The sequence below is a fragment of the Monodelphis domestica genome, chromosome 3, assembly GCF_027887165.1.
Source record: "Monodelphis domestica isolate mMonDom1 chromosome 3, mMonDom1.pri, whole genome shotgun sequence".
NCBI lineage: Eukaryota > Metazoa > Chordata > Mammalia > Didelphimorphia > Didelphidae > Monodelphis > Monodelphis domestica.
Window position 1 is genome coordinate 466,392,499 of NC_077229.1, and position 144,179 is coordinate 466,536,677.

Consider the following 144,179-nt stretch of genomic DNA (forward strand, 5'->3'; position numbering starts at 1 on the left):
AAAGAGAATTTAAGAATCTAAGCGAACTAAGGAATTCCTCAGGAGCCAACGCATAAATATCCCAAGGTAAATCACACACTAATTTCCCTTATTTAATATTTCAGGTATCACACAACTGATTAAAAATCAATTTGCTAAACATATCACACACACACACACACACACACACACACACACACACACACACACGCCTTCTGTCTTTCTCTCTTCCAATGCATGAGAAAAAGGTCCACCCAACTTAGAAGCCATTTGTGGTTAAGTGAACAACAGATGAATGGAACCAAATATACAAAAACTACTCTCTTCCCACTTTTTTTTTTTTTTAAAGAGGATAGAAGCAGGCAAGAATAAAGGGAAAGCAGCGATTTCTTTAAAGAAAAGGAAGAAAAGAAAGGCGCTGGCTTTTGGACTATGTTCACTATCCACATCACCATTCTCAGAATATCTGACTAGCTCAGTTATAAAGCCATAGTACAGATCTAAGGAGAAGAATTTGGAGAAAGAAGCTGCAATTATGTGAGAGCCTTGAGTTGAAGTACTGGGATCTTAAATGTGGCTAAATCTGATTCTTTAAGTCAGTTAAAGCTCCATGAAGACACTAAGTCACTTGCTGAACAGAGCAACAACAACAAAAAAATACCAGAAAAATTTCAATTATTAGATGCTCTCAGAAAGTCTATAGATAGAATGGGCAATTTCAGAAAATGTTAAAATTCTAAACTTAGAGGTAGAGAATTTAATCTTTCATTTACAAGAACAAAATAGGTTCTCTTGTATTACAATTACAACTTCATACAAAAAAAAATTACCTTCCTTCTTATCAATTTCATCAAATGCTAATTTTTTTCTGAATCATAACCCAAGAAGAAATGCAGCTATTTTATTGTCAATTTACATCAGAGATGAAAAATGAATCATTCACTTTATATGCACTTTTGTTTTATGTATTTGTTGAAATTTCTTGAGATGACAGGAAAAATTTCTTTAAGTCATACAATGTAAGATTTTAAGTGTTTCTACTCAATATGGGACACACAATTGAGTAACAAAAAAAATAACTAATCCATTTGGCATGTAAAAGGCAATAAAAAAGTCTGGTAGAGGTTTTAAAAAAAGGCAAAGGAAATCAAGAAATTTAAAAGAATCTAATAACTTGCATTATCTGTTTAAATTATGCTCCAGAAATAAAAATGTAGTTAACTCTGAAGCTTCTTTAAGAAAAACACTCCACCTCTTCAGCCCCCCACTATATACTTCATGCTACAATCCCTTGAAAACTTTCTAGTTAGCAATCGGTATCCTTTGTCTAGTCTCAAAACGATTCCACAAAAAAAACTATTCTAGAACTGAAGAGATACTATTGCTTAAAGAAATTTGCAAACTGTGCAAAATTTGTGGCTTAGAAATTTGGTACAAAATTCCTTTAAAATTTTTTTTAGAATTATACATATCCATCTGAAATAATGAGGATGTTATATGAAATGTACTTTCAATTTATGAATAGATCTTATCTTCTTTGTGTACTTTTATAACACTGAAGAGTAATGCCTTTGGTAAGAACTTAAAATTGTGAAAAGCAACAACAAAATCTACTTATGCTCATATAATTCAGAACCACTCAATTACATTTCCTTATTTATACACACTCACATGCTAATACACATGTATGTACACATAGCATAAATATGGCAGTTTAGTTCAACAAACACAAGGAATTATCCCTAAACCCACAATGACATTTAGAAAGAGAGACATGAGACATGACTATAAAGTAATAGGGCTGGTATTTTATAAAACATATGTAGCACATCTAAATCAATGTGCCTTCCACAAAGCCTAGGGAAGCTACATGCTTATGTCATTAATACTGTTACTCCTCAATGAATAATTTTGGAACTCTCTCATAGGAACTGGTTTCAGGAGCCCTTTATAAAATACACAAGTAAATCAATTTTACTACTTCATAGTTATATCGTATTGTGGACCCAAACAGTAATGCTCATGGTTGGTTACCTACTTTATTCATCAGGCTTAGTTCCAAATGACCTTTGGCTGTTTACCAATTCAAAGCTACTAGTAAAGGTGGAACTTTGACATCTCTAAGAGTATCAAAAGAACAGACCACCAGCTCTGAAGATGATTCCAAAAAAAGAACTGTAGAAATAATCTGAGCAATAGCAGCACTGTTGGAACACAGACCTGCCTCAATGGCTGCTAGGAGTGAAAACACTTATTTAGATGTCTAAGTTCTTTTAAAGTTGTTTTAAAAAAATAACCATATTACTTTGTAGTTACACCCTTTGTAAATCTTCCTAACTGAATTTTACATTTTTAATGTGGAAATTCATCACGTTCATGTGTATTTGTATGTGTACATTAGAAAACAAAACAACCTAACTAAATCAAAATGTATCAAATAGTATTCCTTGCTTCTGAAAATACAGAATAAGCCATTTTAAAAAACCCTATTTCTTTTGAGAAGATGTAATTATAAATATTCAAATGAAACTCTTATTTACTGGTCATACACAAAGGATACTGAAGCCTTTACTCTGGGAAACACAAGAAATGACAATACAAATTACAATCTATGGAATTTCCAACTAAGAAGTCCAAAACATTTAAGAATCTAAGTATTGTAAAGGCAGTACAAATCAAAAGCTTTCTGCTGAACTTTCAAAAATGACTTTTAATTTTATCCAAAAAACTTGAAACTTCTAGACACATATGCACCTCCATTCAATCACATTTTGATATACAATCAGCAATTTAAATAAGATTTCTCTAGGTTCATCTTTTATAGCTCCAATATATTATATAGTTATTATATAATATGTACAATACATGCATTCAGCAGGTCTTAAAAGTATTTTTAAAAGTTTGATCAGTGTTGATAAATATTTTATAGTGATTTCAGACAAATCTTTTCAGTATTATAGAATAAGACAGATTTTGAAGTCCACCCAAATTTGTGAGATCTAATCCTAGCAGCAAGCTGCTAAAAGCAATTACTCATACAGCCATTTGTTTTTTTTTTTAAAGAATTGCAGAGACTGAGACAATGTACATTTTAAAATAACAATTCCTGCTATGCTCAGGCAGCAATACTTGCTGATATTATGCACTTACATATCCATTAAATTAAAATACTCTACAGCTTCCTTTGCTGTAATATACAGCAGCTGTTTCTTCCTTCCTGTTGGATTTGTTGTAGTTGCTGTTACTCATCTGGAAGAACAACTAATACAGTTCCAACAGAAGTTTATTTTTTTCCCTTGTCTCCCCCCAATTATGGCTCAGTTTCAAGATTGTTCTCTAGGCAGCCACCAGGAATATTACCAGTACCTTAATACCACTAAAAGGCATCAGACAATGACTGAAGTCATAAATGAAATTTTCAAGGACAGCTGGGTATTTCTGTAAACCAAGGTGATCACAAGCATTTAAATAGCCCTCTCACATCAGTGAATGTGTAAAACACACACACACACACACACACACACACACAGCTATGTGAGTACATACACATATATAACCAGATATACACATTTATCTATAGATAAAGAAAAAAAGTCACAGTTCCACTGCCACAATTCAATGGTTACTTACCTATTATTTAGATAATAAAATTAACAAAACAATTTGTGATTTTAAATATTAAAACATTAATTCACCCTGAGAAGACAGAGGAAGCATTAAAAAAAAAAGAAGCTACTTGTATGATATGTATTTTTCTTCAGCCTTTCTTCCTTTCTTCTGATTTCCTTCAGTCCTTTCTTCAAAGGCACACAGATTCCAAAGTAGGTTGCCTTCAACATCTTTGTGCTGTCATTGTCTTTGTTAGCTGATTAGTTCAGGCCACAGTTAGGTACTGGTGATAGAAAAGTCCAAAAAGGCTTGTGGCAAAGAGACAAGCAGCAATCCACCAAGTCAAAAATGACAAGAGCCCTCGGAAAAGCAGAGGAGTAAAGATGGTCTTTAAGCTGCCCAAGGCTGTTGTTATCTGGGTAACAGTTACTTTCATTTTGTCATCAGGAGATGGTGATTCAGAGTAAACAGAACCAGAGAATGAATGGTTCTCCACTGAAGAGTCAGAACTAGACTCGGGATAGATCCCCCAGGAATGATTACCTGTTAAATCCAAGTCAATAAATGAAACATGAATGGGAACAGGTTCAAAAGCCTTGAATTTTAAAGTGAGACATGAATGTCAAGATTATCTAGCCAAACTCTGCTTAATTGCAAAACAGTGAACAATAAAACGATAAAAATTACCTAGCCAATAAGTTATTATTTGATGTAGAACATAAAATTAAAACATTCCTTTGATAAAAACTGTTACTAAATTTAAGTAAATGACAAGATAACAAGTTGACCTCAGAAATAAAAACATGAAAAAGAAACATTTCTAAATTAATTTCTAATAAGCTTTGGGCAAGTCACTAAACCTCTTTAAAATCTTGAAGCCTTTTCAGTTTCTTCATTTATAAAATAAGGGTATTAGACTAGATGATCTGAGGTCCTTTTCAGGTTCAAGTCTATGATCCTTTCATTCCAATGATATTAAGGAATGATAATATAATGAAAAAAAAATTTAAAGAAGGGCATTGCTATAATAATAATGCTTACTATCATTTACAGCATTTTATGGTTTATAAAACAACTTGCATTTATTATTTTATTTGGCCTTTATGTCAACACTGAAATAGGTACCACAGACATCATCTTTTCCATTTCACAACAAAAAGGAGGCTCAGAGATTAAGTGACTTGACCAGAATAAACCAGCCAGTATGTGTCAGAAGCAGGACTTGAACCTGGGTCTTGCTAACTAATGACAAAACTCTTTCTTTATTAATAACTCCTATGAGTTATTAACCAACCATAGTTTTAATTAGAATATAAAAGGTTGAGGATCAATTAAATTTCTTCTTTAAAATCTTCAGTATTTCTATGATAAACTCTCACTAGCACAATAACATTTTAAAAAGAAATGATTAGCAATTTCAGTGTTAGAGAAGAATAATGGCTTTAAGAAAATTTTCATCATACACTTTGGGTAAAAACATACATGAATTATAGGGATTAAATGTAGTTTTATATTTACAACTATCCTCTATATTGTAACTATATATTTCTAGGTTATCTCTTAAAACTATTAAAATAGCATTTGTGGCTTCTTTTGGTCTCTCCAAACCCAATTTTTTATGGACCCATCATATGAAAGTTATCAATTTGATCAGTAAAATCTTGAATCAAGACAAGTGGGACTTGACACTTGAGTATGATCTAGGGAAACTCACACTTTTTAGTACCAAATTCTAATTATCCTATCAAAAATTTCCTAGAATGAAGGGTACAAACAGAAACAATCAAGATACCATAAAATGAAAATCAGTACTGGTGGAATGTTGTTGAATTTTTTCCAACAATAATAGTAACTTAATTCTGGTAATAACCTTCATCCTTTAACCTACAGCCTTAGATAAATAATTCATAATACAATTTGACAAATGAACTCATTTAAATTAAAGAACTGATAGGCAGTTGACAATCCTTTTAAAGATAAAACATAAAACATAGAGAATTTGACATGAAATTTTTATGATCTTTGAGTTTTCAAAGACAAGCCAATGAAACAACTTTTTATGATAATGGTCATCCCTGCTTTATAGCTCTCATTAAGGCTTTTTTAAGATGCAGATGTTTTTGAGACAGGTATAACCACACTTTATACCACTCATACTCCCAATATTTTACATATTTCAATGTATCATTAATCCAATCTAGCTAGTGAATACAAAAAAGCCTTCTCATCATTGTTGAGGCATTCATACCTAGCGTTTTCAAAAGCAGGGTTGTGTGGAGCAGCATGACCAGAGGTGCCACATACTGCAGGGCAATTACACAAAGGTAATAAAACACTCTCGCCACCTGAAAAACAACAAAAGTCTTGAGTGACTAAAAATTGTAGAGAACCTTAATACAACTATTATGAAATATACTAAATTTATAAATATGATCTCCAGTTTAACTGAGCTCCTTAAGATACATGATCCTTGCACAAAAAAGAAGCTATATTCTAATAAATATTTGCTATATTACAAGTGTTTCAAATACTATATTTAAAAAAGATTTGACTGTTCAAAAGGATCTCAAAATTCTTGCATAGGCATTTAGAATGCCTAAAAAGTTAAGTAATTTTAAATCTTTAATAATATTAAACAATATTTTTCATTTTCAATCATTGTTTTTTTGTGTGTGGGGAAGGAATGGAAAATGGGGAGAAGAGGTCCCTTACTTTGGCATCTATGAAATGCCATATTAATGGAGTATATGTGCAATTGGTTTTCAGAAATTAAACCAAGAGGTACTATTTGAGCAAAGAGGATTTCTTTGAAATTAGATTTTATGGTATTTTGAAGTTAGTGAAAATACCATGCAAAATTATCTATGAATGTAAACACTTCATTCTGTAAAGACCACATTCAATTCTCATAGAGCAAATAAGCATCTTTACAGCACCATCTGTGTGCCAGGCACTGTGCTAAGGACTCTACAAATATGGTCTGATTTGAGTTTTATAACAATCCTATTAGGTGGGTTGTATTATTACCCTCATTTTACAGATGAAAAAATTGAGACAGAATTTAAGTGATTTACCCATGGTCACATGGTGTCTGAAGATGACTTTGAACATGGGTGTTCCTGACTCCAGACTCAGTGCTCCCACAGAGCTACCCAACCCAGCTGCCCACTATTCTAGGTGAGTAGCACTCTTGTTCATCAAGTTTATGATTAATATGTGACTAGAGGAAAGAAAAAAAGTCCTTGAAGAAGAAAAGGAAAAGGCATTTACTTCCTCCAAAGAGTATAAGATTCACATAACTGTTGATGTAGGAAAAAAGAGGAAGAACTATGAAACTAAAAAATAGAGAGCAACTGACTTTTCTTGTTTCTACCATAAGATGAAAGAATGGACTACTCACATTTTTTTCTCTTTGATTTCACCACCATAAACCAGATACTTCTTTTGTGATGCTCAAGTAAGGGAACAATAGGGGAAAAGAAAAAAACAAAAATTCTAATCCTAAAAACAAATGTTCCACAGTTTCTAAGTCATAGATCCTCGGTAAAAAGCATACTTATTCTGTTGGCTTCCTATCTTGAGACACTTAACATCAGAAAAGGCAAAACCAAGAATAACAACAGAAATCTTTCCTCTTTCCATTACCTAGCTTAACAGATCAAGTAATAATTTGTGGTTTCTGACTTTGGTTTTAAGTATTACCAAACAATAATGTGTTTCTATTTATTGAAATAGTCCACAGTGGAGGTGACTATTAGAAAACTGGCTCTAGACTGAAGGATGCAACATCTCATTCCATCAACCTGTTGTCACAACATGAAAATGAAGAGATTCTGAGATTCCTTTTGTTTCTGGGGCTCATGTGATCACAGAGGTTTTAAATGGGTAAAGCATCCCTACTTAAGATGAAATCATGCCCTTAAATTGTAATTTCCTGTTTTGTGACCAAGGCAGCAAGATGAATTAAGCAATGCTGCTGTCTCCTATGCATGGTTTTCTTATGACTTAATTGTGTATTATTCTGTTCCCCTTATACAAATGACATCTCAATTAATTGACAATCAATAAGCATTTACTAAGTACTTACTATGTGCCAGGAATTGATAAATGTTGAGGAATCACAGAAAATGCAAATGGCCCTTTCATTCAAAAAGCTTAGCTTCTCAAAAAGGCATGAGTACATAAAGAGGTATATGCAAGATGTATGGTACAGAGCAGATGGAAAGTAACCTAAGAGGGGACGGCTTTAGGAACTATTAGACTTGGGAATGGTATCTTGTTAAAAAAGTTAGTGCTTTCTTTGCTTTTTCCTTTCCTTAACCAGGATGTTTGATGAAAGTAGGAAAAGGGTGATTGATTTCCCCTGGTGGCATCCCTTTCTGTGTCTCCCCAGGCACTGATGCTCTCTCATCCCCAAAGGGAAGGGTTTGGGGGGGGGAGGGGAGGAGGACCAGGAAAAGGGGGGGGGGGTGTAGAGGGAGAGGGAGAGAGAGAGAGAGAGAGAGAGAGAGAGAGAGAGAGAGAGAGAGAGAGAGAGAGAGAGAGAGAGAGAGAGAGAGAGAGACACTCTGTATGTAATTTAGTGATTGGTGCACATTATTATTTTTTGCCTAATAGGAGGAAGACTCCTTAAACTCAGGGACTATTGGTCTTTGTCTCTACACTGCCAGTGCTTCACTCAGGGATTGGCACACAGAAGTATTTAATAAATGCCTGTTGAAGTGAATTCTGCTGTACACTGAAAAGAAAAATATCCTATGGAATAGGATTAGTGTTATAATAAGTGAAATAATGCTGTTTTCTTACTAATAAGGAGATTGCCTTGTTCCAATTAAATATTTACCATTTTCTGTAAATCAATGGTACTTATTCTGCCAGCTTCCTTCTTCATCTGATCCACACACTTCTGGGCTAAATTCAGGTAAGCCTGCAGATGATTGCGCATCAGAGCCAACCTCAGAGCACACAGCAGGATTATCAACCAGAGTCGCATAGTATCAAATGTAGTCTCTGTCATTCTGCAGATCAAACAAGGTGATAAAGTATTGTCAAAGGTCAGTGAAGTTACTTTTCATTGTAGACAGCTGAGCAAGCATGGACCATGGAGACCAGGGGAAGAACTGCAAAATCTTAATCTTTCACACAATCTCCTGTAGTAGGGATCTCCTTATTGGCAAGAGTTGAAAGTCAGACTTTAGAAGGAAAACAATTCTCAAGAATGATTTGCTCCTGAAAAAATTAAGATTTTATAATCTCAAATGAATAAGATTCTTTTGTAAAGTTGAGGGGCAATGTTATAGATCTTCAATGTGCAGTTTACTCTTTTTCTCTCTCCTAAAAATATACCATGAGTCCATTTTTAAGTGTTTCCATTTTAATAAACTCATGGATTATGTGGGCATTTTCATGTCTATCTGCAATTCTTAATCCAATATAATTTTAAAATCATGTTAAGAAGGGTTGGGAGAGAAGAACACACGGTATCTATCCATTAAAGTCTGTATGCATATATTATTTGAGCTGGTATTTTTGTGCATACAGCAGAGAACCAATTTGTGAGTTTTCTGGGAGGAGGAGGAAGTGTATTTGTGCCATGCACATACATGTGCTTGTGTGTTTGTGTAGGTATTGGCATAAGAGGCTGCTATGTTAGAAGTTAAGTCTCTGATCCTGATTACTGCTAGAAACATAGATGACTGGCCTAATCCAGCTTATCCCTGGAAGAGGAAATCACTTGATGTCACATCATAGGAACTTAATAAGTGCACATGAACTTTAATAATAATTGACATTTATTTACCACTTTAAGGTCTGCAAACTGTTTTATATATATTATCTTTATCTTCACAATTAAGAAAACAATAGGTCATCATTTCTACTTATAGTTTGGTGGATCTGTGCTTTCAGAAAGTGTTCATATCACTCCAAAGATGCAACCCATCTATGCTTTCTCATACCATGCACTTTATCCATGTCCTTCTATAAATGCTTGGTGGGGGAAAATGAAGTGTTTACCCAACATTTAAAGGTCTTTCTTTTAATTATTTTGTTGATCATTAATATTTTATCAATACTAATAAAGGTCTTTTGGATGCTTATGTTGGAGGATGAGATAGAATGATGGTCTGACACTGCAGAGCTTCTTGGCATAGATTCATGACCAATCCATAGATTTTGACCCAGCCAAACTCACAGGAAAAAATCAAATGAATTAAGACAAACTATTGTTTTGATTATAGTATTCAATTAGTTGGACGACCTATATAACTCAACAATTTGTATTTGAAGAACAATTTAGAAATGTGCAAATGGACAATGATTTGGGCCTAGAATAAAACAGGAAAAAGAGGCGAGTGAATTATCCTTGGGAAACTACAACTGAAGACAATTTTAAATAACAAATTCATTAAGGTGTTGTTTGGCTGAGAGTCACAGAATAAAACAGTCTCTTAAGAATTAAAAATTAAGGAGGCAGAGTCAAGATGGTGGTGTAGAAGCAGCAAACATTTAGACTTCTGAAAACCCTTCCTTACAGATTTCAAACTGAATGCTCCTACGGGACTGAAAATCAAACCTAACAAGACAGAGCCAAGGAACCCTCCTGCTGGACTCAACTTAAAAGGTACCCCCCAGAAAGCTAGAATTCAAGAACACTTTGGTTTAAGGGGAAGGAAGAAGGAAGGTCCTGGGACTCCTCCCACAACCTAGAGTGCTAAATCTCTGGCAGCAACTGGGACCTCTGGGCAGGCAAAGGCACTGGTCTGGAAGGAGTACCTTGCAGGCAAAGCTGTGCCAGGCTCAGAGCATCCAACAAAGGCAGTAGGAAAGCAGACAGAGGAGAAACGCAGAGAGCAAAGCAGGAGGCATAGTTGCAGCAGCAGACACTCCATATTGCTCCTGTCCCTTCCCAAGGTTTTGGCCTCAGGGCACATCCAGCAACCCAGCCCAACCTAATCCCATCAAAGCCTCCTGAGGACAGGGAAGCTGAAGCTCCTAAACTCCTCCTCCACAGACTGCTGGACTTAATCCCATCAAAGCTTCTAGAAGGCAGTGAAGTGCAAGCTCCAACACCCCTCCCCTACAGACTGCACTGAGAAATTTACTGACAAAACTCCAAGGGAGATGGCAGAAAGAAAAGCCCAAAACCACCAAAAAAAAGAGAGAGAGAGGAAGGAGCAAGAGCTCAGGTAACAGCAGGGAGTAAAGAAGGGGTAAATATGAGCAAACAACAGGAAAAAAAATGAAATTACAATCCATAGCTTCTATACAGGCAATGAACAAAGAGCAAAGGGAATAGAGATGGATGAGCTACTACAAGCAAAAAAAAAGAAAACTCAGTGATTTGGATACAGGCTTTGGAAGAACTCAAAATAAAATTCAAAACACAATTAAGAGAGGCGGAAGAAAACTGGGAAAAGAACTTAAAACTAAGACAAGTCATCTGGAAAAAGAGGCACTTGAACTAAAACAAGAAAATAGTGTCTTGAAAGCCACAATCAACCAGCTTGAAAATGAGGAAAAGGAGATGAAAGATGAGGCAAAGAAGAGGAAAGATGACCTTCAAAGAAAATCAGACCAGAAGGAAAAGAATGACCAAAAAGCCAGGGATGAAATCCAATCTTTAAAAACCAGAATACCAACAACTAGAATCAAGTGACTTCACAAGGCAGCAGGACACGATAAAACAAAATCAAAAGAATGAAAAAATTGAGGAAACTATGAAGCATCTCATTCACAAAACAGAAGATTTAGAAAATCGTTCCAGGAGAGACAACTTAAGAATCATTGATCAACCAGAAGACAATGACAAAAGGAAAAGCCTAAACATCATACTACAGGAAAGAAAACTGCCCTGATATTCTAGAAGAGTGAAAAATGGAGATTGAAAGAATCCACAGATCACCTCCTGTATCTAATCCCCAACTGACAACACCAAGGAATGTTATAGCCAAATTCAAGAATTATCAGACCAAGGAAAAAAAATTACAAGCTGCTAAGAAGTCATTCAGATACCATGGAACCTGAGGTAGAGACTTGAAGAAAGAGAGGTTTTGCAGGACAAGCCAAGATGCAAGAACCAAGGCTAGGGATCTGGCTGTCAATCAAGAAGAAGGTTCCAAATGGAATGTTCCCAGAAGTTGGCAGTTGAGGCTGGCTGAGGACCCTTGTGGGACTGGTTTGCCTTTGGGCTTTCTGATCAAGGGGAAACCTCTGCTCTCTCTGAGATATGACTGACCAACAGTTGGAGGAGAAAAGCCAGGTTGAAGGAGAGACTTTTCTTGGTGGCTGGCTGAAGGAGAGAAGCCATGAACTAATTTGTTAGTTCTGTACCAGGCTGAAGGACCCTTAGGGAGGAGAGAGGGGGGCCTTCTGAAAATAGGCTGAGAGACCTTGATGACTTTGGGAAGAAGATTGTAACTGTTGTCCTCCATCTCTGACGGTCCCTCTGTCACAGTTGTGACTTCCCAAGCCCTCATAATCTTCATTTTAGATTAGGGACACCCTCATCCCTCTTACCTAAGTATCCCATCCTTTTTCCCAATAAAACCCCTGACTTGAAAAGGAAAAGAAAAAAATCTTTATAGTTAACTCAGGCGGGAGAGAAGAAGCCAAAGGCTGCAAGAAAAACTGGGAGGTGACAGAGACAGGGAGGAGAGGTGAAGGAGGAAGGGAGGGTAGGAGGAGATTAGGAGAACTATTGATCCACTAATCATCACTAGGCAAATCCCAGAGCATTCTGCTGTAGCAGTATCACCTGTGGCTCCATCTCTCCCTATCTCTGTAGTACCTCTACCTCCATTGTAAGAAAATACCATCAGTTGTGTCCCCAAACTTAGTAGCAGCACTTTCTAGTCATAAGCCAGAGCACATCAATCACTACACCAACAAGAAATAAAGTCACACAGATTAATATTTCTATTTCAAGTGGCACTCCAGATGGGACAGTGAGGATAACACAGAATCTGTCTGCATTTACACTGATCAACTGAAAGGCATAGAATATGATATTCCAGAAAGAAAGGGAACTAGATCAACAACCAAGAATCAACTACCCAGCAAAACTGACTATATTCTTACAGGGGAAAGTATAGTCATTTAAAAAAATAGAAGAATTCCAAGTATTTGTAAAGAAGAAACCAGAATTGAACAGAATATTTGATGCCCAAGCACAGAACTCAAGAGAATCATCAAAAGATAATTTAAAAAGAGGGGAAAAAAGAAAAACAAAAAAAAACAAAAAAATTTTTTGGAGCAAACCAAATAAGTTAAAATGATATGTATCCCTATAAGAAAAGAGGTCATTGGTAATTCCTGAAAATTGTTATTATCACCTGGTCAACTAGAACTGTATAGGATGAAATGTCAAGGCATAAATATATATGTATTTATACACAGAGCTTTAAAAAAGAGGTTAACACTAAAAGAAATAGGAAAAGAAACAAAAGGGAGTAAATTTATATGTCACAAAGAAGCTCATTGCAGGAGAAGGGAGAACATCAATACACTGGAAGGGAAAAGAGGTTGGAGATAGGAAATATTCAACTATTACATATACTGAAATTAACTCAAAGAGGGAAGAACAACTCAATCCATTGGGGCAGAGAATTGATTTGCGCCCTATAGGGAAGTAGAAGAGTAACAAACAGACTGGTGAGGAGGGAAGCAGTACAAGGGAGAGAGAGGCGGGGGGGGGGGGGGTACATTAAAGATACTGTAAAGAAAATGAGGTGGGAATAAGAAGGGAGGAGGGTAGAAAGGGAAGTAAAATAAGGGCGGGAATTAGGGGGACTGATTAAAAACAAAACATTGGTGTAGAAGGAAATAGTGAAAGAAGAAAAGGCAAGACTAGGAGTAGAAATCAAAATGCTGGGAAATACACAGCTGGTAATCATAACTCGGAATGTGAATAGAATGAACTCACCCATAAAACACAAGCAAATAATAGAGTGGATTAGAATCCAAAACCCTACTATATGCTGTCTACAAGAAACACACGAGGAAGGTAGATATGCATAGGGTGAAAGTAAGAAGATGGAGGCAAATCTATTGGGCATCAACAGATAAAAGAAGGCAGGAGGAGCAATCATTATATCTGACAAAGCCAAAGTAAAACTAAATCTAGTTAAAAGAGATAGGGAAGGTAATTACATCCTGATAAAAGGCAGTATAGACAAGGAGGAAATATCAGTACTCAACATGTATGCGCCAAATGGCATAGCATCCAAATTTCTAAAAGAGAAACTAGTGGAGCTCAGGGATGACATAGATAGAAAAACTATACTAGTGGGAGACCTGAACCTTCCTCTATCAGAACTAGATAAATCAAACCAAAAAATAAATAAGAAAGAGGTAAGAGAAGTGAATGACATCTTGGAAAATTTAGAGTTAGTAGATATGTGGAAAAAAATAAACAGAGACAAAAAGGAATAAATCTTCTTTTCAGTAGCACAAAGTAAATTCATAAAAATTGACCATCTATTAGGGCATAAAAACAGGTGCAAAAGAGAAGAAATAATAAATACAACTTTCTCAGATAACAATGCAATGAAAATAATGATTAGTGGGGGTACATGGAGAGGCAAATAAAAAACTATTTGGAAATTAAACAACACAATTCTCCAAAAACAGTTAAAGAATAAATCATAGAAAAAATAATTTTATTTCAGAAATTTACAATCATGAGACATCCTTTCAAAACCTATGGGATGCAGCCAAAGCAGTCAATGAATTGGGCATGCAAATTAAAAAACTAGAAAGTGAACAAATTAAAAATGCTCAGATAAAGACTAAATTGGAGAGCCCAAAAATCAATGGAGAAATTAATAAAATTGAAAGTAAAAAAACTGTTGATTTAATAAATAACTACCCCTTGATCCAGCCATGACACTGCTGGGTTTGTGCCCCAAAGAGATAATAAGGAAAAAGACTTATACAAGAATATTCATAGCTGTGCTCTTTGTGGTGACAAAAAATTGGAAAATGAGGGGATGCCCTTCAATTGGAGAATGGCTGAGCAAATTGTGGTACATGTTGGTGATGGAATACTATTGTGCTCAAAGGAATAATAAAGTAGAGGAATTCTATGGGAACTGGAATGACCTCTAGGAATTGATACAGAGAGAAAGGAGCAAAACCAGGAGAACACTATTCACAGAGATTGATACACTGTGGTACAGTCCAATGTAATGCACTTCTCCATTAGTGGCAATGCAGTAATCAGAACAACTTAGAGCGATCTATGAGAAAAAACACTATCCACATTCAGACAAAAAATTATGGGAGTAGAAACACAGAAGAAAAACAATTGCTTCAATGCATGGGTCGAGGCAATATGATTGGGGATGTAGATGCTAAATGAACATCCTAATGCAAACACCAACAACATGGAAATAGGTTTTGATCAAGGACACATGTAATACCCAATAAAATTGCGTGTCCACCGTTAGAAGAGTGGGGGCAGGGGCGAAAGGGGAATAATGTGATTCTTGTAACCAAGGAATAATGTTTTAAATTGACTAAATAAATTAACTTAAATAAAGAAGAAAGAAAAGAGATAAGGAAGGTAAATAAAAGGCAGCATAGACCATGAGGAAATACCAGCACTCAACATGTATGCACCAAATGGCATACTATCTAAATTTCGAAAAGAGAAACTAGGGGAGCTCAAGGATGAAATAGATAGAAACACTATACTAGTGGGAGACCTGCACTTTCCTCTATCAGAACTAGATAAATCAAACCAAAAAGTAAATAAGATGTAAGATAAGTGAATGAAATCTTAGAAAAATTAGTAGGTAGATATGTGGAGAAAAACATATAGGGGCAAAAAGGAATACACCTTCTTTTCAGCAGCACATGGTACATTCACAAAAATTGACCATGTACTAGGGCATAAAAACATTGGGAAACAAATGCAGAAAAGTTGAAATAATAAATGCAACCTTCTCATATCACAATAAAATGACAATAATAATTAGTAAGGGTACATGGAGAGGCAAATAAAAAATTAATTGGAAATTTAACAACACGATTCTCCAAAATTGGTTAGTTAAAGAACAAATCATAGAAACAATAACTTCATTGAAGAAAATGACAATGATGCGACATCCTTTCAAAATCTATGGGATGCAGCCAAAGCATTACTCAGGGGAAAATTTTTATCCTTGAGCTCATATATTAACAAATTAGAAAGGGCAGAGGTCAATGAATTGGGCATGCAAATTAAAAAACTAGAAAGTGAATCAATTAAAAATCCTCAGATGAAGACTAAATTAGAGATCCTAAAAATCAAAGGAAAAATTAATAAAACTGAAAGTCAAAGAATTATTGATTTAATAAATAAGAGTAGAAGCTGGTACTTTGTAAAAACAAAATAGACAAAGTACTGGTCAATCTAATAGAAAAAGGAAAGAAGAAAACCAAAATGACAGTATCCAAGATGAAAAGGGAGAGCTCACCTCTTATGAAGAGGAAATTAAGGCAACCATATATGGCAATCTAGGTGATATGGATAAATATCTAATAAAATATAAATTGCCTAGACTAACAGAGGAAGAAATAGACTACCTAAACAACCCAAAATCAGAAAGAGAAATCAAACAAGCCATCAAAGAACTCCCTAAGAAAAAATCAGCAGGTCCAGATGAATTAACAAAGAAATTCTATCAAACATTCAAAGAACAAGTAATCCCAATATTTTACAAATAATTTGACAGAATAAGAAAAGGAGTTCTATCAAATTCCTTTTACGATACAAATATGGTTCTGATTCCAAAGCCAGGCAGGTCAAAAACAGAGAAAGAAAACTATAGACCAATCTCCCTAATGAACATAGATGAAAAAAAAAATAGAATACTAGCAAATAGATTCCAGCAAGTTATCACAAGGATTATTCACTATAACCAGGTAGGATTCATACCAGGAATGCAAGGATGGTTCAATATTAGGAAAACCATCCACATAATTGACCATATTAATAAGCAAACTGACAAAAATCACATGATTATCTCAATAGATGCAAAAAAAGCCTTTGACAAAATGCAACACTCATTCCTATTGAAAACACTAGAAAGCATAGAAATAGAAGGGCCTTTCCTAAAAATAATAAACAGTATACATCTAAAACCATCAGCAAACATTATTTGCAATGGGGACAAACTAGAAGCTTTCCCAATAAGATCAGGAGTGAAACAAGGATGCCCATTATCACCTCTATTATTTAACACTGTACTAGAAACACTAGCAGTAATAATTAGAGAGGAAAAGAAATTGAAGGTATTAAAATAGGCAATGACGAGACCAAGGTATCACTCTTTGCAGATGATATAATGGTCTGCTTAAAGAGTCATAGAGAATCAACCAAAAAGCTAGTGGAAATAATCAACAACTTTAGCAAAGTTGCAAGATACAAAATAAACCCACATAAGTCATCAGCATTTTTATATATCTCCAAAACATCTCTGCAGCAAGAATTAGAAAGAGAAATTGCATTTCAAATCATTGTAGCCAATATAAAATACTTAGGACTCTATCTGCCAAGACAAACACAGGAACTATATGAACACAACTACAAAACACTCTCCACACAATTAAAACTAGATCTAAACAATTGGAAAAACATCGACTGCTCATGGGTAGGATGAGCTCACATAATAAAAATGACAATCCTATCCAAATTAATTTAATTATTTAGTGCCATACCCAATGACCTACCAAAAAACTTTTTTCCTGAATTAGATAAAACTATAACAAAGTTCATTTGGAAGAAAAAAGATCAAGGATATCCAGGGAAATTATGAAAAAAAAAAGGTAAAGTAAGGAGGCCTTGCAGTCCCAGATCCCAAACTATATTATAAAGCAGTGGTCATCAAAACAATTTGGTACTGGCTAAGAAACAGAAAGGAATATCAGCGGAACAGACTTTAGGTAAGTGACCTCAGTAAGAGTCTATGACAAGCCAAAAGATCCCAGCTCTTGGGAACAAAATCCACTATTTGATAAAAATTGTTGAGAAAATTGGCAGACAGTATGGGAAAGATTAGGTTTGGATCAACATGTCACACCCTACACCAAGATAAACTCAGAATGGGTGAATGACTTGAATATAAAGAAGGAAACTATAAGCAAATTAGGTGAATACAGAATAGTGTACATGTCAGACCTTTGGGAAAGGAAAGACTTTAAAACGAAGCAAGAGCTAGAAAAAAAAAATTACAAAATGTAAAATCTATAATTTTGATTACAACAAATTAAAAAGGTTTTGTATAAACAGAACGAATGCAATCAAAATTAAAAGGAAAGCAACAAATCGGGAAATAATCTTCATAATAAACACCTCTGACAAAGGTCTAATTATCCAAATTTATACAAAGTTAATCCAATTGTACAAAAAATTCAAGCCATTCTCCAATTGAAAAACGGGCAAGGGATATGAATAGGCAATTTTCAGTTATAGAAATCAAATCTATTAATAAGCACATGAAAAAGTGTTCTAAATCTCTAATAATTGGAGAGATGCAAATCAAAACAACTCTGAGGTATCACCTCACACCTAGCAAATTGGCTAACATTACAGCAAAGGAAAGTAATGAATGCTGGAGCAGATATGGCAAAGTTTTGACATTAATGCATTGTTGGTGGAGTTGTGAATTGATCCAACCATTCTGGAGGGCAATTTGGAACTATGTCCAAAGGGTGCTAAAAGACTGCCATCCCTTTTATGCAGTCATAGCAATGCTGGGTTTGTACCCCAAAGAGATAATAAGGAAAAAGGCATGTACAAAAATATTCATAGCTGCGCTCTTTGTGATGGAAAAAAACTGGAAAATGAGGGGATGCCTTTCAATTGGGGAGTTGCTGAACAAATTGTGGTATATTTTGGTGGTTTGCTCAAAGGAATAATAAAGTGAAGGAATTCCATGGGAACTGGAATCATCTCCAGGAATTGATGCAGAGTGAGAGGAGCAGAACCAGGAGAACATTGTGCACAGAGACTGACACATTGTGGTACAATTGAATGTAATGGACTTCTCCATTAGTGGCAATGCAGTGATCCAAACAACTTGGAGGGATTTATGAGAAAAAACAGTATCCACATTCAGAGGAAAAACTGTGGGAATAGAAACACAGAAGAAAAACAATTGTTTGACTACATGGGTCGAGGGGGATATGGCTGGGGATGTAGACTCTAAATGAACATCCTAATGCAAACACCAACAACATGGAAATTGGTTCTGATCAGGGACACATGTAATACCCAATGAAATTGTGTGTCGGCTTTGGGAAGGGTGGGTGGAAGGGAAATTACCAAGGAATAATATTTTAAATTGACTAAATAAATTAATTCAAAAAAGAATAAAAAATTAATATCCCTCTAGAGGTATGAAGAAGTACATGATGGGTATGAAAAGACCTCAACACATAAATAAGGAGTCAGTTGAAGAATGTATAAAAGATGTCATCAAAGAAATATGTGATAAAAAATTTAATATGGACTGGTCACATGGCAAGACAGTGGTGGACTATGTGTGTACTCCTCAACAATTCAAAAAGGAAGGAAGGAATGTCCCCAGCATGCTTAGTAGAATCATTGTGTTAAACTTATGAGAAGACATGGACAAGAGTGTTATGGTATGAGCTGGTCGAATGGAGTATGCTAAAGGATCCACACACTGTAAATTTTATCACATTAATCACGACTTAGCCATAAGAAGTATCACAAAAGGCATCATAATCAAGGGTACGTATCCATCTATGTGATGAATAGCTTTAATGTGGCTCTGGTTCTCAAATACATAAATGGATCCATTATCATAGCCCATTCACACGAGCTCATCCTGGGCCACTCCTATCCATCTCTAGTGTAAGGCCATATGGCTTACATGACCTAACACAGTGCTCAGAAAGATGTGCACCCAGAAGAAATCATCCTGAGGTAGTAGCAGTATAAGAGTGGAAAAAAGACCTGGATTTGGAAGCCCACTGTCCTATTCTATAAAAAGAGGAGAAGAACATTTGTATCATTTACCTGATAAGTGTGCTTAAAGTAGAGATATCAAACTTATTGCCTGCAGGGCAGACCAACAAGACCTGAGTTTTTCCAGATTAAAATCTAATTGTGATGTTAAACAAAATAAATAACAGTTTAAAAATGTAATTCAACACAGATATTAACAATCTGGGGTTTTCCAAGTCAATATGCTCATGCTGGCCAGTAGAGATCCATTTCCATTTAACTTGAGACCATGGGTTTAGAAGATCAAATGAGATGAGTGCATAAATGAGGCAACTGAGGCCAAAGTGAAGGCCTACATTTATAGAAGTGGTAAAGCTAGGCCATGAAGTCTGGTACTCTAATGCCAAATCCAATTCTCTTTTCTACTGAATCATGCTGTGTACCTATTATCATTATTATTTATTAATTGCATTAAAATACTAAGTCGGGGGCAGCTAGGTGGCTCGGTGGATTGAGAACCAGGCCTGGAGACAAGAGGTCTTGGATTCAAATTTGACCTCAGATCACTGCATGATCCTGGACAAATCACTTAACCCCTACTGCCAAGTTCTTACTGCTCTTCTGCCTTGGAACTAATTCACAGTATTGATTCTAAGGTAGAAGGTATTGGTTTAAAAATTAAAACCACACAAACAAAAAAGTTAACTTCCTCACCCCCCTCCATTAGAGAAATCATTATTTGATAAAAAGATATGTGTATATAAAAATACATCTTTTTTATTCCTATTTAACAACAAATATTCAGTAAGTAGCTTAAATTGATTCTGCACTAGATTTGAAGGGCCCCCTGCTCTGTGTAGGATGAAGAGGTATGGTGAATAAGGCAAAGAAATTCTCAATCTCTAAATTCTCAAAAGAAATTCCTGAGAATTTGACACACAAAATACTCACCTACACATATATGTGTATGTTTGTATAGTAACCTGTTTTTTCATAACAGTACCCTTCTGCTGGAATTTCTCACATGGGTATTTGGGAATATGGACTTTGTTCACTTAAATAACTAATACTCTTACCAAATGAAAATATACATATTTGAATTATTTTAAGGGCTGAATCTACATTACAACCAATTTTGCTCAACTCCAAACAAAGGACTTTCTAGAAATTATTGTGTCTATATGACAGAAGAAAAATCTGTCACTAACTTCCTTTACCACCCTGCAGGCTTGATTGATAGGCTGCCTGCCTGGGTCCTTTCACAATCTACCATGTGGGTTGTGAATTTTAAATAAACCTTACTATCTCTGTCTAATTACTCCATAAAGTTGTCTGACAGTTGGAAAAAGTCAATCTGGGGTGGAGGGGAGGTGAGAGTTTAGTTTCCTTGCAATGTTTGGGAAGGTGGGGTCAAGAAACAATGAGGTGGAAGTAAAGGCTGAGAAAGAGAAAGAGATGACAAAGGGTAAGATCCCATGCCTTCTGCGGTGATATTGTCCTTCCTTATAACTTAAAAACATAGCTGAAAAGGAAATGGGATATTGTAATACCCTTCTCCCATCACCTTCTTTCCCTAGAACTTGGGAGAAACTGATTATAGAAGGCTACAGAACTCCAACTCCAATAATAAAGGTCTAAGCAAGAGTGGAGAATACAGTATTAGGAGCAAGATTGTTCATTAAAGAAAAACTTATCAAGAGCCCACTATATACAGAGAATCTAACTGGATATGAAGTCTAGATGAGCCAGTGTTTTCCCACATAGTGCTTAAGATTTCCTCTAAACTTAAGATGATCTAGAACCAAGCCCTATATGAACTGTCACAAGTCATCTGTTTCCAAACCTTTCATTCTACAGATAAGGGATACAAATAGGCAGCTTGCACCTATTTTTAAATACAGACCATAATGCAAATATTATTTTTTTAAATTGTTTATGTTATTTACTCTGTATATTCCAGGACAAGTAGACTCTAAAACTAAGGGAAGTGCACTGTCATAATATGGTCTTCGTGACTCAATATTCATGTGTTCTTGTCACATTGTAAGCATTGATAAATTGTATGTATTAAACTTCTAAATTCTTTAATCTATGAATTTGCTTTGGCTAAATAATGGGAGTTTTTTTTTCTTTTAACATTGCAAGAACATGGAATTTAGGACCAATGAAATCTAAATCTAATAGTTTATGACTTCAGTTCTATTCTTCTTGCCATATATCTTTGTTAAAATGAATTTTCCTAATTATTTTTTATTAAAAGTAGCATTTCAAAAACATGACATCAACTATGGCATTTTATTATATAAAATATGCAGCGGAACAAAATCAATCAGAAAATTTTATGAATATATGATTATTTCAAAATATAAAAAACAATGATACTTACAAAGGAACACTTTCTTTACCCAAGGGTGGGTTCATAATGTAGTCTTTGGTGATTGGTTTTACCCACAGCAGGACCATAAATAAGGGTGCCAAGAAGTTTATGTGAAGTAATGTTCTGAAAGCACATAAGAAATAGTCATGAATAAAGAAAGAGAACACATGCTGCTAATTAACCTGTGGAAAACTTGAGTCAGACTGAAGTTGAGAATTTATGGCTGATATGTCACCACCACCATCACCTCACATTATATCGCTTTATACATTTCTAGAGAACGTTAACACCTGATCTCATGTGATCTTCAAGACGATTTTGTGAGAGAAATATGGAAGGACTTATCATCACAGTACAGCTTAGGGAACAGAAGCTCAAAAAAGGTTAATCAGCTAGGCCAAGGTCACATGGCTGATCAGTGGCAGAGCTTGGAGGAAAACCCTCAGGTGTCCTGGCTCTCTCTACTACCTCCTTTCTGCTCTGCTCACTCTCTCTGCTTCAATAAAAAGCTCCATGAGATGTTCTCTGAATCATGTGTTCAATGACCCCAGTGAATTTTGTAGAGAAATCAGTTTTTTACATTTCAATGCAGCTAAAAGAACATGCCTTCTTGTTACAGAAAAGAAAGTTATATCCTTTTAAGTGGAAGAGATTAGAGAGGTCCATAATACTATTCAATAAGGCATATGGCAGACAAAACCAAGTGAAACACTGTTTTAAATTAGAATCCCTTCAGTATATAATGATCATGTAAAAAGTTTAAATCACATTATCAAAATCGTAAGTGATTCACAAATTTTCATTTCTTCTTGGATCATTAAGAACATACCTGAAATTAATTTTCATATCCTATACAAATCAAGGAAATTTATTTCACTTCTGACAAGGCAATATTCCCAATATAGCAAAGGGTTTCAGTTCAGAGCTGTAACTTCATTGTTAACTGTACTCAGAATTTTTATCCCATAGGGACAGATGGTTGAAAAAGATTTTTTTTATTATTTTAGAACAAAGGCAAATTCTTTAGAACAGTTATTTTATTTTACAGGTACTGGTTTTATTGTCAACTATCCTGAATGGCTAAAATTGAGGGGGTTCAAGAAACCATTTTAAAAGTAAAAGGGGTGGCTCTAATATCACTATATCTGAAAATGATAATGAACTGTGTGGGGAACTGCATCTGAGATAAAAAACCATGAACACCTGACAAGAAAAAGGTAAAAGTTTGGCCACATCCTTCTGGCAACATAAGAAGAGCTGATGCCTGCCATGAGGGTAACAACTTCTTTGTGCCAGTCAAGCTCTTCTCAAAGCCAGGCTAGCGTGCCCACACCCCTTGTATCTAGGCAGAGTGCTGTAACACAATGGGGGGTGGGAGTGTTCAGGAAAGGGCTGCAGCAAACCAAAAGCCATCCCCCCCATCCCCAAGTACACAAAAGCAGGATCTTTAGAAAGTCACATTTAATTCCAACGGCCACTAAAATGTCCACAAAAATAATAAATGCTTAAATATTTTTATGAAGTGTTTCTTTCATCCAGCAGTCTGAGTAAGGCAGTGGGCTTAGCCAAAGAAAGAGGCAGTATTAGGTATGCAGTGTTGCTAGGGAACACTATAGTATCAAGGAGCAGCCCACAGCGGTTTCAGTAGCTTGTGAAGGGCTCCCCTCCACCCACCCTTTTCAGCTTATTTAAATCATAACGCTGGGGTTAGTGGACTGAAGTGTGTATGTGTAGAGTGGAGGGGGAGAATCAGGTTTTGTCTTAAAAGAAGCCATTAGAGAGACGGGTGGTGGGAGAAAGGCAGGATGTAGCCAAGAGCATGCTGAGTAAAAGGAGGAAATAAAAGGGGATGAAGGGGTGTGTGGTGGGAGGTGGGAATAAGTACACCCACACACAAAGCATATGCAGAAAAATGGAGGTGGGGGAAACAAAACAAAAGGACTGTCAAAATTAAATAAAGGAAAATGACACAGGTAAAAAGAGATATGAATGCTCATCTCCCTAAGAAAAGGTTGTAAAGAAGCACCATCATTAAATACAGGGTTTTACAGACTAGGAATGTTAGGAAATAGGAATTATTCAGAGGATCCTAATGATTGTAAATAAATAGATCAAAATGGAATATTTTAAACTTTGGGTTCACATTGCAGGGAAAAAAATAGAGGGGAACTTGGACCCATATACAAGTGGAGGTGTATACAAATAATTCTTTCCCCACATACGCTGCATTAAAGAAAACTGATTTATAGTGATAATCGATAACCAGAGAGTATGTTGCAATGAACTTCATGAACTATTTTGGAGATTCAATAAAATATCTCAAACTAAAAAAGTATTCAATGACACCTAACACTGCATAGGGCCAGAAACCAAATTGTGATGCTGTATATTAGAGCAACAATTTGAATACTATTTTTTACCAGATTAAGGAAAATGCATAATATCAATAATTTTAATTTTGTTTTCAACATCCTCAATAAAAGTCAACAATATACTAGGGTTTTTGTGTATCTGGTGGCTAAACATAAAAGTTAAATAAAATAATATACTAGGATTAATAAAGTTTAATAAATTAATAAATACATATATCTGAGCTCTAATTTTAGTGATTGTCACAGAGTATTAATAATATTTAAAAAGCACAAATATGTATTTGTGTCTTTTATGTTTATCTCAAAGACCAAAATTTATTGGGGGGGAGGGTGTGAGAGGGAAAAAATAAACATTTTTTAAGTTTCTTTTAAAAATACATTGCACTAACAAATAAAAAAAGTTAAAAAAGTGTTCAATTTGTAGTAGAAATATGAAGTACAGTCTAAGTAGATCAAATGATTACTTCATTATTAATTTTCATTACAATAAATTGCAAATACCTGCATTAAGATGAAAAACATATATTTATCTGCATGTGCTTATGTACATTTTCCGCTTACTGTGTTATTTTTTCTGTTGCCAAATTCAGCGCATCCAGATGCATTTGAGCCAGCCGCAACCCAGGGAAAGTCAAAAAAGCACCAATAAGTGAACATAGAATAGCCAGGAAAAATTTGAAAGTAAGCTTAGACACAGGACCCCTAAAAAAATGAAAAGATTCATCAATATTTCCTTAAGTGGCTTTATGAATTTTCTTTTTCCCTATCAATTTATCTCACAAATTATATGTAATAATCCTAATTGCAATCATTTTGGACAGATTCAGGGAAATTTCTGCCCCAAGACATTGGTAGTGATACATATGACTTAACTAGTTAAAATTTACATTGGTAGGCACTATTTAAAGAGTACGCATCAGAGAAAGCAAATTCTAGTCAGAGTTCAGTTTTGAATCAGGAAAGGCCAAAACAAAAGGAAATAAACAAGACTAATAATAGTAGATAAATGCAAAATCTAAAATCAAAAATAATAATGCAACTTCCCTGTAACAAGGATAAAGTTTATAGGAAATAAGTAAAGCAGCAAAGATGACACTAGAAAGGATACTTCCTTCCCCCAAAATATAAATCTTAATTTTCAACTAAAATATTTTGATTTGAACCTTAAAATTTTCCAAAACTTACTGGGATTCTAAACCTTGTTTTTCAAGAAACTGCATCGCACTTTCTGAAAAATTTGTAAAACCTGTAGAAAAAAGAAAGGATTATTCTTATCACAGTGACAAAATACAGAATCTTTCTTTGGAAATAAAATGCTAGAAAACAGCATCTTAAATTTTCAAGTGTCTAGCTTAGCTCTTTCATGTGCTAATTAGTATGCCACAATGCAATAAAATTTGGTTATTAACAGGAACAGTCTTTGAAAACATCCCTTTGATATTTGTACATTCCACGAACGTGAATAAAATTTGCATTAATTCTTCAGGAATTTGTTTAATTTTTTTGCATCACAGAAACATTTAACTGTTAAGAAAGTTGTAGGTTGTGGATTAAAGATGAAGGTAAGTAAGTAATATCAACAAAGCAAATATTGCACAATGAAGATTTGATTATTTTAAAAACAATGAATAGTAAATTGTGCCTTTTTTAATGGGACATACATTTTAAACACGAAGGAATTAAAAGTACACCTGAAACATTAAGGTTATTTTAAAAGATATGGATGGAGAAGGGAAAAGACAAAATTTGTATATATATACACACACATATAAATAAATAAAATCACCTAAAATTCAAATCATTTATTACCTGTTTCAAGTCCAAATTCTAGGTAGTTTTCCGTAACAATCAAGATTGCCATGGCTTTGACAAAGAAAAAAAATCCAAAGGTGACACAAACTGATCTTTCACCACCTTCTTCTACTTTGAAATAGTGTGTAGTCAATGAAAATAGTACCTTGCTGTAGGAGTAACAAGTTAAGGAAAAAAAGGAACAACTTTGTCTAGTCTAAGAGGAGTACCAATTTATGCTACCTGAACAGTGTCTAAAAAATATCTGCACACACAAAAAAGTAAGCTCACATGACTGAATGTTTGGGGAAAGTCTGTGGAAATCTGGCCATTCTCCCAGAAAGTTAACATCCAAGAACACACTAGGTTTGGTATAGAATAGACCTGATTTAGAGAAAGAGCATAAACAGTAGCATTCCCTCAGACAAAGAGAGTAAATATTAAAACTCAAATGAATACCATATTGTACTATAGGTGACTACAGTAAATTTTATGCAATTGGGTGTTCTTGTTGAAATAAAAGACCAGGAAAGCTTTTAGGAAAAATTTTAGGAAAATTAAGATTTTTATGAACTGTTTTATAATGACTTGCCTTCAGTATACTAAGCAACACACATGTCTGTTAAAGAAATCTTCAATAATTCCTGTGTTGACTAAGTAGAACATAGAACAGGAAGCTCTGAGCCTTTGACATCATTTAGTCCACCACCCTCATTTTAGTAGGAAGAAACTGAGACCCACAAAAGCTAAAGGACTTTCCTGAGGACACAAGTAAGAAAATGGCAGTGTCAACATTTAAACTTGAGTCTTTTGACTCTAAAACCAGTTCACATCACACACCACACTACCTCTAGTTCTGATACTGTTAATGGAGTTGGAAAATTATTTTGGGCTTCACATTAGGAAATATCACAGCTTAAGAAAACCTACGTTCTAAATTAATTGTGCAGTTCTAAACAAATCACTTAACTTTTCTATGCTTTAAGATTTGTGTAGCAAAAAGAGGTGAGGTCAAAAAAATTAGTTCTAAAATGAACCTAAGAAATAATTGTACAATCAAATCATAATGTCAATGACTTAATCAAAACGAGTCTAGAGATCTAGAGCCTATACTAGAACCAGGTCCTTTTATTTCGCTGGTGCTTTTTTCATTACACTGTACTGTCTTCCTTAAAGGAAAAAAAAATCAATTATACAAATACAAAAGTATTTATGGGTTAACCTTTAAATTCTAGCACTAACCTACCACATTTATGCACAAAAGAAATTTTCTCCTAAAGAAAGGGGAGCTCATCTGGAATTGGAAATCAATGAATTTTCCCAGAGATAATTCTATATTTCAGGATTAGATGTAGTTGAAACAGTCTTTATTACCTTTTTTAGTATTATATTCTAACCTTATGGGCTCAGATACCTTGGGAACTTAACTTTAATATTGTTTCTAAAGAAACACTTCTGAGTTCAAAATAACCAAGCTTAGAAATCAGCTCGGAACACAATACCTTCACATAGTGAGAGGAGTTCTAACCCTGGTTCTGCCAAATACCTGGATATGTAATTCTAGACAAGTTACATTTTTCTAAGATCTGTTTCCTCCTCTGCAAAAGTTGCAATACATAATCCCTAAGGCTCCTTCTAGCTATAGCTCTAAAAGCAGGAAATAGACCAACTCTTTACCATTCACATAATTATAAATCCAAGAGACTAACTCATCCTTTATACAGTTATCAAATAAGTCCTTTTTAATATGCTTATACACTAACATAGAGGTTCTCTAAATTAAATAATAAACAACTGACATGTCTGTTTCATACAGGCAAATTGATATTTATATATGGATTCTAGTTGAGGCTCTATCACTACACTCAATTCTATGTGATTTGATTGTAAAATTATTTCAAAGTTTCATTTTAACACTTATTTTTAAATGACTACCTTTCCCATATCCATCCCTACACAGAAACCAAAATGTCTTGGACAGTAACTGACCATAGATCAATACTATCTCACTCAATAAATTTTTATCTGTCAAATGAAATGTGCATGTATTATGCTTTCTCTTTTTCCTACCTTTTACTTTTCATAGTGCAATATATTCCACTAAAAATAACCTTTTTTCAAATACCAGCATTCACAATAAATTGATATTTATTCAATTTGACTATTTAATACTAATTAAAACATTTTCTTAAGTTATATTAATAAGTATGACATCATATGATAGATTAGGATCCCAAATACTATTACTCTAATAACTGTTTCTCTGAGGAAAATATGTTCCTAATAACAAACTGATACATTATTCTCTGCTGGTCTCTCATAATCTAACATCACTGTATCTTTCCAAATTCATCACACACTACATAACCTTCCTCCACTAGAAACTGGCCTAAACTTATTCAGCCTTCTCTACCTCCAAGGCTTTACTCATACTCTTCCCTATGCCTGAAATAATCTCACATGCTCTTCATCTCTGCCTGATTAAATCCTATATATATTTTTAAAGGATGAGTTTCCTCTCCTCAGTGAATCTTCCCTGAATACACCCTTCCCTGCCCCTTCCAGTTTTGATCCTTCCTCACTTTAATCGCCCAGAACCTTGAAATAGCACATCCCATTTCATTTTCCTATCTCCCTAGGGCAAGTATGTAACATATTCCTCAAGGTAAACCTCTTCTAATATGCTAAAATCATCTCTTTAATCTATAAGCAATAATCATTAGATTTCTTGCTCATAGCCTCCTTCTACAGAGCAGGGAATTTATTATAATTTTTTTTATAAAATAGAAACTTTAAGACTTCCCATTTTGTGGGGCAGCTGGATGGTTCAGTGGATTGAGAGCCAGTTTAGAGACAGGAGGTCCTAGATTCAAATCTGATCTCAGACACTAGCTGTGTGACCCTGGGCAAGTCACTTAACCCCCATTGCCTAGCCCTTACTGCTCTTCTGCCTTAGAACCAATACACTTGATACAATACAATACCAATACAATTGATGATAAGACAGAAGGTAAGGGTTATTTAAAAAAAAAAGGCTTCATTTTTGCTGTTTGATCTCTTGTATATACTGAAAATCTTAAGAAAATATCAACCCAGGGGGTAGCTGAATGGCTCAGCTGATTGAGAGTCAAGGGTAGAGATGGGAGGTCCTAGGTTCAAATCTGACTTCAGATACTTCTTAGCTGTGTAATCTTGGGCAAGTCATGTTAACTCCCTATTTACCTCTCTTCTGCCTTGGAACCAATACAAAAAGAGAGAAGGTATGGGTTAAAAAAAAAAACTACCCATCTGCGCTCCCATACTTTTTTGTATATAGACACTGATTACGTTGAATCTCAGGCACATAAGTGAGCTCAGGTCACCTAGTCAAACCCACACATCAAAAGAAATTCATTCTTTAGCATTTCCATAAATGGCCATCCAACTTGCATTTGTACACTGCCAATGAAGAAGCCCACTCCACTTTTGGATAGCTCTTAATTGGCTTTGAATTTTTCTCAAAGTATTTAAGTAAAAAAAAAAATAGCTGAAGTAGGAAAATAGAATGAAAATGTTTTACGCTCTCTATTCATTATGTCTGTCCTAAAATTCACTGTAGCTTATGTGTTTTAATATAGTGAAATTTCAACCAAAGAATCTTTTCATTAAGAACTGAAGTTAAACACAGTAAAATAAAATGTTTTACTTCAATTTCCTCTAAACAATATTCAATATTTAAGCTAAATACCACCCTTCAGTTTTTTAGGGTGATTAAACTTCTTTTTTTTAAACCCTTACCTTCCATCTATAATGTGAATTGCTTCCAAGGCAGAAGAATGTTAAGGCTAGGCATTGGAGGTGGGAGGGTAAGGGAGATTAAGTAATTTGCCCAAGGTCACACAGTGAGAAAATATCAGAGGACAAATTTGAACTCAAGATCTCCATCTCTAGACTAGCTCTCAAAGCACTGAGTCATCTAGTTAGCTGCCCCTGTAATGAAACTTTAAAGAGCTTCTTCTGAATTTTTGCCAATGGCTAGTAATTCCTAAACTCTACTGAAGCCAAGGAGAGGGGAGAAGGGAGAGAGGAAACAGATATCAACAAATCTGATAAATTTCCCAAGCTGGCAAATTCCATAAATTCCTAGCAAGGTTGTATTCTATGATTCTTCTTCTGACTCTGCCGAAAATTCCTTTTCAAGTTCTCAAAACAGTAAACAACAATTAATAAACTTTTACTTAACTTTTCATGAATGTCTTCTTTATTGTTAATTACAAATTTGATATTAACTCAATTGCTTAAGCAATTAGGAAATGTTTAAGAATGATGTAACCTTAGATTGACAAAAGGCTTACTAGAAGTGGCCAGTTTTAATTAAATAATGAAATTATTCTATTTCAATGGATTCAGTATAATCATTATGAATTATATTGATGAAATATGACAAAAATTTTACTTTTACATGTTCATTTTCTATGAAACTTAGTTATTAAGCTTGTTCATTAGCCAATTTTTGCAAGACATTGTTATTCACTTGACAAATTTAGGTTTTGTTCTCTGTGATCTTACCTGACATATAAGTTTAGAAACAGTTTGATGTAATATAAGGTGAATGAACCATTTAACACTTGGGTAAAAACATAGCAAATTTATTATATCAGAATAAGAATCATTCTTACCTTTTAATACTAATTAAATACCTATTATGTACATATAAACTGTTTTAGGCAATGGGGAGATACAAAGATAAATAAGCCATGATCCCTACCATCAAGGAATTCATAATTGAGTATGGTTGATAAATGGCACACAGTATATCTAAATTGTCATGTGAGAATATAGGTGTGTAAGAAAGGCACAAATAATTTTTGATTGGGATAGGGACATTCTATTTCCAGTTATGCAAAACTTCTCTCTCTCCTGTTACTGAGCAGGGTTTACTGAATTACCAGAACAATGTACAGAAATTGAAAGTAAAGTGGGTAAATAAAAAAAAGTGATTAAATGCTGATTCCTTCCCCAATATTTCAAATTACCAAGAAAAGCAAAACCAAGTTTTTCTTTTACTGCTTTTACTACTCATTTCCTTTAACTAATTAGTTAATGATTATTCAAGATGGAATTTAATACACATAAATGTACCTAACTTTTGAGTAAAAAAAATTAATCTTGCAAGTATCAGTTAGGAAGATAAAAGATGTGAGGGTTTTAATAGATTTAAAACTCAATGAGTCAATAGCTTGACATGGAAGACAAAATAAAGAACACAATAAAGAACAGGGTACAGGCCTTGAGATTTAATAGTTCTACGGTATTATTCCCTCTTTGAGCTTTTATCAGAGTATTTTATTTAATTACAATATAATGCCACATTTTAGTAAAGACATAGATAAGTTAAAGTCAATCAAAGAAGAGCAAGGAGGATGGTGAAGAGACTCAGGACTGGGTTGTAGAGGACCTGTACTCCCAATATTGCAAGATCTGGGGAAGATGACAGAGCCAGAAAGAACAGAAGGAACTGCTAGAGAATAATCTATCTGCTAGAGAACAGCCAATTACAGTGCTATAACAAGGAACACTGAAACTGATGAGCGTTTTGAGCACAGACAAACCAAAGGAAGAAGTCAGAATCAGAAAGATACAGGAACCAAATATCTAAAAAAAGTGTACCGGGGGCAGCTGGGTAGCTCAATGGAATTGAGAGCCAGGCCTAGAGATGGGAGGTTCTAGATTCAAATATGACCTCAGACACTTTCCAGCTGTGTGACCCTGAGCAAGTCATTTGACCTCCATTGCCTAGCCCTTACCACTCTTCTGCCTTGGAACCAACACACAGTATTGATACCAAGAGAGAAGGTAAAGGTTTAAAAAAAAAAAGTGTATCATATTGACCAAAACTAAAAACTTCCAAAGAGAAAAACTTCGTTGAGTCTCTTCATGAAGCCAAGGACTGAATAACTAGCAATTCCTCAATTCATAGAAAATGGCTAAATAAGTTGTAGCATATGATTGTAATGGAATGCTACTACACTGTATCAAATGATGAGGTTAATTTTTTTAAAAACATGGAAAGGTGTACATAAAATTATGCAGTGAAAACAGCAGAACCAAGAGAAAACTATACGCAACAGAAATAGTATTTGACTTGTTCATGTCTAGCTCCACTGAAAGAACTGATATACAGAAATGAGCAAGACATGGTTTTATATATACATATATCCTTTTGTCAAATGATGCTTTCTCTAGAGAGGGGAACAAAGAAAAGAAAGGAGGGAGATGCCTGGTAATTTAAAAAAAAAAGAAAAAGAAAAAAAATAACCTGAACTGCAGATATAGAAAGAGGAGCCTTGCCAAAGGAGCCAACAGGTAAACAGGTTACAGGTCTGGAAGCGGCTGGCCCTAATTAGGAAAATTCTAGGGAGACAAAACCATGGAAGAGATAGAATCAAGGAAAACAGATTCCAAAATTTTTATAGGGGCAGAAGACAACCTATTATCTTTCTCATAAATAGCCAATTACAGTGCTATAACAAGCAACACTGAAGCAGATTAGCATTTTGAGCACTGACAAACCAAAGGAAGAGGACGTCAGAATCAAGAACTCAGAAGTGAGGTAAAGAACAAATAGTCTTGACCACTCCATCCAAGTCTGAGATGGCGAAGAACTAAACATAGCACTACATTAATAATATAAAGAAAAATCACATGTCAAGAATGAACCAAAAGGAAAATACTTTAGTGTAGAACAATAAAAAGTCTATAAAAGGATTATAAGAGTTACTGGGAGAAATTAAGAGATTATACAAGAAATATAAACTATGGAGGGAAAACCTGAAAATAGAATAAATACATTAGACCAAGAGACTATAAATACCTTACCAAAGTTGTAAATTGTTCTCTGAAACATAAGAAGTAATAAGAACTTGACTCCATGACACAAGAAGAAATTCTGGAGAAAAAAGTCAAAAGATGAAAAAATTAAGTATACAAAGGTTTATTTAAAAACAAAAACAGAACAGGCATAGAAAAAAAGGACAGGAAGAAAAAATTCAAGAATTATATATCACTATGAAAAACATGACCAAACAAAAAAAAAAGTGGTAAAATAGACAAAGTACTGCTTAATCTAATTAAAAAAAAAAGGAAAGAAGAAAACCATATTAACAGTATCAAAGATGAAAAGGCAGACCTCACCTCTAATGAAGAGGAAATTAAGGCAATCATTAAAAACTAATTTGCCCAATTTATATGGCAATCTAGGTGATATAGATGAATACTTACAAAATTATAAATCACCTAGATTAACAGAAGAAATAGAATACTTAAATAACCACATATCAGAAAAAGAAATTGAAAAAGCCATCAAAGAATTCCCTAAGAAAAAAATCCCCAGGTCCAGATGGATTCATAAATGAATTCTAACAAACATTCAAATAACAACTAATCCCAATATTATACATATTATTTAAAAGAATAAGAAAAGGAGTTCTACCAAATTCCTTTTATGACACAAATATGGTACTGATTCCAAGCCAGGCAGGTCAAAAACAGAGAAAGAAAACTATAGACCAATCTCCCTAATGAACATAGATGAAAAAAACTTAAATAGAATACTAGCAAAAAGACTCCAGCAAGTGATCATGAGGGTTATTCACTATGATTATGCAGGATTTATACTAGGAATGCAAGGATGGTTCAATATTAGGAAAATCATCCTCATAATTGACTATATCAACAAGCAAACCAACAAAAATCACATGATTATTTCAATAGATGCAGAAAAAGCCTTTGGCAAAATACAACACAATTCCTATTGAAAATACTAGAAAGTATAGCAATAGAAGAATCTTTCCTAAAAATAATAAACAGTATATATCCAAAACCATCAGCAAATATCATCTGCTATGGGGATAAATTAGATGCATTCCCAATAAGATCAGGAGTGAAACAAGGATGCCCATTATCACCTCTATTATTTAACACTGTACTAGAAACACTAGCAGTAGCAATTAGAGAAGAAAAAGAAATTGAGGGTATTAAAATTGGCAATGAGGAGACCAACTTATCACTCTTTGCAGATAATATGACGGTCTACTTAAAGAATCCTAGAGAATCAACCAAAAAGCTAGTGGAAATAATCAACAACTTTAGCAAAGTTGCAGGATACAAAATAAACACGTAAGTCATCAGCATTTCTATATATCTCCAACACATCTCAGCAGTAAGAATTAAAAAGAGAAATTCCATTTTAAATCACTCTAGACATAAAATACTTAGGAATCTATCTGCCAAGACACACATAGGAACTATAAGAAGATAACTACAAAACACTTTCCACACAATTAAAACTAGATCTAAACAATTGGAAAAAACATCAACTGCTAATGGGTAGGGCTTATTTACTTGTTTAGTCCCATACCCATAGAACCAACAAAAATTTTTTACTGAACTAGAAAAAAACATAACAACGTCCATTTGAAAGAACAAATGATCCAGGATATACAGGGAAATAATGAAAAAAATGTGAAGGAAGGTGGCCTAGCAGTACCAGATCTCAAATTATACTATAAAGCAGAGGTCATCAAAACAATATGGTACTGGTTAAGAGACAGAAAAGAGGATCAGTGGAATAGACTTGGGGTAAGTGAACTCAGCAAGACAGTCTATGATAAAGCCAAATATCCTAGCTTTTGGGACAAAAATCCACTATTTGACAAAAACTGTTGGTAAAATTGGAAGACAGTAGGGGAGAGATTGGGTTTGGATCAACATCTCACACCCACCAAGATAAACTCAGAATGGGTGAATGACTTGAATATAAAGAAGTAAACTATAAGCAAATTAGGTGAACACAGACTAGTGTACATATCAGACCTTGGGAAAGGAAAGACTTTAAAACCAAGCAAGAGCTAAAAAAAAAAAATCACAAAATATAAAATCAATAATTTTGATTAAATCAAACTAAAAAGGTTTTGTACAAACAAAACTCATACAATCAAAATTAAAAACAAATTGGGAAATAACCTTCAAAACAAAAACCTCTGACAAAGGTCTAATTACCCAAATTTATAGAGCTAATCCAATTGTACAAAAAATCAAGCCATTCTCTATTTGATAAATGGGGAAGGTACATGAATAGGCAATTTTCAGTTAAAGAAATCAAATCTATTAATAAGCACATGAAAAAGTGTTCTAAATCTCTAATAATTGGGAGATGCAAATCAAAACAATTCTGAGGTACCACCCCACACCTTGCAGATTGGCTAACATGACTACAAAGGAAAGCAATGAATTTTGGAAGGGATGTGGCAAAATTGGGACATTAATGCACTGCTGGTAGAGTTGTGAATTGATCCAACCATTTTGGAGGGCAATTTGGAACAATGCCCAAAGGGCATTAAAAGACTATTTGCCCTTTGATCCAGCCATACCACTGCTGGATTTGTACCCCAAAGAGATAATAAGGAAAAAGACATGTACAAGAATATTCATAGCTGCACTCTTTGTGGTGGCAAAAAACTGGAAAATGAGGGGATGCTCTTCAATTGAGGAATGGCTGAACAAATTGTGGTATATGTTGGTGATGGGATACTATTGTGATCAAAGGAATAAGGAACTGGAGGAATTCCATGTGAACTGGAATGGCAGAGTGAAAGAAGCAGAACCAGTAGAACATCATATACATAGACTGATATACTGTGGTATAATCAAATGTAATGGACTTCTCTATTAGTAGCAATGCAGTGATCCAGAACAATTCAGAGGAATCTAATGAGAAAGACCACTACCCACATTCAGAGGAAAAAACTGTGGGAGTTGAAACACAGAAGAAAAACAACTGCTTGATCATATGGGTTGATGGGGATATGACTGGGGATGTAGACTCTATATGATCAACTTAGTGCAAACATCAACAATATGGAAATAGGTTTTGATCAAGGACACATGTAATACCCAGTAGAATTGTGTCGGCTACCGGAAGGGATTGGGGGAGGGAAGGGAAAGAACATGACTTGTAATCAAGGAAAAATATTCTAAATTGACTAAATAAAATTTTCAAAAAAAAAAAATAATAAAATAAAGATAGAATAGTAGCAAAAGAAAAAAATAAGATAGCAGCTATTTAGCATTTATATAATGCTTTAAAATTTGCAAAGCGTTTTATAAAAATCTTAAAAAGAAAAAGGTAAGTCATTTAGGGCAGGAGATTTGTTTTTGGTTTGTTTGTTTTATTTTATCCCTTGTGCCTAACATCTTACCTTGCACCTATAAATGCTGAATAAATGTTCCTCTTGTTTTCCCTAGGTATATGCTTTAGGTATAGAGTAAATACTTCTTTGTTTCAGCTTATAGGATGCAGTAGTGGCAGAATCTTTCAGTGAAGTGGTTAATTGAATAGTCTTTTACATTTAGCTTATGGATTGTCTTCTTCAATCACTTTGTCAGGTTTACCTTATAAATTATGTTTCCTTAGATCATCTATTTACTGACTAGAATTAGGACATCAAATCCAAGGTAACACAAGAAACTGCTTCAGAAATAAAACCATTCCATCAATAAGTTATGTGCAGGCAATCATATGTTTCCCAGAATGTCTCATCGAAACAGGTGGGACCTTTCTTTCCTTACAAAGTATGGACTATATAAAGTTTGAATATACACATTTAAAAAAAAAACCTGGACATTGTATTTCACAAAATCATAAACTGCCTAAATCTATTAGAGGGTAAAGTGAAAAAAGAAAGATTCTGTCACCTCCTGAAAGAAACTCCAAAATGAAAACTCCCAGGAATGTCATGGACAAATTTCAGAGCTTTTAAAGACACAGAAACCAGACAGTGCAAAAACTCCAAAAAAAAAAAAAAAAGTAAGAATCTTTAACTATCAACAAATTACAGTTAGGATCATAAAAGCTTTGTCAGCTACCATCATAAAGGATAGATCTTGCCATATGCTAATCCAAAGGGCAAAAGATAAACTTTTTCAACCCATTAATAACATATCCTGCAAAAGGGAGTATAATATTTCAGGGTGAAAGAGACCTTTAGTAGAACAGAGTCGTTTAAAGCATTCTTGATGAAAAAGGGAGAGGTGAACAGAAACTTTGAAATGTAAACACTAAAGTTAAAAAAACAAACAAACAACTAAAAAGATAAATACATTTGTACATTTAGAGGAAGCTCAAAGACACTGAAGTACTTAAATTCTAATAGAGAGGAAGCAAGTGTCTCTTTAGAGCTCTAACAATCTTTAAGGGTCCTAGAAGGAATTAAAAAAGAGAAACAGCATGGGAATGGCTTGGTTTGATTTCGACAGTCTTAAGGAAGAAAAAGGAAGAGAGTAATAAAGAAAAAGGAGAGAGAGCTTACTGTTTTGTAAAACTGTGGAGATACATACTATATACACACACAGGGGAAGATGTAAGGGAGATAAGGCAACAGGCACCACACAAATCTCACTTTAAACTGGTCAAAGGAAGGTTGAACATGTAGACACAAAGACTTTGGTGTAGAAATCTATTAAACAGGAAAATATATATATTTCCAGCTTCTGTCTCTCACTTGATGGTCCCACATCACTAAATGCCTTTTGGATATCTTAAATGAAAGATTTCGTAGGTACCTAAACTCTAACATGTCTAAAACAAAATTCTTTAATCTTTTCCCCTGAAACTTCCCCTCTATCTAACTTCATTTTTGCTGTCAAGGGTGCCATCATCATACCTGGTTTACAAACTCAGCATCATCCTCAACTCATTTTCACTTGATCCACAAAGCCAACATGTTGCAAAATCTTGTTTATCTCTTCAAATAGCCTCCCATATTTATCCTCTTTTCTCCATTCATAGAATCACCTCTCTGGTTAGCTCTTACCTTGACTGTTGCAATATCCTTTTAATCAGTTTCTGCTTCAGGTTTATTTCTACATCAAATCATCCTGAACTCAGCTGTCAAGGTGATTTTTCCAAACCATGTGAGAGCCACAACGATTTTCTATTACCTCTAGGCTCCAATTATGCCTCCAGTTAGCATTTCAATTTATTCATAAACTATTCTCTTTTCATCTTTCCATTCTTCTTATACTATACTTTCTTTCATACACTCTATGATCCAGTTATACTAACCTACTTGGTGACCCTTCAGCCCAAACCCCATCTCCTCTCTCTCTCTGCCTTTGCATTAGCTATGAACCAACCCTGAACTGTTCTGTCCTATCTCCACTGTTAGTTTCCTTGACTTCAAATTCTACATTCTATGAGAGGCCTTTCTTGCCTCCCTTCCCAATCAGTGTCTCTCCTCCTCAGATTACTTTCTATCTACTCTATCTACTTAAATATAAAGGTTTCCTCTCCCACTAGAATTTAAAGTTTTTGAGGACAGGAGATGACTTTTTTTTGTATTATCAGTGCTAAACAGAGTACTTGACAGGTTAATCATTTAATAAACATTCAGTAACTGACAAATTGCAGATTTAATTAAAAAAAGGATGAGTAGTAACAATGAACTCAAAACAGTGAAAAAAGACATGATTAAAAGAGATAAAAGGGAAAATACATTATATTTAAAGACAACAAAGAATTTTAGAAAAGTTGGCAATGATAGTACTCTGGTAATTAATTATTCAATCAGATTAAAAAAGAGGATACATACATACTCAGATAAACATAGCAGTTTTACAAAAATGGACACTTAAAATACAAAAACCTCACAAACTAATGTAGAAAATAAATATATAAAAGCATCTAAAAGTTATAGGAAAATTTGTATCTTTTAATTCTAAATTTTATCAGCAAAAGAGAAATTAATAGAGCTATGAGTTGAGCATAAACATTTTAAGAAATTTAAAAAAAATTTTTAAATAGGAAAGCAACAAGTCAAAACACTTGATTGTCAGATTCAACAATCTGAAAATCAAAGGCAAAATTAACAAAACTGAAAGTAATAACAAATTGAAAAACTAGCAGGAGATTAATAGCTATCTAGTCTAGTTTTAGAAAAAGGAAAATCAAATTATCAGTATTAAAGTACAAAAGAATTCACAGAAAATGAAGAAGAAAGGAAACTATCCGAAAATATTGTCTAATTATATGCTAATGAACCAATAATTTAGATGTATTTAGAAAAATATATCCAGATTAATAGAAGAGAGTTCAAATAACTCAATTTTAGAAAGGGAAACTGAAAAAGTCTTATTACTCCAGGACTGTCGCTCTATCCACTGTGCCACCTACCTGCCCTAAGGCCTATTCTAGTCATTATACTATGCTGATTCAAAAAAGTTTATACAATAAGCACAAATATGTAATAAATATAAACATAACAGACCTTATTAGTAACAATTAAACACATAAGATATAAATAGAGGCTTCGGATACTTTTGATACAATGCAATACCAATTTCTGCTTTTTAAAGGCATAAATGGACTAAAGAAATGAATTATGTAAATAAATTGACCTTTCCTTAATAAAGAAAATAGGACATGTCTAAATTTCAAAGTTAATATTAAATGAAAAGAAAGGCTAAAAGCTTTCCCAGTAATATCAGGGATAAAGCAAGGATGTCCATTTTTATATCTTATGGAGCTAGAAATGTTAGGTATAACAATAAAACAAGAAAAAAGATATTGCACAGTTAATTGGAAACAAAATTGCTACTTTTTACAGATGACATGGTCTATCGAAACTGCTTCAACAAGTCTAGAACACAGAAAAAAAGCTATATAAACCAACAGCAATTCTATTACCAAGAGAATTTAGGAAGAAAAGATAAATACCATTCAAAATAATGAAATAATTTTTATATTATATCTGGGAGTATACCAACTCACACACAGCAACTACTGAGAATAACTATAAAACACCACACTTTATAAAAATAAGACTAAAATAACTGTAGAAATGTTAAACAGATTGTGGCAATAGGAAATAACAATGCTTTCTAAATTAATTTACAATAAATTTTTATAGATGCTTAACAACAAATAATAAAACTTTATCTAAAGGAATAAAAGTTTAACAATATCAAAAGAAATTATGAAAAGTATGAGAAAAAGGATGACCTAGCAATACCAGATAGAACACAACATAGCAGCAATCATCCAAAGAACTTAGTATTGGTTAAAAAATGGAAAAATTCACTATAACAGATTTGTCATGTAACACACACACACACAGGGGTAAGGTTAGGGGAAGGAGGGGGGCTTGAACACAGTCTTTAAAAAACATAAGACTCTGATTTCCTAGGATAGGGATTCACTACTGGATCAAAATTGTTGGGAGAAACTGCAAATCAGTTTGGCAGAAAATAAGTTTAGATTACCATTCACATTGCATACCAAAATAAACTCCAAAAGGATATGTTACTTAGATATAAAAGCTCATATCATCATAAACAAATAAAAGGGTAAGAAAAAAAATCAACCAGGCAACAGATAGAGATAACTAAAATGTACTATTTGGATTAAATAAAGTTTTAAAAGTTGTACACACACACACACACACAAAAACTGCAGTTTAAAATTAGAAGGGAATTATATAGGAAAAAAATAATTATTATAGGTTTCTCTGTTGAAAGCTGGAAATCCAAGTTATATGAGAAACAGAATTAGATACTTCAAGGCCATGGTACAAGAGGTAACTGACTAAAGGATATGAATATGATTCTCAAAGGAATATAAATCTAAGCTATCAACAGCCATATGGGGGAAAAAATGGGCCAAAATAAAATAACCCAAGTTCAATCTTATGACTATTTAGAAAGGCAAACCCATTAACAATTAAGGAAAGTTACAATTATTAGAAAGGCTTTAAAAGATGTATTCTCTCTCACACCTCTACTCCTACTCTTTCAATCAATTGCCAAGCCCTGTTTTGACCTTTATAAAAATGCTCATGTATTGTACACCATCTCTTCTCTGATACCATAACCACACTGCTGGACTTCATCACCTCATTCCCAGACTCTTTCCCTGCCTCAGAATTTCTCCCTCATAGTCTAGCCTCCATTCAGCTTTCAAAGTGACCTTCCCAAAGCACAAGTCTAATCAGGTCAAACCCCTTGCTCCAATTCAATCAACTCTGTTGACATTCTGTATTGCCTCTAGAATTATATATAAAATCCTCTGTTTGGCTTATAAAGTCTTCCATATCATGGCCCCTTCCTACTTTTCCTGTATTCTTTACCTTACCATCCCTACTTCACCCTGCCTCGGTCATCTTTATGGTCTAGTAACACTGGTCACTTGCAATTACACTATACTTATCCTCCAACTCCAAGTGTTTTCACTGGGTGTCCCCTGTGCCTTAGGTTTCTCTCCCTTCTCACCTCTGCCCTCTAGCTTCCCTGGCTTCCAAGTCTCTGCTAAAGGCCCATCTTCTATAAAAGGACTTTCTGGATTCTCCTCTAAAGCAAGTGAGTATCTGTTGAATATCTTTCCAATTTAACCTAAATGCTTGTACATTATTATTTACATACTGTCTCCCCTTTAGAGAAGGGACTGTGTCCTTTACCTTTCAGACTCCTAGGGCTTAGTACAATGCCTGGCACATAGCAGGTACATAATAAATGCTAGCTGATAGATATACACATTAGGTAGAGCTGTAAATTGGCCCCCAACAATTCTGGAAACCAATTTGAAATTGTGCTCCAAAAGTCATTAACCTGTGCCTAATCCTTTGATCCAAAGATACCCTAATACAAGGTCAATCCCCCAAAGAAACCAAAGAATGAGGAAAAAGATATGCTCATGGTGGCACTTTTTTGTTGGAGGAAAGAAAATCAGAAACAAAGGGGCACCTATCAGATGGGGAAAAAACTAAACAATCACATAAGACTAATGAACTACTGCAATGTAAGCAATGGCAAAAGGATCAATTTCAGAGAAACTCAGGAAGACTTTATGAACTGATGCAAGGTAAAATAAAAACCAAGAAAATAATTTATCCAACAAGAAAACTGTAAAGAAAAACATTAAAAGTAGTCTAATCAATGTGATAAGCAACAATGAAATTAGAGGCTGGATGATGAAACATGTTGTCCACTTTCAGTAAGAAACAAGATGAACTCAAAGTGCAGAAGGAGAAATACATTTGGGCCCAGCCACTATGTAAAATTTTTGTTTCATTATGCATGTTATAATTTGTCTTCTTGTTTAGTGGGGAAAATTGGGGGTAGGAGGCTAGGAATTGGTTTCTCCTTAAATAAAAGAAAAAAAGAAAAAGGTGATATCATGGTTTAAAAAAACACTGAATGCTGAATTTATTAAATACTTTAAAAGGAAGATGTTTTCTAAGAGATTCCCAGTTCACATATACTTTTCTATGTTCATTTTATTTTGTTTGAGTTCAGAATTTAAAAAAAAAAACGATAAAAGGTAAGGTCATGTGAGGATTTGGTGAAGGAAATGGAGAAATATAACCTGGAGAAGAGAAGACTTAGGAGATTTTTACAGCAGCAGCCTTCAAGTATTTAAAGGGCTCTAATATGGAAAATGGCTTAGGATTTATTTTGTTTGAATCCAGAAGTTAGAATTGGGAGCAAATAGGTAGATGTTAATAAGACAGAAAATTATAGTTTAGATTTAAGGGGAGGAAATTTGTAACAATTAAAACCTTTCCAAAAATTGAGTGGTAGGCCCAAATGCCAAACATACATATTATATATGAGATTCTTGTTCAGGTAGAGGCTGAGTTAAATATTGAGATGTGGTGCTTCCAAAACATTTAATTCAAATTATTTTAGTGCCTAGTATAGTAGGGCCTTGTTTTACATGACCAATACATTCCAAGATCCTTTGCCTAAGATGAAAATCACACATAATAGTGAATCCCACTATTCAACATGTCATATGAACATGCCTAGGCATTTTACAGCTTTTCTTAGGCTTATCAGAGATACCAGCATCACTGTTCTTTACTTTGGGGCCATTATTAATAACTAAATAGTGTTAAAAAAAGAAGCATTGTTCTGATACAGACAAGACTTGTTAAAAGTGAGAATTCCAGACTAAGACTGATGTGGGAGCTAATACTTGGCACAAAAACACTGTAATGATCCTCAAGTGAGAAAATTAGCATGATTGGATCAATTGCTTCAAAACTTTGTTGCTTGGGAAAATGGCACTGATTTAATGTGCTATTAGGTATATTGGGTTTGCATGAAATGATTGCTACTGTATATATAAAATTCTGCTAGGTGATCAGGTCACTCAGACAAGGATGAAAAAAATCTACTTCCCTCAAAGCCTTTACATTCTACTGATTGCTTGATTGTATCAATTATTAACAAATGATATAATTACTCTATTTCAATTATATGAAACTTCAGAGATGAGAGGAAAGGCATACAGGTTAGCAGAGAAAAAAATTCTGTACAGAATTGTAAGCTAGAGAGAGTCTTTATTTGGAGTCCTACATGCAAATAGAAAGGAACTTCTGAGGTCACTCAGCTCAACTCATAACTGAACAGAATTTCATAAACAATATCCTTGACAAATAGACTCTGGCTTGAGTTTGCAGACCATCAATAAAAAAGACGACCACTTACCTTCAGTAGTAGTTCCTCTAGAACAGAAGTTCCTTGAAGGCAGAAACTGTTTGGTTTTTTGCCTTTGTGTTCCCAAAGCCTAACCCAGAGCCAGGTACATAGTAGACATTTAATAATAAGTGTAAAATTAAACTGAATTCCTAAAGTAACCCATTCCAAAAGTAGAATTGGCTTCTGTATTTCCCCACAGGGTTTATAATGTTAAGTGAGGTAAGGGGTGAGAAGGGATGATTCCCTTCTTTCTGTAGGATAGAGGATTAGATAGATTCCTTTCTCCCTTGTTACCCTACCCCAGCATTCTCCCCAACAAGTGCTGTCTACAGTGAAGCTTCTTATAAAATTTCAACAGAAGGTGTAATAACAGTGGGATGGATAGCAAAGAGAGAAACCTGGTCAAAAGAAAGTGTGAACAGTAGAAAGATAAGTAGCCCCCAGCCTCTATGCTCAGAATTTTGAGAGCTGAAAAGGAATTTTTACATCAATTTGTACAACTCCATTTTGCACATGAAAAAAGATAAGAGGAAATTAGGAGCTGGTTTTAATAGTAGCAGGTTTCCCTGGTACTAATTTAACCATAAAAAATCCAAGTCCTGCATTCCAGATCATACAATAGTGCCCTTTCTTCCTACTCAACATCCTCCTAAGATCCTTGGTGTGAGCCACAAGGAAACACTGTCCAGAAAAAGTAGCTAGGTAAGGCTTTACTAACTTTTACAACAAACTTTTTGAGTGAGTTTACAATATCCTTCCACTCCTTGTACCAAACCTATCCTCAAGATCTTTCAAACTGACTTCTGTTCTTAGCATTATACTGAATCTGAACCATCCAAGAGTAACCAAAAGTCAATATTAGGAAGTCCCAAGTAAAGAGTGCTGACTCTGAAGCCAGAGAAACTGGGTTCAAATCTATCATAATGATAGGCCCTAAAGAGTCACTGGATGAAAGAGTCTGAGAATCCCTCTTAAAGAAATATACTATTATGCTGAATCTTACAAATTCTTTTATTCTTTAAAGGGAAAGGTTGAACTTCAAAGTATTCTCAGATCTACTGTTTCTGTGCCTTCATAACGTTCTAAAAGTGTTCTGCAGCATTTAGTTAGTAAGAGGGAGGACAATAGATTATACATCGGAACAGCATTAACAAAGGTTGTGTAGAATGTCTGTCAAGGGCTGACTGTAGATAGCAGATCAGGAAGAACTCACAACAGAGATCTAGAATGGATATAAAGATCTGAGCAATCTGCTCAGAGTTGGTAGTAAAAACTGTGGTAATGAATGAGGTTAAGTAAGAGTAGACAAGAGGATCAGAGGGACTTTGGGGAATCTATTTTAAGAGTTTGGGAAGTGTGAGCATTTAGAAAGATAGGAAGAAAGTTTAATGTCCCTGAAACCAAGGGAAAAGAAAATATTCAGAAAGAAGTGTTCACCAATAATATCTCAGAGATGTCAAGGAGAATAAGGACTGAAATCAACTATATCAGATAATATTTGGAATGTGCTTAAACAGTTTCTGAGAATGCATGCTATCTTGGAGGGTCAGAATAGGTATTTAATAAATACATTAAAATATAACAGAAAGGGCAAATATATATGAGAGGTGAAAAAGGAAGACAAAATTGTTACATGCAAAACACCTAGGGTTCATTATAAATCCAAGATATTTTTGGACTTTGTAGGCCACATGAAAAAGTTTCATAAATTACAAAAAAATGCTCATGAAAACCTAAAGAACCAACTTCGAAATCCTTTATTTTCACTGGAGAGTAAAGGATGTTTGTTCAAAGTGTTGTCAAGAATTTAATAATTAAAAGATATTTTTAAGATATTAGAAAAGTAATATAGAGGCCTATGGGTCAGAAAAGGCTGAGTTTAAGTTCCATCTCTTAAAGATACTGGCTGAATCACTGTTGGGACAATCATTTATACTCCCAGTTCCCTAGGCAACTCTCCAAATCTACCAGTTACAAAATCTTTACAGGAAGTTTAATGTACCAATGAAATTATAAGTCCAGTCCTCTCTATTAAAAACAAAAAATTTTAAATAGGATGATTGCTACATTAATTTACTTAATTTTCATTCATAAATAAGCCTGTATTACTAAGTTTTTAATATTAACAATGTGAGCTTTATCCCAATAATAACTTTAAAAATGTTGCCTCACAGGTTAAACTGGCACTTTATATATCTCTCCTTTCTCTTCCATTTCCAATGCCATCATACCAATTATTATAAAACATACCTGGGTTATCTTCCTAACTAATGTCTCTGCCTCTGGCCTTTGCACTCTCCAATTATCTTGCATGTCATCATATTAACCTTTAGAGACATTGGTGGCACTGGCCCTAGACTCAATAAGACCTGAGTTCAAAGCTGCCCTCAAATGCTTAATAGCTGTGTCACTCAGACTCTGTTGGCCTCACATTCCTCAATAGTAAAATGAAGATAACAATAGTACTTAGCTCCCAAGATTACTGTGAAGAGCAAATGAAATAATATTTGTAAAGAACTTAGCACAGAGGTTGGTATATAGTAGGGCAATTAATACTTATTTCTATTCTATACTTCCTGAAACATTAATTTCATTAGTCCTTCTCCTGGTAAACAATCTTTACTAGATTCCAATTATAGACTAAAACCAGAAATTCAAGAATTAAAACATTGTCATCCCAACTGATTTTTCTAATCTTGTCTTACTTTCTTCTGTTTTCCCTTCCTCTTCTCATGAATCTCTCTACTTCTATACCCAGGTAATAAACATGCAATGAATGGCATCATAGGGTTGTAGATCTAGAACAAAGGGGGGGACTACAGAGATCAGCCAGTAAAAACTCCACATTTTATATATGAGAAAAATAAATTGTCTCCTGCCTTTGTTGATGCTATTTTTCCTGCATTAAAACCTTTAAGGCCTAGTTCAAGTTCGAAATCTCCAAAAAGCATTTCTTGACTTCAGCTTACAATTTCTCTTGGTTTCTGCATATTTCTAGCACTTACAAGAATACTGGTGGTTGGCATAGCACTTTTAAGTTTACAAAACATTTTACATATATTTCATGAAGAGCCTCACAAAAAATCTAAAGAGATTTGATTTTACACATGAGAAAATGAAGCTAAGAAAGAATAAGGAACTTGCCCAGAGTTACAAAGCTAGTAAATATCTGAGGAAGAATTTGAACTTCCTGACACCAAGTCTAGCATTCTATTCACCATGCAACCTAGCTGTCCCTTTTACTGCCTATATCACTCTCCAGATACTTAATTTATTATTTGCCTTGTGCTACTTATTATTTAACTTTTCTTATATTTATGTTTCATTTCTCTGGCTACCTTACTTAAAAGAAAAGATGATATATTAGACTGCTTTTTCTCCCTTTGCCCTTCCGGCCTTGATTGGACCAATGATTGTGACTTTCTGAAACCCAGGGAAGTATAAAAATAAACACAATACAAAGGTGAACCATATAAAATCACATATTTAGGGCTGGACTTGAAGGTTATCTAGCCCAAATCCAAATCCCAAAAGGGAACTGAGGGCTAGAAAATCTAAGTGACTTGCCCAAAGACACATTGCTAGTACGTGGTAGAAGTATAGGCATAAAAAATTGGAAAACGAGGGGATGCCCATCAATTGGGGAATGGCTGAACAAATTGTGGTATATGTTGGTGATGGAATATTATTGTGCAAAAAGGAATAATAAAGTGGAGGAATTCCATGGAGACTGGAACAACCTCCAGGAAGTGATGCAGAGCGAGAGGAGCAGAACCAGGAGAACATTGTACACAGAGACAAACACACTGTGGTATAATCGAATGTAATGGACTTCTCCATTAGTGGCAGTGTAATGTCCCTGAACAATCTGCAGGGATCAAGGAGAAAAAACACTATCCATAAGCAGAGGACAAACTGAGGGAGTAGAAACACCGAGGAAAAGCAACTGCCTGACTACAATGGCTGAGGGGACATGACAGAGGAGAGACTCTAAACGAACACTCTAATGCAAATACAAACAACATGGCAATGGGTTCGAATCAAGAACACATGTGATACCCAGTGGAATCACGTGTCGGCTACAGGGGGAGGGAGGGAGGAAAAGAAAATGATCTTTGTCTTTAATGAATAATGCATGGAAATGATCAAATAAAGTACTATAAAATTAAAAAAGAAAAGAAAAGAAAAAAAAGAAGTATAGGCATACTTTTGACTTTAAAACCAGACTCTCATACTGTACTATGTTTTCTCTTCCATGGGACTTAACAATAACTTGCAAGGGCAAATTAATTTTATTTGGACATAATTCCTGGCTGTGGTAATCTTTCAATTCAATCCACTAAAATGTAGAATCTGGAGGATTGTTATTCTACCATTTATGACCAACCATGATGCTAGAAAATTAATGATGAAATATGCCTCACATCTTGCTTATTACTGAAAAGATACACAGAAGAGAGCAAGAAGAAGTATTTGTTTAAAGTTTATATGTTTAAGTTCAAATTTTAAAAAATATTTTATGCGTAAGTTTCATATACAGTGAATTGACTTACTTCCAAATAATCTCAATTGCACAGTACCGAAATATTCAAAAGTGGCAGTTTATGACCAGCAGGTGATTTCACTGGATTAATAATAGGAGGGGGCACTTCTGGTACCATTGAAGCACCACAATGAATCCCAGTGGGAAAACATTAATATTTTAAGTTAGCCTGCCCAAGTGGCCCTATCTTTATTTCTATGGAATTTTCTGCAGTTGAAAACAGAGAATTGTGACAAAATATACAATTCTATCTTGGGATTCCCTATTATAGGAAACACAACTAATAGAAACAATTCTCTATTGTATATATAGTATTTTGCAGTGCTGTTAGCTTAGAAATCGTCATCTTAATGTGGTGTGACATTGTTATTAGACAAAAATATCAACTTTTAATGAAATAGATTGTTACTAATAGTAGAAATTCCATAGGACAAGCATAGGTCTTGACGCTACAAAGAAACTGCTTCTATACCTAGTTAATAACTTCTAATTTATATCATTGTTAACCTCGACATAATTTCCTGGTGAATTTTTGTACTACTAAATAGTGATAATCTCTTATAATAGGAAACCATTTAATATTTCTTCTAACAATGTAACTTTTTTTAAAAAGAAAAACTGGTTGCAATAATGCCATCTTTAACATTCTTCTTCTTCTATGAGATGTTTATAAATGTCAAAATTTCTTACATAGAATAAAGATACAAACTCTAAATATATGTAAAAATGTTTTAAGACCTTCTGACAAACATATAACTTGTAAAATCCTTGTCTTATTTCCTTTATGTTAAGATTACATTATTTTGTAGTAGTCTGGATTTATATGATTTACCATGAAAATAACAGGTGATAGTTTAGAGACTGGATTAGGAATGATAAATTTAATATAAGAGTCAAAATAATACTCAAATGGGTTCTAGGGTCACAAAAAAATCCTGTTAATTAATAACAGATGATCTTCACTCATACATATTCAGGTTCAAACAAAAAAAAAATCATTGGAAATAAATGCCAGTTAACTTCCACCTTCTTTATACCATCAATTTAAGATATCATTCTGCAAATTGGATCTTATGGTATCTTGGCTTAATGCTACATCAAAATTGCACATGGAAATCTGTTGATGCAAACATTCTACTCTCTTGAATATTTTTTTCCTTCTTACCTTTTCAGTATTAGTTACTACAGACCACCAGCTATAAGTGTTAACTCATTCTGTTTTATATTACAACTATGAACTCCTACAACAAAGAAAATGTAACAAGGCATTATTTTAAAAGTTCCATATGAAACACTATTTTAAAGTACTAAATGAATATTAATTATTTTCTCTATTGGAACAACATCCATTTTTATGCAAATATCCCAGATTTAGAAAGGAAAAAAGAATGATGAAAGGGAAGGATGTTGGTAGGAGCAAGGAAGTATTGGAAACTGTCCTACTACCAACACAGAATAGAAGCTCTTAAGAAACATTTCTAAACTAATAAAAACTTAAAAAAAGATCATAGGATAAAAAATTTAAAGCTTGCCAGTATATTCAGAGGTTGTCTAATCCAGCTCTCTCATTTTACAATTGAGAAAACTAAAGCCCAAGGAATTTAAACAGCTTGCCCCAGTCACATGATGCATCCCTGAAGATCTTAATCAAGTTACCATCAGTCAGTTTACAAACTGCTTTTCATATTTTTAAATGTCGAAGTCACATCTTAAGAAAATGCAAAGTACAGTATCTGTACTCAAAATTAAGCAAACATATTTTATCCCTGTTTTCTTGAGATCTGATATTAAGAGGAAAGAAAAACAGAACTACAATCCAAAAAGAAATTTGTGATGAAACACTAGTGAGAAGTTTACATAAATCATTGACTTTGGCAAAGGTTAACTTGTATAAAATTATTTCCCCAATCTTCTAAAAGGTTTTCATAAATATCAAAAGTTTAACTTCATGTAAAATAGAAAACATCTCCTTTATATGACTACTGAGAAAAACAGATACTTCTAATGGTTCTTTTCTTCTTCAAAATGATTAAACCTCAGGGGCACCTGGGTGGCTCAGTGGATTGCAAGTCAAGCCTTGGTTCAAATCTGGCTTCAGACACTTCCTTGTTATGTGACCCTGGACAAGTCACTTAACCCCCATTGCCTAAGCCCTTACCATTCTTCTGCTTTAGAACCAATATGCAGTATTGATTCTTAGATGGAAGGTAAGGGTTTAAAAAAAATGATTAAACCTCTCACATCTATTAGATTATCTAAAAAAGTGTGAAACACTTAAATCATATCACCTATTTTATTCAGCAGTTTACGCATGTAATGTTAACAATAAGTAGAAAAATAATCCTTAAGACTTGTCAAATAGAATCTTTTAAGAAAAAGCGTATTAATCTGATCCTAACTTCCAATGTGACAAGTAAAAATTCCAAAATTTTTACTGTTTAAATATCTTCCTTTACATGACTTAGATATGATTGGCATATATGAAAGTATATATTTTTAATAAATATTTTAATAAAATGGAAGAAAAAACATCTAAAATTCTCCCAGAGAAAACACAATTATGAATGCTATTAAAAAAGAGAAAACTAATTTTGAAGATGGAAAAAATTCTATGATATATCTCATTTTGATGAATGTATTTTGGGGTACAATACACAAAGATATCTCTAAACAAAGATTCCTGAAGCATGAAACAAAGATTTTATAAACCATAAAGTAACTCAACTAATAAAAATGTTCTTAACTTTTATATAACTTGTTAAAAACTAATCTCATCTCAATTTGAAATTTTTAAAAATTATCACCTTACCAAAAAAACGAATCATTATAAAATGAATTAGTTCTCAGAAATAAGATGGTATGGCCCAAATAAATTCTTGTCTAGTTACAAATCTCTGACCTGAAAGCACAATAATTTACGACATTATCATAGAAGACTTAGAAATATTTAGAAAAGAAACAAACTTTGATGTAATATTCTGTATGTAGTTTTTTAAATGCGATACTTTGTCTCAGTTTCAATAGCTTTGATTCACTGGCAATACTCAATATCTTATGCTGTCTACGTTAGGGTTTATATGGGGGAAAAGAACATTTCTGTGAAATAGGAAAATGATTTAGAACCATCCATGGAATTTAAAAAAGGTGACTCTTCAGTGCTTTACTCTGATAGTTACAATTACACAAATGTCTTCAGTGACTTTTGGTCTAAAAATTTGCCCAATGACTACAGGCTAAAGACATAGAGAATTTTAAAACTCTAAAATTATTTTAAACTATTTAATACTTTATTTGATACAAAATTTGCATTTCTAGCAAGTCTAGATTTAGATACTTTCTCTAAATCAAAAAATTTAAACATAGCCATAAAAACATATACAATAGGGTTTTGTACCTTAAAGCATCCACATTGTAAAATACAAGCACTGTGGAAATGTGACTAATGATCCAGTCCTTTAACCAAATATAATAGGACTACTGAGAAGCTTTATCTTTCATTGTAAAACAGCTTTCGACTCACTCAAATTCTTGTAATTGACTCAATATTAGTCCCTGTGCTACAGTTAGCTCAAGTTTTTTTTTTTTTTTTAATCTACACAATGTTGAAACTTTAAAGTTCCTAAGACTTTCACTCCTAACCAAAAATCTTAAGACTTTGGCACTTATTTTTAAGCCATAAAATTCCCCCACTCCCTGCTTCCCCCTTTATTCATAACTGAAAAAACAGTGGGCACAAAGGAACTATAAAGGCTTTATGAAACAACATGGATGACTATGAACCAAAGGTGGAATTCAGAGTATATTTAGTTTAGATATAAATATATTTGGCACATATTTAGGTATTTATGAATTTTCCATACATCTCCATCCTAGATGTTCTCTCTGTCATACATGTTTTAGAATTATTCAGAGTAATTTCATGGGCTGCAAGAAAGCCAATTTTGGGGAAAAAATGAGTTAGGAATAGAAATAGGCCAAAGAATGAAAAATTAGATTGGGTTGTTTTAAGAGTAAGTCTGGAACCCTCAATAGTCTTAGGGCTAGGGCTAGGGTAAATATGGCTCATGTAAAGCTGAAAACATATGAAGTTGAAGAATATATAAGGTTTAGGAATTCTATGTCTTTTTTTAATTTATGTATTCAATTTTATTTGCCTTCTATTTTGCTCTATTGTAAATTCCCTTATAGTCATTGGTTCTATATTTGATTAGTCAAATATTCAAAGTGAAAAGTTCTAGAGGAATAAAATGATGCTGTTTTTCACCTTTAAATGAATTAACTATTTAAGTTATATACCACCGATTTCAGGTCTTCTAAAAAGCCCAATTCTACTAGTAATGATTGCAGAAAATTCTGATTCAACTAATTTATATGCTATTCTAGAATTAAGTAGGGCTATTGTCCTATGTAATCAATGGAGACATGTGTTTGACTAATAAGCTGGCACAGACAATAAGAAAATGAACAGAAGCCAGACAGGGGTCATTTCAACTAGACTCTGCACATAGGGAATGAAAGGCATACCAAATACACTATAGCTAAAATGAAAGATAGGTTGTAAATAGTATCATGGTTGGTGTTAGATCATCTGGCATTTTAAAGGAATTTTAAGATTCCGCATAACTCAAACTCCTGAAGATAGGAAAAGTGTAGATTTTCTCATATTCTAGGGGTTCTTTTAAAAACCACTTTCCCTCATCTTCCCTTCTTCCATTGTGGAAGGTCAGAGTTGAGGGAAAATAGATTGCATTCTAAGCCCTTCAGTACATTCTGTCCCCTCTATGATGGGGAGACAGCAAGCTATTGGGATCCCGCAGGGTTGGCATTGTTTGGTGACTTTCACAAGAGCTCAGTTAAGACTAAACCAAGTCAGTTCAATGCTCGAGAGTGTGCTGACAGTGAAAGCAAAAGGTGAAATGTTTTCATATGATCAATAATTTGGCTTCCCATTAACAAATATTCTTTTCTATACTCAACAGGTATCTAGGGCAGTATCATGATCTAAAAATATATATTCATGAAATATTTTTAACAAAACATTACTTACATGTGTAAGTACATATAAATTACTGTTACACTTTATAAAGTGAAATAAACCTGAATAAAATGAAAAGCAGAACATGAAGTGATAATCTTTTAGTACCACAATATATTTCAAAAGTAAGAAATCAAAATCAGATGCACTGAAATACAACATCTATGACATTTGGAGGACAACAGTTGGAAACGTTAAAATATTTTTATTATGCTTTATCTAGTCTGACTGCTGATTATGAGAGGACACATTCTGCTTTAATGGAGTTTAAGAAATTGAATTACATGATGATTTTTAACTACTGAAGTAGTTCTATCAGCTAAGATCCATAGAGATTTAAATGCTTGAACTAAATTTGCTACTACAATTATCGAAATATGGATATCTTATGCATGCTTTTCAGCTAATTTGGATGATTAGTACTTTGATACAGTATAACACTTTGTTTTGTAAAGATGCTGGCTGATACAGCTTTGTACTACATACCAGATCTAAATTCTACTTTAGTTTCAAGGTGTTTTCCTAGATCAACTAATTTTCAAAATATGGCCAATCCAATGTGCGTTTTACATTTTGAATAATCCAGATTGATGCTTGCTCAACATCTCTAAAAAGTCAGATTCTAAGAGAAAAATAAAAGCTTCGGGCTTTTTGAAAGCTCTCTTCGAAACTGAGACAAATTCTACAGGCAGTTACTGGAAAAGAAAAACAAATTCACCAACCATCATTTGAAATGACCATAAATGGAACAATAAAGGATACATTGCAAAAGTCAAAACAAGAAGGCACCAGACAATGCTGATATTCATTTCCTGTGTAGGTTTCATCAAACTGTAGTAGACTTCGGTTACTAGATACACAATTGTAGCTGCCACAGTGAAATCAACCAGCCACTGATATTCAGGAAAATAATGCAACGCTGAAAAATAAAGATTTTTGAACACAAAAGTTTTATGAAAACTTTCATCAACTGTGGATATGTATGTATACTTCTTTAACTTTAAACATATTAAATTTTAATTGTATGACAAATTGACAAAAAAAGGATAGGAATAAGTGATTTTCAGATGAAGAAATCAAAGCTATCAATAATGCAAATTAAAACACTGAGGTACCACCTCCCACCTCACAGATTAGACAATATGGCAGTAAAGGGAAGAGGTAAAAAATGTTACAGAAGATATATGTATTGCTAGTGGAGATGTGATCTAATCCAACCATTTTGGAGGGCAATTTGGAACTATACCAAAGGGCTATAAAACTGTACATAATCTTTGATCTGATAATGCCACTTCTGGGTCTGAGTCCGAAAAACATAATAAAATATGGAAAATAACCTACTTATACAAAAATAATTTATAGTACCTGTTTTTGTAGTGGCAAAGAACTAGAAATTGAGGAAATGCCCATCAATTTCGGAATGACTGAACAAATTATGGTACATCTTAGTGTGAATTTCAAAACTACTCAACCCTGTTAAAACCATTCTTTAGAGGACCGGATTTGGCTATTTCCTGATCAATAACAATAGAGATACTTGGAATGACAGAATCAGGTCTTGGAAACTACAATCTCCACCCTACTCAAGGTAACAGAATTTAGAAGGGCTGCAACAAAGTTCAAGATTTAATTATTTGAGAATATGACCTTCAACAGACATGTGCAAAGGGGACAGACCTCTGGGCGGTCCTGGGTTAAGCTAGAGCCACCACTGGCACAGGTGAGAAACAGGAAGTGAGGTAGAGGAGAGTGAGGAGGCTGGGACTTCCTGTGTGGAGGGGGAGTGTGGGAGTTGGAGCCTGGTGCTTGGAGTGGAGGCCCTCAGACTGTTTCTCCATTTTGGTCACGTGAGTGATAGGGACTGATCTCTTTTCTTTGCCTTGGCTATCCAAGGCCTTGGGCCTTTGGCCCAGCCTTAGCAGAGTGGGTATTTAAGCCCTATTCCCTTCTCTCCCCTCCCTCCCTCTCTCCCCTTCCCCTTTTCCCTTCCCCCCCCCCTCATACCTTTCTTCCTCCTGTTAGTAATAAAAAAAACAAACTCCATAAAAGGTTGACTGCTGACTTGAGTTTTCATTTAGGAATCACATAGCTGAATTCCTTGGCAACCTTAAATTAATATATATCAGTCTTTTAAAGTGATTTCTATCTCACATTAGTGATGGAATACTATTGTGCTATAAGAAACAAGCAGGATGATTTCAGAAAAAGTTGGAAAGATCTGCATGAATTGATGCAGAGTGAAACAAGCAGAAGTGGGTGAACATTGAAGACAATTAACAACGATATTGTATGATGATCAGCTATGAAAACTTGGCTACTCTCAGCAATGCAATGATCTGTAAGAATCCTGAAAGACAAATGACAGGGAATGCTATCCACCTTCAGAGAAAGAACTATTGGAGTCATCTTTCACAACAGTGTATTTATGGTTTTATTTTCAGGATGGGTTATGTATTAGTTTACTCTTAAACGAGGACCAACATGGAAATGTGTCTTGCATATCACTAAAAATAAAATTAAAAAAAATTCTAACTGGACTTATGAAAAAAAAATTATAAATATGAAGATTCTAAAATCCAGTAATACAGGACCACAAATTCAAAATTAAATGCTACAAATTTTAGGATCTCATGCCTTAATCAATCAAAAGAAACTGATGACCTAATATATTTAAATTTATGTTAAATTATTTATTACTATAAATATACTGTTGTTTAATAACTGACTGGTTTCGTTGAAGAAAATTGCAAAGCACTATGTTTTTAAAGAGATTTTCATTTATGACAACATACATGTAAGCCTGAGTAAAGTATGTTGTCTTTTGAGCTTTGTTTCATGAAAAGAGACAAGTCATTTTTAACATCAATGATAGTGCAAGTTACAAAAAAAAATGAGTATTTTTTTTTGGTGGTGGTTCCTCACTTAAGCATTGAGAAACACTTTGAATTCCACAAAACCAATTTCTTAAGTTTCAAATGATATATCTCCAGATTTCTGCATTACAAGTAAAATACTCTGAATGTGAAGATGCTTTCTGCTTTCTTTTAGTTTTCAAATTCTTTACTTTGCCTCCCTAAGGAGATCCTTTAAAACTGACCTATACTAAGGTCTTATATTATCTATATCCTTCCTAAGTTCTACCACTTGGGAAAGAACAGACCAAAAAATCTAAGCAGGATCAGGAGCTTGAAATTGAATGGGAACTTTTTTTCCTTCCATTGATCCTTATATTGTGTTAAAAATTCCTGAGATTAAGAAGAAAATATTAATCCTGCTATAGAATTTAGTCCAATAGCACCCACATTGGTGTCTAAACAAAAAACATTATGTAAGAACACAATGATACAATCTTATTCACAAAATCAAAATTCTACATGTTAAATTTTGTTTCCATTGACTTCTTTTACAAAATGAAGGCATGTACCTTCATGGGTATGGGTGGGATTTGAGGGGAGAACTCTTGGCTCTAAGCTTTAATAGCATAACACTAAGATTTTATGAATCTTTTCTTAAAATGACCTATTTAAAGGAAAAACAATTTTAAAATAAAATAATGTCATTCAAAATAAGGCAGGTTAAAAGACTAAAACCCTTAGTGATCTCCAGGTGGAGAGGTAACACAGCAAGATGGAAAGTAATGTGTTAATTTTTTCTTTCAATTTGGCAAAAATTTTCACTGGATTCAAGCTGACTCAACCCTTCTAATTTTATGCCCAAGGTAATTATATTAGCTCTCTTTTGTGCACTTATGTTTTCAAATATACTTAATGATTTCTGAATGTAAAGCTAAGAGTTTATCCTAACATGCCTATAGGCATCTTAAATATTGGTTGCTCCCCCTCTTTAAACAAACATATTTTTCACTATATAAAAGGCATGCTTTTTCTCTAGAGTTCTTGGTTATGGTTGGCCTCTTAATCCTGGGCTCCAAAATGCTAAACTAAACATATGATCAAACAGGCTTGGATATTTTTAAAACATCATTGAAAACAATCAAACCAAGACTTTATATTATAATATATTCTGTCTGTTTGTCCTAATTTGGAAAAAGATATCAACAGAACAAATCACTCATGTTATTCTTTCAGTCTTTTCAGTTCTTTATCTTAGATTGTTTTTCCTCCCTGTGTATATAAAGGATATTTTATTAATTATATCTTCATTTTCAATACTAACAAGTAAGTCTAATATGATTCCATTGTAGATCAAGTATATTATATCACATTTATATGTTAAACTTTAAAAAGCCAGAATTCCAAAAGGCAATATATGGGCAGACTCAGTATTCATGGGATATCAAGTTCCATGTAATAAAAACTACATTATAAAAAATCCCAACAATAAATTTGTTGTATTGTATTACTACTAATTCCTTTAAATGTGGCTCTTCAAGCATAATTACAATCTTAAATTCTTTTAAATTATTAAGCATTATTATACAAATTCTAACACCTATATTTAAAACAATCCTGTTAAGTCAAAGAAGAAATAATATTCCCATTTTACAATTAGCTAAACTGAATCATAGAAATAAACTTCTTTTCACTAACAGAGTCAAACTAGAATTATAAATGAGATTTTATAACTGCTATTGATACTGTTCTATAACAGATCTAAATATAATAAAGTAATTTAGTACTAACATGCATCTATCAAATGAATCTAATAATTATAAATATTACAGTAGGATGGTGCTAGAAATTAGAGGCATTAAGAAAATGAAACCTATTGTGGTTTCAACATATATGCCTGAGAAATAGTATATTTTTTTGCAATCCACTTAACTTATTTCTTTTACCATGGTAAAATGGCCCCAATAACATACAATTCATTAGCGTCTAAACAATTTCATGAAGAAAAAAAGATCATTAAAGAAATTCCTATGAGTTTCTCAGTTTAAAAAGTTTACATAGTTCTTATGCATTAACATTAATAATATAACACTGATAATCAACTAAATTCTATTGTTATAAACTCTCTCTAAGGTAATATGCAATTAAGCTTTAAAAAACTTAATCAAAAACCTTCATAAAAATTGTCTTACCCAAAGTATCTACTTCTGTGATTGACTTTGTTTCTAGATGAAGATCAATATCCTTTGGAATGGTTAGAGGCTTATTTTCAATATGACCATTATATTTCCTATAAAAATGAAATAAATACAAAAAGTTATCAAATTGTTATTTAGGTTGCTATGTCAAACTTTAACTTTCCGGCATTTCAAATAGAATGGTGCAAGTGAATAGTTGACAATAAAGAAATAATCATTTATTTGAAAGGACTAAGGGCAGTTGATCGGGGGCCAGGCCCAGAGTAAGGAGGACCTGAGTTCGAATGTGGTCTTCAGTTACTTCCTAACTGTGTGACTTTTGGCAAGTCACTTAATCCCAAATACCTAGTGCTTGCTGCTCTTCTCTTTTAGAACTGATACTAAAACAGAGGGTAAGAGTTTAAAGGGAGGAAAGGAAGGAGGGAAAAAAGAATGAAGGGAGTGAAGGAGGGAAGGATAGTGGGAGTGAGAGGAGGAAGGAAAATTACAGAGGTAAATTATTTCGATGAATATTTATACTTGACAAGATAAGCTTCACTAAGTGAACACACTAGACATCCAATGTAAAAGAATAAACAATTTGTTGATAATGTCAGTTTATCAATAGTTTAACAAAAAGCTCAAACCTTAATCCTATACTCATTGTTGGGAATAAGAATCATGAACCCAGAACTTCCAAAGAGAATGCCAACACTGAAATTGTATTTAGCTAAGGGCAGGCAGGGGGTGGGGGTGCCACGACTCATGTAATAGCAGTATCATATATTGCTATGTCATTCTAGAATTTAGAAAAAAGAAAACTAGAAAAATAAACCAAACATAAACATGTATCCTACAATTCAGATATCAAATAAGAAAATTTAAAACATTAGACTTTAATTTTTTAAAATAAGATATAATAAAAAATTATGTTTATTCATAAGCAAATACCTATTGCGTATCTTCCATTTACAAAGCATGGTCCTATACACAGTTGTACAAGTTAAATAATTTAAAAAATAAGTAATCAGGACTTTTTAATATTAAAAAAGATGATGACATCCTTTGGTGTAAGATGAAGATTTAAATATTTATTAAATTAATAGTTTTTTTAAAATAATAGCTACTGAAATATTTTTTAAATGGATGGCTAAACTATTCCTAAAGCATAAATGTTTTCAATAGATCTAAGCATCCTGCTAATGACAAGAAAAAATCTTATATTTATATTGTATTATTAATTTTTTGAATGTCAGGTATAAGTTTTGAAGAAGACAGAATTCAGCAAATTTTTAAAATCTATGGCTACAACAGGCTTGGCCTATATAAAGCTTTACAACATTGTACAACTTTACATTTACAATTACTAAATGTAGCTATATTTCATAGTAGTGAGAAAATTATTTTTATGTATGACTTATTTAATAAAGAAGCTGTTCTAGAAAGGAAACTTTCAGGAAATAATTTTGTTAAATTAAGATTTCTTTTGCACTGAGGCTTTTTAATATATACAACTATAATTGTATTGGCATATGGAAGTCCAATTATATAAATATTCTCTCACAACACATCAGAAATGAATCTCTGTTCTATCAGAAAGATGGTTGGTGTTATGAAACATAGAAGGATTTGAATACAAGTCCGATTGTGTCCTATTTCTCCACAGAACTCTCTGCTAACACAATACTGCCTCCTGAGCATTACTTGGTTCTACCTAATTTAAGTTTTCTGTATTTGGATTTTTGCAAATCAAATTTTCTTAAAGTACTTCAATTACACAGATATTTTTATCAATTGTTTGTTTCTACTGTAAATTCCTTAGTTTCTTCACTTTGATATTTATCATAACTTCCAAGTTTCTCTGCTTGAATGCCTAATACAAAACTATTCTTGTAACAAATTGCATTCAACGATATGACACTATAATAAACAATGACACATTTACCTATCTTTTTTGCTCTTTCCCCTTTGTTGTTTTCCTGCAAGAAGGCGTAATTCTTCTTCAGTAGGATGCTGATACCATCTCAAACTAACAAAAAAGAAAGCAACAAAATAAATTGTAAAAATAATCGATGGCATTTAAGATTTAAAAAGGTATCGATGCATTTATTCTAAATATTTTAGGAAGCCATTCCTTCTGTTATTCTCTCCATTGAACTGTGAGACCATGGCAATAAATAAATTAGGCTTTCTTTACACATATTACTCATGTGGATAAGATCAAGTCTTCAAATTAGACTTTAAATTAGGCAGTGTTTTGAATTTTCCACTTTCTGGAGGAGGTAAATCCTACCTAAATTTTTCCCCAAAGAGGTTAACAAGTGGCAAAAGTGACCAATTTGTACTACTCATATTAGTCTCTTACTCTCTGGTGTAGCTATCAAGTAGAGAAAAAAGAAAAGGAAGCAATAAAAATTATATGAACTACAAATGTGATAATAAATTGCTGATGATCAAATTTTCTAGTTAACTTTTGTTTAAATTAAACCCTTACCTTCCGTCTTGGAATCAATTCTGTGTATTTGTTCCAAGGCAGAAGAGTGGTAAGGGCTGGGCCAGGGGGGGTTAAGTGACTTGCCCACGGTCACATAGTTGTGAAGTGTCTGAGGCCAGATTTAAATCTAGGACCTCCCATTTCTAGGACTGGCTCTCAATCCAATGAGCTGCCCCCTTCTAATTAACCTTTTAAAAAGTAAAACTTATATTGACCCTAATCGAATAGTTTTCACAATGAGGCTCATGATGAATACTGAATATTTTTTAAAAGACAGTTAGGAAAGGCTGAAAGCAACAAAGGGTGGGTTAGGTGCTTTCAGAAATGTTAACTTGAGGCCAGAAGTTCAACTTGCAACATTTATCAGAACCCTTGAACCAAAAGACAATTTCTGAACCCTAAGATTAGTTGTTTATAGCCTTGCTCTCTATACAAGAAAGGAAAATAACATGAGAAATAATAATTATTTTTTTAACCCTTACCTTCCATCTTAGAATCAATACTATGTATTGGTTCCAGGGCAGAAGAGCAGTAACAGCTAGGCAATGGGGTTAAATAATGTGCCCAGGGTCACACAGCTAGGAAGTGTCTGAGTCTAGATTTGAACCCAGAACCTCCCATCTCTAGGCCAGGCTCTCAATCCACCGAGCCATCCAACTTCTCTGGAGGAAGAATTATCTTAACTCATCAAAACCATACCTATTTCAAATCCTATAGTCATTTTTTGGATAGCTGGTGGTTGAACTCTAATAGTATGAAGTTTTAAAAAAAATTAATGATTCAGTATAGAAATATGAAATGAGTTTTTAAAATGAATAAATGAATATATTGATGACTCAGCACTGCCATTATTATGATAAATTGTGCTATGCTATAATTAAGGTAAGATATCTTCTGATGTATTTTTCTTAACAGTGAATGGTCTCAGACTGCTGTGCTCTTTATATTTTTTAAAAATTCTTGTCCTCTAAAGTTACTGCTTATTGCCATCAATAGACTTGCCTATAACAACACCACTTCCTTCAACTTTTCAATTGTAATCTGCTGTAGCCTTAGAAATCAGATAACAAGGATAGTTTTATTAAGAAGAAGTGGATTTGAATAAGCACTTGAGAAGGCTCTATTAATAAAGTGCATGGCCTTTTTGACCATTATTTTGGCTTCTCAAGGTCTCCCATCTCATTTTTTGTTGCTGGTTTTTTATTTTTTTATATTTTGCTTAGTCCCAAGTTCTTAGCCCTGTTGGTGGGACAGAGTGAAATATCACTATCAAAAACAAGTACAAACATATCAAAATGAATAATATCTGGATTATTCTTGTCTGTTGATGCACTCACACAAGATGATAATCTTAGCCTAATATACCATTTTAGTAACTCAGCTCAATGGTCTAATGTTATTAAAAAACAATGTGCTTCACAAAACTAAAAAGCATCATATCACTTCAATTAACTTATTTTATAATTTAAGAAATATTAGTGCCCCAGTCAAATAAAAAAATAAAAAAGTACACAAGGAACCGAGAACAAACTAAATCTTTAATCTTCAGTATTGCGTGCGCACATACATATGAGTGTGTGAAAAAGAGAGAGAGAAAGAGGTAAGACTGCACACATCATTCACAAAAAGCTTCCAATCCTAAATAAACACAGAAAACTAAAGAAAGACCTAGTCACACTTTTGAATCCTTTTTTTTTCCTCTTTGAATTTCCTTAAAATGACAACATACAAAAATATATGGGATTTTTATTCCTAGAAAATCTGTTTAGTTTTATTTCTTAAGATTCAGTTTCTGGTGCACATGTTCAATATATATTCCTGTTTTTCTCTGCTAACAACATTCATAGAATACCACGGTCATTTCAGAGAGAGAAGAAAAAAAAATGGCCAAGGCAAGGACAGCAAGGGATTCAGGCATTTCGCTTAGGGCAGAGCTGAGGTATTTAAACTTTTTTCCTCATCACTTAGGTCACAGGTCCCACCTACTGTGCATTTGAATAGTAGGTTTAAAGGAGGAAACGTATGGGCTGGGGATCAGGCAACATGCAATAAACAGGCAAAAGGAGTCTTAGCAATTGAATATGGAGGTGTTTTCTTATCTTTCTTTACCCAATAGGTGATGTGTCAAATTTATTGTGCATCTGAACAACCTAGTATGTTTCTAATGAGGGACATGAAAGAAGTGGTGATTAACCAAACTGAGGAGTCTAAGAAGATGGAGGAGGAAGCAGAGATAATGCATCAGGTTGAAAGGCACAATCCAAAAAAGAGAAAAGCAGGTCTAGCAAGGACACTAACTTGGAGAAAAAGCAGTACCTTCTCCCAATTCCCCATGCAAAACCCACTATTCAAATGTACAAAAAGATTATAGCCTATCACTTACCTCTCCAAGAAGAGAGGGGCCAAGTAAGACACTTCAAAACAAAAAGGAACTTTAATTACAACAGAGTATAACACTCCGTAGCTCTGGATTGAAGGTTTTTTAGACAAGGCATTGATCAAAAAGGATTTTATCTTCTTTTTTGTTTAGGCGTGTAATAGTTTTCATTGGATAATGTATTATATAAACACCATTCCTAATCATTCACCCTGAAGTAACAATGCCTTTAATAGGTAAGTGAGTGAACAGGAAATGGTACAAGAAGCATATCTACAGGGTCAAGGCTAGTAACTTATTTCAAAGGGAAATAATAACTAAAGAATGTAAAGAAACATCATTTCCTGGCCAATATCCTGGTGCTGCCCAATTCCCCAGTGATTTTTCTTTTGTTCAAAAGATAGAGGTTGTAAACAAGTTGTTTGAGAGACCCCTTAAAAGTTGCTTTGTTTTAGTAATTTTTCCAAAATTCATTTCCGAACATGAAATATACTTAAAGTAGAAGAATAGTTACAGAACACTGAAAGAACAGAGAAAAAATCATTAATCACTTCAGTAATATAGAATAAGTGTACTCCCACAAAGAATAAGAAAGGTTTCTTAGCACAGATAACATTTCTTAAATTGTACTGCATACTTGGCATATGCTTGGTAATCCCCAATAATGTTTTAGTGATGTTTTCTTTTCTTTCTTTTTTTTTTAAACCCTTACCTTCCATCTTGGAATCAATACTGTGTATTGGTTCCAAGGCAGAAGAGTGGTAAGGGCTAGGCAATGGGGGTTAAGTGACTTGCCCAGGATCACACAGTTGGGAAGTGTCTGAGGTCATATTTGAACCTGGGACCTCCTGTCTCTAGGTCTGGCTCTCAATCCACTGAGCCACCCAGCTGCCCCCTTAGTGATCTTTTCTTCAAATTTTAGGATAAATTAGGATAAAATTGGCTAAGGAGGGCTTTTTTTTTTTTTAAGCACAAGCTACACAAAAGAGTAAGTATATGAGAAAAAATAAAAAAAGGAGAAAAATCCATTTTCAATACAATCTTCTACCAACATATAAAGCCCAAAATACTCCTCCAAAGTTGACCAATCCAGGATCAAAAGTCAAAAGGAGGTAGTTTAGCCTTAATGATATTGTCTATAATGGTGGCTCAAGTTGAAAATCCTTAATAAATTTCTAAGAACAGAAATCTTGTTTTTTTTTGTTATTAGGATAAACCCTATTATTAACTGACAGCTACAAATTAAAACAGCTCAAACATACTTCCAGAATCATATTATTTATACAGAAAAAATTCTGAAAGCATTATTGGTAGTCTAAAAGTTCTTTTAAAAGCTTCAAGGAGTTACTGATCTGAATTGGCCAAGAACCACAAAGTTCCTCCACAGGAGGTGGAGAGAGACAAAATAAAAATTTCTTTATCTTATTTCCTTTTTTGGAAAAACGGCTGGATTAGGAACAACTAAGTAGCTCAGTGGAGAGAGAGCCAGGCCTAGAGATCCTGGGTTCAAATCTGGCCTCAGCCACTTCTAGTTGTGTGACCCTAGGCAAGTCATTTAACCCCATTTATCTAGCTTTTACTACTCTTCAACCCTGGAACTGATCCTTAGCATAGATTCTAAGATAGAAGGTAAGGGTTTTTTTTTTTAATAATTGGATTGCTTTTTTAAAGTCTACCACAATCAGGTCTCGCCTAGTGGCCTTTATCCCACAAGGGAACAGAGGCTGTGAAAGAGAACAGCTTTATCAAAAAGTAACAACTAACACAATCAAAAATGAAACTGTAAGGTCTAAATGCCACCAAGCAAGGTTTTGTGTATATGTCATAAAAAACAAAACAAACAAACCAAAATCTACAGATATTTAAAATTGTAAGGGATATGAGCAATATTCTAGAACAGAGCTATCCAACTCATAGCCCATAAAGCAAGATTCTTAAATTATATTAGAATGTAAGTTGGGAAATGTATAGTAAAATAAATAAAAGTACAACACAACTAATATTAATTTATGCTTTTCTATTTCATTTCTGAGTGTGACAGCATTGCTCTAAGAGCAACCTTTTCATGAAAAAGAATATGTACTTACTATAAAATATGCAACCTTCCAAGGAGCTCATTTGACTTTGAGGTAATTTCTTCTAATATCTCAAACCTAAATTTGCCCCTATAACTTCCAACTATTGTTTTTACTTCTGCAGTTAACTTAAACAAAAATATTTAATGGTTCTTTCATATAAAAGTCTTTATGAACAAAGCTATCATGTCAAGACTTCTCCCAGCTCACAAAATCTAATTTCTTCAAAAATCCTCATATGACACAGAATCAAGAACTTTCACCATTGTTGCTGTCCTCTTCTGGACAACCAGACTCTGGACATTTGTTTTCATTTGTTTATGTTCTTCCTAAATTGTTGACAACTAGAAGATAAGGTTTTAACATTATTTATTTTTTATGTTTCTTATGTTATTAAAAATAGCTTTTACTTGAGTTATTCTCCCTCTTAACTTCTTCTTAAAGCAAGTTTTTCATCATTAAACTTTTCTCATTTTTTTCCCTTTCACCTAGCAGCAACAATGCTTTCCTGAGTAAAGTATCATTGATCACCAAATATGGAGCTAGAAAGTTAAAAATTCCATAAAGATTCTGGGGTCCATGAACTTGTTTTTTAAAATATTTTTAAAATTCTATTTCAATGTTGATATAATTGATTTCTTCTGTAATCATACATTTATCTCATGCATTTAAAAACCATGTAAGAAAGGGTCTATAAGTTTACCAAAAAAAAAAAGTATAAAATGCAAACAAAATTTAAGAACCCTTGCCCTAGACTGAACACTAGTCTAAGCCCTTCGTTTTAGAGGTTAAAAAGATGAAAATCACAAAGATTAAATGACTTGTTACATAAAAGTTACATAAGCAGATAAAATAACAGCCAGAATTTGAGCCAGGGCTCTTCATTCCAAATTCTGTCCTCTTCCTGGTCTAGCACATTGCCTCATTTGAGCTTCTTAAAAAAAATCTCAGGGTTTTGGTCTTCATATCTATATTAAGAACATTAATATTATTACATAATAAAAATAAAATAAATTTCTCTTCCACCAGAAATTTAGATATTGTTCTCCATCAGATTTTCTGCATGCACTACAAATTATACAGTGAAATATAAAAAGAAATGCATTGGGAGTTGCCTGACATTCCTGGCCAGAATTTAAGTGGCACCAATGGAACTGCACTCAATACTAATTTTGGTACTGAATGCAATATTAAATAATGCAATGCAATACTTTAAAACAAGGTCATATTCTCATGGCCAATAAAGTATTATAATATTATAAAGTATTATAAATGTACTTTCCTCACTTCACAGTGAGGTAGGTGGACAAGTTTCATTATTGTTTTTATTCAGACATAGAAACTAAGCCTCAGAAAAGTTATTTATTTAAAGTTCAAGGTTAAAACCCTTATCACCTAATTTTACCACTCCAATTCACTCTACCAATTCTCTAGTAGAAGTTCATGAATTCTAGTACTATACACATATCAAAATCAAAGGTTCAACTCACAAAGAAAATTCTGGAATACTGAGGAGAAAAATGCAGAAATCTGGATTTTTGGAAGCTTTATTTTATAGTAAAATTGGCAAACTTAACATGCAAAAAAAGAAAGGAAAAATAATTTATCACATAGAATACATAACAGATGACGATAAGGAAAAGTTGTCAAGGACAAAATGTCACTGAAAGAAATATAAGTCTTCATAGGCTGTACATTTAATGAATTGGCAAACATGTTTGCTCTAGTTAAAAAAATCTTAACGTTTCAAAACACAAACAGGCTATCAGGACAATACAAGATGAAGGAGTTCAAAACTTCATTAAAGTATTAAGTTCAATTTTATCTTTAGAATAAAAATAAATTCAGAGTCAAATAATTTGGAATTCATAATAATTTATAAATCTGTCTGCCTAAAAGTTTCCCTTTACATGATTTATGGGAAAAGGATAAATTAATTACATAAATAAGATTACAGAAAAAATGTTAAGTACTCTTATAAAATTTTCAATTATTACTCAGTCATACAATTAATATGGTAATTACAAATGACCCATAACTACCTATTAAAATAGGTAATGTAGGTTTAAAAATATATTTTTCAAGATACTGTGGTTTATTATCAATTTGAATTTTAAAATTCTGCAACTTAGATTGTTTTGCTCCTTTACCATGAAACTGAATTACTGGGATTCTGCAATATGATAACATGTATGGGGGGGAGGGGGGAAACACCTAAAGAATGTCAGTCAAGATGACTAACATTTAGAAAATGGACCTAATCTATAAACATTAAAGGAAATAAAGGCTTACCTTTATTTAAGTCTATCAGTTATTCTCTGTCTCCACAAAAGGCCCAAACATAAGAAAATGGATGAAAATACATCAAGAGAATATGGTAATTTCAGAGATAAAAAACTAGGGGTAATATTATAGACAAATAAGTGGCAAATTTGGTTCATGTGATCACAAGTGTAATCAATCAATAATTGTTTATTAAGTACCTATAATGAAGAAAGGCACTATTACTAAGTGCTAAAACAAAAAATAAAAGCCTCTGCCCTCAAAGCGGTTTACATTGTACAGGTAAAACAATATGTACCCATATATACTTAAATATCATGAAGTAATTTCCTCTTTCTCATGCACATTTTTATCCCCCAACCTCTTTAAGTCAAACATTCTGGAACTCTTTTCAGCAAAACAAAGAAATAATTTCTATTTTAAGTAGGAGGCAACTGTCCATACCAGTTACATATGATCATTATCAGTGTGGGATACGTTTTGATTTGTTTTTGCAGGAGCAGAGTTTGATTCAAACAACCACACTATGATAACAATATGAGTTTTCAGGAAATCTGGTAAAAATTAAGGATGACAACTGTCTATGAAATACAACAAAGTTAAATGGTTCACATAGGAATTGAATCTATTAACTTGACCTTATAGCTTTTCACATTAACAATATAATTTCATGGAAAATTAATAAAAATATAATTTTTAACTTTTCCTTTCTCACTATTTTATTGTGACTATGAATTGATATTTATTTTTTAAACGTTATGCTCTTGTTAAACTGTATTTATTTTTAAGTCAATATCAAAATCAGTTTATTCTTAACTTACCTGCCATTACAAAGAAGCCATCTAGCAAGAGAATAGTGAGGTAAGATCTTCTGCATGACACTGGCCATCACCATGGTAACAACCAATTGTATACCTATCACACCCTGTAAAAAAATATTCAGTAATGAGTAATGAATCAATTCTCAATTGAGGAAGTTGTTGTAGAGATCTGTTGGGTCTCTTTGGATGACCCTCACACATCCCCCAAATAATGTTTTAAAAAACATTAAATGTTAAATGTTAGTTTACTATAGAAATCTATCATTACAGTAGGTATTCTACATTTAAAATGTAAATATTTAAAGATTTACAATTCTCCTTATAATCTTTCAAAAATTACCAAAAGATCATATTAAGGTATATATTTCAAAATAGTCAGGGGGAGAATCTAAATATATGAAATGATTTACATATACATTCAGAAACTGTGTGCTCAAAGAATTTTTCTGCATAAGTTAAATTTCCTCATTTTTGGTCTTAATACATAATTTTAAAAATTCTTTTTTCTAATTTATGCATTTTAGCCCACTAAGGAAAGCAATCTTTTCCAAAATGACATGCCAACCCATTGATCCCTGTTCTTTCAGAATATATATGATACAGAAATTCTAAGTACTACACTGTTCCCAAATCCTGATGCTGACACCTTTCTAGGTATTGATTAGCAGGCAATTATGATAGAATAAAATTCTGTTAGCCCTTGTTAAAGAAAGCTGAAAACAAGGTACCAAAATGACCTTATGAAATTAAATTTCACCTAAGTAGTAATCCCAAACCCATAATCAATATTATAATGACTCAAGGGCAGAATTCAAGAAAAGTTTTGGTACAAATATCAAAATGAACATAAAGAACCTCTGACAGGGACAGCTAGGTTGCTCAGTGTCAGGCCTGCAGTCAGGAGGTCAAAAGTTCAAATTTGAACTTAAGACACTTTCTAGATATGATAGAGCAAGTCACTTTAATTCATCCGAATTGCCTAGACCTTACCATTCTTCTGCACAGTATTTACTCTAAGAGAGAAGTCAAAGGTTTAAAAAACAAAAAGAACCTTTAGTTTCTGATAATTTTTTGAAGGTGACTTTTGTAGAAAGTGTTTAAGATATTTTCTGTTATCTCTTGAATTTCTTTACACTCTATCATATCAGTTTCAAATAAAAAAAGTTGAAAGGGTATTCAAGCACACAAAATAGACCTATTTGACTTTTTTGTCTTAGTGACACATTATATATGCATTCAGTCAATTTAGGGTTTGAAAAAGCACAAAAATAATATGGTTGACAATGTGACTTAAAACTTGTATTCTTATTGGTTCTATATCAATTATTTAACATGCCTAATAAGGTTCTAGATGCTATCAGTAGATTGTTGATCTGTCTCCATAGATGATTTGTATATATTTATCATAAGTTGTTTTTTTAATCACCTTTTATGCATTTGTACATACTAGCCACCCACTACAGGCAAATGAAAATGTTTGAAAAGTCAATAAGAAACTGATAGAGTAGAAGCAAGAAAAGCTCAAACCACTATTAGAATCCTCTCCAATCACTCTTAAAATACTGCCTCGAAACAAATACTTAAGTGAAATAACCGACAAAATGACGGAGTGAAGCCACTTTCATATAGGGAACAACTTGAAAGGTAGGTAGGTAGAGAAGGGTGAGAGGAGAGGAAGCACAGTCCACAGGAGGCTATACCAAGGAGTGCTGGCACAAACCAACAGCAACAAAAGCCCGTCCCCCTCTTCAGATTCTGAACCTAGGCCCAAACCAACATCCAGATCCTGAGACCATGTCTAAGTCAACAGCAGTGCAACCTTAGGACCACCCCTTAAAGTTCCATGCCTCAAAATTGAGAGGCAGTAGGCTTGGCACTGCTGATCTGTGTAAGCCCAGCATGGGGACTAGATCCTCAGCTCAAGCTTATAGTGAGGATATGAATACCAGTATAAGGCAGTATACTTTACATCTGGTCTGTGTAGGCCCAGACAAAGGCAGAGAGACAGCCCCTACAAGTCCCAGAGCAAGGCAGTCCACAGCCTTCCTGACCTGATCAAGCCCAGAATAAGACTAAAAGCCCTCACCCAAGCCTGATGCTGGACTCTGAGCTCAGCATCACAGTGTTCTGAGCTCTTGCAAGCCATCAACAGTCAAGAGAGGGTGGGATTCAGAGCTCCTAGCCCACAGGCCATCTCACCATCTTGGAAGAACTGAAACTTAAGAAAGTGGATCCCTACCCTGAGAACAGAGCCCACTTTTAATATAGAAGTAAAAGTCAAGAAAAAGGCTACGAAAATGAGAAAAACAACAACACCTAACCAATGAAAACTTTTATGAAGATAAAGAAGAGTAAAGTACAGACACGGAAGGAGTCAGTGAAAGCAGAGAAAATGCATGCAAACCTTCAAAGAAAAATATGAATTGGTCTCAGGCTCTGGAAAATTTCAAAAAGGATTTAAAAAATCAATCATGAGATGATGAGGAAAAATGGGGAGGAGAAATAAAAGCAATGTGAGAAGAAAATAACAGCAGAATTGGCCAAATTAAAAAGGAGGTTCAAAAAGCTGATGGAAGAAAATTATTCCTTAAAAATTAGAATTGGGCATCTAAGACCAAAAAATGGAAAAATGACGATGTGTCCATCGATTGAGGAATGGCTGAACAAATTGTGGTATCTGATGGTGATGGAATATTAATGTGCTGAAAGGAATAATGAACTGGAGGAATTCCATGTGAACTGGAAAGATCTCCAAGAACTCATGCAGAGCAAAAGGAGCAGAACATTTTGGCACAATCAAATGTAAAAGATTTTTCTACTAGCAGCAATGCAATGATTCAGGACAATCTGGAGGAACTTAGATGAAAGAACGCTATTCACATCCAGAGAAAGAACTGTGGGAACAGAAACGCAGAAGAAAAACATATAATTGATCCCATAGTTTGATTGCTTTTAGAGAACAAGATAGCTTCTGGACTTCAAATCTGGCCTCAGCACCCACTACTTGTGTGAACCTAGGAAAGTCATTTAACCCTGTTTACCTAAATTTCCTCATATGTAAAATGGACTGGAAAAGGAAATAGCAAACCATTCTAGTATCTTTGCCAAGAAAGTCCCAAATAGGGTCACAAAGAGTCAGACAGGACTGAAACAACAATAGCATTCATAGCTCAGCTAAGTTACTATAATTTATAGAACATGTGCAAGACTCACTAAGACACCAGAGAGCTACTTTATATATCTAAGCAAACAATAATGAAGTTTATTTGTAGGAGAGACATAAAATAGCATTATTAGACCAAAAATGTATTATAAAAGTAACATAGCATAATTGGCCATATCAATTAAAAAAAACAACAAAAATCATGATTCTATTAATAGATGCAGAAAAGGTTTTTGACAAATTATAACATCCATTTCTTTTAATAAGAACTAGAAAGCATAAGAATAAATGGAGATTTTCTTTAAATAATAAGTAATATCTTTACTTACCTAGTACTAGAAGTACTAGATTTCAAACTATATTACGAAGTGGTAAATGTAAAACAATATGGTAGTGGTTAAAAAATAGAGTGGTGGATCAGCAGAATAGATTAGACACACTATACTAGTAAATAACCAAAATAATTTAGTTTTTGAAAACCTAAAGATCCAAGCTTCGGAGGCAAAAACTTACTATTCAACAAAAATTGCTGGTAAAACTGGAAAGCAGGTTAACAGAACTAGTCATAGACCAACATCTCATACCATATTACCAATGTAAAGTCAAAATGGGTACATGATTTAGACATAAAGAGTGATATAAGAAAATCAGAAGAATAGAGAAAAATTTACCTATCAAATCGATGAAGAATTTATGACTAAATAAGAGATATATATGGTCAAAAGAAGTAAAATGGATAATTTTGATTATATGAAATTTAAAAGATTTTGCACAAACAAAACCAATGCAGTGAAAATTAAAAGTAAAGCAAGAAATTGAAAGAAAAATGTATAGCAAGTTTCTCTGGAAAAGGCCTCATTTCTTATATATATATATATATATATATATATATATATATATATATATATATATATATATATATATATATGGAATTGTTCAAATCTGGGCTCAGACACATCCTAGCTATGTAACCCTGGGCAAGTCACTTAACCTCAAGTGTCTATTTTTTTTTTTTAATTATATATGGGGGCAGCTAGATAGCTCAATGGATTGAAAGCCAGGCCTAAAGATGGGCAGTCCTAGGTTCAAATTTGGCCTCAGACACTTCCTAGCTGTGTGACCCTGAGCAAGTCACTTAACTCCCATTACCTAGCCCTTGCCGCTCTTCTCCCCTGGAGCCAATACATGTATTGATTCTAAGGTGGAAGGTAAGGATTTTTTAAAAATTGTGTGTATTGTGTGAGCGTGTGTGTGTGTGCGCGCGCATGGATATGGAACTGAACCAAACTTATGAAGTTATTTCCCAATTGATAAATTAAAAAGTTGAAGGATATACAACAGACAATTTTCAGAAGAAATCAAAGCTATCAACATTTATATGAAGAAAATGTTAAGAAAAAATGATAAGTAATTAAAATTAAAACAACTCTGAAGTATTATTTTATACCTATCAGACTGGCTCACATGACGGAAAAGGAAAATAAAAAATAGGGACATTGATGCATTTGGTGGAGTTGTGAAATGATCCAATCATTCTGAAGAACAATTTGGAACTATACCCCCAAGGACTATAAAACTTTAGACTTTTACAAAGAACTCACACAAGGTAACTGTCCTACACACACTAATTCCAAGGAAACAAGGCAATTCCAAAAGCAAATGTGTGACAATGTCCTACAAAATAATTACACAAAAACTCAAAGCAAAATATCATAAAACTTGTAGGGGTTCAGGAAGCAAATGATGAGATGAGACTTTGAAGAAAGATGGGTAGAATCAAAACCTTAAGATTCTTTCTTGCATTCTAGGAAATTTGAGCCAAGGTTACTATGTTGCCATACAAAAAATGCTACTGAAGAGGGATATAGTTTTGAACAATTGCCTTCTGTCTGGGCTATAGAAAAGGAAAAAAAGTAACTTGAATGGTCAATATCTTGACCCACTATAGTTGTAATTTTCAGTTGTGAGTTATGTGAGAAAAATCAACTACACTTAAACATCATTCCAAAGTGTAAAGATTAAAATTTAGGGGAGACTGAGGCAGGTAGAAATTAGTTTCTCTCTGCAAGGAGTATTATATTTTTATGAGGTTTATTAAAGATTAAGGATTTAAGAATATACAAGTAAGAAAAAACACATGCCTAGGCCAAAGGCCTAGACAAGATAATCACATCATGGAAGAGATGCCTCTGCTCCAAAACGGAAGTCCAAAAAGCCCTTCTCGATCTCGCCCACCTCAGAATTCCGTGAGATTACAAAGCATCTTGGGGAAGTGGAGCAAGGGCTTGTGGGGATTGAAGTCCAGAGTTCGAGTTTATTTTTTACAAAAGTAAGACAATTCAAGGAATAAAATCAAACGCAAATTCCTGTTGCTTATTGGCTCAGAGCGACACAGAGGAGCTGCCAGAAAGCCTATGTTAAGGTGCCCCAGTCACAGAATGTTCAATTTGCTGAGAAAGTTGGACTATAGTTATCATAATCTTGGTATTTTGCAAAGGACAGTGCAATAACTTCCCAATAACTCTACGTGTTCTTGTTTTTAATTTAACAGTTCTGAATCTGAATGAAACTGGTAAATCCCTGTGAAAACTGATTTTCTTTTTTATTCTGTTTGAATGTTGACTGTCCTAACAATTTATTAAATAAAGACTTCTTTAAAAGTAAAAAAAAAAGATGGGTATTGTGTTGAAGGTATGGAAAGATAAGGTAAACAAATAATATGAAAGTTGTATTACATAGGCTTCCAACTAACCTTTCACTTAAACTAGAATCCCTTTCAACAGCATTTCTGATTGAGCCTTTGCTCAAACACTTCAAATAATGAAGACTCAATAGTTTGAAAGAAAATCACTTGCACCTTGACAGAGAAAACTGCCTGGGAAATAAATTAGTAGAATTGATGAAAGGCCTTGTGGAGTTTAGTTTTGACAAAATAATAACTAGGAGAAACTAAGTATTGTAGTAGACAAGAGTACTTATACCTGGAGTTGGGAAGTTCTGAGTTCAAATTCAACCTTTATTATTCACTAACTGTGCGACCCTGGACAAGTTACTTACTATGCCTCCATTTTCTCATCTCTAAATTGGGATTAATAATAGCATCTACCTCCTAGAATCGTTGTAAAGACAAAATAAAGTATTTGTCAAGTACTTTGCCAAACCAGAAGTATTATATAAATCCTAGATAATAAGAGACAATAGGGTCTAGTATAATTTTGAACAGTGAATTGGTGTAATATTTGTTGGGGTATTTGTTGGAGGAAGATTAATATTATGGATTAGAGTGAATAGTGACTGGAGTTAGGAAAATCAGATTTTTTCAAAAGTCCAGGTAAGAATGATAAAGAACTAGACTAGACATGTATCCATGATATTAAATATAGCAGCAGGTACATTATGGAAAGCAAAATAGAGGCAAAATAAACAACCCCCTCCCAAAAAACCTTAAAGGTTGTTTGCTTAAGATTTATACAGTTATTTTTATTTAAAATATAGTTTCTATTTAGACTATTGCTATTATTTGACTAGAAAGTTACTTCTTGAAGACCAAACAAAATAGAGTAGAAGGAAACAGTGTAGTCCAACCCTTTCCCCCCAACAACTGACAGCTCCCTAAGCTCAGGTCATACATTGAAACACTGAGGATCAGCCTTCAAGTGAAGAACAGTCCTCATTTAAATTGTCTTGATCCCAGTCTCTAGGAAACTAAGATCTGAGATGGTCTCTGGATGGATTAGGATTGTGATAGTGAACCTATAACATGCATGTCAGCTGACATGCATAGCCATTTTCAATGACACAAAGCCTCATGCAGGCTCAGCATGCCTCAAGGCCTGGGAGCCACCTGGGGAGCCATGTGCCCATCCGTGATGCCCTGGCCCGGCCCGGGGGGAGTGTTGCTCCATGCACTGGCCATGGTGGCAGGGGGCAAGTGGCGGGTGGCATGTGCGCCTGGAGGCTGGGGCAAGTGGGGCTCCCATGGGGGCAGGAAGAGGAGCCTGTGCATGGAAGGAGCACACAAGGGCAGGAAGGCTGGCAGGCGGCAGCTGCTGCTCTCACTGGACCAGCAGGCTGGGGAGGGAAGGGGTGAGGTGGGACCAGGCTGATGGAAGACTTGGGGGGGGGGGGGGGAAGCTCTGGCCCACATGCAACGGACAAGTGCTTGGAACCGATTACCAGACTCTTTTGGCATCCTGAAAAATATAACAATGGCTTTACTTACAATTTTTCCCTCTACATACTTTTGTGAGGCCTTATTCTCAGTGTTAAATAATATCAAAACCAACAAAAGAAACAGATTGACAGATGAAGTTAGTAGCGCTTGTTTGGTCTTGAAGTATTCAAAATACCAACTTTCAATTGAAGATTTAGCCAATGAACAAAAAAAAAGTCACTAATAGGCAGGTTAGTTAAAGAATTCCCCCTCCCCTTCACTTATCACAGTACCCCACACAAGTTAAATAATATCAAGAACAACAAAAGAAACCGAATGTCAGATGAACAAAGAAGTCACTAAGCAGGTAAGTTAAATAATTAGTTTTTGGTTTATTAAATACAGTTATATATTACAATTACACATTTTTGTTATTTAAACTATAAATATCATGAAATTATGAGGTTTTTCCTCAAAGTGACATACCACCCAAGATATGTTAAGTTTTTTGGTGCATTTTGATACTCCAAGCTCAAAAGGTTGCCTATCACTGGATTAGGAGGTTTAAGTATAACCATGAGTTCAAACTATTACAGTGGGTAGAATGTTGGGCCTAGAATAAGACAGACCTGAGTTTAAGTCAAGCTTCAAACACTAGCTGCATCAACTGTGCAGAAGTCATTTAATCTCTCTTTGCCTCATTTCTTCAATTAAAAAATGGGAACAATATCATCTGTTTTCCAGGGTGGTTGTAAGGATCAAATGAGATATTATTTATGAAGAGCTTAACACAATGACTGGCACAAGACTATGCAAATGCTACCTTATTTTAAGATGAATACAAATTCCTCAGCCTAACTTACAAATTTCTCCAAAATCTGGTTCTGACTTAACTTTCCAGACTTACTTCAAAACAATACTCTATATTCCAATGGCTTACCTGATATCCTCATAACTATTCCTGCTGTTGGGTATCATGCAGCCAGGAATCTAGAAAAACCTAAATCTCTCCCTACCCATTCCCCACCATGCAGGAATTGTAATCTTCTTTATGTATGGCTTTCAAAAATCTTATCTTTCTTCAAGGCTCAGCCCAGATATCACTTCCAGGGTGAAGCCTTCCCTGGTCCTGCCACACTGCTAAAGCTTTCTTTCTAAATTAACTTTGATTTACTTCTCCACATACATATTCTATCTTGTAATTATGACTTCCTTAAAATATTTGTCTTTGTAAAGCCTAGCACATAAAGGATATTTAATAAATATTTTCCAAAAAGAAACATTTATGGTACAGGGAATACTTATTGTATTTCCTCCCTCACCAACTCCTCCTCTTATGTAAGTAGGAGTTTATATGCTAGGCTGATTCATTACCAATTATTTTATACATATTAGTTTATACAGTAAAATATGCCAGGTCTGAAATTAGTTAGTCCCAATCATTTGTTACCTCAGGGATACTAAACTTTATTTCTGTCATTTGGTATTTTTTAATTTCCACTTTCCATAGTTTCTAGGTTTAAAGATATGAGGATTGTTTTTAATTATGTTAAAGAGTTGTGATGAAAATAACCAATGAAATGAAAATTTTAATTACCATTTTTCATAAATGTAACCTTAAATTTTTTTATGCTTTTCATGAAAATATTATGCATTTTTGATAGGTAGAGATGCACTGAAGATTCTTAAGTCCATAAGAACTAAAGTCTAAACACACTCACAACCATATGGGTCATTGACTCAAGTAGCCTTAATGATTTTAATAGTACAATACATAACTTGACCAAGGAGATGGTTTCTGTCTGGATTCCTTGCCCTTAGGCCTGGACTCTTTTGATAGCTGGGACTAGGAAAAATTGTGAAATAGATTATAAGTACCCAAGAAGGGTGAAACAATAAGGCAAGTTAGGTTTCAACCTTTTCATATCTATTAACTTGCGGTCATGAATAGCATGGAAAAGTTATTCAACTATGGAGTAGAAGAATGATCACTTCAATTTTTACCAGTAATTTGGTTTCCAGGATAGGTTAAAAAACTCTTCTATAAGAAGAAAATTTTAAAGAAAATTCTCTGAAGATTATAATACATCAAATAACAAGACAAAAATATTTACTAATACCAAAAAAAATTATTAAAGTAAAACAAACACTGAAACTGGGGGAAAAAAAGACCTCAAAACTTTGAAATTGTGTCAACCTCATGTTTCATTAAACTAGCTTTCCTGCTAGTGGCAAACCAAATGAAAAAAAAAATTGGTCTATTATCATGCATATATATCTGGGACTTAAAAGACCACCACAAATGTTGCTGTAATTGTCATTTCCCTGAATAAATAAGGGGGGGGGGGAATGAATATTGCCCAATGGTCATATTTTTTATTTCTGAATTGTCTTAATACTGTAAAAGATATCTGAAAACTTTGAAACAGACTTCTAGAAAATACTCAAATAAGCTTTCTGTATCCCAGCACAGACTTCATTTTCAGTAAATCTGGAGCCTAGAAAAGAAAATGAATGCTGGAAAAAGATTTTCACACCTTAACTTCTAACTTAAAATTACAACCACAGGTAAAACAGTCAAAAACAAACATTTGTTAAGTGCTTATTTAGGGTTTATTAGAACATGTCCTAAGCTCTAGAAATTCAAAGAAAGAAAAAAAATGCATGTAGTCCAGAGCACAGGGACAGTAAGGGAACCAAACATGTTGGCAGAAAAAAGATGTCAGGGGTTCCCTGCACTAGCAATGAATATAGGAGCATTAAGTTCTTTTGGCTGTCAGTGACCTAGTCCCAGTCCCAGGGTAGAAAGGAGAGGTCTTATTCTCAAGAGACCAGGAACCCAGTCAAAGGATATAAAAGACAGAAGTTAATGCCAGTATTCCCCACCAGCGGTGAGCAGAGCCCATCTCTAAGAAAAAGTCCGAAGTCAAGAAGTAGGATGGAAAAATGAGCAAATCACCAAAAAAGGGAACTTGAACATGAAAAGCTCAACTGGAAAGCTCAAGACACAAAACACAGAAGGAAAAGACTTGAAAAGATCTATAAGCAAAGCCTCAAAGAAATATGCATATTGGACACTAGCCCAACAAGAATTTTTTACAAGGGCTAAAGAGATTTTAAGGGGGGGGGGGATGATTTTAAAAATCAAATCAATAGTGCTAGAGGAAAAACTGAGAAATGAAACGAGAGCTATGCAAAAAAAGTATGAATAGAGATTTAATAGTTAAGAGTTACAAAAACCTTACTAAAAGCAGTAACTCCTTTAAAATTAGAACTGAACAAGTGGCAGCTAATTACCTCATGAGACATCAAGGAATAGAGTCAGAAGATAGAAATAATAGAAGAAAAATGGAAATATCTAATAGGAAAAACAAATGACCTGGAAAACAAATCAGGGAGGGATTAATATAAGAATCAATGCTGTACTTGAAAACCATGAACAAGAGACAAAATATCGTATTTTAAGAAATTGTAAAGAAAAACTGCCCAGATATTTTAGAACCAGAGACAAAGTATATACTTAAAGAATGCGCTGATCCCAAAAAATCTTCAAAGGAAAACTCCTAGGAATGTTATAGCCCAAATTTATTGAGTTCCCAGGTCAAATATTGCAATCAGCCAGATACTATGGAACCACAGTAGGATCACACAAACTACTACCACTGTAAAGGAGCCAAGGGTTTAGAACATCATATTTCATAACACAAAGGAGCTAAGATTATAAGCTAGAATAACCTACTCAGCAAAACTGAGAATAATCCTCAGGGGGAAAAAATGGATTCTTTTAAGCATTCCTGATGAAAGTACTAGAGCTGAATACCTGATACCTGATATAAATTTGACATTCAAACAAATGCAAGACTCAAGAGCAGCATAAAAAGTATGAGAAATCATAAGGGTCTAAACAAGGTTAAATTGCTTATATTCCTATATGGGAAGATAATACATGTATCCCCTAAGAAATGGATTATTAATAGGGCAGCTAGGAGTCTACTTAGACAGAGAGCCTGGGTGTCAGATTATTATGTTAAGATGATCTCAAAAGAGGAATAGAAGGAGTAAGAAAGGGTGATGCACTGGAAGTAGAGGGAAGGTAGAGGAAGAATGGGGAAACAGTTCAGTGCTAGAGGCACAAACTTACTGATAGCCAGTAATTCTAATAATCAGTTTAAAATTACGCAATGTTAAAAAATGTAATATATGAAAAATGATCAACAAGTATTTATTAAGAGATTACTAAGTGTCAGACTCTATGCTTAGGTGCTTGGGGGAAAATCAAATCAAATGCTTGCTAGCTTAAAAAAAAAACCCTTCCATTTCATTGAGGAAAGATATCATGTAGTTATACCATGTAGTTATATATACAAAATAAATACAAGGTCATGGGATGGAAGAGGTACTAACAACTGGTGGAATTAGGACAGACTTCACATAGAAAATTGCTTAGTTTTGAAAGAATCTAGAAATTCTAACAGACAGAGATAAAGAAGAAATATATTGCAAGCATGAGGGGCAAGTATGTAAAAGCTAAAGTTACCAAGGAGTATGTAAGGAGTATCAAGAAAGTCAGTTTGGCTAAGACCTGCATAAAGAAGGAGTAGTTAAGCATAATGAGGATGAAGAGGTTTGGAGTAAGTCTGTGAAGGGGTTTAAATGCCAAACAGAGGAGTTTATAATTGATACAAGACAAAATAGGGAGTCACTGATTGGAGAGAAAAGGGACTTGAGGCAGGAATACTAATAATCTGGGTACAAGATTAACAAACTTTGTATTTTGATAGAGCTGTTCTCGATGTCCAAATGAAATGGAATATGCTTCACTGATAAATTTGAAAGTATACAATACAGGGCTATTTGGAGTTATTTTCATTACATTTCATTTTAAAAGCAGTAAAAAAAAAACTATTTGGTCCAACTCCCTCATTTTACAGATGAAGAATATTAGTTCCAGCCAGAAAAAAAAACTTGCCCAAGACCACATGATTAGTCAATAACAGCTTGAATTAGAATCCAATCATATTTCCTCATAACCAGTTCTGTGGATGAAGGTAAAACTAAGAATTCACTCTGGATATTCCAGATTTTCTCAGTGAAAAAAGAAATGAGGTAAGGAAATGAAAGCAGAAGGTAAAATGAAACTTATAGAGCCCTGAGGGTAGAAGAATGGTGGAAATAGCCATTGTGTTAGTTTACCTGGGGATCAATTAGAGATGAAAAAAATTATTACTAGTTAAAATTAAACAGCATAAATGTCTACTGGGCTAAAGTCGTTAGCAAAGAAAAAAGGAGAAAAGTGATCTAGTATCATAGGTTATGGATAGAAAAGGGAAGTACCAAGTTGGGTATGCCAAGTTGAAAAGATCATAGATCATGAAGCTTCAGGCTAGGGCTTTGCTTGTGTGTGACTGACTTGAAATGGAAATAAAGAGGAATGAGAAGGATGATTGGGGGTTGGGGGTGGGGAGGGGAAGAAGCAGAAAAGTAGAGAAAATAAATGTTTAAGTAAAATAAAAATTAAAGGGAAAAAAATCTATAATGCTAATGAATTGATACCATGTTTTGTTAATATTTGTTCCAGGTTTTCCAAAAGAAGGAATAAGAATATATTTGTGCTCTACAGATTTAGAAATTAAAAATACTCAAAAATATTTTTCCACATAATGCAAACCAATTCACAAAAGCAGCATGACCAATCTTTAAGGGTACAGTACCTCCTCTACTTCACAGCAAAGAAAAGGAAGCGTTCTTATAAATTTAAGAAAAATTCTTCCTAGAACATTGTTAACCTAGTTGTGAAAACTATTTGTCCTTAATTATTATTTATCAGTATAGTTTATCGTAGAAAATGTGGTATATGAATAGAGTACTGAACTCAAAGTTACTCAAATCAGGAAGATCTGGGTTCAATTCTGATCTCTGACATATGTTATGTGACCCTAAGCAAATTACTTAAGTGAACAGTTTTCTTATCTATAAAATGGAAATGGGAATATTGCACCTATATCAATATAATTATGTGAGGTTCAAGATTATGCAAACATTTCAAAACCTTTAACACACTATAAGAAAGTTAGTTATCATTATTATAGATGATATGATGATTTCTAATATTATAATATGTGCAATGATGATATGTAGGACTAGGCCTTATATACAACAAAGTCAAACTCCTAACTGCATGATAACTCTAAGAAAATAAAGAACTGGGGGATAGTTAGGTAGGTCAGTGGATTGAGAGCTAGGTCTAGACAAAGGAAGTCTTGGATTCAAATATGACCTAATACTTTCTAATTGTGTGACCCTGGACAAGTCATTTAACCTCCCTTACAGCTCTTCTGCCTTGGAAACAATATACAATATTGATTCCAAGATGAAAGGTAAAAGTGTAAAAAGAAAAATGAATAACCCAATGTAAACTCAACCTTAAAGACAAGAAGGATCTGGATATGGGGAAGAATATTCACCAAGCCAAAAGATTCTGATTTTTTAAAATATAAAATTTAGGGAAGAATAAAGTAATAGTGGTTAGTACTTTGTGATATTTTATGTACTTATTGTTTGTAGATCACACACACACACACACACACACAAAAGATCACAGTGAAATACCTCCAACATGTAAAATATGGGTTTTCAGTCTTATTCATTAAGATATAATATAAATAAGACTTTCAGATCCTGTGATCAACAAGATAAAGAACTAGAAAATTTTTCTATTTTAACTCTCAATAGGAATTATGTTTAAGAGGTAAAACAGCTATTTCCTCAAGTCAAGACACCAAAAAGCTTAAGATAAAAGTCTTATGAATTAATAGAAGAAAACACAAGCCAATAATACACTCAGTAACTCTTTCCTCCTATGCCCCCCAACAATCTAACAGAGTTCACAAACCAAATAGTCTGTTTGTGTTGTGGAATCCACTCAACAATTTCCTTGCTGCTATAGTCTTGGTCAGCACACCCTGTTCCTGCCTTTAAATTACCATTTTACAGCAACAAGCAGCAGGCCTCAACTGGGTTAGCAGAGGAGGAAAAGGGATAGGGAAAGCAGGAGCTCACACTGCCTGAGATAGAAGATCATTGTAAGCAATACTTAGCCAGAAAACTAAAGAACTGAGGAACAGGAACAACAGAAAGAACAATTTCAGCATGCATGAATGTGGAACTTCACCAAATCTGAAGGAAAGAGGGCTAAAATCCAGAAATTCAATTCTGACATTCTCTTTCCTTCTTCCCCAACTACTAATTCCAGACCAGTGTCCCACTAGAACCAGTAAAAAGTGTATTTTGCAATGTGGGAAGATACTGAGACCCCTGAGCACTTGAAATCAAAGGGGAAGAAGTCTGAAAGCAAAGAATAGGGGTATATAAGAAAAAAGATCAAATTATAAAATATCTCAGGGATAAGGAAATCCAGTTAAAAAATCTAGAGCAGAAATTAACCAGGGGAAGGGGATGGAGTGGGGGGAGGGGGTTAAATCAGAAAGGAAAATGGCCACTAAAACATATAAACGATTGCAAATATACATAACTATTATAAGACCAAGGAAATCAAACCAATGCCTGAAGAATTAAAGAATCATGGATTCCCAAGACAGCATGGAACCTAAAGAAGTACAGAACTACTAACATAGTTTTAATTAAGGGTCTTTGATCAAGGCATATAGATCTGGTACACTGCACAGAGCCATAGCACTAGGACTTCCAATGAACTGAAGAAAAAAAAGATTTCTGGAATGGAGGAGACAAATACCAGGTCTTTTAAGTTCACAAAAGTTTGGGAAAGGAGCAGCTAGGTGGCTAGGTGGATAGAGAACCAGGCCTAAAGAAGGGAGGTCCTAGATTCAAACTTCCTAACTGTGAATTTGGGTTAGTCACAACTCCAATTACCTAGTCCAGAAGATAGAGGATCTTTGAATGCAATGGCCAGTCTGTGATGCAAAAGCCAGAAACTAGAATGATGGAAAATGTGCTTTATGTATGATTGTCTTCTTTAAGTCCTGGGAAAGAGGAAAAACTAAATCATAATTAATTTAATCATAACCTGTCTTATAAATTCTTTGTTTTAGCACATTAAGAGTCAATCTGGAGACTATGAAAATAATGTCAAGACTATAAAACTGAAAATTGATTTTGATTCTATTTTTTCGATTGAGTCTGGCTGATATAGTGTTAATACTCTCATTCCCTCTGAGTCTAAACTCCTTATCCTTGTAATTTCACCCATTCACTTACATTCTTGAGAAATTCATTCTAGGTTAAGCTTTTGGGTCACAAGGAAATCCACTCTTCACTCTGGTGGCCTACGGACTCTCAATACTATTATTTAATTTGTATCTCCACTCTGGAATTGTCTCCCTTTATAACCTAACACTTATTTAACTCAAATGCAAGTTCCTTTATCAGTCCTCCACCAGGGTCTTTGATCACTGAGAGAGGATACTGAACCAATCTGTTGACTATTTCCAGCCTAATTAATAAATTGATCATGAACCTTGTCTCTCAGTTTACTTCAATTTTTAATCTTAATAGAATCTCAAAAGTATGCTCTCAAATGGTTCAAGAGAAATGAGAACTTTGAAAGCAGTCAAAAGTAAGTAAATGTTTTAAAAGGGGGGAAAAGGGGGATGGAAAAATAGATGGTAGAATTTATGGACTTTACAACAGAATTAGCTGAAAAGAAAAACTTAAATCCACAGAATTGTCTGTCAAAAGAAACAAATGAAAAAATGAGTAGAAATACAAAAGTGCTGAAATGAATGAAATTTTGGAAAAAGAGAAGAAAAAAGCATTAATGTTACAAGAAAAGATGAGCTCTACACAACCAAAAAGATGGATCTCAATGACAGGTTGAGTAAAGATAACTGAATGATTGTGGATCTCCCAAACGAATATGACATGACAAAAAATCTAAAGTGTAAAACAGAAATAATACAAGAAAACTGTCCAGAACTTCTGAATCCAGAAAACAAACTCCCTAATCAAAAATATGTACATATTCCCTTCAGAAAGAAATTCAGTATGAATAATTCCACATAGTGGTTAAATTGTACAATTCCAAAAACAAACAAAAAATTCTGTTGTGCCCAAGAAAAAAGACCTTCAAACATAAAGGAAATGAAATTATTCAGTACTCATCAGGAACTATAGAAAAGAATGAAATTATATATTCTAAAATTAATGTGGACAATGAAACAAAAGAATCAACTTAAATGAGGATCTTGTAAATAAAATGTAAAAAGCACACCAGGACCAAATTATTTTTAATTTATGCAACTCCAGGAAAGAGAAACCAAAAGGACAAATAAAGCTATTTCTACTATTAAACAATTCACTAAACAAATATGAATATCACCTTAAAAAAAAAAAAGACTACAAGGGGGCAGCTAGGTGGCTCAGTGGATTGAGAGTCAGGCCCAAAGACAGGAGGCCTGAGTTCAAGTCTGACCTCAGACACTTTCTAGCTATGTGACCCTGGGCAAGTGACTTAACCCCCATGGCCTAGCCCTTCCCACTCTTCTGCCTTGGAACAAATACACAGTATTGATTCCAAGATGGAAGATAAGGGTTTAAAAAAAAAAGACTAGTAGCACAAATCATATGTTAAGAGTAGTGACCACTATGATAGTTTTTATACGGAATATATGAGATTTCAGCATTCAAAAAATGTTAAGCTACTAAAATCTAAATAACATAGGACATTTTTTTAAAATTACAAATATAAATCAAGCTTTTTACAATTCTCTTAAATACCTTTCATAGTATGAAATACTTTAGAGGCTCTATTTGGTCCTTTTAAAAAAAGAAACCAGCACTTAGACAAAAGTCATTATAAAGCAGTTAACTTATATTTGAGAACCACCCCTCTGCTGGGGAAAAAATAGTGAGAGTATTCTCTGGACTGTTATCCTTGCCAATTTGAGCCTGGTTTCTCTTAATACTTTCTTAAGCATTTCTTCCAACAGCATTATCTAATAAAATATGCCTATGCATTCTTATGTCTATAGATTACTCTCAACTTATAACTTTTGAGTCCTGAAAAAAAAAAAAAGCTGTTATGTTGCTGTTATTCAATCATTTTTCAATCATGTTCAATTCTTTGTGACTCTATTTGGGATGTACTTGGCAAATATATTGGAATAGTTTTATCATTTCCTTTTTTAGTTCATTTGACAGATGGGGAACCTGAGATAAACAGGGTTAAATGACTTGCCCAAGGTCACCCAGTTAGACTATGTCTGAGGCCAGACTTGAATTCAAGAATAAAAGTCCTCCTGACTCCAGGCGCTGCATTCTATCCACTTTGCCACTATAGCAGCCAAAAAAATAAAAACCTAAAAATATTTTTGTACATAAAGACTGTTTGTTTTTTTTACTTTGATATCTTCAAGGGGGAAGGGGGACATAGCGGTATAGTTGGGACACAGTTCCAAATTGATTCATAGTATGTCTGTTTTCCCAAACCCCTTCAACATCTGTCATTTAACTCTCTTGTCATTTTACCAGTCTGATGAGTATGAGATATGGCCCCAGAACTATTATAAAATATATACTTCAATATAAACATTTGTGATCTTTACCAGAGATTGCTGCAAAGGATTCTCCAACCCTGATAGTTACCCATTTTGCTTATTTTAACTACATTCAATTTGTTTGTGCCAAATATTTAATTTTGTGTAATCAAAACTGTTCAGGTTGTCTTCTGGGATCCTGGGTACAACTATTTTATTAATGAAACCTATCCCTAACCATATATGGCTTTTTACATATAGGTCCTGTGTCTGTTTGAAGATTATCTTGTTATATAGCAGTGATGGTGAACCTTTTGGAGACTGAGTGCCCAATAGTTCACTTATGCATTGTTTAATCTTTCTTTTGCTTAATTCTGGCTTTTTAAGTAGTCCATCTCTTCCTTCAGTAATTTGGGTTTTTTTAATTATTCTAAGTATTCCTCTATTTCCTCTGTCATTAATTCTTAAGCTTTTGAGTCTCAGGATCCCTTTATTCACTTAAAAATTATTGAAAGGGGTTTTGTTTATGAGTTATATTCACTGATATTTACTCTATTATCTATTATATACTCTCTCATAAAACTAGTTTTCAACTTGCAAATCCCTAAAAGGGTCTCAGGGACCCCTGTAGATCAGACTTTAAGAATTATGATCTGAAGTCATACATTTTATTAGCATGTAAATGGGCAAAAAGTTTCTAATGAATTAATTTATCTGATAAAAGTATTCTGATAAATTTAATTTTTGAAATTATCAATTTGGTGATGTTCTTTTCTCTCCTTTTTTTTTTAAAAACCTTACCTTCCATTTTGGAGTCAATACTGTGTATTGGTTCCAAGGCAGAAGAGGGGTAAGGGCTAGGCAATGGGGGTCAAGTGATTTACCCAGGGTCACACAGCTGGGAAGTGTCTGTGGCGAGATTTGAACCTAGGACCTCCCATCTCTAGGCCTGACTCTCAATCCACTGAGCCACCCAGATGACCCCCCTCTCCTTTAAAAAATCAAATTTGCTAACTTCATACTAGTTTTTAAAAGCAGCTTCTGGTTTTATCAATTGTCTTTTGCTTAGAATTTTATTAATCTTTTTGTTAATTCCTGAAAAATTTGTATAGCTTATTTGAGGATTTGATATATAATTATCAAAAGTTATTCTTTCTTTACATACCCAATTTGGCTTATTCTTTCTCTTTTTGGCTGATTAGTTTAGATATAATTTTTTTCCCCTAAGAACTGCTTTAGTGGCATATTGCAAGTTTTGCAATCTCATTTATTTTCATTTTCTTGTGAAATTTTTCTATGTGGTTTTTTTAAATCTCTGATTTAGTCATTAATGATATAGATCTCAAACTTTTCTAAAAATAATCATTTTTAAAAGCATATCACACAGCTGGAATGAATTTTTCTGGCATTTCTCCACAGTAAGCTGTATTATGTGAAACTGTTGTTCAACATAGCTATATATATATATATATATATATATATATATATATATATATGTACTTCAATTCTCCTTTTAGTTGATTTTTGTTGATTGTACCCAATGTTTAAGAGTATTTGATGCTTAAGATTACTTGATTCTTGACTCAATATTTGGGAACAACCAGAAAAAGTGTATTTTAAATACAAAGTTTTGAGGTATATAAGAAGGCCACTCATAAGGTTCGAGGTCTCTTGGTCTTTACCCAAGTCCAGCTTTATTGTTTGCATCCATCTCTCAATAACTTTTGGCTTGGAGACTCTGGCTAACAAATTTTTGTCACACTGCCCCCCTTAAACAGTCCATTTTTGCAAAAATGTCATGTATAAGTAAGTGGTATATAAAATCTTTTATACTCCAAATAATCAATCATAAGAGATTTATCATCTCCAATGAGTTAGTATCCTCTGTCATTATACTTTTTTTAAAAAAATGTGTTTCTTTTAATTTTTCCTTTAAGTATTTAGATGTTATGCTATTAATGGACATATTATAATAAGTATTGCTGGTGATTCATTCTTTATAGTGATTTTATAGCTATATGTGGTACCTCTAAAATATAATTAATCTGTTTATCTTTTTTATCAGGTTCATATTTGTTACATCCTTATCATGACTGCTACTCCTGCTTTTTTAATTTTGCAGAAGCATAAAAATTTTGCTTGAGGCCTTCATGTTCAAGGTGTGAATCTTTGGATTTCAGGTCATTTTCTTACAAAAAACATAGTATAGTATTTTGTTTTTTAGTCCATTCTGCTATCCCCTTCATTTTATGAGTAAGTTTATTGTTCAGTCAGTGTTATGTCTGTTAAATGTGTGTTTCCTTCCATCCACTTCTATTTTTTTCCTCTCTTTGTTTCCATATGCTTCTTTACAAATAAGGTTTAAAAAAAGGGGGAGGGGGTTTGTCTGTCACTTGCAATCTATAGGTGAAACAGTGGATAGAGCACTGGAGTCAGGAAGAATTGAGTTTAAATTCAACTTTTGACACTTACTAGCTTTGTGATCATGGGCAAGTCACTTGAGCTCTGCTCATCTCAATTTCCTCAAATGCAAAATGGGAATAATAATAGTACCTATGTCTCAAGAAGATTATGAAAAATCAAATGAGAATATAATTGAAAAAAGTTTAGCACAGTGCCCAAAACATAGTATATCCTTAATAAATGTTCATTTTGCTCCTATAAATGAATTGCTCTGTTGCATCTCATTGTTTTAGCATCTTGTTCCTGACCTTGGAGGGTTTTAATGTCTTTCTTTCCTTTTAATCCTTTTTTCAAATTCCTTTTTAACATTTAAATTTATTTTACTTTTAACATTCCCCTTACCAGTCCTATCTTTCCTTTTAGATTCTTCTTTCCTTTGTCTCTGCTCCCTCATTTCCCTTTTTAGCAAAATCTCAACAAACAAGTGAATTTGGTGAACTGCCCTCAGTTAAGTTCAGTTGAGGTTCATCTGCCTTATTCTTCCCACCACTTTATTCATGATTACACATTCCTAATCTTATGAATTTCTATTAGATAAGTGCTTCCCCTCTCCTCCCTCTTTTTCTCCCCAGTGTAGTCCTTTATCTCCTCATTCTGGGCCTCTTCCAAGACCACTGAAAACAAGAAAACTCCTCACAGTCCCTCTGCATTTTTTATCCTTTTCTTTGACCATTAAAGATAGTAGGTTTCTGAGAAGTCATGTTTCTTATCCCCCATCCATCTATAAACTATTCATCTTCATAAGTTCCCTTTTAATTAGGCAAATCTGTACCCTTCTATGTTTCTCCAAGGAAGTTTACTTCCATATTAAAAAAATCTACTCAGTTTTGGTCTTAAACAATTCCCTCCTGCTTAGCAAATATAGTTAATTTTGTCATATAGGTTATCCTTGATTATAAGGCCTTTCTCTTTTGTGAATTCTGTATTCCAAATGCACCTTCTCTTTTAAATAGTAGATATTGTGGGAGGCAGAGTCAAGATGGCGGCTAGAAGGAGCAGCAGTTCAGACCACTGAAAACCCTTCCTTACCAATCACAAACTGAATGCTCCCATGGGGACTGGAAAACAAACTTAACAACAAGACAGAGCCAAAGAACCCTCCTGCTGAACTTAATTCAAAAGGTACACCCCCTGAAAAGCTGGAATCCGAGAACACTCGGTTTTAAGGAGAAGACAGAAGGAAGGTCCGAGGACCCATCCCCCCTCCCACCCAGAGGGCTGAGATTCCAGCAGCAGTGGGAACTTCTGTGCGGGCAAAGGTGCTGGTCTGAAGGGCAAAGCTTGAGAGCAGGACTGTGCCAAGTTTAGAGCATCCAACACAGATGGCGGGGAGGAGCTAGAGAGGGAGCATAGACCTGGCAGACCAGCCAGAGCTTTGGTGATCCTCCATATTTGCTCCAGCCTTCCAGGAAGTTTAGAACTCAGAGCACAATCAGCACAACTAAGCTGAACTGAATCCCATCAAAAATCTCCAGAACTCCTGAAAGCCCAGGCTCCACATCCATCCTCATTGACTGCTGGACTTTAAGCCAATCAAAAGCCTCCAGAGGACAGGGAAGCTCAAACCCCCAACAACCCTGTCCCAGAGACTACACCGAGAGATCCTCTGTTAAAACTCCAAGAGAGGAGACTGATAAAAGCCCCCCAAAAAAACAAAAAAATGAGAGGAGCAAGAGCATAGACAAATACAGGGAGTAATAAAGAAGGGGTGAATTTGAGCAAACAACAGAAAAAGAAAAAAGAAACTACAATAGACAGCTTCTACTCAGCAAACGGAACAGAGGGGGAGAGATCAGCAAATGATAAATCAGAAATCCCAGCGAATTGGATACAGGCTGTAGAGGAACTCAAAACACAACTAAGAGAGCTAAAGACAATTGGGAAAAGAACTTAAAAATTGAGATAAGTCATCTGGAAACAGAGGCACTTGAACTAAAATGAGAATAATATAGTGTCTTGAAAGCCAAAATCAACTAGCTGGAAAATGAGGCAAAGGAGATTAAAGATGAGGCAAAGGAGATGAAAGACGAGGTAAAGAGGATGAAAGACGATCTTCAAAGAAAATCAGACCAGAAGAAAAAGGATGACCAAAAAGCCAGAGATGAAATCCAATCTTTAAGAACCAAATACAACAACTGGAATTAAGTGACCTCACAAGGCAGCAGGATACTATAAAACAAAACAAAAAGAATGAAAAAATTGAGGAAAATGTGAAGCATCTCATTCACAAAACAGAGGATTTAGAAAATCGTTCGAGAAGAGACAATTTAAGAATCACTGGACTACCAGAAGACCAAGACAAAAGAAAAAGGCTGGACATAATACTACAGGAAATTATCCAGGAAAACTGTCCTGATAATCTAGAACAAGAGGGGAAAGTGGAGATTGATAGAATCCACAGATCACCTCCTATATTTAATCCTCAACTAACAACACCCAGGAATGTTATAGCCAAATTCAAGAACTATAAGACCAAGAAAAAATATTACAAGCTGCTAAGAAGTTATTCAGATACCATGGAATCACAGTGAGGATAACACAGGATCTGGCTGCATCCACACTGAAGGACCAAAAGGCATGGAATATGATATTCTGGGAAGCAAGGGAACTAGGTCTACAACCAAGAATAAAATACCCATCAAAACCGACTATATTCTTACAGGGGAAAGTATAGTCATTCAACACAATAGAAAAATTCCAAGCATTCGTAAAGAAAAGACCAGACCTGAACAGAAAATTTGATGTCCAAGCACAGAACTCAAGAGAATCATCAAAAGGTAATTATAAAAGAGGGGGGAAAAGAAAAACAAAACAAAACAAAATTTTTTAAGAGACTCAATAAGTTAAAATGATATGTATCCCTATAAAAAAAGAGGTCATTGGTAACTCTTAAAAACTGTTGCTATCACCTGGGCAGCTAGAAAAATTGCACTTAGAGGGAACAGTGACAAACTGTATAGGATGAAAGGACAAGACATAAATACGTATACATACGTGTGTGTGTGTGTGTGAAATCAGAGCTAAAAAAAAAGAGGTTAATACTAAAAGAAATAGGAAAAGAAACAAATGGGGGTAAATTTATATGTCACAAAGAAGCTCATGGCAGGAGGAGGGAGAATATCAATACACTGGAAGGGTAAAGAGGTTGGAGATAGGAAATACTCAACTATTACGTGATTTGAAACTGACCCAAAGAGGGAAGAACACTCCAATCCATTGGGGAAGAGAATAGATTTGCAACCTATAGGGGAGTAGAAGGGTAAAAAAACGGAGTGGTGGAGAGGGAAGCAGTACAAGGAAGGGGGGGGGGGGGATTTTAAAAAGACTACAGGGGAAAATAAAGGAGGGAATAAGAAGGGAGGGGGGGGTAGAACGGGAAGTAAAACAAGGGTGGGAAGTAGGGGGACTGACTATAAACAAACATTGGTATAGAAGGAAATGGTGAAAGAAGAAAAGGCAGGACCAGGAGTAGAAATCAAAAATGCTGGGAAATATACAGCTAGTAATCATAACTCTGAAAGTGAATGGAATGAACTCACCCTTAAAATACAAGCAAATAGCAGAGTGGATTAGAATCCAAAACCCTACCATATGCTGTCTGCAAGAAAAACACATGAGGAAGGTAGATACACATAGAGTGAAAGTAAGAGGATGGAGCCAAATCTTTTGGGCATCAACTGATAAAAAGAAGGCAGGAGTCACAATCATAATATCTGACAAAGCCAAAGTAAAAATAGATATAGTTAAAAGAGATAGGGAAGATAATTACATGTTGATAAAAGGCAGTATTGACCAAGAGGAAATATCAGTACTCAAAATTTATGCACCAAATGGGATAGCATCCAAATTTCTAAAGGAGAAACTAGTGGAGCTCAAGGATGAAATAGACAAAAAAACTATACTAGTGGAACACCTGAACCTTCCTCTATCTGAACTAGATAAATCAAACCAAAAAAACAAATAAGAAAGAGGTAAGTAAAGTGAATGGAATCTTAGAAAAATTAGAGTTAGTAGATACGTGGAGAAAAATAAATAGGGACAAAAAGGAATATACCTTCTTTTCAGCAGCAAATGGTACATTCACAAAGATTGACCATGTACTAGGACATAAAAACATTGCGAACAAGTGCAAAAGAGCAGAAATAATGAATGCAACCTTCTCAGATCACAAGAAAATGAAAATAATAATTGGTAATGGTACATGGAGAGGCAAATAATAAATTAATTGAAAACTAAACAATATGATTCTCTAAAATAAGTTAAAGACCAAATCATAGAAACAATGATTTCATTGAAGAAAATGACAATGATGAGACATCCTTTCAAAATCTATGGGATGCAGCCAAAGCAGTACTAATGGGAAAATGTATATCCTTCAGTTGCTATATTAACAAACTAGAGAGGGCAAAGAGCAATGAATTGGGCTTGTGCAAATCAAAAAACTAGAAAGTGAACAAATTAAAAATCCTCAGATGAAGACTAAATTAGAGATCCTGAAAAATCAAAGGAGACATTAATAAAATTGAAAATCAAAGAACTATAGATTTAATAAATAAGACTAGAAGCTGGTACTTTGAAAAAACAAATAAAATAGACAAAGTACCGGTCAATCTAATTAAAAAAAAAGAAGAAAACCAAATTGACAGTATCCAAGATGAAAAGGGGGAACCTCACCTCTAATGAAAAGGAAATTAAGCAATCATCAAAAAATTTTATGCCCAATTATATGGCAAGAAATATGGCAATCCAGGTGATATAGAAGAATATTTACAAAAATAGGCAATTTAGCCTAAACTAACAGAGGAAGAAATAGATTACCTAAACAACCCCATATCAGAAAAAGAAATTGAACAAACCATCAAAGTATTCCCTAAGAAAAAATCCCCAGGTCCAGATGGATTCAGAAATGAATTCTATCAAATATTCAAAGAACAACTAATCCCAATATTATACAAACTATTTGACAGAATAAGCAAAGAAGTAGTGCTACCAAATTCCTTTTACGACAGAAATATGGTACTGATTTCAACGCCAGACAGGTCAAAAACAGAGAAAGAAAACTATACACCAATCTCCTTACTGAATATAGATGCAAAAATATTAAATAGAATACTTGCAAAAAGACTCCAGCATATGATCATAAGGGTTATTCACTATAACCAGGTAGGATTCATACAAGGAATGCAAGGATGGTTCAATATTAGGAATACCATCCATATAATTGACCATATTAACCAGCAAACTGACAAAAATCACACAATTATCTCAATTGATGAAGAAAAAGCCTTTGACAAAATATAACACCCATTCTTATTGAAAACACTAGAAAGCATAGGAATAGAAGGACCTTTCCTAAAAATAATAAACAGTATATATCTAAAACCATCAGCAAACATCATCTGCAATGGGGATAAACTAGAAGCCCTCCCAATAAGATCAGGAGTGAAACAAGGATGCCCATTATCACCTCTATTATTTAACATTGTACTAGAAACACTAGCTATAGCAATTGGAGAAGAAAAAGAAAGTGAGGTTATTAAAATAGGCAATGAGGAGACCAAGCTATCACTCTGTGCAGATGATATGATGTTCTACTTAAAGAATCTAAGAGAATCAACCAAAAAGCTAGTGGAAATAATCAACAACTTTAGCAAAGTTGCAGGATACAAAATAAACCCACATAAGTAATCAGCATTTCTATATATCTCCAATACTTTTCAGCAGCAAGAATTAGAAAGAGAAATTCCATTTAAAATCACTCTAGGAATATAAAATACTTAGGAATCTATCTGCCAAGGCACACATAGAAAGTATATGAACACAACTACAAAACACTTTCCACACAATTAAAACTAGATCTAAACAACTGGAAAAACATCGACTGCTCAAGGGTAGGATGAGCTAACATAATAAAAATGATAATCCTTCCCAAATTAATTTACTTATTTAGTGCCATATCCATTGAACTACCAACAAATTTTTTACTGAATTAGAAAAAAACATAACACAGTTCATTTGGAAGAACAAAAGATCAAGGATATCCAGGGAAATCATGAAAAAAAAAATGCGAAGGAAGGAGACCTTGCAGTGCCAGATCTCAAACTATACTATAAACCAGTGGTCATCAAAACAATATGGTACTGGGTAAGAGACAGAAAGGAGGACCAGCGGAATAGATTTGGGGTAAGTGACCTCAGCAAGACAATCTATGATAAGCCCAAAGAGCCCAGCTTTTGGGACCAAAATCCACTGTTTGATAAAAATTGTGTGGTAGAGGCTGGAGAGAAAGTGAACTTGGAAACTAAGATGCAAAAAAATGGAAACCTATCTGTCAATCAAAAGAAGGAATTTCCAAAAGGGAATGTTCCCAGGAGTGGCAGTTGGGGGTTTCTTGCCACACTGAGGAGAAGAAGCAGGATCTAAAAGGCTTTGGACTTTGTCTCTGGCTCTGAGCAGTTGAAGCTGACCAGGGGAGAAGCTTTTTAGTTGGTTGTCTCTTGGAGAGAGTTGAGCTGGCCAGGAGAAACTGAGAGACTTTGAACTTTGTTTTTTCTCTGGGGTTGAAGCTGAGAAAGGAGACAAGCCAGGCTGAAGGAGAGATTTTGAACTTTGTTTCTCTCTGGGGCTAAGCCTAGAGACCTCGCTGATTTTTGAAGAAGAAAGAAGATTTAAAAGCTGTTGTCCTCCATCTCCCTGTCTTAGAGTCACAGTTTGTGACTGGACTACTTCCTCAAACCCTCCTAAAACTATCCTTGTAGTTTAGGGAAATCCTCATCCCTTTTACCTCAGTTTCCCATCCTGTTATTCCAATAAACCCCCTGACCTGAAAAAGGAAAAGAAAAGAGAATCTTTATAGTTCACTCAGGGGGGAGGGAAGAATTGGGAGGAGAAGGTGGCAGGAGGAAGAGGGTTGGAGAAGGGAGAGATTCAAGGAAGGAGGAGATTAGAAAAATATACTGATCCATCAGTAGGGATCAGTAGGCAGACCTCAGAGTATTCCCCAGAGCAGCATCTGTGTACGAGCATTTCTGTGTATCAGCATCCCTCAGCATTTCTCATTCCTACCTCCATTACAAATAAGCAGCCTCAGGTTCCCTTAGCAGCTCTCTCTCTAATCACAAGCAAGAGGACAGCAGTCATTGTAAAAGAAGCAGTTCCCCTCAGTTTACCTGTCTATTTCAATAAGAAATAGTATATCTCAGTTTACCTTCTCTATTTCAATCAGTAGAAGTTTCCACTCAGTTTACTGTATTCTATTTCACTGCTGGGAAAATTGGAAGACAGTATGGGAGAGATTAGGTTTGGATCAACATCTCACACCCTTATACCAAGATAAACTCCGAATGGGTGAATGACTTGAACATAAAGAAGGAAACTACAAGAAAATTAGATGAACACAGAATAGTATACATGTCAGATCTCAGGGAAAGGAAATCTTTAAAAACAAGCAAGAGCTAGAAAAGTCACAAAATGTAAAATCAGTAATTTTGATTACATCAAATTAAAAAGGTTTTGTACAAACAAAACTAATGCAACCAAAATTAGAAGGGGAGCAACAAATTGGAATATAATCTTCATAACAAAAACCTCTGACAGAGGTGTAATTACTCAAATTTATAAAGAGCTAAACCAATCGTACAAAAAAATCAAGCCATTCTCCAATTGATAAATGGGCAAGGGACATGAATAGGCAATTTTCAGTTAAGGAAATCAAAACTATTAATAAGCACATGAAAAAGTGTTCTAAATCTCTGATAATCAGAGAGATGCAAATCAAAACAACTCTGAGGTATCACCTCACACCTAGCAGATTGGCAATTGACAGCTATGGAAAGTAATGAATGCTGGAGGGGATGCAGCAAAGTAGGGACACTAATTCATTGCTGGTGTGAGTTGATCCAACCATTCTGGAAGGCAACTTGGAACTATGCCCAAAGAGTGCTAAAAGACTGTCTGCCCTTTGACCCAGTCATAGCACTGCTGGGTTTGTACCCCAAAGAGATACTAAGGAAAAAGACATGTACAAAAATATTCATAGCTGCGCTCTTTGTGGTGGAAAAAAATTGGAAAATGAGGGGATGCCCTTCAATTGGGGAATGGCTGAACAAATTGTGGTATATGTTGGTGATGGAATACTATTGTGCTCAAAGGAATAATAAAGTGGAGGAATTCCATGGGAACTAGAACAACCTCCAGGAATTGACGCAGAGTGAAAGGAGCAGAACCAGGAGAACATTGTACACAGAGACTGAAACACTATGGTATAATTGAATATAATGGACTTCTCCATTAGTGGCAATGCAGTGATCCTGAACAACCTGGAGGGATCTATGAGAAAGAACACTATCAACATCTAGAGGAAAAACTGTGGGAGTGGAAAAACACGAAAAACTGTGGGAGTGGAAACACCGAAGAAAAACAATGCTTGATTTCATGGGTCACGGGGATCTATGTGGCTGGGGATGTAGACTCTAAACATCCTAATGCAAATACCAACAACATGGAAATAGGTTTTGATCAAGGACGCATGTAATACCCAGTGAAATTGCGTGTCAGCTACTGGAAGGGGCAGGGGAAGGAGGGAAATAATATGATTCTTGTTACCAAGGAATAATGTTCTAATTTGACTAAATAAATTAATTTAAATTTTTAAAAATGAAGAAGTGATTAGTAGGGGGTAGGTCAGTGGACTGAGTCAGGCCTAGAGATGGGAGGTCCTAAATTCAAATCTGAACTCAGACACTTTCCAGCTGTGAGATCCTGGGCAAGTCACTTGCCTAGCCCTTGCCACTCTTCTGCGTTAGAACCAAGGTGGTAGGTAAGAGTTTCAAAATAGGAAAAACAGAAATAAAGCAAGTAACCTGTAGATTCTATTTTCACTTCATATCCTGGTTCTAAATGTCATGAGCAGTTTTTATCAATAATTTTTTAAAATGTGGTATTCAATTTTTTGAAAACGGTAAAGGTTTTTGTGATTTTCAAGTAGTTCAATAATTCTTGGATTATCTTAACCTGGTTTCAGGGTCTGTTGTTTCTAATAATATTTCTTAGATTTTTATCTTTTCTTTTTCAATACTTTGATAATATTTTAATATCTTATCTTCCTGAATCACTTTCTCTTAGCCCAGTCCAACTTCCAGAGCATTCAGTTCCTGATTGAGATTGTCCCAAGTTTGTTTTAGGGTATTAGTTCTCCTTGATACTATTCTTCTTCCAGAAATTCTGGTAGTCTTTGGGACTGAGATGTATTTTTTTTTCCTCTGAGGCATTACCTAAATTTGTGATGGGGTCACTATTCTATTTTGAGAATGCCCTCTGGGCATTTTTCAATCTGAGGTATTTCTTGAGTTAAGGGGCCTGTGTCAAGCTCTATAATTAAATGACATGGTCATGATGGCTTATCATTGCTTCTGGGAGTCCAGGGCTGCTCAGGTACTAAACTCTACCCTCTTTTCTTGGCTCCTATGACCAGCTTCAAAGATATTTCAAGTTGGCCTAGGGTCTTTGTCCACCAGTGGGCTTAGGTTGCTAGTGCCACACAATCTCACTTGAAGCTCCCACAGCAGGGCTATTTCCTCTGGAACTGAACTAGGCTACACAGGGACACTCCAGGGATAAGTCCTATCTCCTAACACTGAACTTAAGGTCACTGATGTCCTGCCATTAAATCCCATAACCTGCCGCCTTGTGCTCAGTTTTTCATTCACTTAATTTTGTCTACCTCAGGATCTCCAAAAGATTCTGTGAGCCTTTGTGAATCCCTGGGCTGAGTATAGGGATGTATAGGTGACTTTTCTTATTTTCTTTTTAGACTAGTGGGTTTCTAAGTCCCAGTGGAGAATTTGCAGGAGATCTGACTTTCTCTACTTCCAAGTATGATGCCATCTTCCCACAATCCTATATCATTTTTCCCTTTAAGTACAACTTCCTTTTATCTAATGATTTCACAAAAATATACACCAATATTGATATGGTTCAAATCTTTCTCTTGTCAATTTGTAGGTTAATAGATAAAAATTTCACAGTAAGGGAATAATGTGGTATCCTATAAATAATAATATTCCATAAACCCTATTAAAAATCCCATAAATCTTTTTTTTTTAATTTTGTATTTTGGTTAGCAACAGTTAAAATTGTTGACAGTATAAAGACTAAGTAATTTTTAGCACCCTAACTCCCCATTTCTACCACTCTATCACTGTTTACTACATAAGAATAGATGGGGGCTAAAGAGGACTGAGAGTCATTTTGTGTTGTTGTTTCAAGGGCTAATGATCACACATCTGGAAATGGAGAAGGGAAGTCAAAGATCAATTAATTCAACCTCCTAATTTTACAGATAAGGGAACAGAGACCCAGAGAATTCTAGTGCCTTGTCCAAGGTCATACAAGTCAGGAATCAAATTCTAGTACTCTTGATATAGTCATAAGATTTATCACCTCTTGGTAAAAAATAAAAGCACCTCTCCTTTGACAATGAGATCTTTCACCCAGACCATACTTGAAGTATTTCCAACTTAACAGAAACCTGCATCTCTGATCTGCTGACAGTCCTGGAGCTCAACAAATCATCTGTTTACCACAGCAAAACATCAGAGTAATATTCAGACTTCCAAAATACAATAATGGCAAAGCAAGCCATCAGATTTATGAGAATTAAAGAAGTATCTCTGCAGAATTCAGAATGTCTAGGAAGAATGGAAAGTACTTTAGTACAAGGTATTAGACACATTAATACAGAACAATGAAGTTATAAACTACAGAGGTATTGGCTTCTTTATTGTCAGAGAAGTTGGGCTAGTTGATTGTTATAGTTCCTTACAACTTTAATATTCTATTATTTCCTTCTCTGATTTTTGTTTTTAACTGAAACCTATAACTACTGCTATCAAAAATTAGAAAGAAGACAGTGTTTCATCCTGAAAGACCAAATCAATCAACATTTATTAAGCAGCTACAATGAGGTGGTACAGTGGATAGACTATAGCACCTGGAGTTACGAAGACTCATTTTTGTATGTTCAAATCTAGCTTCAGACACTTACTTTGTTTTGTGATCCTGGACAAGTCACTTAACTCTATTTACCTCAGGTAGAGGTAAATTTGTAGAATAGAGAAGTAAATGGCAAACCACGTTAGTGTCATTGCCAAGAAAACTCTACTTGGAGTGACTATAATATCAAGAACAATATGTGCCAGGCACTGAACTAGGCACTTAAGATACAAACACAATGAATAAAAGAGAAAAACCTACAAGTTAGATTTTATATCCCATTTTTATCCACCCTACTACTGCTAGCAATAAAATTCCGCATAAAACTACCAAATGTTGTATGATTATTTGTGGGACAGGACAGACAGTAGAGAATAATAGCACAATGTGTTGAAGTAGTATGGAAAGAATAAGCATTGCTATATATTATATCCCATCCTACTGCAATAGAATGTCATGTCATTCTCCACTATAAATGCATAAGTGAAAAAAAAATAGTTTTTAACTTAAAGAGGAATATTTAAATTAAAATCATTGAACTGTAGAAAAAATGAAGTATATTCTCAAAGTTCCTTGATTAGTTTTTACTGATGGGAAGATTGACTTTGGTCATTAATTTCATTTCCACTGTTCTATAAACTATTTTATTTCTCTTTTTTTATATTTAACATACAAAGTGGCTAGGAAGACTTACATGAGCCTGGACTACTCATGGCTGCCATAAGTGGTATAAAATATAACATGAATTTGAGATTTCTTGCATGCAGTCTTTGCAGTTCAAAGGTCCACTATCACTATCAAAGAAAGGATGAAGTCAATTTCCCTTCCCACCAGAAAGCCCAAAAGCTTCAAAGTTCCAATAAATAGAAACAGTAGATTTCCAGGGAGATTTCTTAGAGACCCTCCAAAGCAAAGGATTCCACATTTAATTTACAATTTTACTTTACTAATAGAGATGTCTGGGGAAAATTGAAGAATCAAGACAAAGGGGAACCTGGTCCTTGTGATTTCTCTCAAAAAACAATATGAATACCCAAAAGAAATAAAATTGTTGAATCTAAAAACTGAATAAAAAAGTAAATAAAACAAAACAAAAAATAAAAATGCGATTATTAATGATATTAGTAGAGTATAAGTTAACCCCAAATCATGTGTCTGTATATGTGTCCCTCGCTAAATCTTGTTCACTTATTTCAGCTTTACAGTATTATGGGTTTGTTTTTTTAAATCTAATGCTATATCGCAAAGTTTTCACTATATTGTGGGATTTTGGGGATGAATATCATACTGTATACAATGGAAATGCAATACAACACTACCGCTTGCACAAGTTTGCCAAGGTAAGATTGTATACTCACACTATTGGCTGATGTAATGAAAGTCCTGGGCACTGATTGTCTCAGTGACTGTAGCAGCAGTCTGCTCTCCCACATTGTGCTGATACATTCAGTATCTCTCCTTGTCCACTTTACATTCACATCTGATCATTGCACATAGTGTTGCTCTATGGTGGTGTGTTTTATGAAGTTTTTATAAAAGTTTGAATTTAATTTCAAGCCTTATGTCACCCAAACATTCTGCCTTCTAAGGCTTCTGGCAGTGAACCCAAGCACCAGAGGAAGATGGTTACCATCAAAGAATAATAATATAAATATAATGTGGGGGTTCTCTGAAAGGTAACTCCTGCGACAAGTGAGGGATTGCTGTATACCACAACAAAACAAAAATAAAAACAATATCACGTATAATAATGATAGCAATAGAGCCTATGAAGAGACCAATGCAAAAGAATTTATTAACAGGAAAAGTCTGCACATCTGGGTTGGGGTTCAGGGAGAAGAGATTTGATTCATGTAGTGAACTACCAGTAAGGAAACTCCTCCACAGATGCAGCTCTACATTTTCCTCTGCAACCCCAAAAAGGAGAAACTTAGTATTCAACAATTATGTTACTGTATGTAGCTGTAGATTTGTGATTCTCTGAATCTATGACTATCAAACTTCAAGACTATACTGACAAAGAAAAAATCTTTCAAGTAAACAAAAGAATCATGTATAAAAATACCTACCAATCAGTCTCACACAATTTTTCTATAAAACCTAGAATTTAAAATTTAAAAGTTCTCATATCCAACTGATTTTGTCCATTGTAATTCCAAAATCTGTCCATTCTTCTCTTTTACCACTGATACTACCTCTAGTAAAAGCCTTCACACAAGACAAAAGTACTTTCCCTTCCTGTTAATGCATGCTATATTCCATTACCAAACATCTTCCTCATATGAAGATTTTGTCAGGTCATTGAGAATTCAAAATTTGATGTAGTATGTCCCTCTAAAATACTGTAATAAAAAATAAATTAATTAAATTAAATACCATAATGCTCACAATGACAAGAATCATGTCTAATCTAAACTTTGTATCTCATAATAATATTGAACAAGGAAAATTTAACTATGTGATAAATACAGTTACACAGTTCTATTTCTTTCTGTTTACCACCGATAATCTATTTTCTGGGGCCTTCAAGTTCATTCTTGACCTTTTACACACTTTCATAAAGAGTTAGATCTAAGAGAAAAAGGGAAAGGATTTTAGTAGAGGGTATTCTTGCCTGAGAAATTTTATTAAATACTGATGTAGTTTCCTTTCTTCAGATAAGTTTGCAAAGGGAAAATATTACATATTTTCAGTTGAACTAAAAAGGTTTCATAATGCTTTCAAAATTGACATATTTTGGTCATATTTGGCTTAAAATCAAGTCATATTTATCTTTATATTTAATATTTCTAATTTACTTTATTAGTCACATTCTATGCACCCATATAGACATTTGAATATTGTGCCTGATCTTCTTCCTAGCCTGTGTCTTTTGAAATATACTGGAAACTGCTAATGCTATTTTCCACCTTAACTGCTTCTTTTCCTACAGTGTCAGTGGATTAGCATCTTTACCTAGGAATTCTTCTACTTTTCCTATCCTTTTCTCTTTAAAACCACAGCAGCCTATCTCCAAACAATTATATTTTTCTCATCTCTCAGCAGGCTCCTTCCCTGTATTATGAACTGTGGTCCTGAAAGTCAACTCTCAATACTACTTTTAAAGCAAATATATATTTTCTATAGCCCACTTTTCTCTGTTAAGATCCTTAACTTCAAACAGCTATAGCAATGAAAATAATACCTCTGCCCTTTGGCTTCCTACATTGGTCTTCCAAATCCAGAGACTCTTACCAGATTCTTCTATTATCATTTATTCCAAAGTAAATCACAGGAAGTATTGAGACATTTTCTGTTTTGATAAATCTAAGAAGGCAATCTGTTACATTCCAGATGGAAACTTTGGGAAGACTGTACATCTCTTGATTTTTTTATCTAAGGTCAATATGTATCCTTCCTTTCTGCCTCTCAAAAGTGACTTCTAAGACCAGGACAAATTTCTTCTTTCTTTACCTATACACATATTCTTATTATTATCTCCAGATTATTCTCATGTTTCCAAGAACATGAAAAGTTACTACCACCTCAGTAGGTGAAGACCTATCCTCTGTAGGAGGTATGGAACACCAGCTGCTTCCCTTGATCCCTCTCTTTATGGATATTCAGCTTATCAATGTTCTTACATTACATTGAACACAATGCTCCAGATAGATCTGTATGCCAGGCATAAGACTAAGTGTTAAAGGTACAAAGAAAGGCAGAAATAGTGCTTGTCCTTAAAGAGTTTACTTTCTAATAGGGATGGACAACATAAATAAATAGGTACATGCAAAATACACAGAGTAGATGGAAGGTAATCTTATAAGAGAAGGCTCTAACAGCAGTAAAGTCATATAAAAGGCCTCCTGCAGAAAGAAGCATTTTAGCTCAGTCTTAAAAGAAGCCAGTGATTCTATGAAGCAGAGGAGGAAGGGAAGCACATCTGGCATAGTAGCAATCTGTTCAATGGCCCAGAATTCAAAGATGGAATGTCATATGCAAAAAATAAGAAGGCCAATGATCCCATAAAGTGTACAAAAGGATAAAATATGAGACCAGAAAGGTAGTAGGGGAAGTAGTTTGTGAAGACTTTGAAATACTAAAGATGGTTTTATATTTTATCCTAGGGATAACAAGGGAACTATTGGAATTGAGTAAAGTACAAAGAGCAGAATACCTACACTTAAGAAAATCACTTTGGCAGCTATGATGGTTTGGAAAGAGAAAAGGAGACAAATTAGTGGATTATTTCAATAATCCAAATAGTGACAATGACCTAAACTTAAGACAGTAGTTGTGATGGTAGAGTGAAGGAGGCATGTTAATGAGCTTCTGTGAAGGTAAAAACTACAAAACTTGGCAAGAGATTAAATGTGGGGGAAAAAATGAAGAGCTGAGGGTAACATCAAAAGCTGAAAAACTGATAAGGAGGATAACAGTGCCCTCAACAGTATGGTAGGACTATCACATCTCTACTTTCCTATTCCTAAAAGCTATATTCTTCTTAAAGGAATCCAAGCTTACAGATTTTTTTTCTGGCTGCCACATCATACTAGTCTTATTAAACTTGATACAAACGTCTGGACATTTTCCAGAACTAGCGTCTATCTACACTACATATATATAATGTTTGTGAAGTTGATGTTTTGTACCCAAATGCAAGACCCTACATTGATCTTTAAAAAAAAAAAAACCCTTACCTTCCATCTTAGAATCAATGCTGTGTGGTTCCAAGGCAGAAGAGTGGTAAGAGATAGGCAACGGGGGTTAAGTAACTTGTCCAGGGTCACCCAACTAAGAAGTGTCAGAGGCCAGATTTGAACCTTGAACCTTGCAGTCTCTGGACCTGGCTCTAAAATCCCCTGAGCCACATAGCTGCCTGCCTTTATTTATCAGAAGGGACTACCTAGACCTTATTGACTTCATGGTTGAAGAAAGTCTCTCAGGAAATATATCTCAGGAAATATACCTCTAAATCTTTGACTGACCAGACTTTAATCACATCTAGAGTATGATTTAATCAAATGTTTGTCACTCCTACCAGGAGTCACTTACATCTAGATCTCACCAAATGTTAATCATTCTTCTCCATTGTGGCTGCCTTCTCTGATAATTGTTTCCCATTGAAGTTTACTTAAATTCACTTGAAGTTCCTCTATTCTGATTAATGACTCTTGGGGCTTACTTTAGTAGCACAGTTTCAGGTTGGCCACTGTGAATTTTTTTTTCTGATTTTATTTATTTTTTATTCTGATTCTGTCATATACTGTTTAGCTAAGACGCCTAGTTTTGTAGTGTCAACCTGGAAATCTAGAAGTCCTCAGTTTATTTAGTTAGGAGGTAGAAAACCCAGGTTTTGACCTTGTTACAGGAGTTTTCCCCCTAAGGGAAGGTCCTACTTCACCAGACAATAGACTAATCCCATCCAATGTTAAGTATCTCTTTTGTCCCAATGGTTTCTCCCTCTAGGCTAAGGTCCATTACCAAGGTGGCTCAACCCTGGGCTGTCTTTCCCTTTTGTGTCCATTGTAGGGCTTCAGGCCCTCATGGTTATTCCTGTCTGGAACTCCTCATTTTCCTCTTACCATTGTAATGTCAATCAACTGTCCCTCTCACACTAAGCCCCCAGGTCATCTAGAAAGGTATTTAAGCTCCCCAACTTTAAAGGCTCTTTGGAATTGTCATTCTCCTATGTTTGCCATTTTCCCAGGGGTCAGTGACCAGGGCAGCCAGAGTTCAGTCCTCAGACTCTGTGCAGTCCCTGTGGCAAGCAGCTCTGTTGTTGAGGTCTACTAGCGCTGAACCCCTTTTGCCCTTGATTAAAGAGTGATTTTGGCTATTTAATAGTTCTGTGTTTTTTCTAGTTAACAGTAGCACCTGCCAGTTTGAAGAGCAAGCCATCTATGGGATAGGGGGCAGCAGCTGGGTGGTTTAGGCTGATTCCTTTTTCCTTTACCTCCTAAAACACTATCCTCCTAGGAGACCCCTCATCTCTGAGGAGGCCTTGTGTCTGGTAGCCAAGCTAGATTGAGAAGGCCCCTTGGCCTAGGCCTCTGAACTCCTGCATGGCTCAGCCCGGGCTGGAAAAGTTTAAATTCTCTTTCCTCTCTCTTCTTCTTAATTTCTTCCCTCTATTGTAATTAAACCACCATAAAAATCCAAAACTGACTTGAGTATTTTATTGGGATTGAATTAATCCCTGGCGACCAGTAGTATACTATATTCAGTCAATAACCCCTAAATTTTACCTCTTACACTAGCTGTGTGACCCTAAGCAAGTCACTTAAGCCCCATTGCCTAGCCCTTACCACTCTTCTGCCTTGGAACCAGTATATAGTATTGATTCTGTCAACCTGGAAATCTAGAAATTCCCAGTTTATTTAGTTGGGAGGAAGAAATCCCAGGTTTTGACCTTGTCACTGAAGAATTTTCCCCCTGAGGGAAGATCCCACTTCACCAGACAATAGACATCCACTTCAGGTGGGAGGTAGACCCCATCCTAAGTCAAGTAACTCTTTTGTCTCCAGAAGCCTTTCCCAGTATATCACACCCTCCTTCTGAGGACCAAACTCAGGACCTTCAGCTTGCGAGACTAATGCTCTACCTATTGCACCAAAGCTGAAGTGGATGTCTATTGTCTGGTGAAGTGGGACTTTCCCTCAGGGAAAATTCTCCAGTGACAAGGTCAAAACCTGGGGTTTCTACATCCCAACTAAATAAACTGGGGATTTCTAGATTTCCATGTTGACAATTCTAAGACAGAAAAGAAGGGTTTGTTTTTTTTTTTAAAAGAGGTCTATGGGACAGACCACTAAAGAAATGAATGGACATTAATCCATTTATAACCACTTTACATCTGTTGCTGCCTGGTTTTAACTCCATATAGATGCCCTTTCCCAGGTTAAGTTCATGACTTCTGATTTCTTGAATTGTTCATTCTCTTCATGATCCCACTTGGGGTTTTCTAGGCAAAGATAATGGAATAGTTTTTCTCCAGCTTATTTTACAGATGAGAAACTGAGACAAACAGGGTTAGGAGACTTTCCTTAGGTCCCACAGCTGGTTAGGTGTCTGAGACAAGATTTGAACTAAGGTCTTTCTGACAGAGCCAGGCACTCTTATCAATTGCTGCCATCTAGCTTGCCTCTAATCTTATTACCATACAAATTCAGAACTTGACTGATTCTACCTCTCTCAGCCAGAATGGAGGGCAGGAGGGTGGAGTATAGAACTCCTCCCAGTGCCTTCCTTTATAAAATATAAAAACTGATTTGGGGGCTTCACTGTACTTTGCATCTGCTGCCCTGTCTAGTTTTATCACCAAAGAACAAGAAGTCCCTATAACAGACCAGTTATTCATCCTACTCTTTCCAGCTTCCTTTTGTATTGTCTTCCACCATTAGATTAAATTCTTCAAGGGCAGAGACTCTATTAATTGAATCCTCAGGTACTTAGCACAGTGCGGAACACAGGAGTTAATGTTTATTGGAATCTTGGATTACTCTTTCCATCTTACTGTGGTCTCAAAATTATATCTCTGAATCTTTCCAATACTATGATTCATCTATACTAACTCAGTAACTGTCAAAAGGAAATTAGATTAGTATAGCAAGATCTGGCCTTGATAAAAGTAAGGTGGCTCTTTGCAATCCCTGCTTTCCTTTCTAAATGCTTGCTAGTTATCTCTTGAATGATAAATTTAAGAATTTCCCCAGAAATCAAAGTCAAATTCATTGGTCTCAAGTTTTCAGACTTTTGTTTTTCCCCCTTTTTTTGAAAATCAGGAGAATATTTGCCCTCCTGCAATCTTGGATAATACTTCTATTTTACATAACCTTTCAAACATTACCAATATCTGTCTGTTCTTTCAGGATCCAAAGATGTATTTCATCTGAGCCAGATGACTTGAATTCATCAAGGTCAGATATTGCTCTCTTTCTCTTATTAATTATCTTGGGAACCAACAAGATATTTTTCATTTTTGCTCTGTCATTTTCAATGTAAAAGTAATTCTCTTTAGCAGATAATATGAGTTGAGCAACTCTACTTTATCACTCTTGGGAAGACAAGCAGTTTCTTCCTCTTCAAAGTGTCCAAGTCTCTTATCTTCAAAAAGGCTATCAAGTACCACCTCATATCCATCAGATTGGTAAAACTGACAAAATAAAGTTAAATGACAAATGCTAGAGGGACAATAGGAAAAAAAGAGTAGATTAAGGGACTATTGGTAGAGGTGTGAAATAAAAGTATTTGGAACTATGCCCTAAAAGCTATTAAAAACAGTGCATACCCAGTAATAATACTACTGCATTTATGCTCTCAAAGAGATGAAAGAAATAGGAAAAAGACCCCAATTTACAAAAAATATTTGTTTTGCCTTTTTGTGGCAAATACAATAAATTCCTCAACTGGTCTTGCCAACTAAATTCTCCTTCAGGTCACCTACATAATTTTCTTCTCCTTCTTAGTAAGGTCAAGTCTTTCTTTGTCTTCTATTCTTCTTGTGCCTTCTCCCATAACTTCTACAGAAGGCACAAATGACTCATTTAAGTAGTGTCCCTAAAAAGCACCTAACTCAAAGCTACATTGACAGAAATATTCCTCTATTGAACAGAAATATTCATTTCTTACAAATCTCCACTCCCTTAATATAATCTTTTAACTCTTTATTATTTATTTAAGGTGTTCTCAGCCTCAAAATAAACAAACATTACTTTAAAGGTTTATGAGCATTTGGTTCCTTGTACCATTAAACAGCAACCAGATTAACTTTCCTAAAATCAAGTAGGAAGCATTGACATTGAGAAAAAGGGAAAGTGAAGCCAAAGGTCATTCGTTAGTCAATTGTTGGGAGTCTTTAACAATGTACCTTAAGATAAAAATCAGTTTAATACTTTGTTAAAGGTGCCATTTACATAACCATACAAAATGACCTGTATGAAATTCAGAGATATTCCAAAAATTCTAGTCACTTATCTAAAAAAAAGATAAGCACATTAAGCTTATTGAAGGAACAAAAAATAATCACAGCCTAGCACAACTACAGATATTCTTAGACACAAATATTGGTTTCAGCTTGTGTTCTTAAAAGTCTGAACAACTACTTTGAAGTACTTTCCTAAAGAGTCGTTTTTACAATCCAAAACTATACATGGCCCTGTGGCACCCACACATGGCTCACACATACACATAACAATCTGAAAGTTTGCTTCATTCAGAGGTCAAGAGAAATTTTAAAAAGCACAAACCAGGGAAGAAAAGAAATTTCGCCACTAAGATTCTGATCCATATTTATACCTCACTAGCCCTTTCTCATCTTACCTCCTGCTAGTAATCTTCCTACAAACTTATCCCCACTAGGAATAGGTCTGAGAGGCCAGCTGAAGATGGGGAAAGGAAAGAGAAACATCCTTCCACTTCCACTATCTCGTAGATGAACTTTACTACAGTATTTCAGTCCACTATCTAAAGTCTCAGTGGCAGAATCATGCAATCTCAGAATTGTAGGGATTCTCAGAGGTCATCTAATGTAAGGGTGTCCAAAATGAAACAGAGTGCACTTGATTGTATATAAGGATCCTGCTGCATTCACATACTGACTTAGAGAACCACATTAACAGATACTATGTTTTATTACATTTATATTTGTTTTGTTAAATATCTCCCAATTACATTTTAATCTGATTTGGCCTCACTCAAGAGTGTCTAACATCTCTAAATTAGTCCAACCAACCGCTTAATAGAAATTCCTTCTACAACAGATAAAAATTCCTTCTACAACAGTCCCAAAAAATGATCATCCAGATTCTATTTGAAGATCACCAATAAAGGGGATCATTACTTTCCAAGACTAGAAACCCCAAAGAGTTTTCTTTTATTAAAAGAAAAAAAGTGTTTTGGGAAAGAGGATAAAAGGAAGACTTTCTACCACCCACTGTGTTCCCCATTGCTACTATAGTGAAACCTCTAAAAAAATGTCCAAAGACAGGTTTATTTCAGGGACAAAAATGGTAGGAAAGAAAACTGTTCTATAATTTTTGCAATGAGATGGGGAGAAGGGAAATCCTGGTCAAAACTAAGTCATGTGTAGAGTGGTTCTTGGAGAGTATGCACCCCAGAATCACTCTAAAGAACAGACAGGAGTAGTGATAGAATTGCAGACAGGTAATGTAGCCTTTATTGCTAATTGTGAAAAGGATGGGGGCACTGCTCTGAGTGGATGTCTAAAAACAATGTACAGATATACAGATGAACTCAGAATTTTTTAGAAAAATCAAGGCAGTGCTCCTCTTTATCCATAGGCACCTGTGAGTGATACACTGTGTTTAGATTATATTTATCTTTGTCTTGTCCTTCCTTCCTTCCCCTCCCAAAGTTTCCAGCAGTTCCTGAACCATGGGAATATTCCTTAAGTTTACAATTTCTAAGTTGAGTCAGAGTTTAGACATGGCCAGGGTCTTTCAGCCAGAAACATTTCTTGCCACATTTTAGATAGGGGGTTAGAGCTTGAGCTGTAAATTTCCATCACAACTTAGCTTCTAGCCTTTTAACTTTTGAAATGCTGATTAAACATACTCTCAGAAATATTAGGGATCAATAATAAAGAGAAGGGAAAAGGAGAAATATTTTAGTTTAGCCCCATTTTAGCCCCTGCATGTGATGATGAACCTATGGTATGGATGCCAAAAATGGCACACAGAGTGCTCTCTATAGGCACTCACCCACCATCATTACTAGAAAGGCAGAGCTGCTCCCCTCCCCCTCTCCAACATGCCTGATGACCTTTTCACATCCCCTGCTCCTCTGCCCATCAACCTAATGGGAGCAAACAAGGGGTAAGTAAGGTAGGTAGCTCACGGGTAGCAGAGCTAGAGAGGATCAGAGCACTCAAGCCACTCCCCTCCCCTTCTCTACACTCACTGAGGCCATTCCTCACTTTACCTGCCCCTCTGCCCATCAGCCTGATGGAAGTACTTCCTCCCTCCCCTATGTGGGGTTAAGAGGGGAGGGGCAGGGCATACCCAACATGTGGGGAGGAGGGGCATAGCACCCAGCCTCTAAAAGGTTTACCATCACTGCTCTATATTCTTCATTAGGAAAGCCTGGTACTTCAATTCCTCTTCTGAAGGGCTCTACCTTTTACTAATTCTCTATTGGGAAACTGCCAATCTAAAATTACTAATATTACTGCCTTTATTGCTATATTAACTAATACATTGGAGAATAATATATAATTTTTAATCCACACGATAGTAATTGTATAAAGACAAGCAGACCATAGCCTTAGGACTACAATCATATTTAAGAGCCAGAAAAGAAATTAGAATGTTAACTGTCCCATTCCCCTCATTTTGCACTGAAAAAGCCTGTTGGTGATGGCAGTCAGCTCAAAAACAGTAAAGTCCCAGACAGCCATGGGTTCTTACACTAGATCCCCTTCCCACCAAATTAAGGGAGGTTCTAGTCCAGGCCACAAGACTACATAAGCAGTATTTTTGCTCACATTTAGTTTTATGATGAAAAGTGCCCAGTTATACCCACAGATTAGAATCTCAGGATTCAATAAAACTGTACTATAGAAGCTGAACATCTTGAATCTTAACTATCACTTAACCTCTATCTTCCACATTGCCTGAACTGTAAAATAAGGATAATAATAGGACCTACCTTATAGGGTTATGATGATCAAATGAGATAATACTTATAAAGCTCTAAGCATAGTGCCTTACATACAGTAAGTGCAGCATCAATCCTTATTTCCTTTCTTTCCCAGCCCCTATAGTGTCTAGCACATAGTTTTCATGTAAAGAAAAATATTAGGGGTAGGGAGGAGATCCCTACCTTTCTAAACCTTATGGCCCAATAGGGGATCATAGCATATATCCAGTTAATTCAATAAATATATTAAATATCCACTGTGACACAGTAAAAGGCATTGAGGATACAAAAATGAAAAACAACATAATCTCTACCCTCAAGATGTATACAAGTTATCAAGAGGGATAAGAAAAGTACATATGAGTATAAGACAAAATAAAATGTAATAAGGGCAAAGGAGCAGACTAGAAATGTCTTGAACTAGAATTGGAATCTCTGATGTATGTTAAATTCAACTGACCTGAAAAGAACTCATTATTTTTTCCTAAACATCACCCTTCTCCAGCATTTCCCTATTACTGTGGAGGGAACCAGTATCTTTCCAAGTCACTCAGAATCAAAAGCTCTTCAACATCTTACTCTTTCCAACTCTTTATTCTCTCTCACCACTGCAAAATCTTGTTTTGATTTTTCTCTTCAACTCATATATGTGTGTGTGTGTGTATATATACACATACAGACAAACAGAATTATAGAATATCCCTTTCTCTGTCCTAATGTGAATTTTAGATTTACTCTACCCTGTTTAGTCTAACAAAACCTCTACTTAAGGATTAAGTGTTGAGAAGGATGGCCTATGACAGATATGTGCTAGCAAATGACAAATCAGAGGCAACTGATGGACCCCCTGGGCTGTCCTAAGTCAAGCTTAAGCTACCATTGGTACATGTGAGATGCAGGAAGTGATGTAAAAAAAGCGGTCTATATATTTCACGTCACTTCCTCTCTCTGGGAGCTTTTCGCAGAGGTGGTTCTGGCTCTCTTTTGGGCGGAGAGGTGGCTGGTGGCAGAGAGGTGGCTGGTAGAAGCATGCTGGGTGTCTTGGCATCTTGGCATGGCTGCGCTATTATCCAGGTTTGGCGGTAAGTGTCCTTGATACAATACTGGGAGAAGGTTAGTAGCGTAGTTCAGATGAGGTGTCTTCTCTGAGTTCTCTTGGAGTTTAGGCCGATTCCTTTTTTTCCTTTACCTTTCCTAAAAACGCTATCCTCCTAGGAGGCCCCTCATCTCAGAGGAGGCCTTGTGCCTGGAAGTTCTCTGAACTCCCCTTGGCTCAGGCTAGACTGGAGAAATCTTATACCCTTTTCCCCCTCTCTTCTTCTTAATTTCTTCCCTCTATATTAATTAAATCACCATAAAATTCCCAAACTGACTTGAGTATTTTTATTGGGATTTGAATTAATCCCTGGCGACCAACTAAATTTATATTTCAGTAAAAAAAGCCCTAAATTTACCCCTTACACTTAAAATGCTAATACTAATTCAGTCACTTACCACCTCTCACCTTCAGTATTACAATAGATTCTTATTTGGTCTCCCTATATCAAGTTTCTTCCCACTCTATTTAATCATCCAAAGTGGCTATTTTCCTAAAGCACATTAATAATTATGCCCTCACAGCCATCATTTGGGGAAGCAACATCTATGGAGAAGGGGCTAGTCATCACCAACTTCCATATAAGTAGCCAGGTATTAAGTAGGTAAGCCAGGAGGCAACCTGTCAAGCTACTACAACTACTTTGACTATCAATCATCTTCCCTCAAATCCAGGTGCAGACAGCTCAGGCTCCTGAACCTCAACTATCATCTCAGGAAGCAACCCCTGTAGTAATGTAACCTGGTAACTGTTCCTGCAGGGTGCTAGAACCATGGCTACCAAAGAACCAGAAAGGAAAGTTCTTGATACCAAAAACTTTGGCACTGTCAAACACTTTAATATCAGAAACTGATAAGATTTTATCAGGAGAAATTGTATTACAGAAAAAATAATATTTGTTTTGCTGATGTACCACAAGGACCACAGGCCTTTTCTATAACCTGAAACTTAAAATCTACCATGTGTTGGCTTCCCCATTAGAAATGAAAGACCTTGAGAGCAGAGACTTTTATATTTGTGCTTTCCATACAGTAAGCACTTAATGATATATTAATTCGTTTTAAAAAAACGTGTGTGTGTGTGTGTGTGTGTGTGTGTGTGTGTGTGTGTGTGTGTGTGTGTGTGTAATGAATATATTTTATATAATCTATAGTAGAGTGTGCAAGAAAACTGGTCCAGTCAGGCTGGTCTTTTTCTTGAGAGATGATGGTAACTTATCTCCAATCTTCATACCTTTACTTAGCTTTTTCTCCTGCCTGGGATGTTCTTCTTTCTTACTTCTATCTCAGAATCCTTGATTTCTTTTAAAACTCAGTTTAAGCATTACTATCAGGATGAAGTATTTCCTGAATCCCACTAGATGCTAGTGCCCATCAAAGCCTACCTTGCATTGTATTTGCTTATTATTAAAGCCTAAAACAATAAGAATTTTTAACCATCTTATATATGTGTACATACACACCTATTCATATACATGTATGTTCTACCTCTCTTAAAATATAAGTTCATTGAAGGAAAGAACTGTTTTGCTTTTGTCTTTGTATCTCTTCACTTGGCCCAGCACTTAGATTGTAGAATAGCATCTAAGAACTTGATTTGTATAAAGAGAAGAAATCCCATATTCATTTATGGTTTTTTTCAGGAGCACTTAAAACCCTTGTACCTGAGTTTGGTCATAAAAGAAGAGAAGGATACCAAGAGTCAGAAGTGAATAAGTAAAATATTTCACATCTGGAAACAGTCTCAGTGAATTTAACAAGGCTAATAATAAGGGCAAGCTAAGTATAGGAAACATCTAATGTCCTATTCTGATAAAATACAGAGTACATGAAAGGAAGAAAAATGAAATTAAGGTTGAAAAGTTAGGAGCGAGACAAATGGTGGGAGTTTAATGTCAGGCTGATGAGTGGTTTTATATACAACGTGAGCCCCTGAAAGTTTCTAAGCAGGTGTTGACACAGGCAGGTTTGCACATTAGAAAGATCACATAAATAGTTATAACACCACCAGATAACTAAATTATATGGATGTTAGCAAATGATGCTACAATAAATTCTATTCACTTAAAAAGCATTTCTGTGTTTCTACAAAAATATTCACAGTCATGTTCTTTGTGATGGCAAAAAATTGGAAAATGATGGGGTGTCCCTCACTTGGGATATAGCTAAACAAATTGTGGTATATGATGGTGATGGAATACTATTGTGCTGTAAAGAATAATGAACTGGAGGATTTCTATATAAACTGGAAGAACCTCCAGGAACTGATGCAAAGTAAATGAGCAGAACCAAGAGAACATGGTACACAGAAAGTGAAACATTATGGAACAATCCAATGTAATGAACTTTGCTACAAGATAATCCCAAGGAACTTATGAGAAAGAACATATGACTTATCATGTGTTTATATGAGTATATGATTTAGGGTTTTGGTTTTAAAACATTGCTTTGTTACAAAAATGAGTAATATGGAAATAAGTATAAGTGATAACATTTGTATAATCCAGTATAAGGGCTGAGAATATTAAATATTCTTTTTAAAAAAGCATTTATGCTAATTCAAGAGAATAAAAATGTAAAAGATGACTTAGACTATCTTACAAAAAAATTACCTACTAAGTGCAAGGCCCTGAATATTCCTGTTATATTTTAGTATTATTGTTTATTTCTATTACTTTTGTTCACTGTTTACAGTAAAACATTGCACAAGAGTATTTCTTTTAATTACAAAACTAAAGCCTAAATTCAATTCCCCTACTCTCCTTTGACATGCACAAACCATCTGTTTTTACTATTTGGTTTGGACATAGGAAAGTAGTATCTTTAAAATGTGTAATAAAATATATTTTCATATCATAAAAAAGTAAGCTGATTTATAAATAAAAATAATACCTAAAGAACTTAACCATTTTCTCTACCTCTTATTCTTTATTTCTTAAGACAGGGTCTCTCCATCATGCCCTGACTGAAAATGCAGGGGCTACTCACAGCAACAATAGCTTTGACTGGCTTATTTCTGACCTGAGCTGCTTCTTAGGCATTCACCATTTTAAGGACAACTCTTGTGTGGGACATTCAATCCACACATCTCATGGCAGTTCAGAACTTTTGAATTCATGGATGTAGTCTATATCAAACTAAAAAACTATTCCTTTTGGCTCAAATTTTACTTTTTAAGAGCTTCTTTGGGTGACCCATTAGTATCAGTATTCAGGAATAGGTTGAATCTATATTCATGGGGTTTTATAATTATCTAAAGACTTCAGGGTTGTTTTGTTCCCTTTTCAGGCTGCAGTAACATTAAAATCTATCCCTAAAAGTTATTTAAACTAAATAACCAAGTGTACATGTTATCTGAAGAAAAGTGTATGGCAATTCACATAATTGGATTTTTCATAAAGTTTAAAATAGTTATCAAGAGGACTTAGGGCTGAAAGGGGCCTAAGAAATGATCTAACCATAGATAAGTAGATAAGGAAACTTCAGCCCAAAGAGGTTAAGTGACTTGCCCAAGGTCAATAGTAAAGAGAAAAAACTGGATCCAAAGTCAGACTCTCTGACTCCTGATCCAGCGATCCCTCCATTACATTGCCAACTTATTCATTAAATAGTGTAATATTGTATAATCAAAGCAGCAAATATGAAATTATAGGTATATGGTTAAATATGATCTAAAAAGTCCTATACGTACAGGTCAATTTGATTTAGATAAGAAGTCAAAAACAAGCAAAAACACCCAATATCAAAGACATATCTGGATGTTTCAAAGGAATGACCCTGAAACAGTATTAATGAAGGTTAACATTCACCGAAAGCAGTCTATGCAGATATTGGTTCAGTGTAACACTTTTTACACAAGCACCAAACCCTTTCAAGTCCAAAGATGTGGGGGATGGAGTTGGGATCTTTGTCTTTACCTGATAGATACAGGAAGGAAATAGTGTGTATTCATTTTTGTACTCTAAGAATGACTTTTTAAAAAGAAGTCATTCCATTTTCTGAGGAGTGGGTCTTCACCCACAGGCGCAGAAGGTCGCACATCCAGAGGTTTTTTATTACAGAGATCAATGTCCTTGTGTTATGTCGACTTTACACACAGTAGGTACTTAATAGATGTTTGTTGGGCAGGTTTGTACTCCGTCTCAGACACGCTTATTTCCCGGGGGTAACTTGAGTGGGAAGCAGATGGTAAATACCACTTAAGTCTTACCTAGCACTCTCTTCCCCCAAGGATGACAGGGACACCCCCAGAGAGAGCCCTGGGCTCTAAGGCCACCTGCAGAGAAGGGCCAGGAGTCGGGTGGGCTCCGCCTCCGGGGGTTGTCACTTGGGTCTCACCACCTCCCATTGATCCTGGCAGAGAATGGCGAGGCCACCACCCCCACCCACCCTCCCTCTCCTGGCACCCCTGTCCCGTGCCTCCTTGAACGCCTCCTGAACTCACCATGGCGCTGGAGCAAGGTGATTCCACCTTCTGATTCCCCCGGAACGATACGGAATCTCTCACCTTCCCGTCCCGGAATTTCTGACTCCTTTCAGGAGCGGGGGGGTCTTCCGGCTCTAGCCGGAAGACGAGAGAGCGCGGGACAGGAAGTCCCGCCTCTCCAGCCACACGCCAAGTCGACCCCGCGGCACGCAGCCAGCCAGGGGACGCAGGGGCGTCTTCCATAAAAAAAGAGACGTCCATAGAAATTCCCGATACTCCTGCGAGGGGGAGGGGCATGCGTCGGAGGCCGGCGCCGGGGAAGAAGCAGGAAAGAGACAGCAGTTTGCGAAGCCAAGGTGCTGAAGGACCTGCTGGCGTGTGGGCTCCCTGGCGTGTGAGCATGCGCATGCTCGCAGCTGGAAGCCCAAGAAGACTGAAGGGAGGAGAGCCCTGCTGAAGCTGCAGATATCTGACCCCCGAGGCTAGGAGCGTGACCGGTCTCGGGCGACGGTAGATGAGCCAGGCCTCTTCTCTTTTCATTGGTGGCTAGAACAGTTTTCTGCATTCCCCTCACCCCCATGATTGCCACACCTGAGCAAATGCATCGTTCACTATCCTGGAAGCTGCCTGCCCTCCTGCCTCCGCCTGAAAGATGCTGCACGCTGCTCGTACTTGTTCTCCGACACCTCACAAATACTTCGGGTGTTCAGGTGACGAGCTTTAACTGCGTGGACACCTCCAACCCTGTGGCTTTCTTCTCCACCTACTCCTTTCTCCCAGTGACTTTCTAGGAGAAGCCCTTGTTTAACTTCTCTTCTGACTTCTTCCAAAGCCTTCTCACCTTGGCGGGGAGAAAGCTAGCACAGCTGAATCTCTAGCTGACTTTGACAGATAATTTTTAGTTTACCGAGACTTGAAGGAGCCAGGAATGGGTGGGGAATCAGTCAATCAAATAATTAACATTTCGTAAATGCTTGCTGCTCGCCAGGCACTTTTAAATGCTGGGGAAACGAAAAGAAATACGGTTGCTTCCCTCACAAAGCTTACAATCTAATGTAGACAACATACAAACAGATATGTACAAAGCGTGATAAATTCTACCCTTACAAAAATTTGCACCTGAATGGAACATATTTGGGGACAATCTCAAAGAAAATGCCCAATTTAGAAGAATACATTGTCCCAGATTTTGTGTCAGATCCTTTAGCTCATAAATTCTTCCTTCAGTATTCTTTAGGATGCGCAGATGATAGTTGTGCCTCCTACCAAGGTCTAAGCAACATATTTCAATCCATCGGATCCTGCAGCTCTGGTTTAGTGAAAAAAGCATTGGATTTAGACTTAGAGGTTTTGGAGTCAAATGTGGACTCCATTTTTTACTACTATGTGACCTTGGGCAATATTCTGATTCTGTTTTCATCTGTAAAATGAGGAAGCTGGGTTAGATTAGATAGCCTATAAAGTCCCTTCAGCTCAACAATACTCAGGGCATTCCTGATTTCACTTGGGAATTTGGAGGCACTGATGCCATAGGAGAAGATGATGGAAGGAAAAACATAGTGATTGCACCCTACTTCCTCTCTTCAAATGCTTCAAGTAGACAGTAGTATCAGTTTTGAAATCCTAAGAGCCCTGAACATAAGGAAAACAAAAAAGATCTGCTAATTAATAGGAAAAGAGAAACGTACAAAATAGGTCATGATGTAGAATGATAAGGAAGACTTGTAATAGTAACTAATAGAGATAAGATGATGAAATTGGAGCTTTCTGAGGCTGCTGATTATTGTAGGAATCTTCACTAAGCCCCCTTTTTTCCCCTATAAGGTGACATAAGCTGCAGGCAGCTACACATAGTGGCAGTGATCATTTGAGAGCTCTCTGTAATTGCTTCCTTTTGAAAGCAGCAGCCACCTCCATAAAAAAGGTATGGAAGGGAAGAATTTATGAGTTAAAAGATCTGACATCAAATCCGGGACAATGCATTCTTCTAAATTGGGCATTTTCTTTGAGATTGTCTCCATATATGTTCCAGTCAGGTGCAAATTTTTGTCAGGATAAAATTTATTCCTGCAAAAATGAGGCCTAAGGGAAATCACAACTAGATGTCTTGCTGCTTAACTGTTTATTGCTAAAATCAGAAGTTTCTGCACTCTGGTTCCTGTTCAGTACTCCCACTTTTTGTAGCAACATAACATCTGGTTAGTATCCTTTAATTTCAGTTGACTGGCTGCCCCCATCACAACAAATTACTAAATAGATCCTTAATAAAATGGGACCAAATTGTGAGCAGTTTGTATCCATTTGTAGAAGTTGGTATATGTTACCTAAACCATTTCATTCTATGGCATGCAGTAGCCCCACAAACCTCAAGGGAGTAATAGGATTTACAGCCAAAAGGGACCTTGGAGATCATCCAACTTCCCATTTTATAGATAAGGAAACTGCCTGCATATGAGTTTCTAGTTTTACCATAGGCAGAGAAAAATTCTTAAGAACAAGAAAGTCAGAAGGGGAAAGTATGTATTGTTTGGAGTTAGGGTGAGAGAACCAAAGAGGACCAGTTGGAAGAAATTGTCAAGTATTCCTTTTCTTCTATCAATCATTATTAAACATCTATGTGCTAAACAATGGGGATATAAGAACAAAAAATAAAATGATCACTCCTCACAAGGAGCTTTCATTCCAAATGGTAATAAGAACATAGAGGGTGGGGGAATTTAATATTTGTATACAATATGTAGTTTATATACATATATATACATACATAAACTATGCTATAATATATTATTTGACATTTTTATTCAGTCTTTTCAGTTGTGTCTAAATCTTTGTGACTCTATTTGAGGTTTTCTTTGCAAAGATACTAGAGTAGTTTGCCATTTCCTTCTCCAGTCCATTTTTCAGATGAGGAAAAGAAACAGTTGAATGACTTGTCCAGATAACACAGCTAGGAAGGTCTGAAGTCACATTAGAATCCATGTCCTCCCAACTCTAAGCCTGGCATTCTACCTACTGTTCCACCTAACTGTCCCTGTTGACTGGGTTTCAACATAATTTATATAACATAATCCTTTATTATCCTGTGTATTACATTTTATATATTTAACATTCTCAAAATGAGTTCACAGGCTTCACCAGACTGACAAAAATGCCCCATGGTCCCCAAAAAAGGTTACAACCATGTGTTCCATAGATCCAAAGATCTTTCTCTCCTACTTTCATTATGATATTCTTCAACTTATAAAACCTATATTTAAGTGTCTAACCTATTTGCTAGCCATCGAAATGCCTTCCCACCAATAAAACCCATGACTTCCTTCAAAGCTCAACATAACAGCCTTCAAAAGCCCTCTTGACTAACCCTTTCTACACAGTGAACTCTCCATAGCTTTTAAGCATACATCTTGTACTGCATTATTATATATTCCTGGTTTTATAAAAAGCTTTTGTAACTGCCCCTTGTTTTATTTATATCTTATTTCGCTAATTAAACTGTAAACTCTCTGGAGGATAAAGGAACTTGTTTTCATTTGTATTCTTCCATAGCACAGTCTATAATGTAATAGGTTCTCAATAAATATTTAATTGATTAAATGAGATATTTGTAAAATGCTTAGCAGTGCCTGGCACATAGTAGTCAATATATAAGTACCTATCCCCTTCTCTTCCTCCTTTTCCTTTATTGAATCAATGCTATATAATTTCTGAATATACTTTCATGTACTTAAAGGCAATAAAATTGTTCTTTTAGCTTTTCTTTCAACCAAATAATTCTCTCTAGTTGTGGGAAAATCTGTTAGTGACAAAACAGGCTACTCAACACTTATGTTGCTATCTTTCAAATAAATAAAAATGGAAATCTATCAAACAATTTTTAAAGACACATATATTCTCATTTGTTCCTTAAAACAATCTTTTAGGTTTTTATTTAGGGGTTTTATGGATAAGAAATTGAAGCCTTAAGAGCTTGCGAATAATGGGTTGAAACTAGACCTCTGAAGTATCTTCAGTTCTAATACTGATTCTATAAATTGCAAAGGTAGGGCAAGAGTCCATATATTGGGTCTTCTAACCTAGTACTTTTTCTGTTATATCACATATAATCTTTCTCTTACTTATTCTGACCCTTTAAATAATTACTTTCCTTTGGACTAGTTTGTTTTCTAAGAATAATTTATTTTTATTCTAGTTAGTATACCCTAAACTAGATATAATATTCTGATAAAAATCTGATCCTAATCAATGGCTTTATAACCTTCTTTTAAAACAACTTCTACCTCTCATGTCACATAATTCATGTGATCCTTTTTGGTATCTTTCATGGACTTGTTCAAGGTCATTTATTACTAGAATATCAAAAAGGTCTTATGGAAACAGTTTTATCTATAATGTTTTTATGAGAGTATATTACCAGAAGTCCAATGTATTTGGTATTCCTGTTAGCCTCTAAAATTATTGTATTTGGATAACTATGCCTCCCTTCATGTTAATTTGTGGTGGTACTTTTTTTCTTTAGAATTACTTAGATTGATTTCCAATGTATGCTTATTATTGGATTTATCAAGATCACTTTGAATTCTCAGTTTTTAAAATGAATTGCTAGTTACCTCACACAACCTGGCATTAGCAGCAAACTTTATTCAGCTAAGTAAATTAAATTAATACAAAGTTGGATATTAAATGCAAATGTCCAATATACCAGTCCCCACCTTTGTTTAAAAAAATATTTCATCCCTTCAACTACCCCTCCACCTTAACTAAGCCAAATTTGGATGATGATTTGATTTGTTTTCAAAAGAAAAGGATTTCACAAATTATTTCAGGAACTGATTAATATGAAATGTATTACTCTTAGGATATATAATATTCCTGCTATTTAAACTAATCACTCATTTGTTCAGTGGCAATTATCTTGGTTATCACCTTTATAGTAGTCCTTTATTTACCTTTACTGACCACAAAGAAAATCATCTTTTACTCTTTTCCCCTTCTTACCAGGGAAAATTATCCCAATCTTTTAAGTGTTTTTCTTATCTAATTTTTCCATTTTCAGTCAATTATGCAGCTTCCTACTACTACTAAGATAATCAGGTCACAGTTTTCAGAACAAGTCACCTAAGTAAAAGTCTATTCCTGAATATGTCTATTCCTGAATATGACTCAGATTATTATCATTAAATAATCCTATGTCACAGAAGCATTCAAAATAAGATAGAATTTAGTTTTGGCTAGCCATTGGCTGTCACTAGTTTTAAATGGCCAATTTTCAACAGCAATTGCAAGTGTAGAAAATCTGACTTTATAAACAATACATAAAACATTGCTGATATTGTGTAAAAGTTTCTTATCTTTTAAATTTTCATATTGTGCTTGGTCATAAACTTTTTAACAATTGAGAGATTCAGAATGGTGTATAAGTGAGTGAATAAAAAAGTATTTATTAAACCCTTACAATATTCCAAACACTGTGCTGAGCCTTGCGACTATAAATAAAAAATGAATTGATCCCTGCTCTCAAGGAGCTCTCATTCTAGTTGGAGGAAACAACACTTAAAGGAACATTCAGCTGCAGGATGGAAAAGAAAGCCTCAAAATTCTCAGGGTACCCTGGCAGGGGAAATGGCAATGCTCAGGGGTTTGTAAACTGTAGTGGCTGGGCAAATGATAAGGACTGATGGTCTCATCATTCTGGATTAAAGTTGGTAATTCACTGCTCATCCAAATAGTGTGAACTGCATAGGAAGGGTATATCTCATAGTGGCCCAGAAGGTCATGGGAGAGGTAGGCTATGGATTGCTTCCTAAGGAAGTCATCAACCTGTTGGGAGAAAGAGAAGGTCACTGGAAAAAATACTTAGTGGGTTTGCTCCCCATAGCATCTACTCTATTGGGACCTTTTATGGCCCAATGCAATCTGGGCAGTGGGGGACTACTAGGGAAAAGGAAGAGAGTGGAAAGGACATTTGTCTTTTTGGATACATGCCCAATTCATTGATGTGTTCTTTTTTTCTTTTGTTGTTGAAAGGGTTTTGAAATCGCTTTTCCCCAAAAGATTTCTTTGACCTAAATATCAGGAAAAACTAGGTTCAAATATAGCTTCTGATGCTAACTAGTTATGTGATTAGGAAAATCTCTTAATCCTTCAAAGTCTCAGTTTCCTTTTTGGTAAAATTGAAATAATATCTGAAGTCTTCTTGTTGTTAGTCTCAAAGGTTAATGTAAGGCAAAGTAGCTGACAGATGTTAAATGCTTTATAAACTTAACTGACATTTACATAATATTAATAATAACAATTATAATAATAATCCTGGAAAACTACTTTAAAGATATTAGTGATTGCTTAGCGTCTCAAAAGAGATTTCCAAAGGTTTGAAAACAACGCTTTCTTAAAAAGCAGGTTTTCAAAATACTACTTATACCACCAATTTTGGAATTAAAATTGGATTTGATTATGTAGGCTATTAAGGGAGTAGAGTATAGTTAATGTTTTTTAGATCTGTCATTCTTTGATATAGTCATATTTCAAGATGCTGATAATTGGTTTGTAATCTGGCATGTACTTGAAAAATTTTGATATGTATTTTCTATACTAAAGCTTTGGTCTGGTTGACAAAATGTAAGAAGCACAATATTTTCCATATTTCCAAACCTGGTGAACTATTTCATAATTGTCATGTCATTGTCCTAGGATTCATGGGTGCAGATTTGTCAATGTAATGTCAAAGGTAACTCAGTAAAGTCTTAAGAATTTTCTTCTTCTTTTTTTTTATTTTAATATATTTTATTTGATCATTTCCAAGCATTATTCGTTAAAGACATAGATCATTTTCTTTTCCTCCCCCCCACCCCCCATAGCCGACGCGTAAATCCACTGGGCATTAGATGTTTTCTTGATTTGAACCCATTGCTTTGTTGATAGTATTTGCATTAGAGTGTTCATTTAGAGTCTATCCTCTGTCATGTCCCCTCAACCTCTGTATTCAGGCAGTTGCTTTTTCTCGGTGTTTCCACTCCCATAGTTTATCCTTTGCTTATGAATGGTGTTTTTTTTCTCCTGGATCCCTGAAAGTTGTTCAGGGACATTACACCGCCACTAATGGAGAAGTCCATTACGTTCGATTATACCACAGTGTGTACAATCTACAGTCTCTGTGTACAATGTTCTCCTGGTTCTGCTCCTCTCGCTCTGCATCACTTCCTGGAGGTTGTTCCAGTCTCCATTGAACTTCTCCACTTTATTATTCCTTTTAGCACAATAGTACTCCATCACCAACATATACCACAGTTTGTTCAGCCATTCCTCAATTAATGGGCATCCCCTCGTTTTCCAGTTTTGGGCCACCACAAAGAGCGCAGCTATGAATATTTTTGTACAAGTCTTTGTGTCCATTATCTCTTTGGGGTACAGACCCAGCAGTGCTATGGCTGGGTCAAAGGGTAGATATTCTTTTGTCGCCCTTTGGGCATAGTTCCAAATTGCCCTCCAGAATGGTTGGATCAATTCACAGCTCCACCAGCAATGAATTAATGTCCCTACTTTGCCACATCCCCTCCAGCATTCATTACTTTCCTTTGCTGTTATGTTAGCCAATCTGCTAGGTGTGAGGTGATACCTCAGAGTTGTTTTGATTTGCATCTCTCTGATTATAAGAGATGTAGAGCACTTCTTCATGTGCTTGTTGATAGTTTTGATTTCTTTATCTGAGAACTGCCTATCCATTTCCCTTGCCCATTTATCAATTGGAGAATGGCTTGATTTTTTGTACAATTGATTTAGCTCATTATAAATATGAGTAATTAAACCTTTGTCAGAGGTTTCTATGAAGATTTTTTCCCAATTTGTTGTTTCCCTTCTGATTTTAGTTATATTGGTTTTGTTTGTACAAAAGCTTTTTAGTTTGATGTAGTCAAAATTAATTATTTTACATTTTGTGATTCTTTCTATATCTTGCTTGGTTTTAAAGCCTTTCCCCTCCCAAAGGTCTGACATGTATACTATTCTGTGTTTACCCAATTTACTTATGGTTTCCTTCTTTATGTTTAAGTCACTCACCCATTTTGAATTTATCTTGGTGTAGGGTGTCAGGTGTTGATCTATTCCTAGTCTCTCCCACACTGTCTTCCAATTTTCCCAGCAGTTTTTATCGAATAGTGGATTTTTGTCCCAAAAGCTGGGATCTTTGGGTTTATCGTATACTGTCTTGCTGAGGTCGCTTTCCCCCAGTCTATTCCACTGATCTTCCTTTCTGTTTCTTAGCCAGTACCAAATTGTTTTGATGACTGCTGCTTTGTAATATAGTTTTAGGTCAGGGACTGCAAGGCCCCCATCATATGTGTTTTTTTTTTTCATTATTTCCCTGGATATCCTTGATCTTTTGTTCTTCCAAATGAACTTTGTTATGGTTTTTTCTAAATCAGTGAAGAAGTATTTTGGTAGTTCAATGGGTATGGCACTAAATAGATAAATAAGTTTGGGTAGGATGGTCATTTTTATTATATTGGCTCGTCCTATCCATGAGCAGTTAATGTTTTTCCATTTGTTCAGGTCTAGTTTTAGTTGTGTGGCGAGTGTTTTGTAGTTGTGTTCATATAGTTCCTGTGTTTGTCTTGGGAGATAGATTCCTAGGTATTTTATTTTGTCTAAGGTGATTTTGAATGGGATTTCTCTTTCTAGTTCTTGCTGCTGAGCTGTGTTGGAGATATATAGAAAAGCTGATGATTTATGTGGGTTTATTTTGTATCCTGCAACTTTGCTAAAGTTGTTGATTATTTCAATTAGCTTTTTGGTTGAATCTCTAGGATTCTTTAAGTAGACCATCATGTCATCCGCAAAGAGTGATAACTTGGTCTCCTCCTTGCCTATTTTGATGCCTTCAATTCCTTTATCTTCTCTAATTGCTACTGCTAGTGTTTCTAGTACAATGTCAAATAGTAGAGGTGATAATGGGCATCCTTGTTTCACTCCTGATCTTAATGGGAATGGATTTACTTTATCCCCATTGCAGATGATATTAGCTGTTGGTTTTAGATATATACTGTTTATTATTTTTAGGAATGACCCTTCTATTCCTATGCTTTCTAGTGTTTTTAATAGGAATGGGTGTTGTATTTTATCAAAGGCTTTTTCTGCATCTATTGAGATAATCATGTGGTTCTTGCTAGTTTGCTTGTTGATGTGGTCAATTATGTGGATGGTTTTCCTAATGTTGAACCAGCCCTACATCCCTGGTATGAATCCTACTTGATCATGGTGAATGATCCTTCTGATCACTTGCTGGAGTCTTTTTGCTAGTATCCTATTTAAGATTTTTGCATCTATATTCATTAGGGAGATTGGCCTATAGTTTTCTTTCTCTGTTTTTGACCTGCCTGGTAAGAATTTTCTTCTTAAGGAATGTTATGTATGTAATTATGGTAAAAGTTCTACATACCTAATTTTCCAGTCTATCTACTCCTGTTTGTCCTATCTTTATCTGTTCACATTAATATTCCCATCAGGCTTTCATATTTCTCTGGCTTTTTGGTAAGTTGGTTAGTCAAAAGGAAGCTAGATATAACACTAGACACCTTCCCAGTTTTTCAGGTCACCCTCACACCCAAATATGAGAATACCAAAGTGATGACTGTTTTAACAGTCCTCAGCTCCGTTACATTTTAAAATGCAGCAGATGCTTTTTCTGAGCCATCATGACACAATGCAACTTGAAGTCAATACTCACTGCTTCTATAAACTCCCCTAACCTCTGAACTTCAATTTCCTTAAATGAAGAGTTTGAACTAGAAAGTCTTTCATTTCTATCCAGATTCTAGATCTATGTTCGTAATGTTACCCCTCTCCCAAAGCCTATTGGTATGGGACTCTTTCATTGGTAAGATGAAAGCTCTACTCTGCCTGAGAACTTCAGTTCTCAGCTAATCTTCACTTTGAGATGCTTAAAGTGAGAGTCTCTCTCTTTGAGGACTGAGATGTCTATTCTGTGGTCCTTCAAAAGCTACGTGAGGACCATCCTCTGGATTCACATGGAGCCTCACTACACATGTGGGAACTCACTCCATTCTCTGCTAAACTAAAAATAATAATAATAAAAGAAGAAGAAGAAAATTTTTGGAGAAGTATTCTGGGGAAATTCACTCACTTTTACCCTTTATTATTATTATAGTTATTTCTGGAAAAAGTTCTACTACTTCTATTTTGAACCCTCCACTGTATCAAATAAAACAAGAAAAACATTTACTGTAATGACTGAGTGATATAAAACAAAATATTTCAATGAAATGTAGTACATATAAAGAACATATCTCCACATTTGGAATTTCACAGGAGGAGCATTTCCCATTATCTATCTATCTATAAGGTAGAGTAGGTCAGGGGTTGGGAGATGGGAAGGAAGACAAGATTAGTAAACCAGAGCTCATGCTTTGGGTGTAAATCTCTCACTTGTAGATAATGTAAAAAATTTAAGGAATATTTCCTTTAAAATACTTATAAGGTAGGTAAGTCACAGGCAACATGCTAATCTACTTCCTCATTTTGGCTTCCTTTTTTTCTGAGTTTAGGAGTTTGTATATATACCCATAAAATATAGTTCATAGGCTCTCCTGTTAATAGAAACTTGTGCTTGCCTGAGCATATAACACTATACCTCCATTGCTTTGGGGATTTTCTAATGAAATCAATGTCTATTCTTCACCCCTTGTACTTCAGCCACTAAAGCAGGAATATATCTTCCCTCGAAAGAGAGCAAAAACCTCTTCACAAGTTTCTCCCTGTTGCCACCATTAATTACATCAAATGAGTATTTAGAGCCACCTGGATTTTCTTTTTATATAAAGAGGAAACAGGTTTATAAATAATATCAATAATGATAAACAACAGGAAAAACAAATCATTTATAAGGAAACAGCTTCCTTGGTTTCCTGCAATGGAGAGCAGGATGGGCCTGGTTGGCTAAATTCAACTCTCTCCAAAAAGAAGGTATTGTCCACCAGTTTAGCAGGGAAACAGATTTGAGCCAATCTGTGTTTAAAAAACAAGGGAGGAAAAAAGCAGAGCTCCCCCTGGCTAATCTTACCAACATTCCCCATCAATTCTAACCCAGATAGAAACCTCAGTCTTTAGCTTCCAATCCTCAACATGATTACATGAGTTTGCAGGATCACAGAGACCTTTTTATGGCAAAAAAAGAGGCAACCTTCCACAAACCTCTCATCTCTCCCTTTGCACACCCTTCCTGAGTGTTTGAACAAGATGGATTATGAACTCTTCTGGCTTTTCAGAAATCTGCAAAAACAATCCCAGAAAGCCAAAATCAAAAGTTTAAGATAGCTGTCTACCTGAGTCTCCCATCATCATAGTAGCACCATCAGGAAATACAAAGCCCCAAAATACAATTTTAGAAACAAATTTCAAATCTTCTAAATCTGCCACTCCCTGGAACTAGCATTTTATATTTTTTCTCTTTCACTGTCAAACTTTAAAATATTCAACTGTAGTCATTGCCTCTACTTTCTCAAATTCATCTAACTTCTCAAAGCCTTACCATCAGACTTTTGACTGATCCTTTTAACTTAAACTGCTTTCTCCAAGGATACCAGCAATCTCTTAACTTTTAAATTGAAGGGCCTCAGTCACTTGATTAAGTGAAATGACCAGTCTTGGTCTAAAGATGATGGACATACCTTCCTACTCTTATTAGAGAATTGTGCAACTACAGAAGTAAATGTGATATATGCTTTCAGTTGCATAAACCAGTATCAGTTGGTTTAAAAGTTTTTCTTTGTTAAAAGAAAGGATTGAATGGTTATGGAAAAGGTGATTAAAAGAATGAGGGATTCAGGGTAAGGAACAGTGAAACTGGTATAGTTGACCTGGTTCACTATGGTGTTTGGGTTTAGAAAGAAGGAAAGTGAGGTAGGATAATAATCAGGAAAGCAGGTAGAGGTGGAACCCTTAACCAACATGAACTACTAACTTTTCTTGAACTAGATCTGCCCTCCGCCCATTCCGTACATTGTTCTTCATTCATTCCCTCCTCATTTCTGCCTCTCAGAATTCTTGCCTTTTGCCAGGACTTAGTTTAGGCAATCTCTCTTCTGGGAAGACTTCCCTTATCACACCAATCCCTAGTCGAGTTTTTTGTTTGTTTGTCCTTTCTAGTTACCTTGTATTATATTTATTTGTTTATATTGTTTTGTTCCTTTCCAGCTAAGGGAGCTTTCCCTTTGAGGGAAAGGCCACCATCATTTTGCTTCTGTGTCGTAACCCTGAGAACATTGTGCCTCCCATAAATTAGGTTTAATAAATGTTTGTTGAATTAAATTGAAACCAAATCCAGACCTCTGAATTCAGAAACAGCATTCTTTCCACTACACCATGCTACTTTTCATTCCCTTGTTCAATTTAGATGAATAATAATCCATAAATAATGTCAGACCCTCAACAAGTAACTATTATATATGTATATATGTGTGTATAGAGAGAATTGAATATATAATATTAATTGCCAAAATACAATGAAAAAAATATACTTCAGTGGATCTTTATTCTCATTTATGTAGATATTCTATTCCTTCCTTCAGTGTAAAACTCAACCCATTTATTCCTTCTTATCCCATGGTTTGGGTTGGGATCCTTTTCAATGTTGTCCCATGGATCTTCTGCAGGGGAACTTACTTGTAGATATTCTAGTCAGTGGTTTTGTTGAATAAATAACATTTTAATGACATAAGTTACAACATTGAAGAAATTTAACATTACAAAGTAATCACACCTAAGCTTAATTCTGAAGCTGGACTTTTTGGGGCAAAGGTTTTCAGTTTTTGACTTGCCATCAGACAAACATAACCTTAAATCTGTTTTAAAATCAAGTTTATTTCTGTAAACAAGAATAGATTTGAAATGTTCACTCACAAAAATGTGGTAGAAAATAGAAGTTTATTAGCCTTTTTGCTAAGAAAGAGAAATTCATTTTAAAAATGTTTAGTCACCTAATCAATCAATGAAAATGTGTAGTCTGTTATATAAAATACTTTTCTATTGGCTAATGACAAATATTGTGTTAAATGATAAATGTACTTAAACTTTAATTGCATATATTGCTACATCTTTAACAATGTTTATATGAAAACTAACCTTTAGAAGACAAGAATGTTTAGATAGAATAGTCTTCCCTTCTACCACTGACACACCAGCCATCTCTGTTAAGATATGACTAGCTTACCTCCCTTTCTGATTATATATTTCCTGGACAAATATAAAAGTAATTACTAAAATATGCCACAGCCTACTTATACCCATGAAGAGAGAAAATCTAATATAATAACAGATATTATATAGTCAAGTTTTACAACATTTTTTATGAACATCTCATTTGATCCTCACAATAACCTTATGAGTTACTTACTACAAGAATTATACCTTTTTACAACTCATAGGATTGTGGTGTTAGAACTTAGAGAGGTTTAAAGGGTCCACTAGTCCAAATACCTTATTTATTTTTACATGGGGAAACTGAATGAGATTCAGAGAACATAAGGGAGCTGGTCACACAGGTGGTAATTGGCAAAGCCAGGATTTGAACCCAGGTCTTCTGACTCCAAATCAAATCAAATATTTTTTCCAGTTTTAACAAATTTTTTCAAAAAGAGTTCCTATTAGATAGGGGGAATGTAGCTAAGAACTGGGATCAAAGCAATAATCTGTGGTTCCCCAGATATGAGCATTTTGATGAGGAATGATATGGACATTTGATATATAATTTACAATTTTTTTTCTTTTTGACTATCAAACTTATCACAGAGTCAATGTAATTAATATGAACTCTAATGGGAGCTGTGAACGATAAAGTTGGAGAAAACCTGCAACAGAGCCAGAGGAGTAAGATTTGCAAAAGCTGTCAATCAAGAAGCATTCTGGAATGGAATGGTGATGGGGGAGAGGGGAGACTGTTGAAAGGAACAGTCAAACTGCAATAAGGGGTCTCTTCCTCTTGAGACAGGAAGAAGTAAGGACTGAAAGGACTGAAAGAAAGACTGAAAGAGAAGGCTCTTACTGATTTCTCCTTCCTGGACAAAGTGACTAAAATCCTCAATCTGTTAGCCATATCCCTCAATTCAAGACTCTATTCTACTATTCTTCAATTAGGAGTATTTTAAGATTAGGGAAACCCTAAACCCTCTCTCCTATCAAACTTCCCTGTCTTTTCCCTTTTCCTAAATAAACCCCCTTGTTTAAACCATTCAAAGGGAGAGAATCTATTATATTTATCAGGAAACTCACTCAGAGTTGTCTTCCAGTGTCACCAACTGAAGAAACCAACTGGGTGGGGGGGGGGGAGGGAAGGAGAAGGGAGAAGGAAAAGGGAGGGGAAAAAAGGGAGGAGGGTGACAGATCTGATCTCTCAATCACCATAACCTTTAAATCAATTGCCTAATACAGAGCGTTAATATAAAAGCAAAAACTTTGGAGACCAAGCAAGCACCAGGGGGATGCCTTAATGCCTTAGAAATAACATCTGATGGATTAGAAAACTGTGTAGGTAGAATATTCACCATAATGGCTTCTGTAGCATTCTTTAAGGGAAAAAAAGACTGGTGAGATTTCATAATCTTTTTAAAAAATTTTTTTACCATTATTTTCAAATCTGTACCTATAAGTCAGAGCAAAATGATATAACTAATTTGACAATTATGTCATCACTATGGTTCAATGGTTCAGAAACGGGGAAAACATTGTGACTTATATATTGTCTATAAATCAGACCCAAACTTCAGCACTAAACCCTTACACTCAGCTTTAATTTTGAAAAAGACTTTTCCTCACAGCAACTGAAGGTATTTTCTGCATGCATTATTATCCTCACTCTACATTGTAAAATCTTATTGATCATTCACTGGGATAGGATGGGTGTGGGGGTGGGGGCAGCATGGTGGTCCAGTAGAAAAGAGAACTGACTAACTCTGGAGTTAGAAGACCTAGATTCAAATCAAATCTCTGACATTTACAGCCTTGGACAAGTCACCTTCTCTTTGTGAACCCCAGTTGCTATATCTATAAAATGATGAGGTTGGACTAACAGTCTCTGATATCTACTCCCTTACTAGATTCATGATTTTAGGATTAAATAGATTAAAAAGTGTAAACTCATAGAGATTTCTTAAACTTGGGCTCACAATTGGTAAAAGTTAGAGCTGGGATTGGAACCCCAGTCTCCTAATCTCAAAATCCAGTTTTCTTCTACACAATGCTGCTTTATGGACCGCAATTTATTGTACTGTGCTGCAATACAAAGATGCCTTCTGGGCCCATTAAAGTTTGTTTGGTTGTTTGCTCTTAAAATAAATGGCCTTAAATCACTGGGCTTTTTGACTTCTGATCTTTGCTGCTTAAAAGGTTTTATGTCCTTCCTAAAGGTCAACTGTCACTTCATGTATCTTCAGGCCATGCCACAGACACTCTCCCCACCATTTCCAAACTTTCCCTCTCGTTCCTTTCCCCTTCCCTGTGACTCCACTCATTATCTCTATGCCTTCTCACTCCAGAACACCACTCTTTAGCCTCCACTCCATTGTCTTCCCTATTTGGATGTCAGGAGGCAGATTAGAGCACTGTGCCTGGAAACTGGAAGACCTGAGTTCAAATTTGACCTTTAACATTTCTTAGCTGTGTGACCCTGGGCAAATCACTCTGATTGCCTGACAAAAGAATCCACTGAAGAAGGAAATGGCAAAACATTCTAATGTCTTTGCCAAGGAAACCTCATGGACATCTGGATATGGTCCATGGGGTCATGAAGAGATAGACATGACTGAACAACAAATTAAGATATAAGCTTTTAAAAAAATTCAAAGATATCTTATTTCCCCTATTATATGGAATAATACTTTTTCAGCATGTTTTTTTCTAAAATTATAAGATCCAAATCATCTCCCTCTGCCCCGTCCCTCCCCCCACTCAGAGATGGTAAGCAATTTGAACTGGGCTATACATGTATTATCACACTTCCATATTGGTCATTGTTGTAAGAGCATACTCACACAAAAACAAAACCCCAAAGTAAAACCATAAATATACTGATGTGAAAGATAGTATGCTTTGATCTGCATCCATCTGACTCCAACAATTCTTTCTGTTGATATGAATAGCATTCCTTGTCCTCAGTCTTTCAGAATTGTCCTAGATCATGGCATTTTTGAGAGTAGCACAGTGTTCACAATTGATCTTCATATAGTATTGCTGTTACTGAGTTCTGTTTATTTTGCTCTACATCAGTCCATGTAGATCTTTCCAGGTTTTTCTGAAATCATCTTGGTTATCATTTCTTATAACACGGTAGTATTCCATCATCAATATATACCACAGTTTGTTCAGCCATCCCTCGACTGATGGATATCCCCTAATTTTCAATTCCTTGCCACTACAAAAAGAGCTGCTCTAACTATTTTTGTACAAATAGTTACTTTCCTCTTTTCTATTTGGGATATAGACATAGTTCCAAATTGCCTTACAGAATGGCTGGATCAGTTCATAACTTCACCAACAGTGCATTAGTGTCTTAATTTTACCACATCCCCACCAACATATATCACTTTATTGTCATATTGGCCAATCTGATAAGTGTGAGGTGGTACCTCAGTGTTGTTTTAAATTTCATTTCTCTAATCAAGAGTGATTTAGGAAATTTTTTCTTATGATTATTGATAGCTTTGATTTCTTCATCTGAAAATTGTTCATTCATAGCCTTTGACCATTTGTCAGTTAGGAAATGACTTGTACTCTAGTAAATTTGACTTAATTCTCTAAGATTTGAGAAATGAACCCTTAATCAGAGAAATTTGTTATAAAAAAATTTCCCCAGTTTTTTGTTTCTCTACTAATCTTGGATACATTAGTTTTGTTTGTACAAAAGCTTTTTGACCTAATATATTAAAAATTATTCACTTTATATCTCACAATGCTCTTTCTTGTTCCTTCATAAATTCTTCCCATTTCTATACATCTGCCATGTAAACTATTCTATGTTCCCCTAATTTACTAATAGAATCATTCTTTATATTTATATATCCATTTTGAACTTTCCTTTGTATAGGGTACGAAATATTGGTCTGTACCTAGTTTCTGTCAATTTTTTCCCAATTTCCCCAGCAGTTTTTGTTAAATAAGACATAAGCTTCTTGAGAAAAAGAACTGTCTTGATTTTTGTATGTTTATCCTCAGTGTTAAGTATAGTGTCTGGGATATAGTGCTAAATAAATGCTTTTTATTCATTCAGTTCTTTAAAATATTCTATTTTCTCTGCCAATAATAGTAAGAAAATAATAGCTGATATTTTTATGGCACTTTAAGATAAATAAAGCATCTTACACACATGAATTCATTTCATGATCTTTTCCCTTATGATTTGGTATTACTAATAAGCTGTGAGCTAGAGAACCAAATAACTTGAATATTCATTCTACTTCAGACAAAGAAAGTAGTATTGTAGATAAAATGTTGGCCTTGGAATATGAATCCACTCCAGAGACCTACTTAACTATGTGACCCCGGACAAGTCATATGACTTCAGAGCTTCAGTTTCTTCATTCATGAAATGGGGATAATAAGAGCATCTAACACATAGTTTTGTTTTAAGGATCAAATGAGGCATTGTGCAAAATATTGAAGCATTATACAAATATGAGATGACTATTGTTTCATTCTTCTCATCCTGTTCAGTGGAGTTCAGATAGAAATGGTCCAGAGACAAGTCCCCATACTACTGTAATTTATTATGTTTAATGTTTGATAGATTATTGCACAGGTAGATAAGATATTTTATTGTTGTTGTTGATTTTCCTAAATGAATGAAAGTCTTGGGATGTAAACTTGTTTTCTCTAAACTCAGTGAAGTGAATAGTGTCAACTATAATATGTATTTCTTTCTGTTCCTGCACGATTTTTATTTCTTTTATTGTCTCTATATTTTGAGAGTTTGAAAGTTATGAGTGTTCAGCATGATGCTATCTATTTAAAATGTTATTAAATTTTTGTGGGTCAGTGTTAGATCAGCATGACTTTGGGCAGTGGCTTTTTAAGTAATCATGTTCCAATTCCAGTAGTTTACTCATTGAATTCTCAAAAGTTGTGGGAAGGAGTTGTATTTGTCATCTATTATTTTATGAGAAACAGGAAACTTCTGGTGTGTACTTCTGATTCCATGTATTTTTGGTAGGTGCTAAAAGTTTGCTATGTATGACACATTTTCTACACAGTTTTTTTGCAAAGTCTGTATCAATCAACAGTTTGGGGTCTTTATGAATGAACTTTCTGTATTTCTGAGAGCACTGTCCAACTCATAGAATGTGCGTACATGGACACTCCATTTGAAGGGTACTCTGTGGGTTCCTACCTCTAAAACAATAATTCATGAGCTCTTGCTAATAAATAAATAAATAAATAAATGAGTATGTATATGTATATATATACACACACACACATATATATATACATACATACTTTTAGCCTGTTAAAGCAAAATAATTTACTGATGTAACATAGTAAGCAAAGTAGCAACAAACATCTCAATGAACCTGAGGCACACAAATACACCTAGTACCAACTGTAAGACTGTATATACATTATAGTTTTGAACAGAGAGGCATTTACATATATATGAATGACTAGGGCACACATGAAGAGGGGGTACACATAGGGATTATGTATGACCAGGGCATTGTGAGAAGAAGCAGCTCATATCTCTGATGTTGTAAGATTGCTCATGTTTTTTACATTGCTATTGCTGACCTCATTCTCTGGGCTCTGATGAATGTTGCTCTACTGCATAATACTGCAAGATGCTGAGCTGAGCAATGGAGACAGTTGTTATTATTACTGTTGTTTCTACATCTCCATTTTCTGACCCTGCTTGAAATCTTTGGCTTAGTTCCTTTGGACTCCTAGTAAGATATTACATAGGGGCAATATAGACTGCCTTCTTCCTTCTCCAAAAAAAGTAGAATGCATTAGGAAATCTCTCTAGATGATTCAATGACTAGAATTCTTAAACTCTAGAACCTTTGAAACAGGATTTAACCACAACGAAATTCTCAGTTGGTACTAAACTGGAAATCTTTCTCTACAATCTAAATTCTGGGATTATGCTACCTAAGAAAAACTGACCTTTTTTCTCTACAAAGAGTCCTAGGGTTCAGGAAGTTATCTTTCCCTTCCTTTCTCAGACTTTATGCAGACATGTCTTCAAAGGCTTTGTACTTCTGCCACAAAGCACCTTTGCTCATTCTGGTGGTAGGTGGAGAATTTCTGCCTTCTCTCATGGGATCCCTCGTAGGCACACCCATGCACACATACATACCTTATTACCCTCTGCTAGAAATCCAAGAGAAAAGTAGGAAAAGGGAATGATATCTCTGATTCACCCCTTTGTATTGATACCATGAATAATCTCAGTTTTTGTAAATAAAGTCCAGCTGATTCAGTCATTTGATTAATATTCTCTTTTGACAAATGATTGAGTATATCCAAATATTCAACATGGAAGGCCATTTCATTTTATTCTTGGATCTTAGCAGTTTCATAGTCTCCATCCAGTGGGTAATCTATTATCTGTTACATTTGATCCAGGGGAATATCTATTATCTGCCTGTTATTGGTCTGTGAAATGATGTCTATCCAAAAAATAGTTCTGTAAACTTTTAACTATTTAACATGCAGTATGAGAACATCTATAAGTTTTTTTAATAAGAATCTTAATCTTTCTTGCTTTGGGATGGTGTACCATATATTTTCTTAATATTACAATATTATTTGAGTGTATGGGTTTCCTAAATGCATTCTTATCCATTTTAATTTTAGAAAGATGTATGGTAAGATTGGCATTGAAGATATATTAATTGGACTAAGCATAGTCTTTCCATTGAATTTTTACTTCAGAATGCCCATAAGTCTTTTAATATGTACAATCTTATCTTAGGTGTTTTTTTCCCCCCATAACTTTGTGCTAAACATATCTTGCATACAGGGAACCAAAGGAAATATTACCTTTGTTCAATGGTTCTGTTTGAACTCCTGACACTGAAATTCCTCAGTCTGTCATTCATATCCCCATGAGTGAGGGAGTACGCAAAGTAGATGTCCAGTCAAGCTAATGTACAGTGGGGACCTCATGTACCTTGAGACCCTTATGGAAGCAGTGAAGGCTGGACAGGAACTATCAAATGATAGAAAACTGCTTTGAACACAGTAATTATTGATAAGGCATCCTGATTAACATTATGCAAATAGTCCTAAGAAGCAAAAAAATAGTTAAAACAATAAAAGATTGCAGGTTACCTCTACTTAGAACTTTTGCAGCAATTAGGTTGCCAAAGAAGATAGCAGAGTAAATGGCTCATTTTCATGTTTTGGTACCATAATAAGACTAAATATTCCAAAACAGACTATGAACATCAATGCCCTACCTTACAGAACTACATACAGACCAATAAAGTGGATGAATATTTTATTACGTACCAGTATTATATAAAAACAAAATTATAAACATTTTACCAGCTATAATCAAGTGTTATACACTGCTTTTACCAATGATATCCTCATTTGTAAGCCACATAATATTGTAGATCAATATAGGTCAATTATAAAAAATAATTTCGTATCTACAGGAAAAGAGTGGAAATTCAAGAATTATATAAACATAAAGAAGAAAAAAACTGAAATTCTAAAGTTATCAAAAATATTAGCTTATTGCCCCCTCCAAAAAGTCTACCCAATAATGATTTGGGTAACAAAAACAATGGGCATGTCTAAAATAAAGAGGGAGAGAGAGAGATGGGGGAGTAGAGGGAGAAGGAGGAGAAAGAGACAGAGGAGAGACAGAGACAGAGACAGAGACAGAGACAGAGGCAGAGACAGAGACAGAGACAGAAAGACACAGAGAGAGAACCCCTGGAGAATAAAGACATGGAAAAGTATTTCTGGCTATTTCTTCACAAGAAACTTAGCACAATGAAAACACAATTTGGATCAAATGTGAAGCAGATAGCTCATACACCTTTAAGGTAATGAACCACAGAAAATTTCTTTTAAAGGAAGTGACTGAAAAACTACCCTTTAAACACAGTGAAAGACTAGAAAATTGTTACTGTTGCTGTTATTGTAACTGCTACTGTTCTTGTTGTTTGTTTTTTTATTGTTACAGTTGTTACAGAAGCAATGTGGCATACCAGGCTGAGAACCAACCTTGAAGTCAGGAAAATCTGGCAGCCAGGTCCTGCTTCTGATGCACAACTGTACAATGTTAGTCAAATCGCTTAACCACTTAAAGCTCAAGACAACTATCTAAGACTGAGTTGCACAGATACTTATGTTAGTAGCACATGTTAGTAAAAGGAGCTTGTCATACCAATAAAATCACAAGTTTAGTCTCTATTATTATTATCATTTATTTCTCATTTTTTTCTAGATGAGATTCAGATGAGAACTATCAAAAAATAAGTAAATAGTTGGAGGGGATGTGGAAAAATTTGGACATTAATGTACTGGTAGTAGAGTTGTGAATTGGTCCAAGCATTCTGGAAGGCAATTTGGAACTATGCCCAAAGGCCGCTAAAAGGCTCTTCCCAAAGAGATAATAAGGAAAAAGACGTGTACAAGAATATTCATAGCTGCTCTCTTTGTGGTGGCAAAAAATTGGAAAATGAGGGGATGCCCTTTAACCGGGGAATGGCTGAACAAATTGTGGTATATGTTGGTGATGGAATACTATTGTGCTAAAAGGATTAATAAAGGGAGGCATTCCATGGAGACTGGAATGACCTCCAGGTAGTGATGCAGAGTGAGAGGAGCAGAACCAGGAGAACACTGTACACAGAGACTGATACACTGTGGTACAATCGAATGTAATGGACTTCTCTACTAGCAGCAATGCAATAATCCAGGTCAATTCTGAGGGACTTATGAGAAAGAATACTATCCACATCCAGAGAAAGAACTGTAGGAGTAGAAACAAAGAAGAAAAACAACTGCTTGATCACATGGTTCGATGGGGATATGATTGGGGATGTAGACTCTAAACAATCACCCTAGTGCAGATATCAATAATGTGGAAATAGGTCTTGATCAATGACACATGTAAAAGCAAGTGGAGTTGCTTGTTGGCTATGGGAGAGGGGTAGAAGGAGGGGAGGGAAAAACATGATTCATGTAATCATGGAAAAAATATTCTAAATGAATAAATTTAAATTCTTAAAAAACAAATAGGATGCATATTTAATTTCTTTAATTTAATTTCTTGCATATTTAATTTTTGATCCATCATTACACTTGGAGATAGAAATTTTTTGTGACATTAAGAATTTAGAGATATAAGTTCATCTTCTATATATTTGTTGAAAGCATTAATATTATCATTATCACATTTCTCTAGTTGACCCTAACTTCCTGTCTTTCCATTTCTTCCTTTTCTTTTCTCCTCCAGTCACTATACCCTTCCCTACTTTCCCAATACTTTGTCTTTCATTTCTCTGTCCCCTTATCCACTGTAATCTCTTTCCAAATTTTAATCCTGGATTACTCCCACTGTCCACCTTTTCAGTGCTTTTGAATCCTATTGCCTGAGATCCACGGTAGGGCTAAGTTAAGAAATTTAATCTTTCTCCTCAATTCTATAATAAAATTATTTTATTATTTCCTGATTGCCTCTCAGTTCTATTTTCTTCTCAAGTTACCTCTCATGGCTTCATCTTGTTTCTAATATAAACATAAAACCATCTAACAACTTGAGATCCTTCACAATCTCATTCCAGCTAATGCTTCCAAAATTATTTCATATTAACAACCTTTACAAACTCTACATTCTGACTCAACTGGCCTATTTTCTGATTCTCTCATTTCTGTCTTTTTTTTTTAAACCCTTACCTTGCTCAGGGTCACACAGATAGAAAGTGTCTGAGGCCAGATTTGAACCCAAAAGCTCCTGTCTCTAGGCCTGGCTTTCAATTCACTGAACCATCCAGCTGCCCCCACTTCTGGGCCTTTTGCCAGAGTTGTCTCATTTCAGGAATAGTCTTCTTGTTCCCCTTAGTCCCCTGGATTCCCTGGCTCCCTTCTTTTCTCAAATCAGGTGTTAACTTCATGAGACTTTTTCAGATTCCCCGGTTTGTTGTGTTCTTCTCTTCTCAGGAAATTATATTGTATTACATGATATATACTTACCTATCTATTGTTTCTCTCTTGTAGAATGTTTAAAGCAAAGGATTCTTTTGATTTTTTCTTCGTACACACAGAGCTTGGGGTAGTGCCTGACATATTTTGGGGTGGGGACCAGATGTGTGATTGCCTGAATATCAGCTCCCAGTGAAGGAACTCTATCAATGTATATCAGTACCTACTGTCCAATTTAGATTAAAATCTTTTTTTTTTTGTTAAACAGTATTTTATTTGGTCATTTTCAAACATTATTCACTAGAAACAAATATCTTTTTCTTTTCTCCATCCCCCTTACCTCTTCCATTGGCAATGCGTGATTCCTCTGGGTATCACATGTGTCCTCGATCCGAACTCGTTTCCTTGTTATTGGTTTTTGCATTAGGGTGTTCTTTCAGAGTCTTTCCTCAACCATATCCCCTCCATTCCTGTAGTGAAGCTGTTGCCTTTCCTCTGTGTTTTGACTCCCACCATTTGTCCTCTGCTTAAAGGTAGTGTTTTTTTCTCCTTAGTCCCTGCGGGTTGTTCAGGGACAATGCACTGACACTAATGGAGAAGTCCATTACGTTCGATTGTACCACAGTGTATCAGTCTCTGTGTACAATGTTCTCCTGGTTCTGCTCCTCTCACTCTGCATCACTTCCTGGAGGTTGTTCCAGTCTCCATGGAACTCCTCCACTTTATTATTCCTTTGGACACAATAGTATTCCATCACCAATGTATACCATAATTTGTTCAGCCATTCCCCAATTAAAGGGCATCCCCTCATTTTCCAGTTTTTTGCCACCACAAAGAGAGCAGCTATGAATATTCTTGTACATGTCCTTTTACTTATTATCTCTTTGGGGTACACACCGAGCAGTGCTATGGCTGGATCAAAAGGCAGACAGTCCTTTATCGCCCTTTGGGCATAGTTCCAAATTGCCCTCCAGAATGGTTGGATCAATTCACAACTCCACCAGCAATGAATTAATGTCCCCACTTTGCCACATCCCCTCCAACATTCATTACTTTCCTTTGCTGTCATGTTAGCCAATCTGCTAGGTGTGAGGTGATACCTCAGAGTTGTTTTGATTTGCATCTCTCTGATGATCAGAGATTTAGAACACTTTTTAATGTGCTTATTAATAGTTTTTATTTCTTTGGCTAAAAGCTGCCAGTCATATCCCTTGCCCATTTATCAATTGGAGAATGGCTTGATTTTTTTGTACAATTGATTAACTCTTTATACATTTTAGTAATTAGACTTTTGTCATAGCTTTTTGTTATGAAGATTGTTTCCCAATTTGTTGCTTCCCTTCTAATTTTAGTTACATTGGTTTTCTTTGTATAAAACCTTTTTAATTTGATGTAATCAAAATTATTGATTTTACATTTTGTGACTCTTTCTATGTCTTGCTTGTTTTTAAAGTCTTTCCTTTCCCAGAGATCTGACATATATACTATTCTGTGTTCACCTAATTTGCTTGTAGTTCCCTTCTTTATGTTCAAGTCATTCACCCATTCTGAGTTTATCTTGGTGTAGGGTGTGAGGTGTTGATCCAAACCTAATCTTTCCCACACTGTCTTCCAGTTTTCCCAGCAGTTTTTGTCAAATAGTGGATTTTGGTCCCAAAAGCTGGGGTCTTTGGGTTTGTCATAGACTGTCTTGCTGAGGTCACTTACCCCAAGTCTATTCCACTGATCCTCCTTTCTGTCTCTTACCCAGTACCAAATTGTTTTGATGACCACTGCTTTATAGTATAGTTTGAGATCTGGAACTGCAAGGCCAACTTCCTTTGTGCTTTTTTTTTCATGATTTCCCTGGATATCCTTGATCCTTTGTTCTTCCAAATGAACTTTGTTATGGTTTTTTCTAATTCAGTAAAAAATCTTTTTGGAAGATCAATGGGTATGACACTAAATAGATAGATAAGTTTGGGTAGGATGGTCATTTTTATTGTATTGGCTCGTCCTACCCATGAGCAGTTAATGTTTTTCCAATTGCTCAAGTCTAGTTTTAGCTGTGTGGAGAGTGTTTTATAGTTATGTTCATATAGTTCCTGTGTTTGTCTCTGGAGGTAGATTCCTAAGTATTTTATTTTGTCTAAGGTGATTTTGAATGGGATTTCTCTTTCTAATTCTTGTTGCTGAGATGTGTTGGAAATGTATAGGAATGCTGATGACTTATGTGACTTATTATTTTGTATCCTGCAACTTTGCTAAAGTTGTTGATTATTTCCATTAGCTTTTTTGTTGATTCTCTAGGGTTCTTTAAGTAGACCATTATATCATCCGCAAAGATAACTTGGTCTCCTCATTGCGTATTTTAATGCCTTCAATTTCTTTTTCTTCACTAATTGCTACTGCTAGTGTTTCTAGTACAATGTTAAATAATAGAGGTGATAATGGACATCCTTGTTTCACTCCTGATCTTACTGGGAATGCATCTAGTTTATCCCCATTGTAGATGATGTTAGCTGATGGTTTTAGATATATACTATTCATTATTTTTAGGAAAGACCCTTCTATTCCTATGCTTTGTAGTGTTTTAATAGGAATAGGTATTGTATTTTATCAAAGGCTTTTTCTGCATCTATTGAGATAGTCATGTGATTTTTGTTGGTTTGCTTGTTAATATGGTCAATTATGTGGATGGTTTTCCTAATATTGAACCAGACCTACATTCCTGGTATGAATCCTACCTGGTCATAGGGAATAACCTTTGTGATGACTTGGTAGTGTCTTTTTGCTAGTATCCTATTTAAGATTTTTGCATTTATATTCATTTGGGAGATTGGCCTATAGTTTCTTTCTATTCTTTCTCTGTATTTGACCTGCCTGGCTTTGGAATTAGTTCCATGTTTGTATCATAAAGGGAATTTGGTAAAACTCCCTCTTTGCTTATTATGTTAAATAGTTTGTATAGTATTGGGATTAGCTGTTCTTTGAATGTTTGATAGAATTTGTGAATCCATCAGAGCCTGGGGATTTTTTCTTAGGGAGTTCTTTGATAGACTGTTGGATTTCTTTTTCTGATATGGGATTATTATTATTATTTTTTAAAACCCTTACCTTCCGTCTTGGAGTCAATACTGTGTATTGGCTCCAAGGCAGAAGAGTGGTAAGGGCTAGGCAATGGGGGTCAAGTGACTTGCCCAGGGTCACACAGCTAGGAAGTGGCTGAGGCCAGATTTGAACCTAGGACCTCCCGTCTCTAGGACTGGCTCTCAATCTGATATGGGATTATTTAAGAATTCTATTTCTTCTTCTGTTAGTCTAGGAAATTTATATTTTTGTAAATATTCATCTATATAGCCCAGATTGGTATATTTATTGCCATATAGTTGGGCAAAGAAGTTTTTAATGATTGCTTTAATTTCCTCTTCATTTGGAGTTAAGATCCCCCTTTTCATCTATGATACTGTTAATTGGCTTTTCTTCTCTCCTTTTTTAAATTAGATTGACCAGTACTTTTTTATTTTGTTTGTTTTTTCAAAGTACCAGCTTCTTGTCTTATTTATTATTTCAATAGTTCTATCACTTTCAATTTTATTAATTTCCCCTTAATTTTTTGGATTTCTAATTTGGTTTTCTTCTGGGGTTTTTTAATTTGTTTGCTTTCAAGTTTTTTGTTTGCATGTCCAATTCATTGAGCTCTACCCTCCCTAATTTGTTGATATATGCACTCAGGGATATGAATTTTCCTCTGAGTACTGCTTTAGCTGCATCCCATAAGGTTGGAAAGGCTGTCTCACCATTGTAATTTTCTTCAATGAAATTATTAATTGTTTCTATGATTTGTTCTCTAACTAAGCAATTTTGGAGCATCATATTATTTAATTTCCAATTGATTTTTGATTTGGCTCTCCATGTACCCTTACTGATCATTATTTTTATTGCCTTATGATCTGAAAAGGTTGCATTAATTATTTCTGCTTTTCTGCATTTGTATGCCATGTTTTTATGACCTAGTACATGGTCAATCTTTGTGAATGTGCCCTGTGCTGCTGCAAAGAAGGTGTATTCCTTTTTGTTCCTATTTATTGTTCTCCATATATCTATCAACTCTAATTTTTCTAAGATTTCATTTCCTCTTTTTTATTTAATTTTTTATTTGATTTACCTAAATTTTATAGTGGTTGGTTCAGATGTCCCATTAGTATAGTTTTTTTAAATCTATTTCCTCCTTCAATCCTCCTAGTTTCTCCATTAGAAATTTGGATGCTATACCATTTGGTGTATACATGTTGATTAGTGATATTTCCTCATTGTCTATACTCCCTTTTATCAGGATGTATTTACCTTAC

At 34.9% G+C, this 144,179-nt stretch overlaps 1 protein-coding gene across 3 annotated transcripts; it reads right to left on the bottom strand.

The window, feature by feature from the left end:
* Positions 1-866: 866 nt before the first annotated feature.
* On the bottom strand, positions 867-117,468 carry TMEM161B (transmembrane protein 161B). 3 transcript variants are annotated; one of them, XM_016431571.2, is made up of 13 exons: positions 116,713-116,728; positions 68,255-68,358; positions 63,082-63,112; positions 60,150-60,233; positions 58,220-58,317; positions 53,938-54,094; positions 26,102-26,253; positions 25,478-25,538; positions 24,854-24,994; positions 21,930-22,043; positions 8,432-8,606; positions 5,837-5,933; positions 867-4,131 (listed from the first exon to the last, which is right to left on the bottom strand). In XM_016431571.2, exons 2-13 carry the CDS (start codon positions 68,259-68,261, stop codon positions 3,854-3,856), a joined length of 1,395 nt encoding a protein of 464 aa, XP_016287057.1. In that variant the 5' UTR covers positions 68,262-68,358; positions 116,713-116,728; the 3' UTR covers positions 867-3,853. The 3 variants fall into 3 exon arrangements, with proteins under 3 accessions (XP_016287057.1, XP_007487405.3, XP_056680598.1); XM_007487343.3 differs by lacking the exon at positions 63,082-63,112 and having other exon boundaries at positions 116,713-117,465; XM_056824620.1 differs by lacking the exons at positions 867-4,131; positions 5,837-5,933; positions 63,082-63,112 and adding an exon at positions 6,017-7,040 and having other exon boundaries at positions 116,713-117,468.
* Positions 117,469-144,179: the final 26,711 nt, after the last annotated feature.

Bases quoted from the DNA above. Each gene is read 5' to 3' on its own strand.
- TMEM161B (XM_007487343.3), bottom strand. From the start codon at position 117,234: ATGAAAAGAGAAGAGGCCTGGCTCATCTACCGTCGCCCGAGACCGGTC. The intron at 24,995-25,477 runs GTAAGTTTTGGA...TCATTTTTTTAG, and splicing joins AAACAAGGTTTAGAATCCCA to GGGTCCTGTGTCTAAGCTTA. The intron at 22,044-24,853 runs GTAAGCGGAAAA...ATGTGCTTTCAG, and splicing joins GCAACAGAAAAAATAACACA to AACATTACTTCACATAAACT.